The 139,605-nt window shown below is 54.2% G+C and overlaps 4 protein-coding genes and 1 long non-coding RNA gene across 10 annotated transcripts; 2 read left to right on the top strand and 3 right to left on the bottom strand.

Annotated features, from left to right (window-relative positions):
* Nucleotides 1–33,955: 33,955 nt before the first annotated feature.
* On the bottom strand, nucleotides 33,956–69,476 carry SCARA3 (scavenger receptor class A member 3). Of its 5 annotated transcripts, none has more exons than XM_038396122.2 (7): nucleotides 63,478–63,855; nucleotides 63,326–63,393; nucleotides 51,615–51,671; nucleotides 49,809–49,928; nucleotides 43,079–43,177; nucleotides 41,259–42,302; nucleotides 33,956–36,659 (listed from the first exon to the last, which is right to left on the bottom strand). In XM_038396122.2, the coding sequence occupies exons 2-7, from the start codon at nucleotides 63,330–63,332 to the stop codon at nucleotides 36,229–36,231; spliced, it is 1,758 nt and encodes a 585-aa protein (XP_038252050.1). In that variant the 5' UTR covers nucleotides 63,333–63,393; nucleotides 63,478–63,855; the 3' UTR covers nucleotides 33,956–36,228. The 5 variants fall into 5 exon arrangements, with proteins under 5 accessions (XP_038252050.1, XP_043365947.1, XP_043365948.1 ...); XM_043510012.1 differs by having other exon boundaries at nucleotides 51,615–51,668; XM_043510013.1 differs by lacking the exons at nucleotides 63,326–63,393; nucleotides 63,478–63,855 and adding an exon at nucleotides 69,337–69,476.
* LOC122459149 lies at nucleotides 45,343–49,822 on the top strand. Its single transcript, XR_006279649.1, has 3 exons — nucleotides 45,343–45,394; nucleotides 47,528–47,691; nucleotides 49,685–49,822. It is a non-coding gene; the product is annotated as an uncharacterized LOC122459149 (long non-coding RNA).
* An 861-nt stretch (nucleotides 69,477–70,337) lies between the features above and the next one.
* Nucleotides 70,338–84,303, top strand: CLU (clusterin). Of its 2 annotated transcripts, XM_038395047.2 has the most exons (10): nucleotides 70,417–70,500; nucleotides 71,073–71,129; nucleotides 75,771–75,895; nucleotides 76,789–76,937; nucleotides 77,303–77,473; nucleotides 78,007–78,460; nucleotides 80,705–80,818; nucleotides 81,745–81,971; nucleotides 82,921–83,102; nucleotides 84,069–84,303. In XM_038395047.2, exons 3-10 carry the CDS (start codon nucleotides 75,811–75,813, stop codon nucleotides 84,073–84,075), a joined length of 1,389 nt encoding a protein of 462 aa, XP_038250975.1. In that variant the 5' UTR covers nucleotides 70,417–70,500; nucleotides 71,073–71,129; nucleotides 75,771–75,810; the 3' UTR covers nucleotides 84,076–84,303. The 2 variants fall into 2 exon arrangements, with proteins under 2 accessions (XP_038250976.1, XP_038250975.1); XM_038395048.2 differs by lacking the exon at nucleotides 71,073–71,129 and having other exon boundaries at nucleotides 70,338–70,500.
* Nucleotides 84,304–84,313: 10 nt separating this feature from the next.
* On the bottom strand, nucleotides 84,314–92,111 carry LOC119852930. The gene is made up of 5 exons (XM_038395053.2): nucleotides 91,616–92,111; nucleotides 88,952–89,035; nucleotides 87,339–87,576; nucleotides 86,333–86,539; nucleotides 84,314–85,865 (listed from the first exon to the last, which is right to left on the bottom strand). Exons 1-5 carry the CDS (start codon nucleotides 91,880–91,882, stop codon nucleotides 85,648–85,650), a joined length of 1,014 nt encoding a protein of 337 aa, XP_038250981.1. The 5' UTR covers nucleotides 91,883–92,111; the 3' UTR covers nucleotides 84,314–85,647.
* A 1,207-nt stretch (nucleotides 92,112–93,318) lies between these two features.
* SLC35F6 (solute carrier family 35 member F6) lies at nucleotides 93,319–118,260 on the bottom strand. Its single transcript, XM_038395049.2, has 6 exons — nucleotides 118,085–118,260; nucleotides 102,453–102,525; nucleotides 101,739–101,910; nucleotides 99,752–99,964; nucleotides 99,369–99,479; nucleotides 93,319–98,600 (listed from the first exon to the last, which is right to left on the bottom strand). Exons 1-6 carry the CDS (start codon nucleotides 118,159–118,161, stop codon nucleotides 98,119–98,121), a joined length of 1,128 nt encoding a protein of 375 aa, XP_038250977.1. The 5' UTR covers nucleotides 118,162–118,260; the 3' UTR covers nucleotides 93,319–98,118.
* Between the last annotated feature and the right edge of the window lie 21,345 nt (nucleotides 118,261–139,605).

Raw genomic sequence — 139,605 nt, 5'->3', positions numbered from 1 at the left:
GGGCTTTGAACATCTGGTCACCCTAGGATCAAAGGCCACTCGCCCTGGGCCTTCCCCCGACCGCTCCTCGCCTCGGCTGGGTTTTGCTAACGCATTTGAAATGTTACACTCCCTCCCCGGCAGGCGAATGCCCAGGAAGTGCTGCCCACAGCTGCCCTGGCCACGGGAGGCTGCCAAGCCGGGCCCTGCACGTTCTCCCGCAGCAGGGGAAGGCGTCCACACGCCAGCGTTAACACGCTGGCTGCCCGGTGTTATCATCAAGTGGTTTGCAGGCCTCTCCCGCCAGAGGGGCTCTAGACCCGCCCTCTTCCCCCAGCAGAGAGCGTGTTCCCTAGGGTGACCGGATAGCAACTGTGAAAAAACGGGACATCTGGTCACCCTAGTGTTCTCGGGACATCAGTCCCAGTGGGTTTTTGTGATCCAGGCCATGCAAGTTTCCATGGACTCAAGGAGTTCCTGGGAAAGAGGCTGCCGGCTCCTTTAACAGCTCCGGGGGCTTGTTTGGGGTGAGGAAGTGTTTTTGTATCCCTGCCAGCTGGGCCTTTACCCAGCCCTGGTGTAACCTGGAGCCATTTAAAGTGCCGAATGGGGTGAATGAAAGGGGCAGGGAGACCTCCTAGGGCTTTGGGTATAGGATCAGCTGCTCCTCCTTGGATCCAGCCCTGCGGAGGGACTGTCAGGAAAGGGATTTAGCGGCAGGGCTCTTGTCTGTGCAGGAGACAGCAGAGTGGGCTAGTGTAGAAGGGGCTGTGCTGTGAGACCTGGGTTTTAGTCCTAGCTCTACTACGGACGAGTGACAGCCATGCTCTGTGCCTCAGTTTCCCTGTGGGTGCAACGTGATGCTATAAATAGAGTTGGGTGGGGAGAGAAAGCCATTGGTTTTCTTCCACACAAGATCAAAAGCCCAGCCTTGCATGGGATCAGAGGCACGAGACTTTGTCTTTCAACAGCAGAATAGAGGCTTCTGGGTACAGGATGAATCGACTGATGAGGACACTGGATCATGGACAAAAAGTGCTTCTCCCAAACCTCTCCAAGAACCCCTCTGCCCCCCTCCCTGCCCTGACCCCACCCTGGGTGGGAGCATTGTCTTTCATGGGACTCAAAGGGGAAAAGAAAACACACACACGCACACTCTGGAAAGCTGGGGGCTTGTTTGGTTTGTTCGGTTGTTTCTTTTGAAAATCGAACGTACCTTTGGCTTGAGGCACCATTGCTGAGAGCAGCAGAAATGTCCAGCTCCTGCACATGACCCCACCCCACCCGCAAAACACACAGACACACACACCCGCTCGGCTCCCAGTAACCACAGATGGTAACAGATCTACGAAGCAAGCTGACACCCCAGCCATCTCCCCGCTCGCCGGTCATTACGAGGCTGCTGAGCCCTGGAAGGCGACACTAGCAGGGAAAATCCAAACTGGTTGTGGGAGCCTTTTGCTCCACACATCCAGAGGCCTAGCGCCCTGCGGGAGGAGGATCCTCTTAGATCAGGGGTGGGCAAACTTTTTAACCCAAGGGCTACATTGGGGTGTGAAACTGTATGGAGGGCTGGGTAGGGAAGTCTGTGCCTCCGCAAATAGCCTAGACTCCCCCATCCGCCCCCTCCCACTTCCCGTCCCCCTCAGAACCCCCGACCCATCCAACCCCCCCTGCTCCTTGTCCCCTGACAGCCCCCTCCCAGGACCCCCCGCCCCTATCTGCCCCCCTGGATCCCACCCCCTATCCAACCCCCCCTCGCTCCCTGTCCCTGGACTGCTTCCCTGGACCCTCTGCCTCTTATCCAACCCCCCTGCCCCCTTCTGCTGCCCCCTCCTTACCATGCAGCTCAGAGCAGCAGGAGCTCGTAGCCTCGCCGCCTGGACGGAGCCAGCCACGCTGCCCACGCAGCGGTGTGGCTGTGGGGGAAGGGGGTCAGTGGGGGAGGGGCCTCCCCAGCCGGGAGTTCAGGGGCCAGGCAGGATACTCTTGCGGGCCGGATGTGGCCCGCAGGCCATAGTTTGCCCACTTCTGTCTTTGATCCATTGTACACCCATCTCTCTGGGGTTCTGTGCCTGTCCCGGCCCATGGATCTGCTGCACGCTGCCCTCCACTGACGTACCCCGGCCCTGACCTTCAGGGGGTGACAGAGGAGAGTTAGTCTCCATGCTGCCTCTGTCCTTGGCCTCTTTGCTGACTCTGAGTTCCCTCCCACTTTCTCCCCCCTCCAATTCCCTTTTTCTTGCCATAAAACGTATAACAAATCTGTGGTGGTCAGGAGGGCTAGAATTGGATTCTTCTGTGCCAAAGGTTTCTGCCTGTTGAGCTAATGGAGAACCATCATTAGCACTTAGCAGTATAGGGTTTATGACACACACAAGTGAGCCATTTGGATTCCAACCAGCAGAGGGCAGCAGTACAGTATACTACACGTTCAAATGAAAGCAGACCGTAGAAACCGATGGGGCTGTTTACAGCTTCCAGTTAGACTTTGCTTCTGGAATAGTCTGTATTAAAAGGCAGTGTGGCCTAGTGAATAGAGCACTAGGACTAAGGAAACCTGGGTTCTATTCCCGGCTCTGCTCCTGGGTGACCTTGGGCAAGTCATTTCCCTGCCCTATGCCTCAGTTTCCCATATTTGAAATGGGGATCATGACACTGACCTCCCTTGTAAAGTGCTTTAAGATCTGTGGATGAGGAGTGCTATATAAGCGCTGGGTGTTGTTACATGGACTCTCGTTAATGTGTGTGATTTCTCATCAGTCCTGTGGGGAAAAAAGGAAGTTTCACCATCATCATCCTGATAAATAAATAGCAATCTGCTTGACCCCTCTGTGGCATTGGCAGACACGTTGCAAGCATCATGGGACCTTTCCTCTGGCTGTTTACTTCTAATGCCGTCAATCCAAAACACTGGGGAAGCAGGCGCAGCTCATCAGGGAAAGCAAACCAGTCAATCAACGGTGTTCCCAAGTGTGAGCAAGCTACTTGGTCTCCAAGAGAAGGGACTGGATCTGCTGAAGAAGTGGGAGATGGGAGACAAGGAAAAGGTTAGCCCCTTTTATGGGGAAACGGAGGCACAAAGTGATGAAAATCAATGTTTTCCACAGCGATCTCTGATTTTGGGTCAGCCTCCCATTGACTTCAGCTGCAGTTGTGGATGCTCGGCCTCCTCTGAAAACCAGGCTGGCACTTGTCTCAAGTTGGGAAGCTGAGGCATCCAAACTCTGAGCTCACTTTTGAAACCCCTGGCCCCAGTGACTTGCCAAAGGGTTGCCCAGGGAGTCAGGGGCAGAGGCCGGTAGCAAACCCAGGTGTCCTGTCTCCCAGTGTCCTGCTCTAATGCCTAGCTCTAATGCCTACCACTTTCAGCAAACAACAACAAAGGAATAAAATGCAGAATGGGCAGTTTTAATCTGGTGTTCACAATTCAAGAGAGGGGTTCAGAGAAGAGCCACGAGAATGATCAAAGGATTAGAAAACATGTCTCAGAGTGACAGCTGCAAGGAGCTCAGGCAATTTAGCTTAATACGAGAAGTTGAAGGGAAGTTACTTGATTACAGTCTATAAGTACCTACATGGGGAGCAAATATTTAGTCATGGACTCTTCAGTCTAGCAGAGAAAGGGATCTCAGGATCCAATGGCTGGAAGTTGAAGCTAGACAAATTCAGACTGGAAACAAGGATACATTTTTAGCACTGAGAGTAATAAACCATTGGAACAATTTACCAAAGGTCGTGGTGGATTCTCCATCACTGACCATTTTTAGACAAGATTGGATGTTTTCCTAAAAGACCTGCTCTAGGAATTATCAAGGAGCAGTTCTCTGGCCAGTGCTATACAGAAGGTCAGACTAGATGATCACAATGGTTCCTTCTGGCCTTGGGATCTATGAATATTTTTATCATCCAAAGCCGGTTTACCCCAGCAATGGAGAAAGAAATCTATGAAAGCAGAAGCCACCAGCTGGCACTATGGTTCAGGGCACTGGCCTTTCATATCAGCCAGACCCGTCTCCAGCTGCCATCATACAAAGGGTTGGGTTTGTAGCATATTGACATTTTTTGCAAAGAAAAAATTAAAAAGTGGCTTCGGTTTGGGATGGAAGACAATTTGTTTGAAGGACGATGAGCCGCTCAGGTCATAAGGCAGGATGAGGTTGCTGGTCTCTCAAACATGATGTTATGTGCATCCCACAACCACACATAGTTCAGTACTGTCTGTTTAGAAGATATCCAGGAGCGGGATAGCAGGGAGCAGGGGCCTGCAGGCCAGGACCCAGGGACAGCAGCAGAGCTACATGCGGGGAGCCCGGGGCTAGGGTAGCAGAAGGAGCTGCAGCTCCAAAGTTTGGAGCCCCAGACTGGGCTAACAGGGAATGCCGTGGCTCAGAATTTAAGGTGGCTTTTCAACTCTGGGTCGCGATTGCAGGGAGTTCCCCATATAATCATAGAATATCAAGTTTGGAAGGGACCTCAGGAGGTCATCTAGTCCAACCCCCTACTCAAGCAGGACCAATCCCCAACTAAATCATCCCAGCCAAGGCTTTGTCAAGCCTGATCTTAAAAACCTCTAAGGAAGGAGATTCCACCACCTCCCTAGGTAACCCATTCCAGTGCTTCACCATCCTCCTAGTGAAATAGTTTTTCCCAATATCCAACCTAAACCTCCTCCACTGCAACTTGAGACCATTGCTCCTCGTTCTGTCATCTGCCACCACTGAGAACAGTCTAGATCCATCCTCTTTGGAACCCCCCCTTCAGGTAGTTGAAAGCAGCTATCAAATCCCCCCTCATTCTTCTCTTCCGCAGACTAAACAATCCCAGTTCCCTCAGCCTCTCCTCATAAGTCATGTGTTCCAGTCCCCTAATAATTTTTGTTGCCCTCTGCTGGAAGTTTTCCAATTTTTCCACATCCTTCTTGTAGTGTGGGGCCCAAAACTGGACACAGTACTCTAGATGAGGCCTCACCAATGTCGAATAGAGGGGAATGATCACGTCCCTCGATCTGCTGGCAATGCCCCTACCTATACATCCCAAAATGCCATTGGCCTTCTTGGCAACAACGGCACACTGTTGACACATATCCAGCTTCTCGTCCACTGTAACCCCTAGGTCCTTTTCTGCAGAACTGCTGCCGAGCCATTCGGTCCCTAGTCTGTAGCGGTGCATGGGATTCTTCCATCCTAAGTGCAGGACTCTGCACTTGTCCTTATTGAACCTCATCAGATTTCTTTTGGCCCAATCCTCTAATTTGTCTAGGGCCCTCTGTATCCTATCCCTACCCTCCAGCATATCTACCTCTCCCCTCAGTTTAGCGTCATCTGCAAACTTGCTGAGGTTGCAATCCACGCCATCCTCCAGATCATTAATGAAGATATTGAACAAAACCGGCCTGAGGACCGACTGTTGGGGCATTCCGGCTGCCAGCTAGACATGGAGCCATTGATCACTATCTGCTGAGCCCGACAATCTAGCCAGCTTTCTATCCACCTTATCGTCCATTCATCCAGTCCATACTTCTTTAACTTAGTGGCAAGAATACCGTGGGAGACCGTGTCAAAAGCTTTGCTAAAGTCAAGGAACAACACGTCCACTGCTTTCCCCTCATCCACAGAGTCAGTTATCTTGTCATAGAGGCAATTAGATTAGTCAGGCATGACTTGCCCTTGGTGAATCCATGCTGACTCTTCCTGATCACCTTCCTCTCCTCTAAGTGCTTCAGAATTGATTCCTTGAGGACCTGCTCCATGATTTTTCCAGGGACTGAGCAGAGGCTGACTGGCCTGTAGTTCCCCGGATTCTCCTTCTTCCCTTTTTTAAAGATGGGCACTATATTTGCCTTTTTCCAGTCGTCCGGGATCTCCCCCAATGGCCATGAGTTTTCAAAGATAATGGCCAATGGCTCTGCAATCACATCCGCCAACTCCTTTAGTGCTCTCGGATGCAGCGCATCTGGCCCCATGGACTTGTGCTCATCCAGCTTTTCTAAATAGTCCCAAACCACTTCTTTCTCCACAGAGGGCTGGTCACCTCCTCCCCATGCTGTGCTGCCCAGTGCAGTAGTCTGGGAGCTGACCTTGTTTGTGAAGACAGGCAAAAAAAGCATTGAGTACATTAGCTTTTTCCACATCCTCTGTCACTAGGTTGCCTCCCTCGTTCAGTAAGAGGCCCACACTTTCCTTGACTTTCTTCTTGTTGCTCACATACCTGAAGAAACCCTTCTTGTTACTTTTAACCCTATCTTGCTAGCTGCAACTCCAGGTGTGATTTGGCCTTCCTGATTTCACTCCTGCATGCCCGAGCAATATTTTTATACCCCTCCCTGGTCATTTGTCCAATCTTCCACTTCTTGTAAGCTTCTTTTTTGTGTTTTTAAGATCAGCAAGGATTTCACTCTTAAGCCAAGCTGGTCGCCTGCCATATTTGGTATTCTTTCTACACATTGGGATGCTTTGTTCCTTTAACCTCAATAAGGATTCTTTAAAATACAGCCAACTCTCCTGGACTCCTTTCCCCCTCATGTTATTCTCCCAGGGGATCCTGCCCATCAGTTCCCTGAGGGAGTCAAAGTCTGCTTTTCTGAAGTCCAGGGTCTGTATTCTGCTGCTCTCCTTTCTTCCCTGTGTCAGGATCCTGAACTCACCATCTCATGGTCACTGCCTCCCAGGTTCCCATCCCCAGATACAGCCTGAGGCGCTTTGGCGGAGACATGAAGGCAGGACTGGAATAAGAGGGGCAGAGATGCCATAGGTCAGGATTGAGGGGCACTGGCATGGAATAGAATGGCCATTTCACCACTTCTGGCGTGTATCATGGCAGCTGTTCAACAGCCCACAGCAACACTACACAACAGTTTAGGACAGGAAGTTGTAGAAAGGCAGACCCACTGCTGGTGCGCCCCCTCATGGCTGAGTGTAACATAGGAGGCTTTCCTTCTCTAGCGCCCTCTGCTGACAGTGGGTCCAGGCCCATGGCAGTCGACCACTTCTCACAACTTGGTCTTCTGGCCAGGTCTTGTTTTAGCCCCACTCCTTCCAGGGTAACAAATAATCCAACCAACTAGTCCAATAGCTTCACAAAAGATCTTCAGCCCTGGCTCTGGGCCCCAGGATCCTCATGTCATCCATATCTCCTTCTCAGGGCCTCATGTCGCCTTCCCAGTGGCTGGCTGGGAAGGCCCAGGCCCTCCCACTATATGGGGTTCTAGTCTGGAGACCCTATAACCAGCTGCCTCGGTCTGCTCCCTCAGACTCTTTGCTGCAGCTTTCCTGGACTTCTGCCTACCATAGCCTGCCAGCAGCCCTCTCCCACAGCTTCTCTAGGTCCCGCCTTTTCTCAGGGCTGGGATGTGCAGGGCTCTCCCTTGGGATTCCCCAACAAAGCCAAAGCAGAGGTGCCAACTTTCACCAACTTCTGCTCTCCTCGGGCTTGGCCTTTCATGCCACCAACATTCCCCTAATGCAGCCCATGATTGCACAGTGTATCATGTAGCTCTGTCCTTTATCCCATGGACGCCATCTCCACAGGGGCACGCACTCCCCTGGTGTCACCCTGGTAAACCCAGACTCCAGCTGGGACAGGCTGAGAGAGAGTTCAGAACAGGTTCCTAGCAACTGGACAATAATAGCAAGACGTTTGGAATAACAAATACTAATAAAGGCAGGTCCTGAAGTAATGGCGTTGGGAGACTCATTTTGTCAATTACCCAACCTCTTTCGCAGCCCTCCGAGCTATTTCTGTACCAGAGGCCTGGGGCAAAGCCTACTTTAATTATACAGGTTTCAGAGTAGCAGCCGTGTTAGTCTGTATTCGCAAAATGAAAAGGAGTACTTGTGGCACCTTAGAGACTAACAAATTTATTAGAGCATAAGCTTTCGTGAGCTACAGCTCACTTCATCGGATGCATCCGATGAAGTGAGCTGTAGCTCACGAAAGCTTATGCTCTAATAAATTTGTTAGTCTCTAAGGTGCCACAAGTACTCCTTTTCTTTTTAATTATACAGTGAATCAGAGCATTATAATAACACTCCGGCTCATAAACTCCATGGCCACCAGAAGTCCCAGGGCATCATTAACCTCCCTAGCGCCGCTTCTCAGCCATCTTGCTGGCAGACTATGGGCTGCCGAGGTGTATTGCTTCAGCCTGCAGCATAAACACAGACAGCTCGCAGGAGGTGCCTTGCTTGGCGACTCCGCTTGCTCCCAGCCAGTCAGTTTCAGACGACTAGAACGTGCCACCGAGTGATCAGAGCTGCCTGGCCTGGCCCTACCCACGTCTCGAATCCAAGGGAAGAGCTAGCTGGGCAGTGACAGACTAGGACTGTCACATTAGAGAGGGATGGGGGTGGGTGGGCGTTCAGGATTACAGTAGCAGGGTGGGGTTTGGGGACATCAGCAGACCTAAGGGTGTATGGGGAGACTTTGGCAAACCATTAAAGTGCCTGAAACCACTATGGCTTATTGCTAAAAGCAGCCAAGTCAGCGGGCTATAAATTGGCCAAGTCAGCAGGCTTAGCTTAACCAAGGCAGGAGGGAAGGGGGGTCTTTGGGTGCCACAGAGAGGGCAGCTTGACCCCATGTCCTTCCTGATAAGAATTGTGTTGAAGTGGCTGATACATGCATCTTAGAAGAGCAGGACGTGCCCCAGGAATGTCTATTGGGGCCTCAAGGCTGCAAACTCTGGAAAAACCCACACCTGGTTAATCGATAATCAGAAGGAACCTCTCGCTTGACTATTGAAACGGCTTACTTAACAAGTTTTCTCTAAGGGACATGTCATTCTATTACTAATGTATAAATAAGGGGGGAAAGTTTGAGGTAGTTGGATTCTTTTTGGACTCTCCCTCTGGATACAACTTGCAGTCCCCACTGGCAGACGGAAGATATGGCCACTGGAAGCCTGCCCCTGTGCCACTCGAGAGCCACACTCAGCTTTGGTAATTATCAAGGGTTGGGCTGTTTTACTAACCTGTTTGCTTGAGACTAAGTAAAGTTTAGCTTTAAGCAAAAGCCCTCTTGTGTTGTCCCGTTTGTGCCAGCCATCTATCGGTCCCATGTCTCCCCTGATTTATTTCCTGATCCCACCTCGCACAGAGTAAAGGTTACCAAGAGCTTTGGGTTGGAAGAACCTCGGGTAACAGGGGAGGCCCAGGACTGGAATAGCCGGAGCCGGGTCCAGACTGAGGGGCAGCCGCAGGGGAGCGCTTGCACTGGAATAGCAGGTGGGGCTGCAGATGAGGACAGGGAGACTTTGGCACTGTTGGGTAGAGGAGAAAGAGCATTGACTGAAAACCTTGCTGGCTCCTAGCTTCACCCTCTTGGAGGCTCTGCGAAAGGGGAAACTGCCTGCGTTAGCTTCCCACACAAATGTCCAGCCAGGCAGGTTGGTCGGAACATTTCAGTCCAGCGAGCCCCAGTCACATGAAACCGCCACCAGAGCCCTGTTTGCTTTGCCTTCCCCATATGACTCAGCCTATCTGTTCAGCCTGAACTCAGCTGGGTTCTCCGGCTGGGAGAGAACCAGCTTTAAAGGGGAAAATCATTGGCTGGAATATGAAGGGCCGCCCTGATCCCAGGGCACTTCAGCAACGGGTACAGGAAATCAAGCCACAAGGAAGGGTGGAGGGCTCAGGGGAGCGTTAAAAGCACCTTCACCTCTTGATTGCATGTTTGAGTCCAGCAGCAGGCACTGACAGTTATTTGCCCAGCCAGCAGGGCGGTTTGGTGGCCTCTGTGTAATGAATTCACTGGCCCTCTGGTTAGCAATCCTAGCGGAGGGGCCAGGCGTCAAACTTCACTGGGGATGAATCACCTGCTACAGAGCCCTGTTATATAAACCACACATGCAGTGGGGAAACCCAGGTCTAGAACCCTTGACCTCCAGGGCCCCAGACATCTTGATCTTGAGCTAAAGAGCTTAGCTGTAAAAAGAACAGGAGGACTTGTGGCACCTTAGAGACTAGCAAATTTATTTGAGCATAAGCTTTCGTGAGCCACAGCTCACTTCATCGAATGCATGCAGTGGAAAATACAGTGGGGAGATTTGCAGCAGCAGGTCTGTTGCACACCTTTGTCCCCTGGGGCTCAAACCTGTGGTCAGTGCAGGGTTCCGAGCTGAAATGCAAGGGAGGAGCAGCTGGCATCTCTCCCTGTCTAATTTTATTCCCCCAGTTCCTTACTTCTTCCATTGCCAGTGGATCTTTTCTTTGCCATTCCCCCCGTCCTCCTCCTTCTGCAGCGAGGTGGCAGGACATGGGTTATTTGATTGGCTTAACAAACAGCACCACAGCCAGGCTTAGGCAATTAGTAACTCTGGGAAGAAAACAGGAAGCAGCATTGCCAACAGCAACAAGCAGCCTGGGGAGCGCCCTGCGGGGGAGCAGAGGGTGAGGAGCGACTGCCTTTCCCACCGAAAGTCTGCAAACACCCTGACAAAGGAACGGAGCCAAGCGGGGAGCCCCTCCCCCGAGCACCTCTTCTCGAGGTCCAGTCCAGCCCCACGTCTCTGATTCTGGAAGAGACTTGGCAGTGCCGCGCAAATCGCTGTCGCTCCGTCCCTGCTCTTTGCAGCGCTCCGAGCGTCTTCCAACAGCAAAGACGCAGCCTAACCAGTAGGAAAGGGGGCAGGCCAGTGAACGGTGGTCCAGAGCTTCGGGAGGAGTTTTTGAGCAGTAGCGCCTGGCAGGCCTGGTCCTGGGACCAAGGACTACGTCGCACCAGGTGCTGTACAAACACAGAACCAAGAGACAGTCCCTGCCCCAAAGCGCTGCCAGTCAAAGTACTATATAAGAGACAATGGCTGAAGACAGACAGGGGAGTCCAAGGGAACACCGAGACGCTATTGGTCAGCCTGACGATGGTCTCGGTACACCAGCAGCCGAACTGTTGTCAGGCTTTGTCCAGGCATCATGGCAAAGGAGGGGTTTGACGGAAGATAACAGGTAGTTTGGTGGTGGGTTACGGGGAGTGCCTCCCACACGTGAGGGGCAGCAGAGGAGAAGGCACAAGGGTGCTTGTCTGAAAATGTAATATGGAGGTGATGGAGGGCACAGGTTGCCCTCTAGAGGCTGAGACCCCAGACAGGGTAAAGGACATGCTACTGCTGCTAGCTAAGGGAGCTGTCCTGTAGCTCCAGAGCTAGAGGCCTGTGTCTTTGGAGCTGCTGGGCCAAAGCTACCTGGGGAGGAGCACGCTCAGGTGGGAACAGGAGACAAACACATCCAATGCGGGGCAGCACCTGCTGGATACAGGGAGAGGGGCTGGCCCCTCCAAGAGAGCGGGACTCTTAGGGGCAGGGTGACACCTTCAGCTGGGCTAGTTGGAGCCACGTGACGCTCATGCCTGAACCTTTGCAGGCAGACTTTCACCAGCAGGCACGGGGGCTTCAGCAGGGCGCTTAAACAGCCGCAGGCCAAAGAATTGGAGAGGGGCCGATGGAGCCCAGCTGCACACAGCACAGTCGGTTGGTTGGGAACTGAAGAGCTTCGCAGCCGCCTGGCTTCGCCTTTCACATGCATTGGCCTCACTGCTGTAGCGATGTCTCTACTGCCCTCTACTGGAGAGAATCAGAACTGCTCCAGTGTGTGTCCCAAGCCCTCTACTGCCCACAGCTGCTGACGGTGGATCCGATTCCAGATGGCGTGGCAGGGGCCTGTGGAGCGGGAGGGGCGGAGTTCTGCCCTTGCTGTCCCTGTGACGTTCAGAGAGGCTGCACTAAAGTGACAAGTGCAACGGTCCCAGTGGCTCTAAATGGGGGGGCCCAGCTTCCGTGGAAGGATGGCTGGTACAGGGCTGGGCAGCGTGCATGTAACAGAGAGCCTTTGTGCGCTGGGCTCTTGCGAGCTGAGCAGAGCTGAACCTGGCCAATGTGCAGGCAGGAGACCACTGCGAAGGGCAGCTCAGCAGATGCAGACAGTGATACTGGAGGAGCAGGAGCAGGCAGCGTGGCCCATTGCTTGACAGCTGGCAAAGGCGCCTCCGACCCCATTCAGTCCTCCACAGCTTTGGTATTGCTGCTGGGGTACAGGAAGGAGGCGTGGGTGGCAGATAAGGAAGCCGGTCAGATACAGGCATCTGGGGGGTCCCTGTGCTGGGTGAGTGGAGGAGGGGGGTGGGGTAATACATGTGCTATGGCATTTCCCCTGCCCCCTGCTTTAGGAAAGAACAGTGTTCTGCAGGAGGCAGCAATGTGTAGTGTTTAGGGAAGGGCAGTGGGGATCAGGACTCCTGGGTTCTATTCCCAGCTGTGACCTTGTCCTCAGTCTCCCCACTGCATACGGGGCATCCCCCAGCCCAGTGCTGCCCTGCTGTGTGTGCTCGGTTACTAGTCAGAGCACTGGACCCTGCAGTAGGAGATGGTTGCGTTTGCTCCGGAACCTCGATCCTTTGCGCATCGAGGCGTCCCCTGCTCTTCAGACTCTGCTCAGCCGCAGTCATCCAGCAGGCTCCTCGCCGGGGCCCTGGGCTTCTGCCTCCCTCTTCTCCTTCCCCACACAGGGGTTTGGCTGCTTTTCCCTGCTCAGCTCCACCCGGCTTTCCATAAAGCTGCTGCTGCCCTCAGCCCAGGCCCTGGGCCCATCCCCAAACACACCCCAGGCACAGAGCAGATGTCATCTACTCCCAGAGCTGCCAGCCTCAGTTTCTCTGTTAAGACCTGGTGAAACCCCACAACATCAAGGGTCAGGACATCCCTAAGACGGCCCCCAGGTGTGTTCTGTCTGGTCCCATGGAAACACCTGAGCAGGGGCACAACCAGATACTCAGGAGTGAAAACAGACCTGTTCTATCCTGCCCCCCAACATGCACATTTGTACCACATTTGTACCCTCTTCCGTTCTCTCTCAGCCAGGTTTGAACCCAGGTCCTTCGAGGCAAACAGCGTAAGCCTTACCTACCTGAGCTAAAAGGAGTCCCTCTGTGAGCTTGCAGCAGTAATAGACTGTTATCCAGTTACATGAGGAAGGACACTGAGCACACACTCAGGATTGGATGTTCTTCTAAAAGTCGTGCTCTAGTTCAAACAGGAAAGATTTTGGGGAAGTCCTCTGGTCTGTGTCATACAGGAGGTCAGACTAGTTGATCACAGCAGTTCCTTCTGGCCTTACAATCTATGAATAAACCAGACAGTTACATCTACCTGGAGTTATTCCCAGCAGACATGGGCCCAGATACATGGTGATGGGGGTGACACAAGTACCGGGACGGACAGAGGGCTGACAGCCAGCCCCAGTGACTCAGCGATGCCCTGATCCAACCACAAGAAACCAACAGCGATGCCATTTTCCTTTAACCACACACGACTTGGTGTTTTCGTCGCAGTCAGAATTAGGGCTGCCAGGCGTATGGTTTTTTACCAGAATACCTTCTTGAAAAGGGACCTTGGTGGCTCCGGTCAGCACCACTGACCAGACTGCTAAAAGTCTGGTTGGCGGCACAGAGGGGCTAAGGCAGGCTCCCTGCCTGCCCTGGCTCTTCGTGGCTCCCGGAAGAGGCTGGCAGGTGTGACTCCTAGGTGCAGGGGCAGCCACGGGGGCTCCGGGCGCTGCCCCCACCTGGAGCTCCGGCTCCCGAGCTCTCTTTGGCTGGGAGCCACGGCCAATGGGAGCTGTGGGTGCAGCGCTTGCTGGCAGGAAGCAGAGCCCCCTGATGCCTCCCCGTAGGAGCCGGACATGCCGGCCGCTTCCAGGAGCCGCATGGAGTCAGGGCAGGCAGGGAGCCTGCCTTAGCCCTGCTGCTCCATGGACTGGGAGCTGCCTGAGGTAAGTGCTGCCTGGCCAGAGCCAGCACCCCAAATCCCCTCCTGCACCCCAACCTCCTGCCCCAGCCCTGAGCCCCGCACCCAAATTTCCTCTCGGAGCCCACACCCTGTACCTCCTCCTGCACCCCAACCCCCTGCCCCAGGTTGGAACCCCATCCTACAGCCAAATTCCCTCCCGGAGCCCACACCCTGCACCCCAAACCCCTTATCCCCAGCCCCACCCCACAGCCTGCACCCCTAGCCAGAACTCACACCCTCTCTCACTCCCCAACCCCCTGACCCAGCCCGGAGCCCTCTCCTGCACCCTGAACCTCTCATTTGTGGCCCCACCCCAAAGCCCGCACCCCCAGCCAGAGCCCTCACCCCCTCCTCCACCCCAACCCTCTGCCCCAGCCCAGTGAAAATGAAGGAGTGAGTGAGGGTGGGGGAGAGCGAGTGGCGGGGGGGGGATGGAGTGAGCAGAGGGCGGGGCCTCAGGGCGGGGGGTGGGGCTAGGGTGTTCGGTTTGGTGTGATTCGAAAGTTGTCGGCTCTAAACAGAATGTCTGCGCGTCAAGCCCCATGCGGAGCAGCCGTCTCCCCTCCAAGAGCCCGGCAAAGGGAACTGGATCCTCCCAGCCGGACTAGTGCCATCTGAATCCCCTCAGCTGGTGGGGTTTACCTTGGCAGGCCTCCTGACTCTGTGACGCCCTCCCCCGCTCCACCTGCCACCCCCCCACTTATCCCATTTAAGCCTGGCCAAGCTTCCTAAAGCTTGGAAGTGCCTGGAAAAGCGAGATCTGGAGGGTTTGCTTATGTCTCAGCACCTCCAAGGCCTGACATGCTCATCCGGTGGGGCATGGGGGGCAGGCAGGATTTGCTCTTTTCCTGCCGGGCTGTTTGCAAGCGGATCCCTAGATCAGAAGGAGTTTTGGGGGGTTGGGAGCCACCCCCCTGAGGCAGGGGTTGGCCCTGGTTTCTGATGGGAAGAGGCAAGCAGAAGGACATGTGGACGGGGACATCCTGCAAGGGACGGTGAGGCAGAGGGTGCCGGATGGGGACAGGGGGGTTTGCTGCCTAGGAGAAACTCTGGCACGCCACGGCTCCAGGTGGTGGGACTGGGACGGGAGAGAAGGGCCACTGCAGGTGCATTGGCAGAAATGTTCCCAGGACTGGGATAGCGGGGGCGGAGGGGTGTTGGACAATTGCAGGTCGGGATTGAGGGGCATTGACAGAGCTGTGGGGTGGGGGAGCCCAGGCCTGGGATAATGGGGGGCTATAGGGCTGGATTGAGGGGCATTGGCAGAGCTGGGGTGGCGTAGAGCCCAAGGTGGAACAGCAGGGGGCTGTGGGCCAGGATTAAGGGGCATCGGCAGTGTCGTGTGAGGAGCCCGGGGCTGGCATAGTGGGGAAGGGGGGCTCTGGGTCATGATTGAGGGGCATCAGCAGTGTCATGTGGGGAGCCCAGGACTGGCATAGTGGGGAAGGGGGGCTCTGGGTCAGGATTGAGGGGCATTGATAGAGCTGTGTTGGGAGCCCAGGGCTGGCACAGTGGGGAAGGGGGGCTCTGGGTCAGGATTAAGGGGCATTGATAGAGCTGTGTTGGGAGCCCAGGGCTGGCACAGTGGGGAAGGGGGGCTCTGGGTCTGGATTAAGGGGCATCGATAGAGCTGTGTTGGGAGCCCAGGGCTGGCACAGTGGGGAAGGGGGGCTCTGGGTCTGGATTAAGGGGCATCGATAGAGCTGTGTTGGGAGCCCAGGGCTGGCACAGTGGGGAAGGGGGGCTCTGGGTCAGGATTGAGGGGCATCGGCAGAGCTGTGTGGGAGAGCCCAGGACTGGGGTAGCGGGGATCAGCACAGAGAAGGTTCTGTAACACGAATGGTCAGCCATCACAACCCATCAGGCTGGGGACCCTTCGGGAGGTGCCTTTGTGCTGTGATCTCCTCCTGCATTAGTCCTCAATAGCTTGCCACTTCTTGCGCTTCCCAAGCTCGCCCTGCTCAGCAAATATGGCAGCTGGGCCAAGCCAAACCACCAGGACCGTCTGGCCGCACATCCACCTCCACCAGGTTTATCCTCCCAGGGCAGGGTGAGGCCGAATGGTATAAAGCAGGGAGTCCTGCGTATACTCGGGAGGAGCAAGAGGATGGGGCTCTGTAGCTTTTCTGATGCACCCTGCTGCTCTTTCCCACAGCGGGTCTCTGCCCACCTCTGTTCACAGGTGCACCCAGAGTGCAGCTGTTGCTGTTTCTCTCCAAGGCCTCCTGGAGTCACTAGCTCAGCGCAAGGTGCTACTCTGTATCTGTTCATTTGTCTCTTCCCAAGATCTCTGCAAGGTGAGTAGCTGTGAGGTTCCGGCAATGGGACTCAGAGCAGGGAGGACACCCCGCAAAGGGGACATGGGGTGAACCCCGTCAGCAGAACCAGAGGAAGTCAGCCGAAGTTCATAGAAATGACTACAGGCCCCAAATGAGAGCAGGACCTCATTGTGCTAGGCGCTGCACAGACATGGCGGGAGAGATGGCCCCTGCCCCAATGACCGTGCAATCTAAACAGAGACGGGGAAGCCCTACACATAGTCTGTGGGAGAACTGGGGATTGAATTCAGATCTCAGCTTATTACCCTCAGCACTGGAGCTGCCTTTCTCACACTCTGTGTTATTACACACACATAACTATGTTCAAAGACATTTATTAATGCTGCAAAGCCAAGTGCTCTAAAGATAGAGCATTCCAGAATTAAGGTTGCCTGTGTAACCTTAATTCAGCCCCCTTGTGTGTATGCAGTATGATACAGTCTTTAATTACATGCTCACATGCTATGGTTTCCAAATCTGGGAACTTTTCCAGAATCATTCAGCCTGAGGCTGACACCCAACATGGAAACTTTTAGCCTAAATGGTTGAAGTTTGACAAAGTTATAAGCAGCTGAAAACAGGGTTTTAGACGGGGAAGTGTTTCCAGCCTAACCCACACTGTTGTAAAATGGCATGAGCATCAATGGACATAGGGGCGTGATAATAACTATACATAGCAGAACCGTAATGCAGGCTCATACAAATGCGTTGCACTTATGTGGCCTCTTTAAGCACTTTGCAAACATAAGCCCCACCCCTTCTCTCAGAGGTAAGCATCATTTATCCCCATTTTACAGATGGGGAAACTGAGGCATAAAGAGGGGCTGGGACTCTTGGTTAAGGTTATACAGGAAATCAGTGGCAGAGACCAGACTGGAACCCAGGCAGTGTCCTGACTCTTGCTTTGATACCCTCCCAACGCCAGTTCCCAGCGATCTGACTCACAGCCTGGTGTTCTACCCACCAGACAACTGTCCCTCCTAGAGCTAAGAATAGGCAGGTATCCTGGCTGCCAGCACCCGGCTTTGGCTACTAGACAGCCCTGTGCTACTTACAATCCTCTTTCTTCTCCTTCTCAAGAAATAGAAATCAGGGCTGGCTGCCGCCAGGCCCCCAGAGCCTCCAAGAAGCTGGTGAAACAAGCCCATAAATTTTGCTAAGTGGGGTCGGGTGTGGGGAGTGGTGCTGCCAGCCACTTGAAATAAACCAACTCCTCTGCCATGCTGCAGATAGGGAGAGCCATCAAACCCAGCTTTTTCCTTGAGCTATGTATTTCTCTTGGCACCGGCAGCTGTAGCCCAGATCCCCATGCCAGGGAAACCTGGTACACAGAGTGAAGTTGGCTTGGAGGCAGAGAGGGGAGAGATGGCTGCCAGCAGACACCATCTGTTCCACTTACAGAGAGAGGAAAACAACTCGCGCCCACCTGCCCTCCTGTCTACCCAGGCATTTCTATGCTGGGGCCTGAGCTGAGACAGCCAGTTGGGATTTTAAGCACCGCTCTGAGCAGGGTTCGAGATCGATCAGTTTCATTATCCCCAGGTTACCAATGGGCAAACTGAGGCACACAGCAGTGATGTGACTTGCCAGAGGTCGCCCAGCCGGCCAATGGCAGAGCCGGAACTAGAAACCCATGTGTCTGGGACTCTATCCTCTAGACCACACTGCCTCCTTCTAGGTGACAAAGTTGTCACGGCGCCAGCACCTCATCTACACCAGGCCCCTCCCCATTGCCAGCAGCCAGAGCAATGATGGGAAAGCTAGACAAGGTGTGTGACCCGGCTGAACAGCTCCTTGGGCTCTTGTGGGGAATACAGCAGGGGATGGGCTGATTGCAAATGACTGGACTGCTGCATGCCTCTGTGTCAGCATGTCTAGACTTAAGGTCTGGTTCAGTTCCTGTTGAAATCAAAGGGAATCCTTTCCTTGACTTCCCATACACTGCCAGCCAAAGAGCTCAGCACAGCTGCCCTTGTGGTCGGAGCGCCGTGCTCAGTATGAGGAGACTTGGCTTCAAGGCCTGGCTCTGTTACAGGTTCCCTCTGTGACCATCCATGGGCAAGTCACTTTGAGGTGAGGAGGGACCGAGTGGTGTACCTGTGCCAGCTAAAGCCTCTAGCGCAGATGCAGTGATAGGGCTATAGAAGTGCTCATACCAGGAGAGCTGATGTCGGTTCCCCTGATTGGCACAAGCTATCCTGGGATAATTGTACCCACGCGAGGGTTCAGTGAAAAATCACACCCCTAAGCAATAGAGCTCCGCTAAGAACTTCACGTCTGAGTCTCTCTGGGATTCACTTCCCCAGCTATAAATTATATCACATCATATCAATGTGGGGCTGGAAGGGACCTCGAGAGGCCGCCTAGTCCAGCCCCCTGCGCTGAGGCAGGACCAAGTAAACCTGGCCCACCCCCAACGGGGGTGTGTCCAACTTGGTCTTACAAACCTCCAGTCATGGGGACTCCACAACCTCTCTGGAAAGCCAGAGCTGAGCCACCCTGAGAGCTGGGAAGTTTTTCCTAATATCGAACCTAACTCTCCCTTGCTGCAGATAAGGCCCTTTATGTCTTGTCCTCCCTTCAGTGGGCATGGAGAACAACTGATCCCTGTCCTCTCTGTAACGGCCCTTCACGGATTTGAAGCCTGTTACCAGGTTGCCCTCAGATTTCTTTTCTCAAGACTAAACATGCCCGGTTTCTTCACACTTCCCTCCTGGGTCAGATTTTCTAAATCTTTTATAGCCAGTTATTTGAGTTTATTGTTCATTTATTGTGTTACAATTAACTAACATGATATGTCATATATAATCACTGTATGCTAAATAGATATGGTCAATGCTCCATTTTTTACTAAGTTTTGACATTTGGTTTGGTTTTTCCATAATCCATATGGGATTTCATCATTTATTGGTGAAGATTTACCTTCACTTGTAATATAATTTATATCTTCCCCGCCCCAGGATTCCTTAATTAAGGGAAAAGGAGTACTTGTGGCACCTTAGAGACTAACAAATTTATTAGAGCATAAGCTTTCGTGAGCTACAGCTCACTTCATCGGATGCATTACTAACAAATTTATTAGAGCATAAGCTTTATGCTCTAATAAATTTGTTAGTCTCTAAGGTGCCACAAGTACTCCTTTTCTTTTTGCGAATACAGACTAACACGGCTGCTACTCTGAACCCTTAATTAAGGGAGAGATTCTATTCAATCCACAAAAGGCATTTGTTCATTTTCTTTTATGTCATATTTAAGAACATGTTTTTTTATCTATTACTTTTAATCTTTCAATACAATTTGGAAAATAATTCCTCCAAATTTCTGGACTCCAGTGGAAAATCCTTCAACAATGCAAACTTTCACTTAGTCTTTATTGCAAACCATATTCCAATCTATACAGACTTGACATATGATTCTGTACCTTATGTATTGTCAAAGTTGTATTATTGGTCCATGTGGAAAACAATGTTTTATCCCAAGTCTTATTTATAAATTGTCTGTTTCCTAGTGGACATGACCCCCATTTTTCCTCCTCACCGAGACTCAAATCACATCTGGAACTACGGCTCCTTTGGTGGAAGCGGTGGGGATAGTAGACTGAATGGGCCATAGACACCTAGTCCCTCTCTCGCCCCAGTGATGGCCATTCTGGGTCACAGGTCATGAGCTTCACCCCACCCTGGTCTGACCTATATGGAGCACCACGGCAGCATGACTCACACACACCTTCCGAGACCCAGGCCTGGCCAGGAGACATTCCCTAGGTGGGGGGAGGGTTGCAGTCTGTTGGCAACCTGGAAGGAGCGTGGGTGCATGATGGGTGGGGGGCTATGATGGGACTGCATGGAGGAGGGTACGGAGGAGTGTGATGTGGGGCGTGGATGGATGTGCGGCTGGGGGTGAGCAGATGGGGACATGGCAAGAGTTTAAAAAGTCCTGTAAAGGGGCAGCACAAGTTTCACTGGTGTCAGAGGACCCAGGAACGCCATGTCCCTGAGGGCCACCTCCTGGTGCCAGCTCTAGTCACTGCCTATTTTCTCGTAAGAACATAAGAACGGCCAGACTGGGTCAGACCAATGGTCCATCTAGCCCAGCGTCCTGTCTTCTCACAGTGGCCAGTGCTAGGTGCCCCAGAGGGAAGGAACAGAACAGGGAATCCTCAAGTGATCCATCCCCTGTCGCCCATTCCCAGCTTCTGGCAAACAGAGGGTAGGGACACCATCTCTGCCCAGCCTGGCAAGGAGTTCCACAGGTTGACTGTGCGTTGTGTGAAGAAATACTGCCTTTTATTTGTTTTAAACCTGCTGCCTTTTATTTTCATTTGGTGGCCCCTAGTTCTTGTGTTATGAGAAGGAGTAAACAACACTTCCCTATTCACTTTCTCCACACCAGTCATGATTTTACAGACCTCTATCAAATCCCCCCTTAGTCGTCTCTTTCCCAAGATGAAAAGTCCCAATCTTATATTTATAGAGAGGCAACATGATATCTTCTGTCCTATTATCTATCCCATTCTTAATGATTCCCAGCATTCTGTTCGTTTTTTGACAGCCGCTGCACATTGAGTGATTGTTTCCAGTTACCGAACTATGAGAGCACCTTCCCTCTTAGCCCATGACAGTTTACACCAGCGTCTCACTTACAGCGCGCTCCCGGCACAGCCAACTCCTAGGCCATGCAGAGCCGAGGCAAGCAGCCGCCACGGAGAGATGGCCGTGGGTGGAGTGGCTCTGAAGTTGCCAGCGGACCTGCAGCTGTAAAATGGACTGCACCAGAGCCCTGGATGCAAAACTCCCACATTTTGGGGTAGTTTGGATCTGGGGCTGAAATTCTCGGTTTGGGCCCATCACCTGCCATGAACTACAACCTCTAGGTAAATGCATCCGATGAAGTGAGCTGTAGCTCACGAAAGCTTATGCTCTAATAAATTTGTTAGTCTCTAAGGTGCCACAAGTCCTCCTTTTCTTTTTGCGAATACAGACTAACATGGCTGCTACTCTGAAACCTCTAGGTAGAAGAATGTGCCAAACCTCTTGTTGATTCAGTGTCAGGGGCTGCTCGCCCCTTCCCTCGAAGAGTTTTCTACAGAATCTTTCCAGGTGTTTCCTCTGCCTTGCGCCAGAATCACCCCTAATTAGAACCAGCCTCTGGCTCGGCTGCTGGGGTGTTTGTTTCCCTTTGATAGTGGACGATGAACATTTGCTGTTTGAAATCCGAGCTGCAGGCGTGTCGGTTCCCGCAAGGCATGAAGCTTGCGCTTGAGCTCTGGGAAATGCCTTTGTTCCGCCGAGTCATCCTTGCTTTCAAAGCCACAGCAGGAGATGGGACAACAGTCTCCTGGTGGCATGGATTGTGTGACCTGCCTCCCAGAGTTCAGCCCAGCCTAGACACTAGGGACCTGTGCTTTGTCCCTCTGTGCATCACAAAGGGCCTTAGCCTGGGTGGGTGGAACCAGCCCTTTGACAATAGCTCCAGCACAGTGTTCCAGCACAGAACCCAGTCTGGCCGTTCTTATGTTCTTACGAGAAAATAGGCAGTGACTAGAGCTGGCACCAGGAGGTGGCCCTCAGGGACATGGCGTTCCTGGGTCCTCTGACACCAGTGAAACTTGTGCTGCCCCTTTACAGGACTTTTTAAACTCTTGCCATGTCCCCATCTGCTCACCCCCAGCCGCACATCCATCCACGCCCCATGTCTGTCTCACACACTCCTCCGTACCCTCCTCCATGCAGACCTGGTTCTGGGGAAGCTCAGATCTGCCTCGTGTGTGGATGGTGCAGACCCAGACATCTCGGCACAGGGCCAGACTGTGCACACCAACCCGAACGCCCCGAGCTTTGGGGCCAATAGACTCAGCTCCGGTTCTGGAACTGACCAGCAGGGCTTGGGCTGAGCTTGGCTACGAACCCAGAACTCTCAGCTTGGCTGGCAAAGTGGTGAGCTGCGGGGTGATCACGGCTTGTTCGAGTCTTTGCATTAAAAGCTAACAAAGGGGCCAAAGGGCTGCTGGAAAGCCGCCTAGTGGTGAGAGCAGGCACCTGGGAGCCAGGACTCCTGGGTTCTCTCTCCTGTTCGGCCAAGCTGCTCTGTGACCCGAGGCCCTTGATTTTGGCTGTTCCCATTTCTGGGAGCCCAGCTAGAGACATGCAGGAGCTGCTTTCCAGCAGCGCTGGCCCCTCGCAGGCCTTGTTGCTGCCAACTAGAATTGTGGGTGAAAATCAGACCCTGGATCCCAGCATGCACCTGGGCAATTGGGACCCAGCAAGGAGATTTTCCAGTGGAAAATCTGAGCTAAATACGCGTGTCCAGAATAAAAACTCTGGGGCCACCTCGACAGCTGTCACTAGGCTGCAGTCACTTGGCCCTTCTGGAATTCAGATCCTCTAGTTCCAAAAGCCCATGTCTCTGCGACTGGGGCTAAAGGAGAATCTCCACTAGCTGTTGGCAGTTATAAGGCCTATGACACATAGTAGATCCATTAGGACCCCTCCCAGTATAGAGCAGGGACACATGCACACACGCTCACTTGCACACATGCTCACACACATGCACACCCTCCCACTGGCCAGTTGGTTACGTGCGTTTGGAGATGTACAGCTTACTCCTGGCCTTTCAGATCATCCATGGGGGCAACAGAGCTGAGTCTTTGCTTCCTTGTTCCTCTTCCAGGCTCCTCTCCCCCCCCCCCCCCCCGTCCCCAGCTGATTTACAACATCAGTCCCTCCCACAGCGCTGAGCCGCCCGGATCTCAGGGGTTTATGTCAAACCCGCAATTTTAGTTGGCTGCAGCCATTTGCAGCTCATGGCCCGCTGGTTCCCATGGCATCTGCCGTTCCCATTGTGAAGGGCCGGGGGTGCTTGGCTTCCAGGCCACGTAGAAATTAGAGGTCAGCGCTAGCGGCGTCTTCCTGCCACGCAGGGGTTGAGGGGAGAGTGCTGGGGGTAGGGGGTGAGCGAGGGGCTGGGCGCTTCAGCCTAGAGCTTGCGTTTCCTCCTGGCACAGAAGGGAGGCCTCTGGAGCTGGCCAAGGCCGGCTGGGTCCTGTCTCCTCCACCTTGCTGCCAGCCAGTAGATGAGATACTCTCGAGAGACTCTTCCTCAGCGTGACTCATTGGCACTGGGTGCCCGGGGTCAGGGGGCTGCCCAAACCCCTCTCCCTGCCACCAAACCCTCCCTGCCTGGCATGTGCTGCCTCTGTGCACAGAGCTCTCTGTCCACCCCACCCCGCCCCCCGCTCAGCACCCAGCGCCAGGCGGAGAGCCACTTAAAGATGGCCTGGAGTCAGCAGCTTGGACCCCGGCATCAATTTCACGGCCTCGACCCCTTGCTGCTGCCAGCTGTCGGGTGCTGGCACAGGTCTCTGGAGGGAGGCTGCTGGGCCTCTCTGTAATTCCCTCCTGGCATCGCCCATTTCCCGTGGCACTCGGGGAACGAGTGGGTGACTTCACGCCTGGGAAATGAGTCTGGGTTGGGCGCAGGCCGGCCACTCAATCCTGGCAAGCTTTCTGCCGCGGGACGAGGGGCTTTCGCCAGCTGGACTTTGTTACAGGCTTTCTCTGTACAGTGGGGGGCCACCTGCCCATCCAGCCGTGCACCGAGCCAGAGGGGGGTTTGGTCTGGACCCCGGCGGGCTGTGGCACTACCTGGAGCCATGATGGGCAGACTCCCAGGTAAGCTCCTCACTGTGGAGAGAGCTGCTCCCACCACCACCCTGTGTGGCCCCGTGGGGGTGTTTTCACCCCACTGTTCACCGGTTCCAATCTGCCCCAGGGACTGAAAGTCACGGCCCCCTGCTTAGCAGCCTTGCTGAAGTGAGACCATGCAGCGGTGGTTTCCTGACCCTCTGTGGCTCCTTGGGCGGGGCGTTGTCGCAGACTCAGACCCATTGAATTTCACCTGCCGTTTCGTTGCCAGTCCCCCAGTTTTGTGAGTTCTCTTCCAACTGGAAATAAGCAGGGCCCTAGGGGCTGTCCCCGGACTAGGCCAAGGGTCCACATGACGTACAGCAGGGTCCTGCCTCCGCTGGAGAGCCACACCTCTGGCTGGTTGTACAACACACAGGGACTTTTTTTCCTGGTCCTAGCAGCTCTTGGGCTTGTGTCTGTAGCCGGTGGGGAGCAATCCCCCGGTAATTTTATCCCAGCGAGGTGTCGTTGCGTTCACTCTCCCCATCTGTCTCCAGCTCTGGCTCCCCCTAATCCATGCGGCTAGTGGTTACGCCGCTCGCGTTCCCTTTCATGCACCCACAGTCGTGGGCCTCTGCGTAAACAGAACCAAATGTCACAGTAGCTACAAAGGCTGTTCCCCGGGGGACTCATCCGGCTCCTCTTCCTTTCCTGTGCCAGGCCAAGCTAGCAGCCCCGGCAGAGATTCCCAGGACACGGAGAGCCCCCGGAGCCAGTTATCGACCAGGGCCAGCAGACTGGTGGCTCCAGCGATGAAAATCGATGCCTCCCGACCTCTGACTGTAACTTGCTTAGCAGCTGGCATCAGGACAGCTGGCGCAGGGGTGGGGTCAGAGGGATACAATGTGGAAAGGCCCCCGCAGGGTCTGTTTGCTTGACTGAGTTCCCCGGCTGGTTTGATCAGGGCGCTGAGCCAGTCATGCCGCAATGCGGCCCACGCAGCACGTTGCTATAGAGAGCTCGGCACCGGGTTCTGGGTCTCCTCTCACTTATGCTGGTGCAAACCGGGCCCGAGGTCGCTGAGTTAGCCCAGTGTCGGCAAGAGCAGGACCAGCCCCGGAGCCCTAACTGCCCCTGTCCCCCACAACTTGCAGCCCCTGGTACAGAACGTGCTGGGGGATGGGAAGGGTGAACTTGGCCCTCCAGCTCTCTGGGGCAGCGGAGTGGCCCATAGACAGCCATTCAAAGCTGGGGTTTCGTGTGCGGGGGCTGCGTGCTGTCGGTGGCCTGTGATCTACAGGAGGTCAGACAGATGATCTGGTGGGCCCTTTTGGACGCTAAAGCAGTTAGAGCAGCCTGGGGGTTGCTCTAATTTATATCGGGGGCCAGGCTCAGCATCCTGGGGTACAGATCTGGCCTAATGCCTACCAGTGTGCTTGCACTAAGTGCTCTGAAGGGCGCAGCACAGAATGGTGGCAGGGCCTTTAATTCAGATGGGCTCTTTGAGTGCGATTGTGAGGGAGAAGGTGGGTGTGTCATGGGAGGCACCGTTTGCTGTGGTGCTGGGGGCTCTGGGATACGTTCTGCTAAGTAGCTGGGCGGGCGACAGCCAGTCGGGATTGTAATGTTGTCTAAACGGACGATTTCCTGGGTGTTTACTAGTTATGTGGGTAGCAAATGAGCAATGAGAACCATGAGTTAAAGACTTTTGTCGGGGGGGAGGGGCACATGCAGGCACCCACACCCCCACACATGTGTGCACATGCACACCCACACACACACACATGCACACCCCCCACACATGCACACCACACACATATACTCACCCCCCACACACACAAACCGCACACATACACCCCCCCCACCACACACATACACCCACCCCCACACACGCACACCACACACATACACCCACTCCCCCACACACTCACACCGCACACATATACTCACCCCCACTGCACACATACACCCACCCCCACACCACACACATACACCCACACACACACACTCACCCACACACACACACACACGCACACCACACACATACACTCACCCCCCCACACACCACACCCCCCCCACATGCATACTGCACACATACACCCACCCACCCCCACACACCACACACATACCCCCACCCCCACCCACATGCATACTGCACACATACACCCATCCCGCCCCCACGCAGACCGCACACATACACCCACTCCTACCCGCACACCCACACCCATGGACACAAGCACATACCTACATGCACATGCACACCCACATACGTGCATACACATACACATGTGCACATGCACACCCACACACATACATCCACACTCATGCGCACATTCTCTACTCCCACCAGCACAAGGCACGTGAAATCAGTGGGGTTGCACTCATGAAGACTGTACTGAACATGGAAGGAAGTGAGGAATCAGAATGGGTGTTTCCATCCAAGAAAGAATACCAAAAGCCCATCAGTGCCATCATCCAGACAGCCCGTATACCCTTAACTCTGCCCCCTTGTGTGTGCGTTATGAGGCACACTCTAATTTCACAGCCACGAGTTTTTTTTCCTCCAGGACCCTGCCTTGTTCAGGGCACCGGGTGGGTGATGCCCAGAGAATGAGGCAGGGATATATTAGGAATGAGGCCGGGGCCTACCCCAAGGCTGAGCCCCTCCGCTGACGCTCCTCAGCCCTGAGCACCATTGCTATTCCAGCCCGTAATCTCCACTGCGGCTCCTGCCCCTTCTTCACCACAGGGTGCCCACAGACTGCGGTTTGCTCTCTAACATGCTCCCTCCCTGCACGCCTCGCCACGTCCCCGTGAGGCACATGGAGGTTGAATCAATTGCCAAGGCCACCCAGAAAGTCAGGGGTAAAACCCCAGAGTTCCTGGCACTCAGGCCTGTGTGGAGGCCACTAGGCCATGCAGAGAAGACAATGGAAAGGAGAACAGCTGCCCCTTGGAATCATGGGGGAACTGATGAGATGGGAGATGTTCCCCTGATCTGTCAGTCCCCCACCTGGTGTTAGACTAACAGGGGCGCTCCCCTAGTGATCCCCAATCGGTGCTTCCATGGGGAAGGCAAGATCCACTGAGGCCCCACTGTGACCCCTTGATGCTCACTAGGGGCAGCCTCGGAGTTTACAGGGATCCCCTGGCACTGATCTCGACATAATCATCAAAGGGTGTCAAGTAAGATCTCTCCTGAAAGCCTGATCATTGCGAATTGTCTGTACAGGTAATAGGGAAGGAGTGATGTGTCCCCACTAAACTACGGGCTTAAGGGCTGTGAGTTGGGGCTGGTCACCAGAAGGTGATAAACAAGTTTCTTTCATCCTTATCTTCCCCGTCTGGCTAGCTGTAAACTGAGTACTGGGTATGTCACAATGGAGGCCAGTCTGCAGTCCAAGCCAAATCAAGCCATTGTAAAAGCAACAGGAAAGGAACCTGCAGGAAAAAAACAAAACCAGCGGGGTGACAGGCGGGGAGGGCGTAACCTGTCTATGAGTGAAGACAATGGATTGTTGGGGGTATAACTTGGGGTGCAAAGAGACACCCTTCCCCTAGGGGACAAGCTGGCTGCAGGCTTGGCTTACAGTTTCACTGGGTATCCCCTTTTTCCAGTTAACACTGCGCATGATACAAGGAACTCCCAATTTATCTGCTTCATAATCATCCATTATTTCATAGGCTTCAATCAGACGCTCTCCTGCTTGGTTTCAGAGTAGCAGCCGTGTTAGTCTGTATTTGCAAAAAGAAAAGGAGGACTTGTGGCACCTTAGAGACTAACAAATTTATTTGAGCATAAGCTTTCGTGGGCTACAGCTCACTTCATCGGATGCACTCCTGATTGGCTCGTCTTGAAACAATGTTGATATTCCAGTCTCTCCTGTGGCAGAGTCTCTCCTGGCTTTGAATAACCATTGTTGCCTCTTCCTGGACCCCTTCTACCTTGTTGTTATTCAGCAGTATAATGTCACTATCTTATCAGTGCAGTCCCCGCACCTGGAGTGAGCACGGTCGGCTGGTTTCAGTGACTGATCCCAGCGTTCCCTGCAAAGGGGGCAGTCTGAGCTATGTGCTGTCAGTGAAGTGGCACGGTGATCCAGAGGGGTGACTGGTAAACTGGGCAGGGGGGGACTGTTCCTTTGGAAATAGCGGTGTGACGCTGGCAGACCAGATGCCAGCTCATGCCCAGCCTTCACTGGACACTTAAAAATGCATCGCTGGAAAGCAGGCTTGCTCCCCTGTGCGTTAGCATCACCACAATGGGCATCCGATGTTCAGTTGATGAGTGGGGTTTAGTGTTTTTTAAAAATGCTTGTAAGCCACTGCATGTATTGTCCTCAATCACCTATACTCCAGGTTATAAAGTGATAGCCAGCATCTGCCCTGTAATCCTCTGTGACTATGTAACTCATCAAACAGAGCAAAAGATAAGAGCGGCCAGACTGGGTCAGACCAAAGGTTCATCTAGCCCAGTATCCTGTCCTCTGACTGTGCCCAATGCCAGGTGCCCCAGAGGGAATGGATAGAACAGGAAATCACCAACTGATCCATTCCCTGTCACCCATTCCCAGCTCCTGGTAGACAGAGGCTAGGGATACCATCCCTGCCCAACCTGGCTAACAGCCATTGATGGACCTATCCTCCATTAACGTATCTAGTACTTTTTGGAACCCTGTTATAGTCTTGGCCTTCACAACATCCTCTGGCAAGGAGTTCCACAGGTTGACTGTGCGTTGTGTGAAGAAATACTTACTTTTGTTTGTTTTAAACCTGCTGCCTATTAATTTCATTTGGTGGCCCCGAGTTCTTGTGTTATGAGAAGGAGTAAATAACACTTCTTTATTTACTTTCTCCACACCAGTCATGATTTTATAGACCTCTATCATATCTCCCTATAGTTGTCTCTTTCCCAAGATGAAAAATCCCAGTCTTATTAATCTCTCCTCAGATGGAAGCTGTTCCATACCCCTCATCATTTTTGTTGCCCTTTTCTGAACCTTTTCCAATTCCAATATATCTTTTTTGAGATGGGGGCGACCACATCTGCACACAGTATTCAAGTTGTGGGCATACCATGGTTTTATATAGAGGCAACATGATATTTTCTGTCCTATTATCTATCCCATTCTTAATGATTCCCAGCATTCTGTTCAGATTTTTGACTGCTGTTGCACATTGAGTGGTTGTTTTCAGAAAACTATCCACAATGACTCCAAGATCTCTTTGTTGAGTAGTAACAGCTAATTTAGACTCCATCATTTTAGCTGTATAGTTGGGATTATGTTTTCCAATGTGCATTCCTTTGCATTTATCAACCTCGAATTTCATCTGCCATTTGGTTGCCCAGTCACCCAGTTTTGTGAGATCCCTTCATAACTCTTCGCAGTCTGCTTTGGACTGAACTCGCGTGAGTAGTTTTGTAGCATCTGCAAATTTTGCCACCACACTGTTTACCCCTTTTTCCAGATCATTTATGAACAGGGAGAAAACCTTGTAGAATGCAGACGACGGTCTCTAACTAGAAGATGCTAAATCCTGTTCATTAAACACAAATGAGCCATTGTGCTAGAACAGCGGCTCTCAATCTTTCCAAACTACTGTGCCCCTTTCAGGAGTCGGATTTGTCTTGCATACCCCTAAGTTACACTTCACTTAAAAACAACTTGCTCACAAAATCAGGCATAAAAATACAAGTGTCCCAGCCCACTGTTACTGACAAATTGCTGACTTTCTCATTTCCCCATATAATTATAAAATAAATGGATTGGAATATAAATATTGTACTTACATATCAGTGTATAGCATATAGAGCACTATAAACAAGTCATTGTCTGTATGAAATTTTAATTTGTACTGACTTGGCTAGTGCTTTTTGTGTAGCCTGTTGTAAAACTAGGCAAATATCTACATAGAATCATAGAATCATAGAATATCAGGGTTGGAAGGGACCCCAGAAGGTCATCTAGTCCAACCCCCTGCTCAAAGCAGGACCAAGTCCCAGTTAAATCATCCCAGCCAGGGCTTTGTCAAGCCTGACCTTAAAAACCTCTAAGGAAGGAGATTCTACCACCTCCCTAGGTAACGCATTCCAGTGTTTTACCACCCTCTTAGTGAAAAAGTTTTTCCTAATATCCAATCTAAACCTCCCCCATTGCAACTTGAGACCATTACTCCTCGTTCTGTCATCTGCTACCATTGAGAACAGTCTAGAGCCATCCTCTTTGAAACCCCCTTTCAGGTAGTTGAAAGCAGCTATCAAATCCCCCCTCATTCTTCTCTTCTGCAGACTAAACAATCCCAGCTCCCTCAGCCTCTCCTCATAAGTCATGTGCTCTAGACCCCTAATCATTTTTGTTGCCCTTCGTTGTACTCTTTCCAATTTATCCACATCCTTCCTGTAGTGTGGGGCCCAAAACTGGACACAGTACTCCAGATGAGGCCTCACCAGTGTCGAATAGAGGGGAACGAATAGAGGGGGTACATCAACATGAGTTGATGTACCCCCTGGAAGAGCTCTGCACACCCCCAGAGGTACGTGTATCCCTGGTTGAGAATCACTGTGCTAGATCAAGGATCAAAGACTTTTTTAAGTGCATCCCCCCCGCACCCCCATGAAGCAGGGACCTGTGTGGGAATTGTTGCTATCAGCTTGATTTCTGAGGGAAGAAGATATAAAAATGCCTCACAAGGAAAAATCATCATCTCTTTGAACTCTCATGGGGCCAGAGACAGTAGCGAAAGCAGAGACCCCCAGGGTCAACCTGGGTCCACCCTGAAAAACATTTTGAAGAGACAGATTATTATAGCTTTGTCACCTTTAGGAACCATAGACGGTAACTCAGGTGCGTATATATGTTTCCTTGCTTTAACATGAAAATAACTCTCATTTCTTCTTCTTAGTTAATAAATGGTTAGTTTTATTCCAGGATTGTCTTCAGGCGTTGTCTTTGGTGTAAGATCTAGAGTACCAGTTGATCTGCGGTAAGTGACTGGTCTCTTGGCACTGGGAGCAACCTAAATGTGGTGTGATTTTTGGTGTAAGTGACCAGCGATCTCTAAATCCAGCTTGCCTGCTGGCAACATAGATCCAGAGAGCCCAAGGGGACTGTCTTTGACTCCATGGTAAGACTGTTGCAGAGATCCAGGAGTTCACATCACCAGCTTGGGGTGTCTGCCCTGCTTTTGACAGTCTGCCCGGGGGTGGGACTCACAGTTGTGAGCGCCTCCAGACAGTGTGACAAGCCGGTCCATGAATTCGGGGAGCATCCAGTGGTCCAGGGGCTGGGCACACCAGGGTGATGCTTAGAGGGATCGGGGGTCGGGGTGTAGCTATTGCTAATCTGCAGCGAGAGGGCAGAGTCTGCGTAGGCTGAGGGAGGGCGGTGCTTGAGTTGTCAGGGGCCAGTGGAGTTGGGGAGCTGACCCCCGGCAGGCACAGACAAGGCTCCCTCATGCTAAGGGCAGGTGGCAATGCTGGGTACCCCCAGGAAGTGTCACATTTACCAACATGCCCTGTGGGACCATCCTCCCTCACCCCAATCTGGCAGTCCAGGTACCTTCCATCTCCAATTGATACCCCAGGGCATGGCTGGTGCCTGCCATTCCCAGGGAATGGATCTGGCTGGGGCCTGGTGGGGTGGGGTGGGGGGGTGGACAGAGGTTTCCGAAGGCCAATTCCCCTTGGAGGGGAAAATCCCTGTAACATCTTGAGTCATTTGAGCCACACCAGCTGATCACTGCCCACCTCTTTCTGGAGGGAGCCAGATGTGCCGGAGCAGCTGCAGGAGCTGGGAGCTGTGGAGCGCCTCCCATGTCCTGTCAGGAAGCAGCTCTGTTGTACTGGCAAACTACCCATCTTGGGAGCTTTGCCTCTGAGGTCCCAGTGAATACCCCATCTGCGATCACACCCCGGGACTGCAGGATCGCTCAGTGGTTCTTGTAAAACTTGATGGTTGGTCGTGCTCCTGGAAATAGCTTTAGTGCAAAAACCATCAGATGTATGAAATATTTCTTACCCACAAAAGGTAAGATAGGCGGTAACGTAATAAGCACTAAACAAGTGCACCGTGCATACCCTAGCAACAGCTCCAGGTTCGGTGTAGCTTGCTGTTCTGGACATTGCAACTGCTGCAGCCAGGGTTTGCAAGCAAGGCCCCCACGTCAGAGAGGCTGGGTCAAAACGTGTGTGAGCGGCATGTGCCCTGATGCATGGGGGCGCAGTGCCACTCGCTCAGCTTTGGCTTGGCTGATCTCCTGCCATCATGCCGAAGCTGAGTGGTGCTGTGAACCCCATGCACCAGGTTGCAGCTCCCGCAGTGGGGAGCAGCCCAGCCCGCCCCATTGGACTGGAGCTGCTGAGCTGCCACTGTGGAGTCAGTGCAGGGCAGGCTCTGCAACCCTCCCCCAGGGACAGGACCTGACCCCCCCACCTCTCTGGCCCTCCCACATGGTTGTGACCCGCAGGTTGAGTAACCTTGGTATCGACACACCCAGTGAGTCCTGGCTTCATTTGGGAGCGGCAGGAGGTGTCTCCTCTTGAGTCCCCAATTCTTGCTCCCTTCCTCATGTGGGGAGGGGCCACCTTCCACCCCTGCTGCTCCCTAAACAGCTAGTCAGACCAATCTGGGGCCTGCCAGCATGATTGATGCTGAAATCTCCCCGTCAGGAGGGGAGCCCCTCACCCCCCGAGGTGCCAGCCGGGAGTGGGGTGTCTCCAGGAGCCAGCCGTGCATCGGGCACTCGTCTCTTTGCCTAAACATCAAAGCAATGGGAAATTCAGCACACACAAAGCCAGGGCACGGGCTCTCCCCATACAGTCATATCTTTATTGATCCAGGAATACATTTGCCACTATATGGTAGGTAGGTACTGGGGTGAGAAGGGCAGGAGATGACGCAAACCAGCTGCACCATGTAGCACACACGCGACATCACACCAGCCTGCGACATGTCTCATTGCATAAGGCACCCTCGGTGCTAAGCAGGAATGGGGCAGGACCCCCTCCCACCCTACGGCTGCCTGGTCCCAGAGCCAAGCACTTGTTCCTTTCTCAAGGGATGGGCAGGGGACTTTGTCTAGGGGATGGGTTCCTCGGGCCTGGCACAGGATTGACAGCCAGACCGGGCACTCCCCAGCGTGCTGATGTTTTAGGTGGGTTTGGGGGGTTGAGGCAGGCTGGGGGATGGAGTTGGACGGTCCTGCAGGATAGATGCCGCGCCAGCCCGGGCTCAGAGCAAGAGAGGCAGGGTCTGACCCGTAATACAGTGGCTGTTCCGGGGCAGGCCCGGCTCAGATAGCGAGGCTGAGTGTTGTGTTCCCACGGGCCTCTGGGAGGCCGTTTTGCCCATAGTTTTGTGCCTGCCATGAACTGTGGGCCCCATGTTTGAACAGAGGCAGGGCATGGGCCCGTCATCCTGGTGCAGCGCTGGGGCCGCTTGCCGGTCAGGGGCTCAGATGCAGGGTCTCCCCAGCCTCTTCACCGCTCCTCTTCCCAATTCCTCCCAGCTCCCTAGACAGCCCGAGACCTCCCCCAGCCTGCTTCACCTCTAGGCCCCCCGTCCAGACTGCTCCCCAGAGCCGTCTCCCGCCAAACACTTCCTCTTCCATTTGGCTCATGACCCTGGTCCCACACAGCTCAGCCTCCCGCACCACCCTGGTTGCTCCTCAAAAGCCACGTAGTGCCTCTCCCTGGCCTGTTGCCACTTCTCTAGGCTTCCCCTTTTTTTCCCCACCACTAGCTTCCTGTTCCCCCCCCCCGTACTTCCCAGCTGCTGCAGTTGTGTAAAGTCCCACCCCCTATGTCTGGTGCCCCCATGCTCCATCAGTCATTGACCCCATGGTGATGGATTGCTGAATGGGAACAGATGGGGACTGAGATGGGCTAGTGGCAGATCTCCCTTCGTCTCTATCTAAACCACCCCTGCAAACAGGCCCGAACGGCTGTAACAAGCAGGGCTCTCCAGCCACACCTCTCGAAGCTGGGCGGGGGGAAGAGACTTGTTGTTCCCATTTCACAGATGGGGAAACGGAGGCGCAGAGTGGTGGAAGGGACTTGATCATGCTCACTCCTTGGCTCAGTGATAGAGCTTCAAATGACACCTTAGCAAGGAGCCGACTAAGAAGGGACCTGATCGAAGCCTACAAAATAATGACTCATCTGGAGGAGGGAGATCGGGAGCTTCTGGTCTCCCTGATTCATGAGACATAGACAAGGGGATGTGCAAAGAAAATTAGAAGGGGGCAGATTCAAAAGCTGATAAAAGGAAATATTTTTTTCACACAAGGCACTGTTAGTCTGTGGAACTCACTGCCACTGAAAGTCATTGAGGCCAAAAACTTAGCATGAGTCAAAGGGGACTTGGGCATGTCTATGGGTAACAGGAATATCCAGATTTATAACTAACTGCTAGAGATCAGGATTAGCCCTTTGTCAGGGGCAGATTCTTCCTCATCAGCAACCGATCGGGGGTCTCAGACTGTCCTCTGAAACATCTGATGCTACTGCTGCCGGAAACAGGATGCTGGGCTAGCTGGGCCGCGGAGCTGAGCCAGTCTGCCAATTCCTGCGAAACCCTGGTCTTCTGGCTCCCGCCACCGGGCACAAGTCCTGCAGCTCTCTGCCAGGGACTGCTGCGTCCCGCAGCCGGAATCTGGAGACCAGGGTTCGGTTCCCAGCTGTCCAGCTGACTCGCTGTGTGACCCCTTGCTAGCCTCTCATTGACTCCCACCCAGCTTCTGCCAGACCATGAGCACGGGGCGATCTAAACACGATTCCGAGCTGTTCAGACCAGCCACGGAGGTAGCGGTGCTCCTCTTGATCAGCCACCGGCCTGGGAGTCAGGGGCTTTGGGTCTAACGCCAGCCCTATCCCTGGCTCAGCAAGTGACTTTCGGCAGGTCACTCAGGGCCTCTGTAGCTGTCAAATGAGCTTTTCATGGATCCCAAGGCCAGAAGGGCCCACTGTGATCGTTTAGTCTGACCCCCGGCATGACGCAGGCCAGAGACCTGCCCCAGAATAATTCCTAGAGCAGAAGCTTTGAGACAAAAGTCCAATCGTGATTTAAAAATGGCACTGATGACAAATCAAGCACGGCCCGTGGTAAGTTGCTCTAATGGTTAAGTACCCCCACTTTGTAAATTGCACACCTTATTTCCAGTCTGAATTTGCCTAGCTTCAACTCCAAGTCGTTGGGTAATGTTGGACCTTTCTCAGCTAGACTCAAGAGCCCACGATTAGATACTTGTAGACTGTGATCAAGTCACCCCCTACCCGGCTCTTTGCGAAGCTAAATAGATTGAGCTCCTTGAGCCTGTCACCATAGCATACGTTCTCTGACCCTTTCATCAGTCATGGCTCCTCTCTGACCCCTCTGCAATTTGTCAGCATCCTTCTTAGGGGCTCTCGATGCAAAGGGGCTGGAGGTTTTACACGGGAATTCGGAGCCTGCTGGCTTGGCTGCCTAGGGCACAGAGTCTGCTCCCCTAATCTCTCGATCCTGACTTAGAGGGAACTCTTTTCAGGGGGAGCAGGGATTCCAGGGCCCGTTCGATCCTTGGCCCCTCTATCGCAAGCGGCCAGGGAGGGTGCCATCTGAGATGGTGGGTGATGGTGCCGTGGGCCTCTGCCCACCAGGAGCTGAACGGGTACCGACATTGAGGCCACCTGGACCAAGCCCAACTGGCTGCCGTGAGGGTCAGGAGGGAGAATCGAAGTGTCCGAATACAGAACTGTGAGCTGCTCAGGGATGGCCCCGACCAGCTGTGGAATGAGAGCGCGGTGCTCAGACCCACTTGCAGTGAGCGAGGGCTGGAGCAGAGGCTGCAGGGAAAGAAGTGGATGATGGAAACCAAGGCAATGACGCGACTGGAGGCACGTCGATCTGTGCCAGGTAGCAAAACACCCAGGCTCTGCCAGCGAAAGGGAGCCATGGGAAACCTGCTTGGGTCCAGCTCCCCAGATCCCAGTGGCAGGGCAAAGCCCAGTGCATTCTTGGCAAGGCCTAGCAGAGTCCTGAAGCCAGAGTCTCTCTCTCACACACACACACACATGCACACACACTCCCACTGACACATGGAGATTTAGCTCTTTGCCTTTCAAACATCCCTGCGTGTCTGGGTCAAACAGGTACAAGCAGGATCATGGAAAGGAAAGGGCAGGACGTGGACAGCGCTGGTTTCCCATCGGGGGGGGGGCCATGCTGCCCTCGGCTGTCTCTGAGGGCGTGTGAACGAACAAGGGGTGCTGCCTGCCGGGGATGCTGTGCAGGTCAGCATGGATCCAGGTCCTAACAGTGAGTGGGGATCCCAGCCGCTCTGCTCAGGCAGGACATCCCGGGAGGGATGCGGGGGGTCGGGCTCCCTGCTGGGATCGCCGACTGAATCTCCTGCAGGGCCAGGGGGATGCTGGTGAAAGACCTTGGGATGCGCCTCCGGCCAGTTGGCACATTTACTCAGCTCTGCAGAGACTTCCCCTCCCCGTCGCAGCTGGGCCAGCATCCTGTAGGGCAGGGCTGCGGGTGGGGCTGGCTTAGACACCTGGCGGCCCCGGTAAGCCTGGGGGCCCACGCACGCCGGGGTCTCCCTTCGGACCTGGTGGCCCAAGCTGGCCTGGTGACCCTGGCTTCCCTGGGATCCCTGGCTTCCCTTGTGGCCCTGCTGGACCCACTGGCCCTGGAGCTCCCTCCGGCCCCTGAGGGCCTATGTCACCTTTCAGGCCCATCTGTCCTTTGAGGCCAGCTTGCCCAAAGCTGCCCTTAGCACCTTTAAAGCCCAGCATGCCTTTCACGCCAATAGGTCCCCTCTCGCCTTGAGGGCCTGGGATGCCTGGAGGTCCTCTGGAGCCCTGCGGGCCAGGAGAGCCCAGGCCCCCGGCATCGCCCTTCTCCCCCTTTCTTCCTGCGGGCCCCTTCACTCCCATGTCGCCTTTGAATCCTCTAGGTCCAGGGAGGCCAGGCACACCTGCGGGGAAAGGATCAAGAGCATCGTTAACCAGTGTTACCTGGGTTACAGTATCCAGGCAACGTGAAAGGAATCGGTGGAGAGGCAGAACATCTTTAACCAGTGTTACCTGGGTTACAGTATCCAGGCAACATGAAAGGAAAAGGTGGAGAGTGCAGAGCATCCTTAACCTGTGTTACCTTGGTTACAGTAGCCAGGCAACAGGAGAGGAACAGGTGGGGAGCGCAGAACATTGTTAACCAGTGTTACCTTGGTTACAGTGTCCTGGCAATGGGAGCCTGAGTGGTCCTCCTGCCCCACAAGGGGCATGCCACTGGATAGCACTGAGCTCTGCAGCTGGAGACCCCCTGCCCCCACCACCCCAGGCAGGTGACACATTAAGGCAATGAAGGACCGAAGTCCACGGGCACCAATCACATGGGAGATGCCTACCCCATCCTAACCCTGCTCGATGTCACAGAGGAGGGGGAGCCCAGCCAATGCACCCAGGGAGGGAAGCATCTTTCCTGCCCCTGTTCACCGCCCCAGGGTTTGGAGAGCGGCTTGACCCCCCTGCCAGAATCGTTGCGGTTAATCGTCCAGCTCCCAGGAAACGGCTGGTGTCTGAGTAATTGTCTGATCTGCAGCCGGGGGAGGTTGTTGTGGAATTGACTGGCATCCCTTGGGGACCACATGGAAAAGTCCAAGGGAAGGTGCCAGGTGCCCATCCCCTGCCAGCTCCTCCTGTTTACCCTCCCTGTCCATTAGAGATGCCGTCATGTGTTGATTCAAGCGGCCCTGCCAGCAGAGGGACACACAGCGGGGCACTGTCTGAGGCTAGGGGCTTTGTGGGAGGAACTGCACCTACTGCCTGGCCCTGCCAGGTCCACAGCTTGTTTTATATTGCTCCCTTTTTTCATAACAGGATAACAACAACAAGAATGGCAGCCAGGAGAGCTGGGTGTGTTTGTGCCAGGGAGGCTTCCCGCTCTCTGGGAAGCTGGGATTAACCCCTGCTCCCCCTTCACCTCTAAGCACTAGACTCCTGCTCTGTCTCTGGACTGCAACATGCTGCTAGAGGGGGTTTAGCTAACATGGGATGCCAATAGGAGGTTCCCCGGTGCTGGAGCACCCTGGGCATCTTGGCCAAATTCCAGCATGGGCAATGTTCTCCCTTTCTATACTCCCTCCTGCAGCTTTCTCTTGCCTTGGCTGCAGTGTGTTGCCAACCAGCTGCTGTGCTCCATCCCAGAGGTGGCTGCATTTCAGTGGTCGCTAAAGTAATTCCATGTGACAGCTGGAAGGCGGGGTTTGGAAGTCTGCCTGTGCAGCTGGGGAACAGTGACTAGGCTGGGGAAGGGTTTGAGGTGGGAGACTGGGCCTAGACTCTTGTCCGGGGGGGGGGGGCAGGAGATGGGGAGGGAGGGCTCTGTAGCTGCTGGGGGGGGTTGGATATTGATGATAGTGTTATTTATGACAGGTTTCAGAGTAGCAGCCGTGTTAATCTGTATTCGCAAAAAGAAAAGGAGTACTTGTGGCACCTTAGAGACTAACAAATTTATTAGAGCATAAGCTTTCGTGAGCTACAGCTCACTTCATCGGATGCATTTGGTGGAAAAAACAGAGGAGAGTTGACAGATTTCCACTCTATACGGCTAAATTCAGTGCCTTGCATAATGACAGGTTTCAGAATTTAGCCGTATAGAATTTAGCCGTATAGAGTGGAAATCTGTCAACTCTCCTCTGTTTTTTCCACCAAATGCATCCGATGAGGTGAGCTGTAGCTCACGAAAGCTTATGCTCTAATAAATTTGTTAGTCTCTAAGGTGCCACAAGTACTCCTTTTCTTTTAGTGTTATTTATAGCACCCCTGTGTGGGTCAGACCCCTCTCATTACAGAGCAAGACACTGCAGACCTGAAATGGGCCCTGGCTTCAGAATTCAGAGCTGCCGCTGCCTGAGGTGATGGGGTAGCTCCCCTGGGAGGCAGCAGTAATAGGCTATTATCCTGCAAGCAGGACAGCTGCGGGAGGGACGAAGCCAACGCACGCTCTACAAGCCCGTCACTCCAGTGGCCCGTGATGCTGCTAAGCTCACCCCCGCGTGATCAATCCCGCAGTTGTTAGAAAACCCAGGAGAACCCATCGCTCAGTAAGACCCCAGGGGAAAGACGGGACAGAGGCATGGCTGAGATGCTCCAGTGCTGATTTAATACGGGGAGTGAGGGGCTGCAACACATGCTTTGGGGCACTAGGGGGCACTCACGGGGAGGGTAATAACAGGGAAGCCAGCTGCTGGCCAGGGCGAATTATCTTAATTAATCTGATCGGGGGGGGGGGAGGGAGGAGACTGAGCAGGGTCATTGACAAACGAGCGCCCTACAACACAAATGACCAGCTAGACATAGGTGGTCTGCTAATAGATGAGCTGCCGGTGGATGGGAAAGTTCCCGGGCCTGGCCCCGTTGCCCATTCGAGTGACCGCATGGGGCATGCTAAAACTGTGGAAGGGAAGAGAGAGGAAGCCGGGTGAACAGCAGGAGCCCGTTAATGACAGCAGAGAAGCGGGTGACCCACTAAGGATGCAGCTGAGGTCGGTCCATGAATGCCTCCAAGTCTGGCAGGGCTGGGTGGGCCACGGCCGAGAGAGAGCCCTGCGGCTGTGTCTCGTGGTGTCCTTGCGGAGCTGGGCATGCAGCCAGCCCAGCCCGCGCTCTGCACATCCCATAATCAAGGATAATCCTTCTCCCCTCCAGAGGCAGCCCAGAGGGCAGGCAAGACAGCATCAGCGGCCCAGAGCCAATGGCCAAGAGCAGGGCTGAAGGAAGGCCGAAGAGACCCACTGAGTGGGAGGGTGAGGGGAGGGAGTTTGGGGAGGTCCACCAGCCTCCTGCATGACCCGGGGACCCCAGGCCCCAGGACTTTCTGGGGGCACGTCAGCACATTTGGCAGTGCTGTCCTCAGGGCATTTCCAGCAGCTGCATTGGGAGCGAGGGCCCCTGGCTAGCCACAGAACAGGGGCTCAGATTCCACGCAAGCCACCCCCACGCTGCCCCCTGCTGGCGCACCCCAGCTGCAACCAGCAGCGACCCCCTGTCGTGCGGAGGGAGAAACAAGTGGCCCATTGAATACATAGCCTGCGTATGAGGGTAGGGGAGGAAGAGGGTGTTGGGTGGGTTGTGATGTTTGTGTTGTGATGTATGGGTGGATGTATGTGGGTATAGGGGGGTGTTGTGGGTGTGTGATGATGTATGAGTATGGATGGGTGCATGTGGGTGTGGAGAGAAGGGTGTTCAGTGTGTGTGTAGGGGTGTGTTGTGATGTGTGTGTGTTACAGTGTGTGGATAAGTGTATGTGTGTGTGGAACGGAGAAGGGGTCGGGTGTGGGGGGATGCATTGTGATGTGTGTGGGTACGTTATGTGTGGGTGGTTGTGGGAGGAGAGGCGAATTGTATGTGGGGGATGCGTTGTGATTTGTGTGTGTGTTACAGTGTGTGGATGAGTGTTTGTGGGTGTGGAGAGGAGAGGGGGTTAGGTGTGGAGGACGCGTGGTGATGTGTGTGTGTGTGTTACGGTGTGTGGGTGAGTGTATGTGGGTGTGGAGGGGAGACGGGGTTGGAGGTGTGGAGGGGATGCGTTGTGATGGGGGGGTGTTATGGTGTATGGGTGAGTATATATGGGTGTAGAGGGGAGAGGATGTTGTGTGTAGGGGGATGTGTTGTGATGTGTGTGTTACAGTGTGTGGGTGAGTGTATATTGGTGAGGAGTGGAGGGGTATTGGAGGTGCATTGTGATGTATGTGTTACGGTGTGTGGGTGAAAAGAAAAGGAGTACTTGTGGCACCTTAGAGACTAACAAATTTATTAGAGCATAAGCTTTCGTGAGCTACAGCTCACTTCATCGGATGCATTTATACTGGTGAGGAGTGGAGGGGTGTTGGAGGTGCATTGTGATGTGTGTGTTACGGTGTGTGGGTGAGTGTCTATTGGTGAGGAATGGAGGGGTGCTGGAGGTGCATTGTGATGTGTGTGTGTTTGTGACGTGTGGACTCCAGCCCTGTTTTCACCAGGGCACTGGCAGGCCATGGTTTCCCTCTGTGCTGTGGGTGCCACACTTCTCTAGGTGTGGCACCCACAGCAGCAGCAGTGGTTACCCCAGCTGCCCAGGACCGAGCACATCACAGCGGCTAGGGCTGTGGGGAGCCCGGCTGGAGACACCATAAAGGGGCCTGCAAGCGCTGAGCCCCCTCCCCACCATTGAAAACCAGGCCCCTTCAAGTGTCTCATGTCAAGCACCAAAGAACACTCCTCACTTCTGAAATCACGGCCCTGAGATTTTTGTGGTAGAATCAGGGGCCCAAGATACCTCCAAAAGCCCCTGCCTGCTGCCAAAATCCTCCAGTTCAGACACATAACAAGAGCTAACTCCCCCATTTGGACCACCTGTCTGCTGCCTCAGTTTCCCCTCTGGGCTCCCTGGTGAACGCACACACACTCGTGTGGGTCACCACCACAGAAGAGCTTTGTGAGCTTGCTACTTCTTCCACCCCAAGGGCCTGGTTCTTTACCGCTGGCAGTCCCGGGTTTGAGCCCCGGACAAGATGTACCCACGTGCAACTCACCCCGTAAGATGGTGACGTTGCGCAGGATCTCCCCGTGCCTGACGTCCACCACTTTCATTTCCTCCATGACCATGGACAGGTTGCGGATGTCGAAGTCCAGCCGGGCGCTGAGCAGGCTGAACCGCTCCCGCAGCAGGTCCGTGGTGCCCAGCATCAGGCTGACGGACTTGTTCAGGTAATACAGCTCCTCGGCGTGGGAGTGGAAGCCCAAGGTGCAGGAGAGCCGCACGTCGTCCAGGTACTTGAGCATGCTGTGCACGTGGCTGTCTGTGGCGTTGATGTTGGTGAAGATGGTGCTGATCTCGATCTCGTGGGAGGTCATGCGCCCCTCCAGGGTCTCGAACTGCTCCGCCGTCCGGTTCTGCGTGTACCTGGTGTGGTACTGCAGGTCGTGCATGTTCTCCTCATGGTCGTCCAGGAAGGAGGAGATATTATCCAGCTGCAGCTGGAGCCCCATCACCTGTAACACCAGGTCATGCATGCCTTCTGAGTTCTGGCTGATCCTCTGCGAGGCCAAGCTCATGCTGGCCTGGATGCTCTTGACCAGCTCGCTGGTCTTGGAGGAGGTGGCCCTCAAGCTCCCGAAGAGCCGGGTGTAGTTCTGCCACTCGGTCACGACTTTCTGCAGTGTCAGCGTCTCCTCGTCCGTCTTCCGCTGGATGGTGTGGATCCACTCCGAGGTCTGCCCCACCGTGAAGTTCATCTGCTCCACCACCGCCTTGATGTCATACCGCTCCTGCAGCACCCCCTTCAGGGAGTCCTCCAGCGCCGAGGTGGCCGCCTGCCAGCCTCTCACCTGGGCTAGGAAATGCCCCAAGGTCTGGTTGACCTGCTGGATGGAGAACGAGCAGCCGTCCATCTCATTGGTGATCTTGCTGCTGGTGGATGAGAGCTGCTGGTAACTCTGCGAGGTCCGGTCCAGCAGGATCTCCTGGACCAAGAGCATCTTCTGAATCTCCTCCAGCTCTTCCTGCAACTTGCTTATCTCCTGCCCCAGCTGCCCTGTGTCGTGGCAGAAGGAGCAGTTCCCCGAGGATTTCTGATCTGAACGAGAGATACATAGCTCTGTCATGCTGTGCGCCAAGCAACAACACACAAATCAGTTGTGGAGAATGGACACATCCCCCTCGGACTAGACCCCGGTGTCTGCGAGGCTCTCTCCACAGCACGTTCTTCTCCCCGTGTGCTCTGGGATTCCTACTAGTTGGACACAGGTACTGCTAAGCCACATGTGGGCTAACTACAGATCTCTATAGTGGGGGAGGCCCAAGAATTGGTTCTAATCCCAACTCTGACACTGACTCCCTGCACAGCTTTGGGCAAGTCACCTATCACTATATGCCTCAGTTTCCCCCACATGTAAAACAAGGATAGTGATTCTTAACCTGCTTTTGGAACACACTTTGCCATTGACCCATAGAGTGTGCTCAGGATTATTATGATCCAGCTTTCCCATGTTTCCTACAGGAACTTGTACAAGAAAATTATGGGAGAGATGTAGGCCTTCCCTCCTCCCTCTCGGACTTCCTCCTAGTTCTTTCTCCAGTCAGGATAGAGGCTCACACTGAAGGCTCTGTAAGACCTTCCCTGCACCAGCCCCCTTCCAACTGCTAAAGCAAACAGCAGCTTCCACCCAGCTGACTGGCAGCAGAATTGCCTTTCCAATGTGGTGCTTGCACCACTGACCACTAACCCCCCTAATCCCATCTGACTAGTGACCCCGCAAAGTCCCTGAACTCCAAGGCTGCTGCCCGAGGGTTCACAGCCCATGGTAAGGAGATATAATGGGGCCAGTGCTCCGTGGGGATCAGAACACTCACCGAGCTCCTGGAGGTTCTCCTGGACAGACACAATCTTTTTCTCATAGTAAGTCTGAGCCGAACTGATGTCATCGGCTATGGAATTGACCTTCTTAAAGACTGTGGGGAAGAGAGAGATGGGAATATGGGGGGGGGGTGGTCTGTGCTTTCAGCTCTTCTAGGTAAAGTGAGTGAATAATGATATTTTTCTAGAAACCAATTTGTCCGAAATGGATTCTCTTCCAATAGAAAGAGCTGTTAGTCGGTTTTAGCATTAGCAGACATTTTGGGCCAAATCCCCAGCTGGTAGAAACTGATGAAGCTCCTCTGAACTAAATGGGGCCAGATCCCTATCTGGTGTAAATAAGCATAGCTGCATTTAAATCAATGGGGTCAGATGTCTAGCTGGCATACATTTACACCAGCTAAAGTCCCGACCTCTAATCTTTTGAATATATAAGAAATGGAAGAAAGTAGAAGTTGACAGTAATGAAAATAAATAATAAGCTAGGTATTGTAGAACAATGATAAGGGATGCAAAGGGACACATGGAGAAATCCATGGCCAGCAGAGTTAAGGACAATAAGGAGTTTTCTAAGTATATTAGGAACAAAAAGAATCCTGACAATGGTATTGGTCCATTACTAGATGGAAATGGTAGAACTGTCAATAGTAATGTAAAAAAGGCAGAAGAGTTCAATAAATATTTATATTCTGTATTTGGGGAAAAAGCAGATAATGCAATCTCAACATATGATGATGATAACACTCTTTCCATTCCACTAGTATCTCAGGAGAATGTTAAATAGCAGTTGTGAAAGTTTCACATTTCTAAATCAGCAGGTCCAAGAGTTGTAAAAGAGCTGGCTGAGGAGCTCGTTGGACCACTAATGTAGATTTTCAATAAGTCTTGTAACACCGAGGAAGTTCCAGAAGACTGGAAGAAATCTAATGTTGGGCCAATAGCTAAAAAGGGTAAATGGGATGACCCGGGTATTTATAGGCCAGTCAGCCTGACATCGATTCCAGGGAAGACAATGGAGCAGCTGATATGGGACTCAATTAATACAAAAATAAAAGAGGGTAATGTCATTAATGCCAATCAGCATGGGTTTTTACAGAACATAGATCCTGTCAAGCTAACTTGATATCTTTTTGTGATGAGATTAAGAACAGAGAACATAAGAACTACCATATTAGGTCAGACCTATGGTCCATCTAGCCCAGTATTCTGTCTTCTGATAGTGGCCAGTGCCAGATGCTTCAGGGGAAATGAACAGAACAGAACAGGGCAATTACTGAGTGATCCATCGTCCAGCCCCAGCTACTGGCAGTTGGAAGTCTAGGGACAACCAGAGTGTGGGATTGCCCCCTGACCATTTTGACTAATAGCCATTGATGGTCCTATCCTCCATAAATCTACCTAATTCTTTTTTTAACCCAGTTATACTTCTGGCTGTCACAACATCCTCTGGCAATGAGTTCCACAGGTTGACTGTGCGTTATGTGATGACGTACTTCCTTTAGTTTGTTTTTAGCCTAGTGTCTGTTAATTTAATTGGGGGAGCCTTGGTTTTTGTGTTACATGAAGGGGTAAATAACACTTCATTACTCACTTTCTCCACACCAGTCAACATTTTAGAGACCTCTATCATATCCCCCCTTAGTCGTCTCTTTTCCAAGCTGAAAAGTCCCAGTCTTTAAAGTCTGTCTGCGTATGGAAGGTGTTACATACCCTCAATCATTTTTGTTGTCCTTCTCTGTACTTTTCCCAATTCTAATATATCTTTTTGAGATGGGGCAACCAGAACTGGATACAGTATTTAAGATGAAGAATTATTTATTATTAAATTCAAAGCCAAATGCACTGCAGGCCCCACAAGAGAAAGGCTGGTCCAGTGGTTAGGCCACCAGTCTAGGACTGGGGAGACCTGGGTACAAGTCCGTGCTTGGTTGTAGACTCCCTGCGTGACCTCAGGGGAGTCACTCAGTCTCTCTGTGCCTCAGTTTCCCCATCTGTACAACAGTGATAACAGCCCTGCCCTGCCTCACAGAGGGGTAGTGAGGATAAAGATTGTGAGGTGCTGTGATACCAGGGCGATGAGTGCCTGGGATGGGGTGTGCACCCCACACCAGTCCTGACAGAGTTAGCAAGGGCCTGAGAAACCAGTTAGGTTACCTGGTGGCACCTGAGAGAGGGAGGGCCAAGGTTAATTGAGAGCAAAACCCAGCTGGGGAAGGTCTGGGCCAGCACCATAAAGCCAAGAGGCTGAAAGCAGAAGGGACCTGCAGTTGCTCCAAGAGGCATCAAGGAAGAGGAGGAAAAACAGCTGGAGGGTAAGTCCGGGCATCCTGCCCCGGAGTAAGGCATCTGGCCAGTGCCAGGAGGGGGGAAGTAGTAGCTATGAGGAGTGGGGAAGGCTCCAGTGGTGAACCCAGAAGTAGGAGAGAGAAGATAGGGAAGGAGCCCAAGGAAACAGGGATGGGGCTAAAGACCTTGGCTGGAACCCATGTAGTGTGCAGGCCTGGGTACCCCTGCCAGCCACTGGTGCAGTGGCACAGAGCCCGAGGGGTTGAACACCGGCTGGCACCAGCATTTGGACAGGGATCTGGTTGGACTTTGTAACCCCGGACAGGGTGGTCTAAGTGATGGGCTGGCCGGAGGGCGAAGTGACCTGCAGAAAGGCTATCGCGAAGCAAGCGCCAGGGGGCACCCGACATAGCCGGAGCGACACTCCCAACCTAGATGTGCTGGTGGTGAGTGGTGACCCCATTCCAGTGCCACATAAGGACTGCAAGCAGATAGAACCCTGCCCGCTGCTCAAGGAGCTTTCCGAATCGCCTTGCTTTTCCGCAGGAGCTGAGCAACCCCCAGGGAATGAAGGATGCTTCTGTAGCCCCCCCAAGAGCACTGGGCACTAAACAGAGAGACAAGTCCTCATGACACCAGTGCACAGTGTCAGGATGGTGGCACTGGGCACCCGCTTGGTGCTGGCATGAAGCTCAATGTCTGTGCCCAGAGGATCTTATAGTCTAAGGCCGCTTCTGGCCTGGAAATCTCTCATCCCACCCATCCTAGAGCCTAAGGCCAGAAGGGATCACCGGATCAGCTACCTGACCTCTTGTGTATCCCAGGCAACTAGTCCCACCCAGCACCTGCCCACAAAACCTCTCTCCAGCCGTGGCCAAACCTGGGGCTTCAGAGGAAGGAGACAAAAAAACCCAAACCAGAATACACTGAGGGGGAAAATATCCCTTCCTGATCCCTGCAGGTGACCAGCAGAAGCTCTGAAGCATGAGAATCTGCCTAACCCTAAACCTGGAGCAGATTCTTCCTCTCCCCTCTGCCTTTCTTATCAAGGCAGGTCTGACCCTGCAATCGGATCAGCCACTGGGGATGGGCACCGGGGTCTGCGCAGCTCAACACAGACATGATCCAGACCACGTTCGTGGTAAGAGAGAGCGGGAGTGTGTGTGTGAATATTGGCCCCCGGGGGCAAGAGCCATTTCCGTGCTGGGTGCTGCTCAAACTTTGCAGTGGGGGCGGTGGTGGCTCCCCATCCATATCTCTCTACTGATTTCCTCCCAGATGTAATTTACAAGCGATGAACGTGACCAGAAAATGTCTATTTGTAATGGGCGCTGAACACGCGGGAAACCTTCCAAGGCGCTGGAGTGGCCAGTCATCGCTGGAGCGTAACAAGGGAGGGAGAAAGCAGAGCCAGCATTGAAAAAGATTTGCTCGAATCCTTTGGGTGGGTGGGATTTGATGGGGCTGCACCCTCAGCCGGTGGAAATCGGGGGGAGCTGCGTGGAAGTCAATGGCGCTCGGCCACTTTGCACCAGCTGGGGGTCTGGCCCACTTATGCTATTTATACAAAGGACCATCTGGCATTTCCAACCCTTGCCAAGCGAGCCAACGTCTGCGTCAGCTTTGCAGAAACGCTGTCGCCTATATCACCTCCTTTTGCCAAGAGCTTCTCCCGTATCATTGCTCTGTGGTGGGCCTCTTCCCGTCCAGACCTGATTATGGAGGCAATTTTCATGGGATGATAAATGGGAGCGGCAGCCAAAGGCTAAAACGACACTAGCCTCCTGCCGCTCTGGAGTGTGGGATGGGCAAGGAGCCCAGAGCAGGCGGGAATCAGACCCAGCAAGGGAAGCCAACCCTTCTTCAGGAGTTTGGAAAGGGAAAGGTTATGGATCAGGGAAAGGTCACCTACGCTGGGGAATTTGTTGAGCTGCTGCACCAGGGCTTGGCAGGCCAGGGGAGAAGGGACAGGCGCTGGCGGACAGACAGGGTCAGGATTGGTTCTGGGTTTGGATCGGAGGTCCCAGCCCGAAGTGCTGTCTCAAGCGCGTTAAGTCTGACTGTTGACTCAGACCCGACACTGGGCGTGTTCAGGTTCAGATCTGGGAATAGGCGCTCCCCAGGCTGCGGGTGCTAGGTTCTGGTTTGGCCCATTGCAGAGACACGGGATTAACAACCTAGCTGGGTTGAAGACGGAGCTTGTCAACTGTACAAATGGGATTCCAGGATGGGGAGGCCCAGGAGAAGACTCAATGACCCAGATGGGCCGGGCAAGGCCTGTGTTCCCAGCTCCTACCCTGATGCCCCCGGGAGCAGCTTCCCTGTAAGTAGATGCAGTTCTACTGTGAAGGTGGTGAGTCTGGATCCAGCTCTTGGTTTGGCTCCATCATCTGTGATGAAACAACTTGTTTGTTCTATGTAATCTCTAACAGGTACTTGCAGGGTCCCCATCACCACAGTATCTGGGCTCTTCACAATCGTTAATGGATTTAGCCCCTCTTTGCCCCCTCCCCCTCGCTAGCTTCTCGGACCCCAAGGAATGTGCCAGGCCCCTGCTTGGGGATGCCCAGGGAAGGGAAAGCCCCTTTACCCCAGTGCCAGATGAGGCCCTATCTAATGGCACTGTACCGCATCAGCGCAGACTGCAGCTGGGTCAGGTCCAGCCAGTTGGTCTCTGCTGGAAGCCTGGCTGTGGGGCAGCCATCGCACAGCATGGCAAGGTTGCCTCACCATGTCAGCGTTGCAGCCGGCTGGTGCGGCAGGGCTAGCCCAGCAGGTCTCCACTCCCCTGGTGCAGTGGGCCAGCCATATGGCAGGGGTCCATGGAAAAGACCTGTGGTCTGGTGGCCCATCCTAGCTGTGGAGGAGGAGAAGCCCAGGGTGTGTAGGAACTTCCATAGAGCAGGGAGGAGGAGAGGGCTGTTCCAGGCCACCCATGCTTAGCTCCTCGCAGCTGGTGAGAGAGTGGAGCTCAAGCAGAGGCTCCTCTGATACCCAGGGCTGTGGGATCTGGCAGCTCTCTCTGCACAAAATAAAACACTGCAAAACAAGCCGAAAGGAAACCACCCTGCCAATTACTGTGCTTAACTGGCAAGAAGGCCCTGTCCCAAACAAGAGATTCCCAGGGCAAAACTGCTGGCCCACGGCTCTGAGAGACTGTAGGTGGTCTTCGCTCGTTGTGGGAGGCGGAAACCCACTCTGCAACTTGGGGATTTCTCCAGGGCGTGCTCTCCGGGATCTCTGCTCCCCAGTGGGCTGCAGGTCAGGGGAGTCGTGCTGCTTTCCCACAGAAGCAGCCACTAGAAGACCAAGATGCCGGGCTCACTGGTGAGCGGTGCCCTGCCGGGATGCTCACCGTGTCTCGGACCACGAGCTCTGAGCTGAGAATCAGGGGATGGAGAGGGGGTTGGATGCTGGCTTGGTTTGGACGGGTGCCTGTCTAGTGCCCGAGGCACTGGAGACCTGGGTTCTCTTCCTGGCCCTGCAAGGGCTTGAGAGACAGCGAGGGAACGCACACAGCTAGATGGTGAGGGTAGGAGGCAAAGGGGAGCCCTTGTGATATAAGAGGGCTGAGGGATAGGACTGAATTATAAATGTTCAGGCAGTGGTTTGGAGCTGGTCGTTGTTATGAACTAGGGGTCACCAAATGAAATTAATAGGCAGCAATTTTAAAACAAACAGAAGGAAGTATTTTTTCACACAACGCACAGTCAACCTGTGGAACTCCTTGCCAGAGGATGTTGTGAATACCAAGACTATATGAGATAAGCTTATGGAGGATAAGTCCATCAATGGCTATTAGCCAGGATGGGCAGGGATGGTGTCCCTAGCCTCTGTTTGCCAGAAGCTGGGAATGGGCGACGGGATGGATCACTTGATGATTCCCTGTTCTGTTCCCTGTTCTGTTCATTCCCTCTGGGACACCTGGCATTGGCCACTGTTGGAAGACTGGACACTGGGCTAGATGGACCTTTGGTCTGATCCAGTATGGCCGTTCTTATGTCTCTATGGCATAAGCGCTCTGCAGCATATAACAAATCCCTGCAGCAGCAAGCTCCATTATCCACGAGTGGCTCCTGGAGCAGTTGGGGGAACACAGACACAATAACAAATCTTGGGCTTTACGACTGGCTGCATACGGCCACACTCAGAACTTCACGGCAGCAGCGGGGACAGCACCCCGAGCCTTCTGCTCTCAAAACCCAGTTTCCTCATGGGTAAAACAGGGGTGATTGTCCTTCTCCCCCCTCCACCCCCCACCTTTGTGATGTGAGGATTTCAAGAGCTAAATATCACTATTATTACAATCCTCCAAGCTCTATGGTGACCAGACGGGTTTCCCAGATAGGCAAATCCCATGTTACGCTGGTCCGCTCGTGTTTCCTGGGGAGGGGCAGGCAGGAAGGAAAAGGGAGTCAGGTCCCCCGAGGCTGCGCTCACCCAGGGACGCCAGCACCATCACGGCGATGATCAGCAAGACGCAGAAGACGTACAGCCCTTTGACAGAGGTCTGGAGCGACAGGTTCTTCTGGCACCGGCTGCAGTTGGTCCGTGTCCTGCCTGAACAGGGACAAAGGCGAGAAGGGAAGGTTGGACTTTTCTGGCACAAGGCCTGGAGTCCACCCTCTGGGGATGGGCAGGAAGGATGCACCCCTCAAGCCCCTCTGTTCTCCCCCACCCTGCCACACACGGCCCTCCCGGTTGAGCTCTGGGGCAGCTAACACTATTTACATCCCATCAGCTGGCCGCGCAGCGCTACCTGGGGATCTCTTTAAGCAGAGGGTAGAATCAAGGACGTCTCCCACAAATCAACCCATTTTGTCCACCAGATCTCAGAGCATCTCCCTGGGTCCCCTCTGGTACTGACAGCAGAAAGGCCAGGCTGGGAGCCTGAGGTAACGGCAGAGCTGGATTCAGAGTAGCAGCCGTGTTAGTCTGTATTCGCAAAAAGAAAAGGAGTAATTGTGGCACCTTAGAGACTAACAAATTTATTAGAGCATAAGCTTTTGTGAGCTCTGTAGCTCACGAAAGCTTATGCTCTAATAAATTTGTTAGTCTCTAAGGTGCCACAATTACTCCTTTTCTTTTGGCAGAGCTGGAGTGAGGGTAAAGAAAGGAAAAACGCAGCGTTTCTGCCTCCTCCTGGCTCTGTGTCCGTCGTTTAGAGATTCCCTCCCCCCCATCCCTCTTCCAAAGGCTATGAACAAGGATCCCGCCCTGCAACCGGCAGTCGCCCACTCTGGGATAACAGTCCCATGGGTTGGCACAGCCCAGGCTTTGGGGTAGGAGCCGTTCGCCCGCTCCAGCCGGGGCACGGCCAACGCTGGGGTTAGCTAGCTGGGGGTGGACAGGACATGGGGCTGGAGGCCAAGGTCCTTTGAACGTGATGGAAAGGCTCCCACTGACTCTGGTGGGCTAGGCCAGATGCATTCGCTCTGCCCCTGCCTGGCCATGACGAGGGCTGGGTCTGTACAGGTGTTTGGGCAGCTCAAGACGCAGCCGGGTGCTGAGGGGGATTTTTAAAAGCACCCTGAGGTGCCTAAAGACTTTTAAAAACCCAGGCCTAGGGTCCCAGCCAGCCAGGGCCCAAGCCCACTTGTCAGAGCCCGCCCTGAGCTTCTCCTCAGTCACCTCCTCTAGCCAAAGTGAGGAGAGATCGGGGTTCTCCATGGCTGGCTGGGGCTCTGAACCCAGCTGGCTGGGCTCCCTTCTCCAGAGAGCGAGCATCAAGCCCGGAGCACAGGGCCTGGGACAGTCCCTGCCCTTCCATTAGGTGATGGTACTGACAGATGCCTCAGGCTGCTGGGACTTCACAGGAACCCCCCTGACATATAGGCAGCAGCCCCCTTCCGTCACTGCCTAGCCCGAGCCAGGGCTCAGCAACTGTGCAGACTGAGAGTCAATCTGGGAGCTGGAGAACCCCAGAGTCCTTTTGCGTCCCGACTCTGGACACTACAACCTACTCCTGGCTCTGCTCTCCTACACCTGCCCACCAGCAGAGGGAAAAGGCCACCATTCGGGGAACAAAACCTGCTCGCCTTCCTCACGCCCTTCCCCAAGATAAAGCCCTGGTTCCCTCCCTCCCTCCCCCTCAGTTATGGGCACCTGGGCTAATTAAAGTTCTCCCCCATACAGCACGTCACAGCCTCGGGGCCTTGGCCATGTGGAGCAAGCATCTAGGGAGCATCCCTGCACCTGATGGGCCTTCGCATGCACAGAACTTCCCAGGTCGGTCGGTGCCCTCACCGTCTGGTCTGTATCTGAAGGATGGCATGTCGTCGTCTTCTCCAATGAGGTCTTCTTCTGAAAGACAGGCAGATGCTTCAGAGCTTTCCCTGACTTTGCTCCACGGAATCACTAGCCGTGATGGCAGAGGGCCAGATTGTGCCACCCGCCTCCACCCTGCGTAGCCAATAGCTCCAGTGGATAAGATGCCACTTGGCGTGAGTAGGGGCAGCAGAATCTGGCTGGCGGTGGAAGGTGCAAAGCTAGGTCCATGGTTATGATCTATTTTGGGTCTTTCTCCAATATACTCCTTTGGGCTCAGATCCCTCGAGCTTCCTCCTGGGCCAGCCAGGCTGTTTGGAAGGTGGGAAGACGCCCAGGGAGGCTGCGTTGGAAAACGCACCGTCCGAGCTCCGTTTTGTTTTTAAACAAGTGACACACGTTCCCAGCAGCTGCAGTTAGCTGGAGTGAGCTGCAATCCCACAGGTTTCCCTGCCAGCCACTGCTTGGGCTCGGCTCTGCAATAGGGAAGGAGCCTGTCCTGTTCCCAGCATTGCTCCTCTGCCTGTAGACATCTGCTGGGTCCTAAAGCCCTTCGTCGTGTTGGCAACCATCAAGGGCTAGATTGTGCCTCTGGGCACAGGGATAGCGCGGAACCCGCGCCAGCCCAGGAGGAGCCCGAGAGCCGCGGTGTCTCGGAGATTCCTCTGGAATCCCAGTCCTCTCCCTACTCCCAGCTGCCTCCCGCAGCACTCATAGGCTCTACGGCCAGAAGGGACCCTCGTGATCATCTGGTCTGACCTCCTGCACATCGCAGGCCAGAGAACCTCGCCCACCCACTCCTGTGATAGACCCCTGACCTCTGGCTGGGTTCCTGAAGTCCTCAAATTTCAACAAACCCCTGGGGAGAGGATGTGCCGCCTGCACCCTTCCAGGCCTGGGGAAATCACTGTGGTTGAACAATTGCTAAACCCCTGCCCAGCCTGGAGGTTATTAATTAATCCCGGGATACTGACTCCAATGCACTGGAGCCTATCCCGGACTGCAGGGGAAGCATTCGGGCTCATGTGCATCTTTGACCCCAGGTTACTGAGAGCAAGATACTTTCCCAGGCATATGCACGAGAAGTAGGGGTGCAGGGGGTGCTGCAGCACCCCCATGTTTTATGCGGGGCCACTGGCCCCACGCCCCACTCCCCAGCTGCTGGCTCCATGCATAAAACCTGGAGGTGCTTCCTGCCCCTATGCCCTGCTCCCGGCCCCCCGCCCACACTCTGCTCCCCAACTCCTCACCTCATGTGGGGCTTGGGTCTCGGTTGCTGGCTGCTGGCTCCTGCTCACTGGCCCCATGCCGGCCCCACCCCCACTCCCAGGTCTCCGCTCCCAGGGCCTACCCCACTACCGGCCCTGTGCCCGGGGCTCTGCTCCTGGGGCCACGGCCGCTGGCCCAGCTCCCCTACCGCTGGCCCCATGCCTGGGGCCCCGCACCCAGCCCCATGGCCGAGGCTCAGCTCTTGGCCCTGCATGTGGGGTCCCAGCTGCTGGCCCCTGCCCAGGGCTCCACTCCTTGCCCCACACCCACCCCCAGCTGTGGCTTCAGCCCCGGCCCCTTCCCCTGTCTGGGTCCCCCCTCCTGGAGACACAGCCTTGCTCCCAGCCTCAGGACTGGCTTTGCCATGATGCACACTAACCTGTGGAACTCCTTGCCACAAGATAGCACTGAGGCCAAGGGCTTAGCAGGCTCGTGCATTTAGGTGGCTAATGAGAATAACCCCAGTACTTTAGACAGGACAGAAAAAGGGATAAGGGATATAAACTCTCTTGCTGCAGGGGAATCCCTGACTGATGGACATTGGGAAGAAACTTCCCCTTTGGGCAAGTTATTCCATAATTGCTCACCAGGGCATTTCTTGCATCTTCCTCTGAAGCAGCTGGGACCAGTCACTGGTGGGGACAGGACGCTGCCCTAGCTGAACGTTTTGTGAAGCTCAACATAGATAAGTGCTAAGTATCTGCTTGAATAGGAGGCATTTATATTTCTAGCTAAGGCAGTGCTCTCTAGATAAACCACGAGAAGCACCCCTGCTGGGCCGAGTCCGCTCATCAGAGAGGGGGAGAACACCAGACCTGACATAGTCCTACTCTGAGACACCAGCCCCAGAATGGACACTGACCCACAGCCCCTGCTATCCCAGCTGGGGCTCCCCACCCTCAGCTCTGCCAGTGCCCCTCAATCCTGACCCGCAGCCCCCTCTTCCCATTATTCTTTGGCAGAGGCTGCCAATCACATACTGAGTTTGTGCAACAGACAAAAAGGTTGCTAGGGCTTCGACATGACCCAGACACACGTTCCCATGGCAAATGAATCGGGATTTGACCGGAGGCCTCCAGCAGCCACAGGGTTGACGTGCCCGCCACCAGGCCCCTTCTGATCTGCTCTCCTCGTCATGTGACCTTCTGCCACAAACTCCCACGCCAGGCCAGTGGGGTGTTGGAAGGGGTCAGCTGATGGGCTGGGCTGAAGCCAGCCCTTAACTCCAGTCATGACACCAGGACTGGATTTGGCCCAGGTGTTGTTTTGTGGATCAGGGGCGCTAGGGGCTGTACACATGCACAGTAAAGAACATGCCCTGCCCTGCCCATCTCACAGCCTAAGGAGAAAAGACAGAATGATTAACCCCGTTTTATAGCTGGGGCCCAGAGACACACAGAGATCCAGCATCTCACCCAAGGGGCCGCAGCAAAGCCAGGAAGAGACACCGTATCTCCTGAGTTCCAGCCCAGTGCACTAGCCAACACTTCCTTCCCACTGAGCCCTGAACAGTGCAGGCATTTGTGAAGGGACCAGCCCACTGGGGTTTCTTGTTAAACAGCAGGCGGGGAGAACCTGGTGTATCTCCCATGCTAAAAGATGGAGGGCCCCATCCTGACTCCTCAAGGGGCTCAAGTTATCACCCCCAAGTTCTTGACCAGCGCAGAGAGCAAGGCTTCAACCCGTCCTGGGTGGAGCGGGCCCGGGGGGTCAAGGGGAACCTGCACAGCTGAGGGTCTGGCCCCATTGACCTGGGTTCTCCTCTAAGCGTCATTAGAAAGCAGAAGGCCCCTTTCAAAATCCCCCCCTAAATCCAGTCTCTCTCATTCAGAATCTCCAGGGCTCTCCTCCCATGCAGACTGAGACCCCGGGCAGCCCTGCTGGGTCAGAACCAGAACCAAAGGGCAGGGCAGAACACGTGGTGGCATTGTTCACAAATGAGAAAATGCAGTCAAGTCCCTCTGGCTATGCCCTGCAAATAGCTTCTTAGCCCAGCTTGTCCCAAGGATCTGCTCCCTAGGTCTGGGTTGGACGGAACCGAAATCCTGCAAAATTTCATCACAAGGGACTCCCTGAACCTCACCTGTATCTGAACCAAATCCATCTCTCTTGGTAACGTACAACATGCTGTTATGGACAAACACATGCACCCTGAGGAAAGAATGACACATCCTCCTTTCTCCCCTTGATCCAGAGAGGCTGGTAAATTAATCATAGAGACAAGGAAAGACTGAAATACACGAGGAGCGATCCAGGCCGCTCACTCCCTCTGTAGCATGTTTTGTTTCACACGAGAACGGTCACAGGACAGAAAAGGGGAAAAAAGAGATCTCGTCTGAGTCTAATTTCCCCTGACACTACAGATAATATGCACAATTCAGCTTTTCATCATCGAGTCGCTGCATTGAATAAAGGGACTAATGAGGCCTAATCTGCTTCCAAATATTTCCTGAGCTGTAACGTTCGGAAGTGGGTTCTGAGGGTGGTTGGATTGGGGTTTCGTCTTGGCATGTCAGAAACACGGGAGAGCCAACTGTGAAATACCGATTGTGTTTTCAAACCACTTCCCACTAAACTCCAGGGCTCCCGGGGAGAGAATGTTGAACGTAGACAGGATTTTGGCTTAGCCTCATCCCGACTAAGTATCTTACTTTAGACAACTCCATGTCCAGAGGCTTCTTCATTACAAGATGTTTTGCTTTAAAGAGTCAAAGGATGGGATGCATTTCTGCAGCAGCCCTTGCTGACAGATGACCTATGCCCCTTTAGGGTTGGAATGTCACCCTGGAGGTAATAAAAAGTGGGGTTTATTAACATCCATCTGGAGCACAGTTTGTACATTGTTCTGGATCTGAACCCCAATTCTTAGCATTCTCCCCGAGTACAATCATAGGTAGGTTACAGGCTACATTGACGCCGACAACATGCTTTGGAGTTTCTTTGAAATTACAGGGTTTAGGGGGAAAAAAACCTCAGAGGTTAAATGAGATTTATGTAATTAGGATTTGCACTGTCTTTCTATGGACTGGGGAATTTCCCACTTGGCTACCAAGGTCTAGACAGATGTCTAATCAATTAGAGAATTACATGAACACTGATTTTCCTGATCAGTCCTAGTGCCCAAGGAAATCAGATGACGGCTAGGAACCATTTGTCAATCTTGGATGTAACCAAATTTACTTAACAGATATGTCCAAAAAAATTCCACTGAGATTTCTAGCACATGGAAGAGCCACATCTCAGGGCTTTGATGTAATTACCATGAAACAGGACGGTTTAGCCAATAGGATCACACTATGCAAATAGCTGAGAGTCAGTTTCATGCTGAAAGAAAAGGAGTACTTGTGGCACCTTAGAGACTAACAAATTTATTAGAGCATAAGCTTTCGTGAGCTACAGCTCACTTCATCGGATGCATTTGGTGGAAAAAACCACCAAATGCATCCGATGAAGTGAGCTGTAGCTCACGAAAGCTTATGCTCTAATAAATTTGTTAGTCTCTAAGGTGCCACAAGTACTCCTTTTCTTTTTGCGAATACAGACTAACATGGCTGCTACTCTGAAACCAGTTTCATGCTGAGTGGCTGAATCCCCTGCCAAAGCCAGAATTCTACCAATCAGGAAGAAAGAACAATCTGTAATTTACTGCTTGGAAGTGAAATTGTAAAGGGCTAAAAAAAGATTCTCTCCTTTAACCAGGGCCCGGGGAAGTTCTGCAATATGGGGGTTATGAAAACTTGCTGCAGTTTTGATCTGCAGCTGGCTCCGTCCCAAAGCTCTAATCTCAAAGTACAAAAAGTCTGTCAAAATCCCCAGGTTTCATATCAAAACTAGAAAGGCACAAAAAAACCTGAGGAAAAAATGTGACATTTGCAATAGGTTTCCATGGACAAAGGCTAATCGTTTATCTGTGAGTAGATTCGCAAACCTAAGTTATTGTTTTCACTCTGTGACCAACGCTACTTTTTATTCATTCTACAGAAAGGGTCAAACCTGCAGGTTTTGAGGTTTACAAATTCTGCGGAGATTCTCTCACATGGCCCTCGACTCATGAACCATGCAGAACTGAAAATGACACATGGCTTGATTCTGTTCTCGGTTATACCTGTGTAATTCAGGAGTAACTAACCCCGCTGACATCAGAAGAGCTACACTGGTATAAACCGGAGGCGAGCTGAGAACAAGACATATAATTGATGTGAATCCATAAATCATTCGCAGGTTTGCTCCGATCTAGGTTCACAAGATGGAAAAGCCCTCCTGCACCGTGGTCTGAGAGCTTAGTTTGAACCAACAACCTTCAGCACCAAAGCACAGACTTGAGCTAGAGGAGTAACTCCATTATCTGGTACCAGTAGTAAGAGCTTATCCTCTGTGGATGCATAACACCCACATTACGAGGGTACCCAGCCCAAGTGTGGCTTTAAATGGGTGAGTTCTGCACGGTTATAGGCTCCTTCACAAACATTTCGTCTGTCTCTCTTTGCAACACCTGATCTCCAGTAAGACCAAATGTTACCAAACACACACCCATGAGGGGAGGGGAAACTATTTGTATACAAGATTTTAATTTTTGTGGTTTTAAACCTGTGTGTGATTATATTAATGTGTGGTCAGTCAGGTATTTTTAACAAAACAACCCACCAAGTGGTCTCCTGGTTGTGACTGAATCAAAAAGCCAATTGATTTGTGCCCTGTTGATCCCTGTGATCTCACCAGAGACCTTCCTAGGGTGCACATATTGCTCACAGTCACCTGCACAACCATCCTGCTCCTCCACCTTCTGTTCCCCCTCTGTGTACGACATCAAGGCAGCCTGCAGCCCCGAATGGGCACACACCCCACCTCTCAGTGGTGTCAGGGCACGGTGTCAAGCTGGGAGGCCAGGCCAAAGCGGGTTGTAATCACCCGAGAGCCATGAGGTCAGTTTGCCTGGCATTAACCCTGGTGCTTTGCCTTGGTCATTGGAGCCAGATGCCCTGCCCCAGCAAGACCCAACCCGTAACAGATTCCGGGGTACAACATACCTGCTCCCTCCAACAGAGCTCCGACCGTGCTCTCCCCGCAGATAGCCAGAGAGAGAAGAGGGGTTTCTGTGGACAATTCCCGCCAGCAGTAATGGGATGTGTAAAGTATTGGGTGAGGTTCTCAGGAGGTCAGGCTAGATGATCATAAAGGGTCCCTCTTAGCGTTAGCATCTAAAAAATCCCAGAAGCAAACTGCCACCACAAAGAATAACACTTTGTATTTCCACAGCACTGTCACCGGAAGATGGCAAAGGGCTGTTATGAGAAACATGGAGCCTCCCATCCCACCACTGGGAGGCCAGTGTCATTGTCCCCATTTCATAGATGGGGAAACTGAGGCACAGGGGAGCATGACTTGCCCAAGGCCACAAAGTAAGGCCAATGGCAGGGCTGTGAATAGAATCCAGAAGCTGAGATGTCCTGTATGTGGCCTAACCACGAGGCATGCTTCCCCTCTCAGGTCTTTCTCCTCTCTCTGCATCCATCCAGGAACACAAATGAGGAGGCCAAGCCAAACACTGTACAAATGGGACATGCAAAGCATCAAGCGACAACTTACTTGCCAATGCCCAGCCATAACTCGGACCTAGTTCTTCTGTTATTTACTTGGACAGCATATTATGAACCCGTATGAAATGGTGCATGAGTCCATGTCAACTATACGTGCAAATTCGATGGGAGACACCCATGTTCCTGATAAGGTGAGACACACTGAGCCATCCTGCAACTCTATACTGCTTCTCTGGCTCACTTATTGGATGTGGAGAAGCTGGGAGTGTGGTTTGAAGATAATACCGGTCCTTAAGCTATTAACTAATGCAGCAGTGGGAGGTCAGGATTATTAAGTGTGATTTTCAGTCCTCTGATGTGTGCACTGAACATAAGAATGGCCCTACTGGGTCAGACCAAAGGTCCATCTAGCCCAGTATCCTGTCCTCTGACTGTGCCCAATGCCTGGTGCCCCAGAGGGAATGAACAGAACAGGGAATCATCAAGTATCCATCCCCTGTCACCCATTCCCAGCTTCTGGCAAACAGACTAGGGACGCCATCCCTGCCCATCCTGGCTAATAGCCATTGATGGACCTATCCTCCATGAACTTATCTAGTTCTTTTTTGACCCCTGTTATAGTCTTGGCCTTCACAACATCCTCTGGCAAGGAGTTCCACAAGTTGACTGTGCGTTGTGTGAAGAAATACTTCCTTTTGTTTGTTTTAAACCTGCTGCCTACTAATTTCATTTGGTGACCCCTAGTTCTTGTGTTATGAGGAGTAGTAAACAACTTCCTTATCTACTTTCTCCACACCAGTCATGATTTTATAGACCTCTATCATATCTCCCCTTAGCCGTCTCTTTTCCAAGCTGAAAAGTCCCAGTCTTATTAATCTCTCCTCATACGGAAGCTGTTCCAGACCCCTAATAATTTTTGTGGCCCGTTTCTGAACCTTTTCCAGTTCCAATATAACTTTTTTGAGATGGGGCGACCACATCTGCATGCAGTATTCAAGGTGTGGGAGTCCCATGGATTTATACAGAGGCAACATGGTATTTTCTGTCCTAATTTCTATCCCTTTCTTAATTATTCCCAGCATTCTGTTCGCTTTTTTGACTGAAGCTGCCTATTGGTTGAATTGAAAGGGAGCGTGCGGGAGTGAGTGGTCTGGCTGTGTCCCGATGCTAGTGGGCCTGACAACTGGGATTGGGTTGGGTGTGGATGTTGCCTAGACTCAGAGAATTGCAGATTTTCAAGCCAGCAGGGACCGTTGTGATCATCTAGTCTGACCTGCATCACACAGGCCCTACTTTCTGTCTGAACTAGATCAGCTGTTTAAAAAAACATCCACTCGCAATTGAAAAATTGCCAGTGATGGAGATCTGATCTCTCTTGACTTCAGTAAGACTTTTGATACTGTCTCATGTGATTGTCTCATGAGCAAACTAGCAAACATACAACCTAAATGGAGCTACTATAAGGTGGGTACACAACTGGTTGGAAAATCATACTCAGAGAGTAGTTACCAATAATCCAGGCCAGGCTGGAAGGGCATAATGAGAGGGGTCCCACAGGGATCTATTCTGGGTCTGGTTCTGTTCAATATCTCCAGAAATGATTTGGATAATGGCAGAGAGAGTACACTGATGAAGTTTGTGGATAATACCAAGAAACATGATTAAAGATCTAGAAAACATGACCTACAAGGGAAGATTGAAAAAGTTGGGTTTGTTTAGTCTGGAGAAGAGAATACTGAGGCGGGACATGATAATGGTCTTTAAGTATGTACAAAAAGGAGGGTGATAAATTGTTCTCCTTATCCACTGAGGACAGGACAAGAAGCAATAGGCTTCAATTTCAGCACGGGAGACTTAGGTTGGACATTAGGAAAAACTTCCTGTCAGGGTAGCTAAGCACTGAAATAAATTGCTGAGGGAGACTGTGGAATCTCTGTCAAGGGCGGTTTTTAAGAACAAGTTAGACATAGGTGCCAACTTCTGCTCCCGCCGGTGGGTGCTTGAACCCCCTTTGCCCCTGGCCGCCCCGACTCCACCCCTGCTCTGCCCCCTCCTACCCCTGCCCTGTCCTCCTTCCAACCCCTTCCCCAAAGTCCCCACCCCAACTCCATCCCCTCTCTGCCCCTATTCCGACTCCTTCCCCAAATCCCGGCCTCGCATCTTCCCTGCCTCCTTCCCTGAGCACGCCGCATTCCTGTCCCTCCCAGCATGCCGTCAAACAGCTGTTTGGTGGCGGCCAGGCGGGAAGCACTGGGAGGTAGGTGGAGGAGCGGTAACACGCATGCTCAGGGGAGGAGGAGGAGGTGGGGCGCGGGAGGGTGGGGAGCTTGGCTGCCGGTGGATGCAGAGCACCCACTAATTTTTCCCTGTGGGTGCTCCAGCCCCGGAGCACCCACGGAGTCAGCGCCTATGTGTGGCAGGGATGATCTAGATCAGCAGTTCTCAAACGACCCCATGTTAATGAGGTCACCAGATCTGGCTTAGACTTGCTGGGGTCTGGGGCTGACGCTGAAGCCTGAGCACCACTGAGGGCTTGAGCCCTGGGCGTCAGGACTCAGATTACAGACCCCTGCCTGGGACTGATGCCCTTGGGCTTTGGATTTGTCCATCCATCTGTCCCCCCTCAACCTGGGGCTCAGGCTGGCTCTGGCTTCAGTTCCCCTCTCCCGGGGCGATGTTGTAATTTTTATTGTCAAAAGGGGGTCAAGATGCAATGAAGTTTGAGAACCGCTGGTCTAGATAATACTTAGTCCTGCTTCAGTGCAGGACACTGGACTAGATGACCTCCCGAGGTCCTTTCCAGTCCCAAATTTCTATGATTCTATGAATGCACTACCAACCCTTGGTAAATCATTTCAAAGGTTAATTATCCTTGAATTGGCTTTAACTTCGACCCCTAGTCATTAGACTTTGTTCTGCCTTTGCCAGTAGCTTGAAGGGCCCCCTAATATCAAAGATCTTCCCCCTGAGTAGGAACATACAGACCCTGATTCAGTCTCCTCTGTGCCTTCCCTTCCATGAACTAAACAGACCAAGCTCCTGAATTCTTTCATTGTAAGGCAGGTTTTCCAGACCTGTGCTCCTGATTCCTATTTAATGCTTGCAGTGTTCTGAGCAAATGCTCTCGAGCACTAAATTAACCCAGTTTTCCATGTGTGACTACACAGAGTTTACAAACAGATATTCAACGAGGCCTGAATTTTAGCCTCTGACAGGGGCTTAGCTTAGCACCAGCTTATAAAACTCCCTCTCCTTTACAAAGGGGCTGTCGGAGCCCGGCCATGCGAGTCATTTGCCAAGGCAGGAAAGCTGCCCTCTGACTCTCCATCACACACACCATCGTGCTGAGCGGCTCAAATATTTACCATCTGATGGAGTGCACCGGGCAGCGAGTTTAGAGTTTAGCTGGAACTCTCAGCCCTCGGATGGTTATTTCTGGGCGGCCAGTTTGGAACATACCCATGCTGCCACCCAGCGCCTGGGGCACGGCATTTCTCCGTGGCACAGCATGAGCCAGTGCCAGTGGCTTTCAGATCCCCTGCAATTGCCTGCATTATAGTTGAGGGGTGGTGAGGGAATGGCTGGACCTGCTCCGATGAGAATCAGCCACCGCCATCATCCTAAACTCTGCCTTTGACCCTAAGGAGCTTTATACATTGTATGCAGGCAGTGCAGCCCGCTCTGGGGTGGAGGGATCGTGCTGCATGGAACGCGGTTTATCTGCCTTGAAAAGACAAAAGGCTGAGCCAACCCTCCCATGTGGCTGTTGGGTCCTTACCCGGACCCCATTATCACGGCATCCAAGCATGTTACAATCGCAAACCCTTTCTTCTGTATTAACCTTCCTGGACAGAGAAACTGCGGCTTTAGGACATTGCAAGCCCGCCACCTAGCCCCCTAAACACCCCCCACCCCCCGGGGTCACAATGCTCTCCAGTGTCTCTAAGCAGGGGTGAAGATACTGCAGTGCCATCAGCAGATACGGGGCGGCAGGGGGCTGCCAGGCAGGCACTCAGAAATCCCCGTGAACTAAGACGCAATTGAAGAAGCTTCCATCCTCCCAGGCCCGGAACAGACTCACTCCCAATCCCCGTCCCGGAGCTGGCAGCCTGCCACGTGCTCTCCTGCGCACCAGGAAGGATGAATCCCTCTCGGCAGCGTGGATGGTGTGCAGCATCAGGGCACAGCATCCTTGCTCACCACTGCTCGGTGGCACACAGGCAGGGCTGATGGGGGTGGGGGGGGGGCAGTGGCTGGCCCTGGGGGATGGGGAGGCAGCTCCTCGCATGGCTGATCTTGCACCAGTCCCCGTGGACACACACTGCACTGAGGGGATGACGTCCTTGGCACAAGGATGAGGGACGCCCTGGATCCGCACTGGGGGCTCGCTCTTCAGGATCCAGCCACAGGCAGATGGAGCAGGAGGGTTGGGACAGACAGTGAGGGGCTGGTCGGAGGGGATTTCTCAGCTCCTGACCCCAGTGTCTCAGCCCCTTCCCCACCTTGTACCACAAAACTATCCCTTGTCCCCTCCCCTCTCTGCTCCCAAACCCTCTCCCCGACCCCTGTCTGCCCCCCTTGCTGTCCCCAATTCTGTATCTGAATTCAAAGCAATGTCTATACTGAGGGAGGTTCTCTGGCCGGTGATAGACAGGGAGGCTCAGAGCAGGGGGTCCCTTCTGGCTTTGGGATCTGTGAATCTGCCTGTCTTTCCTCAACCACCCCACTTTCAGCACCCCCAATTCACTGGGTCCATTCCCAGCCAGCTGCCTCCCCTGTCTGCTTAACCCCGGGCTGGATACTCCCACCTCGCCCGGGGCAGCCAGGAGACAAAAGGGCCCCTTGTGCCTTGCAGGGGCTGCTGTACCCGGGTGCAGAACTCACCTTTCATGGTCCTCTCGCCAGGGGCACGGAGGGGCCGGGAGCTGCTGCTTCGTCCAAGCAAGCGGGTTCTGGGGAGAGGAACGCACAGGAAGGGAGGCTGGTCAGCCCCTGGATGGGAAAAGCCCCACAGCTGCTTCCCTGCCGACACGTACCCCTCTTAGTGCTCTGAGCCGGGGTCGCCTCTCCTCGCGGGCATCCCCGTCTGGCCTGCTTGGCTTCAATGAGCCGAGTGCATGATCCTGGCTCCTCCCGGCTCCCACTTTCCTCCCTCTCTCTCTTGCTCCTTGGTCGGCAGCCCAGATCAACTTCCTCGCTATTTCAAAACCACCCCGAGCAGTGGGTCCGTGCCCCGCTTTCTCCCCCGGCAGCCTCCACTCCTCCCATGGCTGCGGCCTTGGGGGGCTGGCTGGGGCGAGCCGGCGTCGGAGTTCTCTCCGCCCGAGCTCGCCCACTGGAATACGACACACAAAGTATGTGCTGGAGAAGACAGGCTGCTCCCCGCTCCCTCCCGCCAGTCCTAATTGCTAACAAATGTCCAGGCTCCAGCAAAGAGCAGGGAATCTGCTGTGTGGGAGGAACGGGGCGGAGGCAGCTGGGGTGGGGATTGGGGTGGGGAACGGGCCTCCCCAGAGCTGGAGTTTAGCTAGCTGCAAAGTTCGGTTGGCTCTGAGCATCTACAAAACTGCATGAGCGTTTGGAGCCGGGGGGCTGGGTCTGCCCATCTACAGAAATCAGGGACAGTTGGGATCCAGTTCAGACCCAAATTCAGCGGGGAGGGAGCTGGGTCAGTGATGCTGGTCCAGCCAACCATAGGGGCCAGATCCTGAATGGAGCTGGCACCTGGCTCGGGGAGGGCACGTTTCCCGATCTGGATTCCTGGGTCAGTCCATTTATAGAAATAGGGGCCAACGGGGCATTTGGGGGAACGATGTTCAGATCTGGGGTGCTGGGTCTGTCGGTCACAGAGACGGGGAAAGTGGAGCCGCGTTAACCCTTTCGCTGCTGCTGCCATGTTTGGTTAGCATGTGAGCGGAGGGGTTGGCACGTAGAGAATGGGCAGCTTCAGTTCCTCACCTGCTGAGCGGCTCCCACAGGTGCTGTTCTCGACGGTGTAGCATGGTCACCAGCGTTTAGCAATGGCTTTTCGGGAATGGGCAGCTTGCACCCAAACCAGTTTGGAAGTGATTCCCAGTGTCTTGTAGACAACAAATCCTGCATCTCAGCAGGGGGGTTGACTACATGACCCTTGCAGTCCCTTCTAACCCTGTGATTTCAGATTTCTAGAATTCCCTGCTCTGAGCAGTCCCCCGTCTGGAGTGTCTCACCAAGGCCCTACCAATACTTGCTGGGGGTGGCGACGGAATCCAAGGGTGAGTCTAAAAATGGGCCCTTCTGGTTGAGAAGGGACCCCCCCAGGAATTAGAGTCGCTGGGTCTGAGCAAAAAAGAAAAGGAGGACTTGTGGCACCTTAGAGACTAACAAATTTATTAGAGCATAAGCTTTCGTGAGCTACAGCTCACTTCATCGGATGCATCCGATGAAGTGAGCTGTAGCTCATGAAAGCTTATGCTCTAATAAATTTGTTAATCTCTAAGGTGCCAAAGTACTCCTTTTCTTTTTGCGAATACAGACTAACACGGCTGCTACTCTGAAATGGGTCTGAGCAAGTCATGACAAGTGCACAAAGCACAGGAAGAAGAATGCAGGGCAATGGCATTATTTCCTGGGGGTCTAAGTTAAGTCCCAGTGCATTTCAAGAGGCAGAGCCGGTCTGACCCCTCCGTCGATGACAGCTTGGGCCAGCGAATGCACTGTGGCCACGGGAAACGGTCGGATTTGGAGGCACTCAGGCGGTGACTTTGACCCCAGATGGCCCAACCATCAACGCTCCTAGTGTATTGCAGCAACACCAAGGGGTTCTGGGCAGGGGCCCACAGAATTCTGAACAATGGGGTCCTAGGCAGCTTGGGGGACATGGTGGGACCAGGCTGAGAACTCCAGGTGGTGTCTCAGATAGCAGCCCCCATGGCGGTGAAGAGCTAGGGCTGGGCTGTAATGACTCTACCAGGGGTGCGGGGCACAGAGAGACTTGGTGACTCTCTCTGACTCATGATACGTGCTGCCTGGTGTCACCACGCAGGGTCTCCCTGAGCTCTGGCCTGGACTCCACAGTCAGGGAATCCTAAACTTCCTTTTTGGGGTGCTGGTGTCTCTGGGCCTGCACCTTGGGCACAGCAAGCCCTCCTTGTTCTGGGCAGGGTCTTAGTGGATGCCTGACCCCATCTGTAAGTGAGGAACGCCACAGTAGGGGGGGTGATGGGAGCCAGGCAGAGGCAGATGTGGTCTCTGCACGCTTCTCTCTAGCCTTGGAGCCAGACCCGAGAAGGGCTGCACGCTGCCCTCTGCTGCGGGAAAGGGAAGCGAGAGCACAGAACGCAGCCTTTCAAGTCCAGCGCTCGCTTGATGGCCCTGCACACTGAAGGCCCCTGATACAACATGGGTAGCACGGGCTTCCCCACTGGAGGGACCCTGCTCTAGGGCTGAGCATGCTCCATGCCTGCAATGGTGCAAGGGGCTGGGCAGTTCAGTTCTGATCCTCAATGGTATTTAGGCACTTAACTTCCATTGATTTAAATAATGACATAGAGTGTACACTTATAAAGTTTGCAGACAATGCCAAGCTGGGCAGGGTTGCAAGTGCTTTAGAGGATAGGATTAAAATTCAAAGTGATCTGGACAAACTGGAGAAATGATGTTAAGTAAATAGGATGAAATTCAATAAGGACAAATGCAAAGTACTTCACAAAGGAAGAAACAATCAGTTGCACACATACAAAATGTCTAGGAAGGAGTACTGCGGAAAGGGATCTGGGGGTCACAGTGGACCATGAGCTAAATATGAGTCAACAGTGTAACGCTGTTGAAAAAAAAGCAAACATCATTCTGGGATGTATTAGCAGGAGTGCTGTAAGCAAGACACGAGAAGTAATTCTTCCGCTCTACTCCGCGCTGATTAGGCCTCAACAAGAGTTTCGTGTCCAGTTCTGGGCGCCACATTTCAGGAAAGATGTGGACAAATTGGAGAAAGTCCAGAGAAGAGCAACAAAAATGTGAAAGGTCTAGAAAACATGACCTGTGAAGGAAGATTGGAAAAAACTGGGTTTGTTTAGTCTGAAGAAGAGACAACTGAGAGGGGACATGAGAGCAGTTTTCAAGTACATAAAAGGTTGTTACAAGGAGGAGAGAGAAAAATTGGTGGTCTTAGCCTCTGAGGAGAGGACAAGAAGCAATGGTCTTAAACTGCAGCAAGGGGGGATTAGGTTGGATTTTAGGAAAAATGTCCTAACTGTCAGAGTGGTTAAGCACTGGAATATATTACTTAGGCGGGCTGTGGAATCTCCATCATTGGAAATTTTTAAGAGCTGGTTAGACAAACACCTGTTAGTCCTGCCATGAGTGCAGGGGACTGGACTAGATGACCTCTCGAGGTCTCTTCTAATCCTATGATTCAGGCACCTAAATACTGCTGAAGTTAAAGGCCTCAGACACCTCTCTCCTTGGGCCCGAACAAGACTCCACTAATTTTGCCTGATCAATAGCTGCTGCACGATGCCAAAGCTGGGTTAGATTTGAACCCATGACTTAGGGGCATGCTGCCCCTAACAGCCCAGGGAGCCGTCTCCCCAGAGATGCACGCTTAGCCAACCCCATGACCGAGATCCAGATGCAATCCCAAGCTCCCTCAGGAGCCGGGGGAGGAGACCTACACTGGGGGAATCCATCTAGTTCTAGGTCATTATAGACCAAAGCATGAGCTGGGGAGTTTACCGGCAGAGTCTCATCCAAGTGTTCCCAGATTCCTGCAGTGTTTGGCCGGAACGTGCTGACTTGATCCCGTACCGTAAAGCACCACTATACACAACAGGCCTATACACAGGTGCCATCAGGCCCCACTCGCCCTATATAGTCTCTTGGCCCAGTCACTTCACTGCCAGGTTATAACCCAGTTCAGCTAGCCCAAGGGCCAGGGCAATTTATAGGCCCCCAATGCCACCCTCTAGTTAAAATAAGCCTATATGTGGGTTACATTATGAAATTTACCAACAGCCTCAAACACATCTAGCCCTCCTGGTCTGGGAAAGTGCCTGAAGCAGGCTGGGCAAAGGGTGGGGTGGGAGAAAGGGCAGCAAGACTGGAAAAATAAGTGGTGCAGCAGAGAGATGGGAAGGCCAAAAAGCCACGTGTAGCCTCCGAGCACCTGCCAAGCGTCCCCTGTCCGCAGTCCTGCCCAGAGTGACAGAAGGGGTAGTTTCCCGCAATCTGCTTGAAAAATGATGTTTAAGTCTCTTTGGAGTCCATTGTGCTAAATACAAAGGGTGTGTTTTATTGTGGGAGAGGATCGTATGTAACCTTTCTGCAGGGGATCAATGGGACATGAACTCTGGGAAGCGTTCTGAACTTCAAAGGATTCGACAGTGACAAGAGGGACTTTGGGGAAAAAGAGTATGAAGTGCCTGGGGAAAGTCTAGCGGGAGGCAAATGCAAATGCAAATTCCCACCTCCAGTTATGCAAAAACTCAGGTTTTGAAGCTACCCCCTAATGAGGGCGATTGTCTGCGGATTACCTGTTCCTAAAGATCAAAGGTCCAGGTGATATAAAGAAACAGGCCAAGCGGCCCAACTAATCTGAGTTGAGGCTGTTGCAAACTTGCAGCAAAACCCTGTGGTGGGGCTGGAAAGACTGACTCTTCCCAGAGCCCTTGTTGGAATCGGGGTGATCTTTGGTAAGCCCGTTAGCATGTGTGTAGGTTCTTTGAGTCTTTTTACTATGTTCTCTTGGTAATGCTTTCACCTTAAGAATAAAGGCACTTGCTTAGAAAGGGCAGGGTGGTCACTTCTAACTGGGGGCAATTACGCTCTTTATGGCCTCTGAAGAGAGAGCAAAGTCTAGACACTGGGCTGTTTAGGCAGTCTGGCTTGCTGAGGATATCGCAGTGTCAGCAGGGAACTGTGCAGCTTGGAAAAACCCCGGTCAGGAGGGAGAGAGATACAGGTCTCCACCAATGTTCCCTCTAATTTTTGACAGGCCGTGTGAGCAAAAAATTTCTTCTGTGCCAATTTTTGACAGGCCATGTGTGCAAAAAATTTCTTCTGTGCAAATTGTTGTGCTTCTGTGCAAATTTTTGTGTGCACGGTGTTTCGCCGTGTGCGCAGGCTTTAGGATCTGTGTGTGCACAAAGCTTAGAGGGAACAGTGGTCTCCGCCCAAGAGAGGTGATGGCTAGGAATCAGAAGCCCAACAGTGGGTGCCTATAAGCGTGAAGTACAGGTGCAGTTACCCTGAACTGTGACTCAGATTCAAATGTTAAGACCAGAAGGGACCATCATGATCATCTGGTCTGACCTCTTGCACATCGCAGGCCAGAGAACCTCACCCACCGACTCCTATAATAGACCCACAACCTCTGGCTGAGTCACTGAAGTCCTCAAATCATGATGTCAAGACTTCAAGTTACAGAGAATCCACCATTTACACTAATTTAAACCTGCAAGTGAGCCCACATGCAAAGGAAAGAAAAAACAAATAAACAATCTCTGCCAATCCGACTCCAAATACAGGGATCAGTTAGACCCTGGGCATGTCTGCAAGCCCCACCAGCCAGACACCTAGGAAAGAATTCTCTGTAGGAACTAAGAGCCCTCCACATACAGTGGCCTATCTCTGGCCACCAGGGATATTTGCTACTAGCTGTCGCTGATGGGCCACATGCCGTTGTAGGCCGTCTCACCATCCCATTCCCTCCATCAGCTTATCAAGCTGAGTCTTGAAGCCAGTTAGGTTTTTGACCCCATTGCTCACCTTGGAAGGCTGTTCCAGGATTTCATTCACCTGGGAATGAGCCACCCACCTCCTAAGGGCTGCTGTGCCATTCCGCCCCCCAACCTCCCCGCCCCCCATTGTGCCTCTCATTACAGAAGGGCAGGCAGCCGGGAGGGAGGAGCACAACTTACCTGCTAGCCCCAAACGGAGCCAGGATCTGGCTGGACACGCTGTGGGGAGAGAGACAGGCCTAGGGAGGTGATGCACACAGCAAAGAGACTGGTGGGGGGACCCATTGGGGACATTGTGTGGAGACGGCTGGTGGCCATGGGAGGATGGAGGAGAAGGGAGGAGGCTGTGGGTAGAGAAAGAAGGGAGGGGGAGGGAGAAGAGAAGATGTAGATGGTAGAGAGAGGCCTGAATGGGTTTGTGGTTAATGGGGGGAGGGGGAGCGCAGGACTCCTGGGTTCTATTTCCAGCCCTACCACTAACTCTGGGCCTTAGTTTCCCCCTTCCCAAAGGGGGATGCTCTTCCTGAGCCGTCTGTCGGGGGGCAAAGGGGGCAGGAAGAAGGAGCACAGCGCAGCATCATCCCTGGTAACTTGTCCCTAGATGGCCAGACAGGCCGACTCACTGCATGAGGCCCCAGAGCTAGCCGGAGACAGGGAAGGGGCAGGCAAACCTGAGCTTTGCAGCTCGCACCAGCTCCACCCGCCTGCAGGGGGGCAGGATCGGACCCTTTAATCTCTCCTAAGGCACCTGTGGCAGAAAGGGGCAATCTGGGCTCCTAGCAAGGGGCAAGGGGGAGAGGAAGGGGGCAGTGAAGTGCCTGGTGTTTCCCAAACCAGGGTATGGGGCGGGGCTGCAAACAGACCCCGCACCGGTTACCGTCGGGGCCTTGAGCCCCCATAGTCGCTGCTGGGCTGAGTGACCCCCCAGGGGGCTGGGCAGGGCTGGCATGGATGGGGCAGGGGCACCCAGTAGCTGGAGCAGCCCAAGGCACCAGCCTGAACCGGTGGGACCCAGGCAGGAGCGCATTTATGGCGCTGCCAGGGAGGGGGGCGGGCGGGCGCCCTTCACCGCAGCCTCGCTCCAGCGGATCCCTTCCGCCGGGGAGCCCCCGGGCCTGCGGCTGGGCGCGGAGCAGGCAGCCCGGCCGGGCGCGGTGCAAGGGCGCCCACTGGCGGCCGCCGCGCCGCGCCGCGCTGCGCCGAGAGGCAGGGGCCGGCCCGGCCCCTTTCCAGGCCGTTCTGCGGGCATGACTCAGAGCGCGGCGGCGGGGGAGCCGGGGCTATAAATACGGTGCCCAGCGCCGCAGTCCCCGCTTGCGCAGCGCAGGACGCGGAGCCGCAGAGGTGAGCCCCGCAGGGCTGCGTGGAGGAGAGCTCGCGGGGTGCGGGGCTGCCTGGGGGTTGTTTGAGCTCCCCCCCCCCCGCCCTTAGTTGCGCAAACTCCGCGGCTCGCCGGCCCCTGCCCGTGCGCCCTGCCGGGGTGAGGCTCTGCGGCGGGGTGTGTGCGCGCCACAGGCTCCGCAAGGGCGGCCCTCGCCGCTGGTCAAAGCTCCGCTGGGCGCAAGGGCCGGAGCTGGAGGCTCCGGGGAAGGGGCGCTCTCCGCGCTCTCCGCTGTGCGCGCCTTGGGGAAGGGAGAGAGATGGGTGGGGGGGGGGATCCTGATCCATCCTGGGTGGGAGGGGGATGGATCCATGCAGCGATCCTTAGGGAAAGAGGGAGCCGGGTTAGGTTGGCCAGTGGCCCTAGCTCACCCTGCCCACCTGGGAAAAGGACCTGCACACCCCACTTGCACCTCAGAGAAGGGATGGGCTTGCAAGGGCTTTCTCTGGCAGATTGGTGGGTGTAACTAAGGGCTCTGCACTGCTTGGTTCAGTGGGGTGGAGGCATTTAACTGTCTGTCCCGTCCCCTCTCCAGTGGCCTCCTTGCAAGCAGCTCTTGGCAGCATCCCCTGTGTTTCCACCTTCCCTGCAGGTATGTAACCCAGGAGAATTCTTTAATGGTTCTGAATCCTCATGCTTCAAGGCTCCCCGCCTGGCGTCAGGAGGGAATTCCTACATCTTGGCCAGTTCTGGGGCCTCGAGTGGAAATGGGCTGCTCTTGGACCTGTCATACTGGGCTACAGGCCCTAGTGATTTGCCATGTCATGGCCATTTCTAGCTTTTCATATCTTGCTTACCATGACATGAAAGTGGGGTGCTAATAAACAACGTATAGGAGAGAAGGCCTGAGTGTGAAAGAGTGATGCAGTTAGTGGATCTTGGCATTTGGTTGGTTCTTGTGATCAGACCATTGGCCTGGCAAACCTGGGAACTTGGCCTCCAGGAGTTCCCAGTCCCAGAGGCTTCAAAGGAAGGAGAAATTTGCCTGGTGCAATGCAGTGAGTGACAGTGTTGCTGCTAGGGACTGTTTTATTGCAGGTCTTGTGATAGTTACTGTTTTCTTTCAAAACCTCAGGAAGTCACATCCTGGCTTTCTTGTTAAAAAGTAACCACCTAGCTCTCCTAGGGGCAGAGAGGCTTGAAAATGGGACCTCTGCTAGAGGCCTGGAAGGCCTATTAAAAAAAAAAAAATCCAGCTTTTGTTTTTGATATCCAGATTTTTTGTTTTAAACCAATCTCTTGGGGCTCTGACTCATGGTATTTAAACATTGGGAAAATAACCACAATGCACCTCACCAATTGAGCAATGCGGGGGGGGGGGGATAACCACAATGCACCTGGCTAGTTGCCTAGTGTGGGGGTGGGGAATGGATGTTTGGAGGGGGAAATCAGTCAAAACCAGGAATAGTTTCATAGCAGTGCCTGGTGCAGGGAGCCTGTGCTGATGGGGAATGGGAGATCAAGATAAAGGCACAATGCTCTCTAACCACAACACCTTACAGCTACGCCACTGTCCTTGAAGCAATTGCTCTGTAGGGGGGGTGTCCCACAGGCCATATTGTTCCCTCTCCTAAGCCACATTGAAGATATTTACGTGGGACCCATGGAATGCCAGAGTAATGCCCAGTGCTACAGTCAGGTTGTGCTCCGGGCTTCGATCACAAGCGAGATGAGTTTCCAATCTTAACCTAACTCTGACTAGATGCTGGACAACTTCAGATGAAAACTACCCCCCAATTCAGTAGGGTTGTCGGCCTCTGTTTCACTCAGGACTGCCGCATCAGAGCTGTGTGTGCGAAGGCTGGGCCTGGAGGAGTAGGGAGGCTGTGGGCCAGGATTGGGATGGGGGGCATCTACGGAGCTGTCTCAGGGAGCTGGGGAATAGCAGGGGGCTGTGGGTCAGGATGGAGGACATCTGCAGCACTGGGGAGCGCAGGCTGGATTAATGGGGTAGCTTCATTCCTTCACTTTCTACAGCTCTAAATAACCCTGGAGCCCATGGCATCGGACCAGTTATGATCTCCCTGGCTTGCCTTTTGTTTCTTTCCTTGCCCTCCTGTCCAGTCCCCTTCCCTGTGAGAGGTGCTACTTTCCAGCTTATCCCCTGCCCCCCCCCCGGACTCCTACAATTCCCTCTATCTCCCCCTCCGTTGCCGTGCAGCTCCTGCTGCTCAGCCCCCTCTGGGCCAGCTCCAATCGATCCTGAGGGATCTGGTGTCTCTGGCAAGGTCGTTCAGCGTCTTATCACTTTAGCATCCATTCGCTTGGGCCGGGTCCAGCCCCACCGCATAACTGGAGCTAAACCTAGTCTGGGTGCCTCCCCACTTCCCCGGTGCTGCTGGCGAATGGAGCCACCTGTGCAGAATTTCACTTGATGCGGGACTCTGCATTGATTCCTGCTGTCTCCAGATGTGAAAATCCTCCGTGACAACCCTGTCCCCTGTAAAAGCCCTCTATGCCAAAGGCTTAATTCAAAGCATCCCCCGCTGCCTAGGACTGAAAGGAAAGCCCAGGTAGGCAATGAGCATGCAGTGAAGTGTGTGCTACCTGCTGATCTGCAAGGCAGTGCTGTTCAGTGGCTACAGCACGGAGCTAGGAGACCTGTGCTCTAACAGCTCTCCACCTGCTGTGTGGCCTGTCCCTTGCTGTACTTCAGTTTCCCCAGCTGTTGCGTGGGGATCGTGCTACCAGCCCATCTTTGAGAGCTGCTGATCAGAGGTCCTGATCATTAACTTTATTTCTGCTGATCTCCACTCTCTCGGTGTCTGACGCACTTGCCCCCATTGTATCCGGCTGTAGGCGCTACGCTCAAAGGCAAACCTGTCTGGCATCTGGTTCCGACAAACAGGCGAGCTGGGCTCTCGCCAGTGGAGGAAACCCTTTCATGTTCTTTCCTGGCTGAAAAGCGCAGGAAGCTTTGCTCAGCCTCGGGGGCTCCAGGTGTTCTGATACCAGCCCTCCAGCTGGGTTTGGGGTGTGTGAAAACGAGGTCTGAGCGCTGCTCTGTGCCTGCGTCCTGCACGGCTGTAGCGAATGGTTAGTTTTTTCTCCTCCTTTAGTCTCTAGCTTCCGTCAGGATTCGACTGAGCTGCTCACTAATGCCTCAGATTTCTTCCCTGCAGCAACCTGGCCCCAGACTCCCCCAAGCCCATGCCAATTGCACTATGATTCACCAACCTGTCGGGAAAGAGCCTCCCTCAGCCCCCAAGCAGGGCTGGAACTGGTTGTCCTCCAGCTGCTCCCAACATGAGTTGGGGGCTCTTATGTAAGGTCTTCTGTTTGCTGCACAATAGAGACATTCCCAGACATCAGGTTTTGGCATCTGCTCTGGGACTGAGTTCAGTCCCCCTGGCCAAAAATTCGTGGGCATTTGGGTCACAGCAGGGACACCAGGGCCTTGTGCGTGTATAAATAAGCAGATATGCCTGGGTGTGGGGAGTTGAGTCATTAGAATGAGTCATAGCTCATTTTTCTCCTGTGTTTTTTTGTTTTGGTTCTCAGGGCAAAGCTTGGCTAAGCCATCCTAATTCTGAGCAACAGCCTGGCTTGCTCATGGTTGGAGCAGTCACTCTTCAGTCCTCGTTTATTTAATCCTCTTGCTTTGAAATCTGTGGGTTCACATGAATCCGGGACTCCTGGGGTGCAGACCCTCCCTCTGCCTGTGGCCAAAGAGCCATCTCCCCTGAGCCTAGAACAGCCCTGCTCCCCCCATGAGCATTACTCCGTGTCCCCAGTCCAGACATCCACCCCAGCAAGTCTCTGATGTGGCTGGGATAGAGTTAGAGATGGAGCTGGATCCAAACACCCCAGACCGCTGAGCACTTGGAATCCAAATCATATTTTTCCAGCTTGCTGATATCAAAATCCCTCCCTAAAGGGTCATTAGCAGGATAGAACCTGGGACCTTCAGCAAAAAAACATGGACCGTGAGCTAAATGAGTAACTCCGTAAGCTGGTAGCAGTAGTAGGCTCTTATCCTCTGTGTGGACCAGCCCTTGAGGTATTGGAGACGCTGAACTGGTGGGTTAAACAGTCACTTCAATACAAGCACTTATCCAGGGTCTGTGCTGGGCATAGCTATGGTGCTAGAGGGATAAACAGGCTGCTGTAATATGTAGCACTTAGGAAATACCTGATGCTTTCATGGTGCTTCCCAAACACCTGTGTGAGGTAACCTCTCTGCCTTCCACTGTAGTGTGGGGATAAGTGGCATGGCCATGGCCATGACGGGAGTCTGGGTCAGAGAAGAAGTTAGAGCTTAGTTCTTCCTGGCTCCCAGGCCTCTGGTCAGGCTGGTGGAGTTTGGTTCTCTCGTTAAATCCCAGACTATTTTTAGCCCCATAACTTGAATGCGTTTCTCTCTCCAGCATCTGGGCTGGAGCAGCCAGTTGTATTCACTTAGATGCAGAGCAGGGGCTAAAGTTGTCAACATCACTAGTCACCGTCCAGTGTTAAACAAGGCTGGGGGTTAGCACCATGGCAAACCTACCTTTTAAAATTTTTTGTAAAACCTATGAAAGATCTAGAAAAGCCATTAGAGTATTTGAAATGTAAAGTATCGATTCAGGCTTTTGTTTGAACAACATCCCTTGTTCCTTTTACCTGGAGACCATTTTTAGAAGGAAAAGCCCCCAGTTTGGCAGTCTCTTAGATGGTGTCAAAGATGATCACTCCCATGGCAGGTGGTGGCTGGGACACATATGGAGGTGGCTATCTCAGCTGGGTTGCTCTCTCTGACCTGTTCTGGCCAGGACATCTCTCGGGGAGAGTGAAGAAGGTCCAGGGGAAGGTGGGGTGCCAGCTGGGATGGGGAAGCTTGCTGGAGTAGCCAGTCTGTTTTTATTTTTCTTGTTTGTTTGTACTTTTTCCCCATTCCACTATTTTTTTCTTTTAAGGACCCCAAAAGCGAGTTATGGGCAGAATAGCCCATCCACCTCCTAATTTTGTCCATGAATTAGGCCTAATCTCTGACATGCTTACTTCTGGCTCCAGGTCCTGTGTTTTGCAATGAGCATAATTGCAACACTGTCCTTGAATCAGATCAACTGGCCTTTTTGTTTAGATTCATTCAGTCGCTCTGTCTCCTTGTACCTTGTCCTGGCACCATTTGTCCTTCTAGGTTATTGTAACATCCTATGAGCATCTACAGACTTGTGACAGCTTGAGCTCCTGTTTGGGTAAATGTAGGCCCTCTGCCTGGGGGAGCCTGCCTGATTTCTCCTTTGTCTTTCAGGCCTGCACAGGACCTTGGAGTTTGTTAGGGGGTGAGAAAGATGAGGTTGCTGCTGCTCTCGCTGCTGGGGCTCCTGCTGTCCTGGGAGGAAGGCAAGGCCCTGGTTCCGCCCAATGAATTGCAACGTAAGTGGCGTTGGTGAGGCTCCGCGTGCCGGGGTGGAAACTCCCTGGGTGGCTGGGGCTGGTGGGATGGGCACGTGGAGTAATACAGGATACACAGCACCACGGACTGCATGAAGCTCGGGCAGGGCCAGGCAGGCTGTTACAGGGATCAGTTTCTCTGATTTGTGCCCCATGCTCCAGCTGACAGGTGCCCTGCTAGCCATTGACCATGGCTGTTACTTGGGCTTTGCTGCTAGGGGTTGCCTCTAGGACCCCCAAAAAGCAGATCTATTTATCTATGGCGCCCATCACCATTGTACTGATGGCCTGTAAGAGTCAGGGGAGTGGCATGTGCATGGGGGGCTAAATTGGGGTGTGGGGCCCCAGTGTTTATATGGGACGAGCAGGGGAGGGGACTAGGCTGATGTGGGTTTAGATCTGAAATGTGGCAAACCTCCAGGAGTTTGGCTGAGTTTCTCTTTGGATTAGGCTGGAAAGAACCTAGAAACTGGGTGCAAGAGCCCCCAGGAACCAAAACAAAAGATCCAGGACGGACCTGGTCAATTTACTGCTACTACAGTGATGGTGTGTGGTGTGGTGTTTTGTTCCCCCCCCCCCCCCAAGTCAAGACTGGATGCTTTTCCTAAAGCTCTCCTCTAGAAATTGAGGGGTAGTCTCTGGCCTGTGATCTCCTGTACAGCACAATGGTCCCTTCTGGCCTGGGAATCTAGGAATCTGTGGTCCAAACCCCTGAGGCCAGGGCCCCAAGCCCTGGGGAAATCTGGATCTGGATGTTTGTTGAATCTGGGCAGCCATCTTGGAAGAGGTGTCTTCAGCAGAAGGCCATCTTAGCATAGCTCTCCTGAGGCAATTAACTTCTTCTTCCCTTCCTTCCCCCCCCCCGCCCCTTTCAGAAATGTCTGTAGCCGGGAGCAAATACATAGACACCCAGATCGAGAATGCCATCAATGGGGTGAAGCAGATGAAAAGCCTCATGGACAAAACCAGCAAAGACCACCAGGAGATCCTGACCACGCTGGAGGAGACCAAGCAGAAGAAAGAGGTGAGCGAGTGCAGGAAGGCAGGCAGGGGAACCAATGGGCAAATGTCCCTGCAAAGCTTGTTGCTGAATCTCGCCATGATTTGGGCCACAGGGGTCCAATGCTTGCATGGAACATGGCTGTGTCACTTATCCTTTCTGCATTGGGAGCTTGGGGGACAATCTCTAATGAATCCACAGCCCCTGTGAGGTTCCCGTGGTGGTGGTGGGCTTCCCATATTAGTCAGCAGCAGCTTCCTGGCAAGAGTGGGGCTAGAACTCTGATTCTCCTGCACTAAAGACCCAGGCTCCTGCCTCTTGAGCTAAGGGAGAATCCCTGTTAGCTGCCCAGCCCCTCACAGTCAGGGCTTTAAACCATTCACTTCCAGCAAGCAATGCAACTAGCCAAGGAAACGGAGAAGAAGCTGACCGAGAAGCCGGATGTGTGCAATGAGACCATGCTGGCCCTGTGGGAGGAATGTAAGCCTTGCCTGAAGCAGACCTGTATGAGGTTCTATTCCAGGATGTGCAGGAGCGGCTCGGGCCTGGTTGGCCGGCAGGTGAGCGAGCTGTTCGGTCTAGGTCCTTCTTTGGCGTTTGGCATCATGCTATAGGAGAGCCTGGACCTCTTTCCGCCAGGGTGTGGGGTGCGATGGAAGATCAGCAGGGCTTGTATGGGAGAGTAGGCTAGCATGTGAATTGGGTGATGTGGCTGAGGATGGAGCCTGTAGGGCTCTGGCACCAGGAGACCCATGTGCCCGTGCTTTCTTGGTAAATGACATCAATCGCTCTGACTCTGAGATGGACAGAATGCGCTGGGGGGCTCTAGCCTTGATTATCTGCCAGCCGTTGGTGAGCCAACAGGAGTTAAATGACAGCCATTGTCCACCCCACCTTCCATATGGATGTGGGTCCGCAGCTCCTGTTCCCTGTGGTCCATAGCAGTCACTGACTCAGCCCAGTTGAGGCTGGTAGGGAGCAGGTCTCCCTGTGATGCAGCAGTGTGGGCCCCAGCTCTGTGTAGTGTGGGTGGCAGGTGGGTCTGCAGAGGCCTGCCTGCTCACTGCATCCTGTCCCTGCCTTGCTCTGGTAGCTGGAGGAGTTCCTGAACCGCTCCTCCCCCATCTCCATCTGGGTGAATGGCGAGCGCATCGACTCTCTGCTAGAGGAGGACCAGCAGCAGGGCCGCTGGCTGGAGGACCTGGAGGAGCGCTACAGCATGGTGGAGGACAGCGTGGATGACCTGTTCCAGGAGAGCACGCGGGCCTACGGCCGCATGGCCCCATTCTTCCGCTCGCCCTTTGTGGGGGGCTCCCGCGGGGCCATGCATGCCCCCTTCCGCTTCCGCTTCCCCTTCGCAAGCGCCAGGGTGGTCCGTGACACACACCCCTTCTTCTCCCCACCCCGGCACCACGGCTTCCACCGCCTCTTCGAGCCACTCTTTGAGATGACCCAGCGCATGTTTGAGGGAGCCCAGAAAGCCATGGAGCGGGACGGCCAGTGGTTCGAAGGCAGCCAGGACCCCCTGCTGGGAGGGTCCACCACAGGTGGGGGATATTCAAGGGCCTAGGGGCGGATCCAGCAGAGCTGGGGGGTGGTAATGACCAGGGCCAGAGCACCTGCCCCCAGGCATACACTAATCACCAGGGGCGAGTCCGGAAGGAATTGAGATCACTTATCTAGCACTAGCCTTGTGCCAAAGGCACTTTTTTAAACAGTGAGTGTGGTTAAGCCTTGGAACAACCTATCTAGGAATGGGGGGCAGGGGAGGTTCTCCATCACTGGCCATCTTAAAATCAAGATTGGATGTTCTAGTTTGGACAGGAACTAACTCAGGGCAGTCCTATGGCCTGTGTATACAGGAGGCCAGGGTAGGTGATCACAGTGGTTTCTTCTGGACTTAATCTGTGGGGTCCCCACCCCGAGAAGGCCTCCACTCTGGGGATGAATGGTCTGGTTCGCATAGCTGGCCCCCCAGCTGGGCACCTTGGCAGAGCCTGAGGTAGAGCTAGTGGGAAACTTTTCCAGCCAAATGTTTGGGTTCAGCAAAAGGGGTGGGTGGACTTTCTGCATTGATTTCGGCAAAGTTTTCTGTTTAAAAATTATTGGGTGGGGGGGGAGATTTAGGGAAGGGTTTTGCTATGGTCAGTCGAAACGTTCCATCCTGACGCTTTCAGGTTGAGAAGTTTTGACTTGTCTTGAAACTTGTTTATATTCTATATTATACCCCACTCCCCTCAAAAAAGTCTAAATTGACCCCCCAAACTAGTTTATTTTGGAAAAATTCCATTTTTGAGGGGAAACTTCAAACAAAGTTGGGGGTTTTTTGTTTTTGGTTTTGGTGGGTTTTTTGCCTTGTTTGGAAGAAAATCAAATGTTGAAATCCTGGAATTTCCTGCAACATGGAATGTCCGGTTTCCACCCAGCTCTAGGCCTGCCCTGAGCGAGCCCCACACTGAGTCCCCCCCCATCTCCCCCAGGATCCTGTCCCACCCCCTCCCCCCATGAACCTGTTATACTTTCAGCAATGGTCAGAGCAGACTGCAACAGCAGTCCAAGTCCCATCTGCTGTTCACAAAGGAGGGGGAGCAGTCTCCCGCCCCCACCTGTGCTCCGATCCGTGGGTTTATTTTGCAAGGCAGCAGCGCTCTCATGGAATGAGCAGGCTGCGGGAGAAGGACACTGCTCAGCTCCCTGCTGAGCAGTGGGGTGGCCTTTCTGGTTCAAAGCACCATTGGGGAAACCGCACGAGGTGCCCCCGGATTCCATGACGGAGGTTTGCTCTCGTGAGCTGAGCACAAGGCAGTGAGCAGGGGAGAATGCTGGCTTCTGCTCCAGCATGGGGCGAGTCGCTTTGTCTCTGTCTCATGTTCCCTAGCCATCAAGTGAGTCTGACTCTGACAAATCTATGGGTACCTAGGGCTCTGAGATTGTCTCTATGCTGCACTCGGGCCACTGGGAAGTTTGCAGCAAAGCTAGACCCTGGAACCTCACACTCCAGATAAAAGTACAAGCCCTAGCCATTTGAGCTAAAGGGGATGCTCTGTGGGCTCATAGCAGCACAAGGCCTATGACACACAGATGGGCAGCTCTGATTCTGTCCGGCAGAGGGCAGTGCTGGTTGCCTCTCCTCCCTTACACGGGTGGGAAAGACTTGATTAGTTAATGTATTAATAGTCTGAAGATGAAAGGTGCTAACAATACCACTGGAATTACTCCAGTAGCCAGGAGGTGATGTATTGCTTCATCTCCGCTTGGCTTGAAAGCAATCGCAGGAGCATTTTCAAGCCTTCTTGTAGAATAAATAAATGTCAGAGCCAGGGAATTATGGCAAAAGCAATCTGAAGCTTATTTACACTCCTAAGTAGGTAATTCACAAGTTCATAAATCATTTGCCAGACTTAATAGGAATAACAGGACAGACTATACAACCTTAAATTCTTGTGCCGGTGTCTTAGGGACAGTGGTTAATTAGGACTCCAGGGTCTGGTTAATTGTTATATTTCCCTGGTTCTGAATGGCTGCAGTATTTGGTTTCCCATCCTGAGCTGCTATGCAGAGTTGCTGTGCTCTGTTAAACAGCTGCCACGCTCTACCCCAGAAGCAGCTGCATTTTAGTGGGGCAGGACAGCCTTACTGTCTACATGACTAGTACTTTGTAAAGAGCATTGGAGTGCAAGGTGCTTTACGAATGCACAAGAGCTGGTGCATCTGGCAGTGTCAGGCAGATTTGCCCATGCTGAGAAGTAAAGCTATACCTCTGGTGTCTCCTCCCTCCCGCACCCCTTCAGAGACTCTCAACTCCAGCGACAACCGCATGGTGTGCCGGGAAATCCGCCGCAATTCTGCTGGCTGCCTGAAGATGAAGGACAAGTGTGAAAAATGCCAGGAAATTCTGTCTGTAGGTGAGCGAAGGAGACCCAGTATAACCAGGGGCTGGTAACTGCCTGTAGCTTCATAGATGCACACCACAGGGAGAGTAGAACCTGCTTCCTCTAGTTCCATCCCTGCCTGGTCAGCACCTTTCACTGGCACTGGGGCTTCTCACCCCTCTTAGGTGAGATAAATGGGCTCTTCTCCAGATGTGATTCCCCCCCGCCCAGAAGGCAGCAGTGGTGCATCCCTCCCCCCTATGTATTTTGTGTTTCTAGATTGGGCAGGTTGGGTGCAGAATATTGCAGATTTCAGTCTGGTCCAATATCTTAGATGCCAATGTGTAACCAGCATTTAGGCCCCCACAGATCCAGGACCAGGTTCTCGATGGTGTAAACTGGCACAGCTCCAGTGGAGTCACGCCAATCGACACCTCCTCAGAGCTGCCGTAGACCTCTGTCACCAGTCCACATGTAACATGGAGGGGAATGGAAGGGGAGACCTTCTGCACCAGACCCCCAGGCCTCAATTGAGCAGCTGGTGGTTCTGAGCGCCAAGTGGCAGCTGGCTGGCTCCAGGTTTGGTGATGGGGTGCAAGTGGACTCAGGTGGGGACCGCATGCTGTTAACCTCCCCACCCTGCGTTAGCCAGCAGGGGAGCCGGGCTGGAGGGCCTGGTGCTGTTAGAGGAGATGCGATCATGTCCTAACACCAGTAGTGGCACTGGTTGGTTGGCTTTGCTGGTGGAGAAACCAAGGGCCGACAAAGCCATGGAGCCAGAGTCCTGCTCTGATCCCTGGGGTGGGGTGGTCTCCACAGGCTTTAGACCCACTGTCAGGGCAGTAGGCAGGGAGCCAGGTGTCCTGCTGCCCTCCTGCTTTCGGGGATCCTGGCAAGTCAGTCTTTGACCCCTTCTTGTGTTTGTAATGCCCTCTTCTCCCCTCCCCCTCGGGTTGAAGACTGCTCCCAGACAGACCCAGCCCAGGGCCAGCTGCGGGAGCAGTTTGAGGAGGCCCTGCGCCTGGCAGAGCGCTTCACCCGCAAGTATGACGAGCTGCTGAGGACCTTCCAGGAGGAGATGCTCAACACCTCCAGCCTCCTGGACCAGCTCAACAAGCAGTTTGGCTGGGTGTCCCGCCTGGCCAACCTCACCCAGAACGGCGACGGCATGCTGCAGGTCACCACGGTGGGTCCCCACTGCCCTTCCTGCACTAGGTGGGGGGTCCCTGGGAAGGGGTGGGGAGTGCCATGGGTTGCTAAGATCAGTGGACAGCATGGGAACCATAGATTTCCCTCCCCTATCCTGTCCCCCCACTGGCCCATGGGGCACTCCCTGTGGTCTCCAGAGAGCTGGTGGGCATGTGACCCTCCCTCTTCATCACAAAGAGCCTGGACTGGAGCAGCTGACTGCAAGGAGGGACTAGCTGAGGGGCAGAGCAGGGAACTAGGGGGCATGGAGGAGCAGGGCGGCCCATTGGAGCCTGGCATTGGGTGCTACCTGATTGGCACCAGCTGGTGCCACCCAAATGAATGAGGCATCAAAGCCTGTTGGGAAACCAACCTCTCCGAGGGGCTCTATGCTGCCAGGACTGGCCCGTTCCCCAGAGCCCCCTCCCCAGCTATATTCTCCCCCCCTCCCCCAATGGATCCTGCATCGCACTGTGCATACGCCCAGCTGGGTGTGGCACTCCTGAGTTCGGCTCAGCTGCAAGTGCTGGCTCCCATGGCCCCCCTGTCCACTCCCCTGAAGAGCAGATTGGTGGGAAGAGGCAAAGTGGGTCAGGAGCAGGATGTGTATAATCAGGCAACTGTCTCCAGAGCAAAAATGCTGCTTTTCCCAGACAGCCCGACACAAGCCTTTGAGCTGTACAGTGCCAGCTGCAGCCAGGGGCACTCAGGGCTGCTGCCACTGGCCCTGAGACCAGAGTCTGCCTATGCTTCAGGGGCCCCAGGCTGGACTAGAAGCAGGAGACTGCGGGTCAGCAGTGAGGGGTCCTGGTGGATCTGAGGGCTGGACTGGCAGGGACGTGATTGAAGGGCACTGGCAGAGCTCTCGACTTTCCCCCGTCCCCTGGTGCTGGATGCCTAAAGCCCTAGGTCTGTGCTAACAGGTTCCTTCCCACTTCCTCTCCTAGGTGCTTTCCAAGACCCCCAACCGCAAGGATTCCCCCAGGCCTTCTGACACCCATGTGACCGTGCAGCTCTTCGACTCGGATCCGCTGTCTCTGACGGTGCCAGGCGAGATCCCCTGGGATGACCCCAAGTTCATGGAGGTAGTAGCAGACGAGGCTCTGAAGCACTACAAGCAGAATGCCATGTGAGTTCGCAGCCCCGGCATGTAGGCTCCCAGCCCGGAGCAGCTGCTGAGCTCAGCCGAGAGCAGAAAAGCCTTGCTTAGGCCAGAGCTCTTGGGGGTGTTAGCTCGTCAGGACTCATAAGCTAAGTAGGGTCAGGCCAGGTCAGACTTCCCCTCCCCCTAAAATCCTTCCCCCAGTCCCAACAGCAATAAGCAGCTGCTTCTTCCATTCCCATCCTATGTTGTATAGTACCACTGTGTTCCACTCCAGAAATGGCTGCATTTCAGTGGTGGGTGGGCAGAGGTTCGCAATCGTTAGCTTCATAAATGACCTTGGGATGGAGAGGGCCAGAGAAATGACCAGTCACCATCAAAAGGAACCCTGCTCATACCCTGCTCCAACCTCTCCAAACCCCCATCACTCATTTGTACCAGGCTGCTTTATATTATTTGTATTCTAGTAACACACTGATAGGCGCTGCACAAACCCACGAAGACCATCCCTGCCCTAAAGAGCTCATGCTCTAAACAGACAAGACAGACAAAAGATGAGGGAGAAGGAAGGAAATAGTCTCTGCTTTGCAGCTGGGTATACTGAGGCAGACTCAATGACTTGCCCATAGAATTGAGGCACCTTGAAAGGTCTGGTCCAGTCCCCTCCACTCATGGCAGGACTAAGCTTTATCAGACCATCCCTGACAGGTGTCTGTCCAACCTGCTCTCAAAACCCCCCAGTGACAGATTCTATAATTTATTCCTGGGCAATTTTATTCCAGTGGTTGGCTACAAAGCCTGCAGCAGAACTGGGAGCTGAGCCCCAGACTAGGCCTTTAGCATCAGGCCAACTCCTCTCTGAGGAGGATCTCCTCAGGGCAGTGATCTGATTTCCTTAACCCTCTCCTGGCCCCATGCCACCCTACACCCCCCTCTGCAACCCCATAACCTGTGCTGTGCTAAACTCAATGCACCATTTCTTCTTTCCAACAGCGAGTGACAGTCGTCTGCCCTGATCCTCAGTCTCGTCTTCAGAAGAGATAAGCCATAGCCTTCAGCGCTGCCCTTCTCCATGCTGCATAGACCCCCTAGTGCTGTGGAGGAGCCTTCGGCTTGGCACACAGCCCTGATTCGCTGTCTGCACTAGTAGGTTAAACACTGTACTGCCTGCACTTTGCTGCTGGGTTGTAGGGACCCAAACCAAGAAATAAAATTTAGATCTGACACGAGAAGCCTGCCTGGCTTGGTTTAGTTTATTGGCTTGGCCTCTGCGACCGAAAAGGCACAAGGAGCAGGTGGGTGAGGGAAATGCAGTGATTCTTTAGTGGCTGAAGGAGGGCGTAGGTGAGGTGGGCTTTACAGGGCATTCCAACCCACTGGTCCAGATCAGTGTAGTCGTTATTCCAACATATGGCCGACATCTCAGCCCAGACCTTCCGCATCTTCCACATGCAGCACTCCCCAGAGGTGGGTCGCAGGCAGGAACCCAGCATGGGGCTTGTGCATTTGAAAAGCACAAGCCTGCAGCTAACGGCGCAGCTCCACCAACCACAGGCAGCAGCCTCTACGGCCAAGCTAGGAGCCCTCAGGTAGCATATTCATGGGTGCCATAGCAGCCCAGCTGCTGGGGTGGGGGGGAGGGATGTGCGGAGTGCTGGTTAGGACAGCTCTCTAAAATGCCCCACCCTTAGCCACATGAACAGCCCCTGGGGCTGGCTCCAGCCAGGGGCTGTCGACCCACAAGTGGAAAATCAAAGAACTATCGAAATCTACCCCAAGCTGCAGCCAATCTGGCCATACAACACGCTTGCCCCCAGCCTGTTGGAGTCCCGGCAGCTAGCTCAGGTTGGAGTTTGAAATACCAGGAGGGGCCCATCGGCAAGAACAGGCCAAGACAGCACTTTTGCCAGAGCACAGCACTCAGGTGGGCCACAGAGCCCCCCCCCTTGGTCTCCTCCTGCAGCCTGTGGAAGCTCTGGCCCTGACTGCACTAGGAGTGACGTGTGCCCAGCACCGGCAAGGCAGCTGGCCCCAGGGTCCAGTCCAAAGCGCTTCCACGCTCACCAGGCCCCAGCCACAGAACAGAACCCACGGAGCCAGAGCTTGTCTCATCACGCTGCTCGCATGAGATCCCTGTGGGGACTGATCCGTGTTCACAGGTGGGCTGGGGGCAGCTTGAGGGGGTAAGCAAACTTGGAGGGCATGCCCAGGAACAACACCCATGGCACAGGGAGGGGGCTAGCTGTGTAATGTGGCAGGAGCTGATACATCTGCACAGCTCTGATGCCAAGCACCACCCTAAGCATGATGCAGGAAGGGATGGACCAACCCAAGGGTAGTTGGGGGGGGGGGGGAAGGAGGAGCCCACAAAGGTTTGTAGGAACAGCACCAGCCCAGAGAGGGGCATTCCCACAGGTAACAGTCCACTGTGCTACAGTGCTGGCCTGGCCCAGGCAGGAGTAGGGTCCCCCCCCTGCCATCCCAGCTAGGATTTATCAGAGCAATGCAGTCACCAGGGCTTAGCCCAGCCCCACTGGCCCTCCACAACCCAGCTCGCAGATCCTGGTGCCCCCTAGTGACTGCCCACGGCCAGTTGCTGGAGGGTGGCAGCCACAGCGGCAACAGCAGCGGTGTTGGCCTGGCAGTGGTAGAAGCCAGAATGGGTGGAGAAGCAGCCGTCCACGGTGTGCAGGAGGCCTGGGTGCTGGGCCTCCCGCTTGCTGCTGGCATAGAGCTCAGCCTGCTCCTTGGGCTGGTGATGCAGCACCACCAGGATCGTCTTCCTCGCCGCTGGGCCGGAGAGGAGAGAACAGGCAGCGGAAGCAGATTAAGGTTTCCTGGGGCCCTAGAACACAGCAAGTAGGGGGCAGGAGTCCTCCCCACCCCCTTCTGCCTGTGACCCCACCCTCATTCTACCCCTTCTGCCTGCAGCCCCACCCTTTCTGCCCCTTCCCCAGGCCTGCCCCCATTCCATGCAGGGTCCCCCCACCCACTGCAGCCACAAGACCAGAGAATCTCCATCCCTGCACTACAGCCCCAGGCCACAGTGCAGGGGCAGAGCACAAAGAGTCAAGGAGTGATGGCTGGGGTGGGGATTGAGGTGCACCAGCCAAACCAATCCCTGGCCATTCAATGCCTGCACCAGGGTCCACCTGTTTAATGGGCTCTGCTCTTAGTCACCTAGTTTAAGGGAAGTGTGGGGGGGGGGCGCGATTGCTGGAGAACGGCTCAGCCCATGCAGGGGAAAGGCTACTCACCGGGGATCCCCTCCAGGGCATTGCTGATGTCTGTGCCCAAGCGGGATGAGATGGGGCAGAAGAGCAGCAAAGGGTGGCTGGAGTGCAGCTCGTACTCCCCTGCCTGCAGGAAGATGCCCTGGGCCGCGAGGAGCTGAGCCACCTGGTCCAAGAACTGCCTCTCGCAGCCAGCTGTCTTACCGCTCACGTGGACCTGCAGGGGCAAGGCTGGCAGGGACCAGGGTGGGTTACAGACGAGTCTCCCCTTGCTCCTTGGCTCAGCCAGCTCCAATGATAGCTAGCGGGATGGAGCGGCGGGGCCGTGTGCAGTGGCTGCAAACCCAAAGGGGTATAAGCCCTAACCCTACTATGGATAAGGGCAAATCCCCGATGCCACAGAAGACTGGTACCCAAGGGGCCTGGAGGGGCCTGTGTTTTAACCCTGCCAAATTGATCCAGCTGTTCTCAAGCAGCAATTTGGTTCGGGGGGAAAGCTGGGGCTATGGTATGAGTTTGCTAGCACTCATTCCCCCGCCTATCCAGCGGCACCAGCCACCCCCACAATCAGCACCAATCCCCCCCATACGCACCTAGCGGCACCAACCCCCACCCACCCCACCAGTGCCAGTCTGCCCCCGATACACACCCAGCAGCGCTAGCTTCCCCCCTCCCAACCCACCCCCCACACCCAGCAGCGCCAGTTCTCCCCTTCAGCTCCTGCAGTGGCTGGAAAGTCATCCTGCAGCCTCAATCCCACAGGATTGTGGGTAAAGATGGTCATGGGAGGAGGATGGGCTGCAGGAGCGTCTTTCAGCCATTTTGGGGTCCACAATGCAATCGAGGTGGAGCACTGCTGCCCGAATCAATGGAGGCGACCCCAGTCCCACTGCTCCCTCGGATTGCCTGGCTTTAGGTCTCCCCGGTGAGGAGCAGGGACCAGAAAGGAACCCCCATTCCAGCCCTACCCAGGCTCCCCCATGTTAACCCGATCAGGCAAAGTGCCTGCCCATGGCATGCTGGTGCCTACCTGTGCTCCGGGTGGCCAGGGAAGGCAATGTCTGGGAGGTCCAGGGGCATGATGTCCAGGGAGCTGGAGGCTGGCTGGCTGGTTTCAGGAGTGGTGGGGCTGCAAACCTGCCCTTCAACTCCTCCAACTCCTGCCGTAGCCTCTGGTTCTCAGCGAGCACGCGGCTGGCGATTCTGACGGGCGCTTCTAATGCCTGCAGGAATTCCAGTGTCTCGGGGTCCGAGGAGCCTTTCAGAGCCTGTGGGAAGTGGAAAGGGCTCAGGACTATGCAACGTCCCAGCACAGGGGACAGGCACCAGCCAGGGAGACGGTGCAAGATCCCGGTCGGACCAGGATTCCTGGGTTCTCTCCCTGATTCGCTGCGTGACCTTGGGCAAGTCACTCAGGCAGGCCCAGATCCTCCAAGGAGTTTAGGCGCCTAACTCCCAGTGCTGCGGTGTCTCTGTGCCTCAGTTTCCCCAGCTGTACAAGGTGGATAATAGCACTTCCCAACCGTTCGGTGTTGGGAGGATAAATACATCAAAACCTGTGAGGAGCTCAGGCAGATGGAGCCTGGGAGGCAGCAGGTACTGTCTAAATCCAGAGAGGGCCATGGGTCAACCAATGTGACAAAGGAGCGGCTGAGGCCTGCCCTACAGACGAGTTTTGTACCAGTAGAACTACGTGGGACAGAAAGCTGATTCTTTACTGAGTCATGTTGATCAAAGGCCCTGTGTGGAACCAGTTAAACCAGGATAGAGGTGCCAGATATCAGTAGAGTTTAGTCCCTGGGATTTTTAAGTCAAGGTCAGGTAAACACCCGTCAGGGCTGGTCCAGACAACACTTAGTCCTGCCTCAGTGCAGGGGACTGGACTGACGATCTGTCGAGGGCCTTTCCAGGCTACATTTCTAGGAGCCTATATGTTTCTCAAAGCAATGCTCCAGTCCAAACAGGAATTCATCCGAGGAAGTCCTGCAGCCTGTGTTAGGACAGGCTAGATGACCACAGTGGTCCCTTCTGGCCTTGGAATCTATGAACCCCCTTCTTGAACAGAGCTAGCTATACCCATATAAGCACCTTTATTCAGTCCTGGCATAACTGTGTCCACACTAGGGGGCGTTGTACTACTCGAACCAGTCCGGAGTAGTTAGTGCGGTACAACTCCTATATGCTGCAGACAAGGCAGGAGATGCAGAAACACTTCCTGAGCCGAGCGTCCCAAGTGCAGGGAAGCGGGAGAAAGAGATCCCACAAATCGTTGGGAATCGTCAGAGAGCGATGAGGAAAGAAATGGGATCTCACGCTACCCAGCAACCTGGTCCTTTGATCGCCCGCTCTTTGGGGCAGGGACCGCCATTTTGTACAGCGCCTAGACCATCCTGGACCAGGACTGGGGTGCCAGGCTCTACCATATTAGAAATAAACGATAGATGTATTTACTAGTTATTACTCATCCTCATCACTGGATCGGTGACAAATGGATGCAGGATCGAGCCCCAGAGACTGCGTGTAGCTTTACCCTGGGTGTCTCTTACTCCGAGAGGTACACAGGGGTTTGTCTCTAATATGTGCCGTCTTTTTGATCATGTTGACAAAGTCTCAGTGAATCTGAATGGTCAGAAAGTCCCTCACCTCCAGATGAGCCTGCAGCCTCTCCGCTGTCTTCCGGAGCTCTTCTGCTGTTCCAGCTGCTCCCCAGGCACTATTAGCACAGAGCTTAAAGACAAAGAGACAATCAAACAATAGCAATAATGCCCAGTGTTTTGGCCTGGTTTCCATCTCTTTATCCTTTGCCATCACTTGAGTTTCAGGGGCCATCGGAGGATTGCTTCAAATCAAGGGCTCAATCAACCCACAGATGCTGGAACTAGGGGTGCTGGGGGCCTGCCGCAACTCCTGGCTTGAAGCGGTTTCTATCACATCCAGGGTTTACAGTTTGGTTCAATGGCTCTCAGCACCCCCAAGATACAAACTGTTCCAGCACCAATGAATCAAGCTGTGGAACAGTCTCCCACTGGGAACATATCTGAACTACACACAGCCCTGGAACACGGCTGCAGTGACGGGGGGAGTGGGGGGGGGGAGGGCCTGTATGCAAGAGGGACCTAAATTGCCTTTTCTGTCTTTAACTTTTGTGAGTAAGAAGGGAGCCTATCAAGCAGTTAAGGAACAGGGCTGGGAGACATGCCTCCTGGGTCCTATTCCTGGTTCTGCCACTGGTGGACAGCCCTTCTTTCTGCCTCAGTTTCCCCATCTATAACAGGGGATTATGGTACTTCCCGTGCCTCCTGGTAATCCTCAATGAATTCACATGCCTAAATACTCAGCTAAGCCAAAAACTGGGGGAGTGGTAAATAACGAAGAGGACAGACGCAAGCAAACAACATGCATTTTAATAGGGCTCAGTGTAAAGGTATACATTTGGAAACAAAGAATGCAGGCCACAGTTATAGGCTGGGGGATTCTATCCTAGGAAGCAGTGACTCTGACAAAAATTTGGGGCTCATGGTGGATACTTGGCTCAACATGAACTCCCAGTGTGATATTGTGACCAAAAGAGGTAATGTGACCCTGGGATGTATAAATGGGGAATCTCTAGCAGGAGCAGAGAGGTTATTTGACCTCTGTATCTGCTCTGGTGCAACCGCTGCTGGAATTCTATGTCCAGTGCTGGTGCCCACACTTCAAGAAGGATGTTAATAAATTGGAGAGCGGTCGGAGAAGAGCCATGAAAATGATTAAAGGATTAGAAACCTGCCTTCTAGTGACAGACACAAAGAGCTGAATCTATTTAGCTTAGCAAAGAAAACATAAGAACAGCCACACTGGGTCAGACCAAGGGTCCATCGAGCCCTGTATCCGGTCTTCCAACAGTGGCCAATGCCAGATGTTTCAGAGGTAATGAACAGAACAGGGAATCATCAAGTGATCCATGCCCTGCAACCCATTCCCAACTTCTGGCAAACAGAGGCTAGGGACACCATCCCTGCCCAGCCTGGCTAATAGCCATCGATGGACCTATCCTCCATGAACTTATCTAGTTCTTTTTTGACCCCTGTTATAGTCTTGGCCTTCACAACATCCTCTGGCAAGGAGTTCCACAGGCTGACTGTGCGTTGTGTGAAGAAATACTGCCTTTTGTTTGTTTTAAACCTGCTTCCTATAAATTTCATGTCATGATCCCTAGTTCTTGTGTTCTGAGAAGGAGTAAATAACACTTCCTTATTCACTTTCTCCACACCAATCAAGATTTTACAGACCTCCATCATATCCTCTGTACTTGTCTTTTCCAAGCTGAAAAGTTCCACTCTTATTAATCTCTCCTCATATGGAAGCTGTTCCAAACCCTTAATCCTTTTTGCTGCCCTTTTCTGTACCCTTTCCAATTCCAATATATCTTTTGTGAGATAGGGTGACTTGATTTCAGTCTATAAGTATCTACGCTGGGAACAAATGTTTACTAATGGGCTCTTCAATCTAACAGAGAAAGGTCTAACATGATCCAATGCCTGGAAATTGAAACTAGACAAATTCGCACTGGAAATAAGACATCAGTTTTTAATGGTAAGAGTAATTAGCAACCATTTCCCAACGGTTGTGGCCAACTCTCCATCACTGCCAATGTTTAAATTGAGATTGGATGTTTTCCTAAAAGCTCTGCTCTGGCAATTAATTATTCTGGGGGCAGTTCTGTGGCCTGTGCCATAGAGGGGGTCAGAGTAGATGATCACAGCGGTCCCTTCTGGGCTTTGAGATTCCTGGATGTCAAGGGAATTAGGCCCAAATCCTCAAAGGTATTTAGGCTCCTCCCTTCCATCAAAAATCAACAGAAGGGAGGAGCCTAAATATCTTCCAGGATCTGGGCCTCAGTATCGAAACTTGGCTATTTTTTTAAAGTCCTAGTTAACTAGGGAGAAAGGTGGGGGGGGGGAGCCCATTCTAGAGTTATTCCTGTCTCCCAGCTCAGACCCGGCACCTCTCAAATAACAGGCCCCCCATCCAGTTGCTATCGCTAGGGCTGCCGCCCCAGGGCTGCACTCAAAGCATCTTCCAGCGCCGCTGGGCTAGCGTGGCCCCCTAACGGTGCCTTTCCAGCCCGCCCCGCAATGCGCCCAGCTCTGGGGTGGGGCGCAGCCGCCGGTTACCCACAGACCGCGCTCAACCCAGAGGCAACGGGAACAGCGCACCGCAAACACCGTCCAGAAGGGGGGCAGGGTCAGCGGGGGGCGGAACGAACACTCCCCACCCCAGCCCCACCACCGGGGCCGGGGGCAGCGCCGCGCTGGGAGCCCTCACCTGGGACATCGGGGTGTCCGGCTCCCCGTCCGCCCGGTCCCTGCGGCCGGAAGCCTCGGGGCCCTTGGCAAGTAAGGAGAGGAGCCAGGCCACCAGGGCGGGTCCCCTCCACTCGGCGGGGCCCGGGCCAGCGGCCGGGCCGCTCCCGGGCTCGGCTCCTGGGCGCGGGCCAGGCTCGGGGCTCGCCCCGCCGCCGCCGGGAGACTCCCCCGCGCCCGCCGGCCCCTCCGTGGGGCGGCAGCGCGCCCCTTGGCCGCTCTCGGCCATTCCCTGCCAGCCGAAAGCGAAAGCGGCCCGGCCCGGCCCGGGAGCCGGCGCGCCCAGCCCCGCTCTCCGCAGCCCGCCGCTCCTCCCCCGGCCGGGGATTTCCGCCCCCCCATGCGCCCCGCAAGCTCCCCCGTGCGAAGCCTCAGCGGGACACAAGCCGGCGGCGTGGTTGACTCTGAGCTTCCGACCTGTGACATTAACCCTCGGAGCCTTTAGCAGGCGACGATGCTTTAGCTTCTTATCTCACCATCGAGCTACACACACACACACACACAGAGTTAACCTGTGGAACTCATTGCCAGGGGATGTTGCCAAAGCCAAAAGTATAACGGGCTTCAAACAAGAACTAGAGAAGTTCCTGGAGGACAGGTCCAGCAATGGCTGTTAGCCAAGACGGTCCAGGATGCAACCCCATGCTCTGGGTGTCCCTAGCCTCTGATTGCGAGAAGCAGGGACTGGACGACAGAGGATGGGTCGTTTGAAATTGCCCTGTTCTGTTCATTCCCTCTGAAACATCTTCTGGCACGGGCCACTGTCAGAAGACAGGAGACTGGGCTAGATGGATATTGGACTGACCCTATGTGGCCATTATGTTCAGAACTGGGGATGGTACCCAGATCTTAACAATCTAACCCTCAATTGTCCATTTAATTTTGTGTTCTCCTACAGCAGGGGTTCTCATCCTTTTTGTGTCCGAGCCCCTCCAAACATGCTATAAAAACTCCAGGACCCAGTGAGGGCTCCTGGCTTCAGCTACGGAGCGGGCGGGGGGTTGGGGCTTTAGCCCTGCCGCACTGGAGGCTCAGGGCTTCAGCTGCTGGGAGTGCGGGGGGGACCTCCAGGCTTCCCCCTGGCAGGGCACCAGGGCTCTAGGCTCCCCGGCTTTAGCCCCTTGAGGTAGGGAGGGTCAGGGCTTCTGCCCCTCGAGGGCACAGGAGCTTGTGACTCTGGGTTTCAGCCCCATGGCTCCAGGCTTGAGACCCCTGGGGGGCACCAGGGCTCAGGGCTTCTGCCCCATGGGGGACTCCGGGGCTCCTGGTTTCAGCTCAGCAGCTCCACACTTCAGCCCTGCGAGGGGCCCCAAGACTCTGGGTTTCACGCCACAGCTCCTGGCTTCAGCCCCGTTGGGGTGCTGGGGCTCGGGCTTCAGCTGCGGGTCCCTATGGAACCTCATAAAACCCCCCCCCACCCCACCCCCAGGGCCTCCTGGTTGAGAACCGCTGTCCTACAGCATGTGTGAACCAATAATCTGACCCAATTTGTATTTAGCTCCCACACGCCGGTTACCTTCCCCAGACCTGTACAAGAGCTTTGTGAAGCTTAAAAGCTTCTACTTCCCAACAGATGATCCAACAAAAGATTTTCTCTCACCTACCTTCTCTCTTTCATATCCTGGGACCAACACAGCTACATCGACGCCACAAACATTCTTTGGCTTGGCAGAACTTAATTTTTTTTTTACAGTGTCCGTGGCTAATCTCTGTGTTTTATTCTGAAGTATTTTTTGATGTTTATCAATTTAAATGTTCACAATTGTGGGAGATCACGGTGAGGAGGGGCCGGCACTTATTTAATGGCAGTCGACATTAATAATAATTCAAGAAGTGAAAGCTTTATAAACTGTTCAAAGACAAATTGTAAATGTCACATGTCAAAAGACACATCCAAACTATCCTTGAATCAACAAAGCAAATCTGGTTTTATTGTTCATTGCTGCGGCCATTTGTAACCAGCCTAATTCCAAACTCTAAAGCCCTGGATTTTCACTCTAACTGCAAGTTTTCAAGCAGCTTTTTTCTTATTTTGACAATATGTACATTTTGATTGTTATTGATGAAAACATCGTTTGCTCAGTTTGTGAGTCTGGTGAAATTGACGTTTGCCGACATAAATCTAACCCTTCCAAACCCACCTATTTTATAAGGCTCCCACCACCATGGCATTTGAGTACCTCATGATCTTTAAACCGAAACACATGTGCCCAATCTTTGCTGTCCTGAAATGTGAAGTAGGGCAGAGTGCTATCATTCCTATTTTAGGGAGGGGAAACTGAGGCACAGAAAGGCTAAGTGTGTAGCTCAAGTGCCTGCAGGGAATCTATGTTGGAGTAAAGACTTGAACTCCTGTCTTCCAAACCCAAAGCTATCCTTCCTCTCATCATTAGCTTATGGTTTCCTTGCTCATCCTGATCGTTGTATTCGCCTGCTGCCTCCTACCTTATACTTCAGGCCAGGGGCTCTCTCTCCCTAAGGATCTGTACAGCACCTAGCGTAACAGGGCCACAATCCTGATAGGAGATGCTCCAAGCACCACCCCAGTAAGTTGCACATGTGCAGCAAGCCTGCATGTGAACTGTTGAGAGCTACAGACACCGCAGAGGGAGTTCCTAAGAGAAGGAGGCTATGCGGCATGGCAGTCCAGAGAACCCCCCTGCCCTTCACCTAGCGACAGGGGTTCCTCAATGGGAATTCAGCCCTGGGTTGAGGGCCAGTGCAAGGCCAAGGCAGCCCCCAAGTCCCACAAGCAGGACTTAATTTGTGCATCTGCCTTCCTTTGGCCCACTCCCCAGGGCCAAATCCCCCCCCCCCCCGGTGAGCCATTGACCCGGGGTGCATTTGCCCCCAGCTCTGCAAGGAAGCCCAAGGCCCCAGTCATGGTCTCCTTATGCTTCTTACTGAGGGGAAAGAGGTGTCAGATTGGTAGCACCACCTGCAGGAGATGGGGGTGGGGGTCCCTGATCCAGGGAAAGGGCCCCAGACACTGCTGTGCAGAGCATTACATTGCAAGGGACGCTCCAGGACCCTCTGCTGCAGCCTCCTCTATCCTAGGGCCTTCAAGAGCCGCCCATCAGCCTGACATCGGAGCACCTGCTGCAGGCTGTGCACAGTGCCCCCAGGTGGCAGAGTGGGGCCACAGCAGCAGTGCCCTGTCCAGCCAAGACACACAGGGCAGAGCCTGCAGAGGTGACATGCCAAGGGGGAGCATCTCTGCCAACCCAGCCAGAAGGTGCTTTGCCCCAGCATCGGCTCCAAGGCTGCTAGCTTCCCCAGGCTGCACTTCCACATCATAGGAGCCCAGCAGGCCCTGCGTGCAGCTTCTCTACCCCTCTTGGCCCAAGTAACTCGCCCCCTCCTCTCCCCGGGGATGTGCTGGAAGTGCGCATTTCCACAAAGCTGGAAGGTTTGGGGGATGCAACATCCATCATAGCAGCCCCAAACCTGGGCAAGGCCCTCTCTGTACCAGTGCCTGCCACGCTGCTGACATGCGGGTGGTGAAGGGTGTACGTAAGGGATTGCACACAGCTGGCTACCAGGAAGGAAATCAGCTTCCAGAGCTGACTGGGGCCTGGGGATGGAGGATCCCACCCGGCATGCACTACACCAGGGCAGATCAGCTCCCGGCCTGCTGGCAGAAGCCAGGTGGTGCACACTTGGCCTGAGCCCCACAAACCAAACAGGAAAGCAGGTGGGCGGAGGGGGCACATGCCAATGGACAGAGGGGCTGCTTTTCCTCCATTGTGTAAGGGAGAAAGATTTTGAATTTTATTGGAGGTTGGGAGGGTGTCTGGGAAGGAGGGAATTAGCGAGCTGGGGAGGAGAAATGCAGAGGAGAGAGAAGAGAGAAAACCCAGGCTCCCGACCCGTTCAGCTCCCTACAGCCAGGATCCTGCCGAACAGGGTCAGGCCAAGCCTTGGGGAATTCAGAGTCACATTACTGAGAGGAGTTAAACGTTAGTGAAGGAGGGTTAATACCACGGGGTTCATTGTGTTAAACATGCAATTGTGCATCTGGAGGGGGGGATGCCATCCTAGTTCCTCCGGTTATCAGCCCTTTGAAGCCAGCCCCTGGGGAGAAATGCAATACAAACTCCATTCTCCAGGGGCCAAAGAAAGGATTTCTGGATAAATAACCTGATTTTAAAGACATGCAGGGCCTTCCTCCTGAGCCAGCATAGACAGGACCTCTGGTCCACAGCGGGTCCCAATCCTCAGGGCAGGGGTGGGAAGGACCAGGCCCCCTAAGACTGGGTGCTTGATGCGAGCTAAGCCATGACGAGCTAGAACCCAGACGGAAACCCCCGGAGTGTGGCGGTGAAGGACTCAGAGCACATGGGAGGTGGGGGCGGGGGGAGCTGTGCACGCAGGTTCCTGTAATGGTTTCTCTGCAGTGCCTTTACCTTAACCCTAAAATAGGCCAGCAGAGGAAGTGCCGTACAATTGGCAGTCACTGGGAACCAGCTCAGGGGCGAAAGCAAGCAGGCCTGCCGGGGCAGCCTGTCCGTGCTGGGCACAACTGAGGGAACCCTGGTCAGAAGTGAGAGAGAGGGGGCTCCACCCCAGAGCAGTAGCAGTCTCGGGAGCCAGGGGGCTGAGAGCAGGTGTCCTCGCTGAAGGGGGAATACAGGCGCGGTGGCTCTGAAATGTGACCACCTCCCTCCTGTGCTGGAAGGGGCAGGGAAAGCAATGAGGACGGGCCTGGGGAGGTACCTCGGGGCAAGGCCCTGGGCCACTTCAAGCACATTGAGGGACAGCGGAGCCCCTGTAAAGGCTCAGCTCTGCATGGGAGGAGGCAGGAGGGGGAAGCTGGCCGCTGGGAACAGAGAACCGCCCTGGGTGCAGCAGGCAGAGAAAGCCCCACAGGAGGGTGATTGATTCCGGTAAAAGGGAGACAAGACCCAAGCTTCTCCCCCAACCCCAGGCAGCTGCTGCAGACGGGGCTCCCAGGTCTGGGCTTTACTGGTTATAAGAGACGCTGCTCAGTGCTCCACGGCAAGACGGGCATCATGTCCCTCTCTGGCCAGGCCACGCCCGTATCACCCCCGCTGCAGGGCGGGTCAGGCTGCGAGCGCCCTGGCTGGGGTGAGTCCAGCAGCTTCGAGCGCTCCCTGCCTGGCGTGACGACCTTCCCATCAACAGAGGGAGCAGGGCGGGAACCTGGGTGCCTATGTACACACTGCATGCCCCAGCCCTACAACCGATTCCACCCAGCCCCTGCAGGGAGGACACCATTTAGTAGAACAAAATGGCCCCCCTCCACTCAGCATGACTTTGCACAGGCTGTTTGCACAAGGTCACACCTTGCACACACGTGTGGAATGGCACATCTTCCTGCACATGGCACGGCGCGCCCCTGCCAGCCACCTGTGCTCCACTGGCCCCCTGCAGCCCAGCTCCTAGGGGCCAGCAGGCAGCATTAAAGTCCCCCAACGCCACGCTGGGTGCAGCAAACAGGGCCCCACCCTGCAGACGGCTTCAGCTCTGTGCCCGGAGATGGCCAAGGCAAAGAGCTTCCAGGGGAGGGGAATAGAGACCTCCATGCGTGGGAGAGTAGGCACTTGCTGGGAGACGAAAGCACCACTCCCTCCTTCCCAGCTATACAAGGGAGAAGGGTGAGCCCCCGCAGATCAGGGCCCCGCCTTCAACCTGGGCTTGGGGCACCATGGAACCAACAAGCCCCCGGCCCGCGTTCCACTCTTACGCCTCCAGGGAGGGCTGGCGTGTGCGGCTAACACAGAGCAGGTGTTGCAGAGAAGCGGTTGCCCTCCACAGATGCTCTCATGGGGCCTCCCAGGCTAGTCCATGAGTCCAGTGCTCCTCCAGGCTCCATCTGCAAGCGGACAGAATAGGGGCCATGGGCCTATCCCACTAGCCTAGCAGAACGGTTTCCTCCAGTTACACCGTCAGATGCTGCAGGTGGAGCAGGCACTAGGTGGGTAGAGCAATTCCTCCTCCTTGGGGGGCAGGGGAGAAGGTGAAGGTGCCCCCGATGAAGGTCACCAGCAAGTGCATGAATGGCCCTGAGCCCAGGTGTCTCCTTCAGAGGCAGCAGCTCCCCGCATTGGTCTGATGTGCGCTCGCCCATGCTGGTCCATCAACCCATCCTGGCACAGCCCTGGGTCGTGCAGCCAGGCAGGCGGCAGAGTCAGGGAGAAGGGGGGGGACCCCACAGAACAGGATGTCACTGCGACCCCCTGGGAGGAAGGGGCGGATAACCCGTGTGCGCCGGGGGCAGGGCAGGGCCTCCGCTGGGGATGGAGAGAGGCATTTTAATCGGGAGGGGGAGCACTTCTAGTGATCTTCACTCTCCGAATCCCGGAGGAGCCGGATCGAGCCCCAGAAGAGCCATGCCCAGTAGAGCCAACAGAGCACAGAGAGGGGGGCTCAGTGTCCCAGTCTGTGCCAGGGGGCTGGGGAGGGGCGAGGATCTGGCGTCCACGCCCCATGGGGTCCGGCTCCTCAGCTGTCGTCATTGATGGGTGCCCTCTCCCCTCCCAGCAGGTTCTCCCTCTCGGCCTCAGAGCCCACGGCACCCACCGGGGGCCAGCGCCAGGGCAGCCTGGCGAGCAGGGGCTGGTGCAGGCCATTGTAGAGAGCGGTGCCGGCCAGGAGGATGAGAAAACCCAGGATCTCCAGGCCGTGGAAGGTCTCCCAGCCCACGGCCAGGCTGACGGCCCAGATGACCACGGTGCGCAGGCTGTCCAGCACCATGCGGGTGGTGGCGCTGATCTCCTTGGTGACGCTGATGCCAGCGAAGTTGAAGAAGGCGATGCTGCTGATGTTGCCCGCCAGGGCCAGGGCGATGAGGGGCTGGCGGCCGATCTGGCAGAAGGCATCCAGCGTGTCCTCCAGCACCCGCCGTGGGCTGCCACTGAAGCTGCCCGCTGGGATGTAGTACATGGGGATCAACAGCAGGGACAGGATGACGAAGCCAAAGAAACCTGGGAGGGAGCAAGGCAGGGGGTGGTGATGGGGGGGCAGAAAAGCCAGGCGCTGCTGGTTGGGGGGCTCATTCCCCAAGAGTCCCTCCGCCCCCCCTTAACATGTGGCCTTTCCTTCCCTGGGAACCCATCCGGGGCTCCTGAACATTGGATCTGGGTTTTGCTGTGGGATGGATTTCAGGAGAAAGATGCAGTTTTTCAGAGGCTGTCCTGGGTCACGCAGGATCCAGTCACCCCCCTGCCAGGCACAAGTGAGCTGCAGGGGCTGGAAATGAACCAGAGTTTTAAGGAGACCTCCCCTAGACCCATCCCCTTGCTGCAGCATCCACCCCCAACGCTGTTTCAGTCACACGGAAAGCAGCCTAGCTAAAGACAGCTCTTCCAAGCACCCCCAGCCCCATTTACTGTGACTGGAGTGGTGGCTGCCCAGCAAAGAGATCCTTGCTCCCCTCCCGCCAGCTGCCAGTCTGCCCTTACTGCCTAGGCGCAGACCCCAGACCCCACATTTTCAGTGGACAGGGACACTTCAGGTGCCCCCCATAAACGCTTCAGTCCCCACAGCCTAGCACCAGCCTCGGAGACTGGGATGCAGGATGCCGCCCGCTGCATCTCCCAGTGCGAGCAGCAAGAGGGCTCAGCCGCAGGCTCTCTGCTTGGAGTCAGTAGCCCAGAGCGGCCCACAGGGCACCAGAGCCGATTCCCCCTCCTCCACCTGGCACCCGGTATGGGGCTCCCCCCACCCAGCCCCCTCCCCCCGCTGCCACCTACCCTCTGTGCCGACGGCCCGCAGCGGGTGCACGTCGTGTTTGTAGATGAACTTCTCCTCCAGCACCATCTGAATGGCGACGATCACCTGGGCCATGATGATGAGCAGGTCACCTGGAGGGGGGCGGGGAAGAGAGAACGTGGGGGGGGGGTGTCTCCAGACACAGCGACGCCCCACTCACCGGGCGGAGTAACGGAAGCAGGGATCTATTGCATTCAGGACCCGCATTCCCGCAGCCAGTCCCACCCAGAGCTGCAGTCCCACGTGGAGAAAAAAAAAAAAAAAAAAAAAACTATCCCCAGCAACGACCCCCTTTCAGATTTCTTCGTGGCCCTCCCAGGCCATCTTCCGCCCCCAGCCTTGCCCCGGGGACCCCCCCACGTACCTGTGATGACCTCGCTCAGCTTGTGCGTCTCGTCGCGGCTGCCGAGCATGTCCGCCAGCCCCACCACCACCAGCCCGGCCATGGTGACCAAGATCCCCAGCCACTGGCTCGGCACCAGCTTGCGGCCCAGGAAGGCCACCGAGAGCAGCCCGGTGAAGATGATCACTGCCCCGCGCAGCATCTGGAAGCTGGAGGCGCTGGTCATGTTCAGGGCTACAGCGAAGGAACGTGCTTGTGAGTGGAGCTGCCGGACCAAACGCGCCTCAATCCTGACACCCCCAGGCCATTCCTCCCCTCTCCCCTAGATGCACCCCAGCCCCATTGCTATTCCTGTCCTGTCTCCAGCTGTCTCCATACCAGGCCATTACAGGAGCCCATTAAGCTAGGGACTCATTGTACCCTGCAGAGTAGCATGCGGGTGGGTGACTACGTAACCTTCTGGTGGCTGGAAGCCCAGAGGATAAATGCCTTTACACCTGTACAGCTTGCAGAGCATCTCCTCCAACTCAAACGCTAGAGCTCTGGTTTATCACAGCCGAGGGTCCCGGTTCTAGCCCCCCAAAAGGCAGCACGATGAGGCCTTTTAAATCTGGGAGGCGGGGAGGGAGCGATTGTGCCCAGCAGAATGTTTCAGCCACCGCATCCTTCCCAGCCTGCAGTCAAAGCTTCCCTTGCTTCCCGTCCCTCCAACGGCTCCAGCCTGCGGGAGAATGCGGCTCGAGAACACAACGACCGGACGTTAAATAGGATTTAATCAGCATCAGTCTGAACGATGTCTCCTTTGACGTGCTCACAATTAATTGTGCTTCATCCATCGCGCGTGGGAGGGTCACTGGCTCAATGCCGCTCCCAGCGAGGGAGTTTTTGGGGTGACTTTCGTTGGAGCGGTGAGCTCTGTGCTGAGATCTTGTGGAAAGGGCCCCGCCCCCTCTGATCGTGAGTAGGACAGCTTGCGTTTTGTGGTGGATGGTTTTAATTCCTGATTTTAACGTGACCAAGCCAGCTGAGTGAGAACCCCTTTCCGAGCCTTCTCTCGCGGCTCTGTGTCAGTGCCCCGTGCCAGAACTCCTCACACCACTAAGTCCATGAGCAGCCAGAATGAGATTTGTGCCCTTGGTTTTAAAGCCCGTTTCCACCCCTACCTTGCCCCTTGTGTTATTTATAGCTGGGCAAAGTGAGCGCAACTCACGGCATTTCCTACCCACTCTGAACAGGGGTGAATGAGGATGACCCAAGGGGAAGGCAGTGGGAAATCGGGCTCCGAGTTTCTAAGGGGGGGGTTATTAAAACTGATTATTTTCATAAAGGACATCGGAACATAAGAGCTTCTTAGCCATTTGCGGACACAGGGCTTTTGTCCTTACCTTGATTGGCTGGAAGAAGGAAGTGGTCAAAGCAGATGATTTGGGGGATGGCTAGCTTAGAGGAAGGATTGTGCCAAAGTTAGGAGGCTACCCTGGGAATCAGGAGGCTAGGGTTCAAATCCTAGCTCTGCCAGATTCCCTGTGCGACTGTGGACAAGTCGCTGCCCATCTGTGCCTCAGTTTCCCCTTTGTGCACTAGAGCTAATAGCTCTGCCTCACAGAGGGGCCGCACGGAAAGCTGCACTCCAGAGTGTGAGGTGCTCAGACGCTACAGTAACAGGGCCAGATAAGCACTTAAGATAACTTCAGTTTCTGCCCACCTAGGAGAGGGCACCCCTACAGGAAGCAGGCCTCACTCCGAGAGAAGGCGCAATCTCTGGAGAGCTGACTGGGGAACATACGTTGCTCGGTGGCCTGGTGGTTTGTTCTCTTTGCAAAACAGATGAGCAATGCAGTGCTCTGGGAGGGATTAACTGTGGGGGGTTAACCCCCCAGGAAGGACCACCTGCAAAAAGGCATGACGTTTCACAGGGTTTTAAAGACAACTCCACTTGCCCCTTGTGTATCAGGTGCCCCCTTCCGTTCCCCAGGCCCGGAGCCGCGCCGGAGCACCCAGCACTTACCAACATACATGATGCTGGTCCCGGTCATGTCGCACAGCGCCGGGGGCAGGAAGAGCAGCGGGTTGAAGGGCTGCGCGGGGGCCAGGCTGGGCTCTGCTCTCCGCTGGTCCCTGCAGACCAGGAGGTAGAAGGCGGCCAGGCAGGAGAATTCGCCCAGGAACATTCCCACGGCCTGAAACACGGACACGGCAGCTCTGTAGGGAGGCGGCTCGGCAGAGACGGGGCGCTGGTATCTCAGGGGCAGCCGCAGCTCCACACCCAGTGACTGCTCCCTGGAGCTAGGCAGACCCAGGAAGCTCTGCCGCTCCACAGCTCCACCAGTGCCCCTCAGTCACAAACTGTAGCCTCCCCTCCAGCTGTGCCAGTGGATCCAGGAGCCCCTGGAGGGCGGGACAGGCCAGAGCTTAAAATATTATACCATCTGCTGCGCACACCTGCTGATCCGGGAAGGGGTGGAGAGACAGGGAGGTGGGGGGAGGACATGACCCCCCCCCCAGAATAGCCCCCTCTGCTCCCCGAAAGGCGCTGCCATCAGGGCGGACCAGGGAGGAAGCATGGTCCACAGCTGGCCTGGGGCTCAGCAAAGCTGGGTTCATCTCCCCTTCCTCCCCCAGGGGGGCTGGGAGGAGAGATCTGCCACGAGCGGGGTGTGCATGCGCCCCCTGAGTCCATACGCCTGGTGAAACCCACGGCCCCGCGGGACGTCGGCCGTACCTGGAGGAAGGGATGCTGGAAGCTGTGCTCTGCAGTCTCACCGCAGCCCCCCGCACTGAAGTTGTCAGCCCATCTGAAACCGAGACGGGGGGGGGGGGGAGGGTTGCCATAAGAATAGGAAACCTGCAGAGAGTAAAACCCGGCCCTTCCCCTTTCAAACAACCAGGGATGTGCTACAGTGATCCCAGCTACCACTAAGCCAGGGTCCCCAAACGTTTTATCTCACGTCCCCCCCTTAACCCTGTCCGTGTACCCCCCAAACCGGGGCCAGAAGCAGGGCCACGGCTCTGGGACGGGGGGGGACACAAACGGGGTAAGGGGGCTGGGGTCACAGCTAGAGGCCGAGGCCGGCAGCCGGTGCCAGCAGCCGGGATCTCGGACATGGGGCCAGCAGCGGGGACTGGGTCCAGGAGCGGAGCTGGGTGCTCCCTCCTTGCCCCCTGTGGGGGCTGGCCCAGGCCCCAGCTGCACCCTCCTGAATGTTCCTCCATAGGGGTGCATGCCTCCCCAGATTGGGGACCTCTGCGCTAAGTCCTGCTTGCAAACAGCATTCTGAGGGTTAACAGCTGGGGCTGGAGACTCTTGCATGCAGCTACAATCGGGAGACAGCCCCTTCTGACCGACCAGATCTGCTCCGGGTCTAGCGAGACTCACTCCCACCAGCCCAGCGCAGCGCTGGCAGAGCGAGCTGGATTCTACTCCGGCTCACGCATCCCCAAGAGCGGCGCTATCCATCGGTCACTTTTCAGAGCAGACGGTCAGGCCCCGTTCCGTCAGCCTGCGGGGGAAACCAGTGCGCAGCTGTAACGGGGCAAGGTTCTTCCACAGCCGGCGAGGAAAAGTAGTCTCCAAGTATCGCCGTAGGTAGTGGAGGGATCTCTGGTATTTACTGAGGAACATAGCGCAGCCGAGGACACTTCCCCACCGGGCAGGTGGAGAGCAAACTGCGCCAAGGGAGTGCTGCGTTTTAAAAATGAACAGCTCTCTGCACAGCTGCATCGCCTCGGCCCGCTTCTTACTGGGAGCATGGTCCAGCTATTAGAGCGGGGGCCCAAGGCCCCAGGACTCCTGGGTTCCAGCTTGCTCCGTCCGCCTAAGCCGTTATTCACTGTTTCATGGCTGGTTGGGGAATATTTGCCTCCCAGGATGCTGCGAAGGGAGGTTCTCGATCTGGAGATCTTTGGATGACGGAGCTAAGGAGAGCACAGGCAGATCTCCGCTGCAATAATGTCTTAGCCCTGTACCGGCCCACGGCCTACTGAGGATTACTTAGGGCTGGTTGAAAGACAGGAGGAATTCTTTGCCCCCCCGCCTCCCCTCGTTTTCTCATCCAATGAGATTTGTAAAGGTCTGGACAAGCTCTTGGGTTACCCCCAACCCACCGCCCTTTAGGAAAGCGCTTGAGGTCACGGAGCGTCTCACAGCATTTCATAAATGAATGAGCTTTATTCAATACCCCACACAGATCACGATATATCCAGGATGGGGAAAGCGCCGTCTTCCTGTCACACAACCTGGCCTCTGCCCTGGGCAGCCTGCACCACAGAACTGAGAGGTGGAAAGTGTTTTAGGTCAAGTCCAGCTCCCTGCAAATGCAAAATCATGGCCTACCATCAAGGCCCCGGGCCCAGCCCCTGGCAGTCTGGTGTCAGCAAGTTCTCTAGAAGCATTTTTGGACTGAATTTAAAGGGATTAATCCAATCTGTGCTGTGTCCTTTGCACTGTGTGTTTTGACATTACGTGTTTTAAGCTGCACCCAAGTTCTCCATGTGTTACGTGTTCTGACAAAATAAAACTCACATTGCTGAAGATTAGATTGCAAGGGGGAAGGCGAGAGGTTTTTGGAGGGAACAGCTGAGGCTTTTAATGGTTTGAGAGTGTAGGATAAACCCACCAGCTGGATGGCTTTTAAGCAATCAGCAGTGAAACAGTTAGGCAATTTAAGCAGCACTGCCATCATTGGGTTTCAGAGTTAACACAACAACCTGAACGGGGCACGCCACCCCTCCCTTAGCTGGCATTTCAGCCTGGCTGCCACCCCAGAAAGACTACACTGCATCTGTTTACATTTGGAAGGCTTACCTGACAGCCATAAATACCTTGCAATTCTGGAGCAAAGGATAGATTTTGCAACTAAAAAGTATGCTGCAGAATACACAGGGCCTGGCCTATTGGACACATACTGCTGCTTTATCTAGCCTAGGATGTCACCAGGACTAGACGGACAATGAATCAGAACAGAAGGGGACTGCATTTGTCTCACTGCAGTCACCTTAGCTGCTCAGATTTCTGTTCCTAGAGAATAAGTTCAACTTGTTCAGGCGGGATCACTAGGCTGGAGCTGTTCTAGTTAGTCTGGGCCAGTGACGCTCCGAGCTCTCTTTGATGGGAGCCGTTGGGCGTGCTTCACGGGCTTGCAGATTTGGGGAAGTGGTTAAGAGCAGCAGCGTGCACAGTCCAGCCGGGGAACAAAGGGAAGAGCCTTGCTTTGAGAAGCCGTCAGAGCTCTAGCTGCGTAGGCAAGCCACAGAATACTGTTTGAGCAGAGTCAGGGGTTCAAGTCCCCCATGGCCATGACACGCACCCAGAACGACAGTGCGATATCAGGGACACCTCCCAGCAGTGGGCCACACCGTGCCCCAAGTACCTACACTGCTGTTGGTGATTTGAGACTGACTGCAGCTGGGCCGCCCACTCCAGCTCTCGCGTGGGGCAGGTTGGCAGAGGGGCCATTGCCTTAGGGGGCCGATGTCTCTGCAATTCACACTCAACGGGGGAATGCTTGCCCCGTCCCGGGAATATTTTCAAGAGTTTTAAATTTTTTACTATCCCAAATTGGAACCACAACAAAAATCTTGACATCTGTGGCTGAACGAGCTGTCAGAAGATTTTTGTTTGGGTCAAGCCAAGTGTTTCATTTTGATTGTCTCTCTTTTTTCTTTTCAGCCAAGCGAGCTTATATTCTGAAATGAAGTCACTCTGAACTGGGAAACTTGCCACGTTTTTCCCCAAGTTGGGAGATTCATCCAAACCAGCCACATCTTGTGAACCCTTTCTGCTTTGACAAATTAGCATTTTTGGAGGACAAAAAGGGATTTGTCAAAGAGTTCCCAGCCAGTGTTACAGTTTACAAAACTCCTGACATGCAGCCAAGGTAAAGCGCTCTTTGGAGACCACCCAGCAGCAGATACTTCCCAGGAAGGAAAAGGTTGCTTTGAAAGGGGCCTGCAGACACAAGGGCTGTCACTTGGCCAGTCGCTGTACAGACTTGCCTGCAAGCCCAGTGGTTAGCACAAAGCTTTAAAGTTTCCTGGCACCGATTCCAGCCCCTCCCTGGCCAGGAGTGACAGTGAGGCGAACTGGACACCTCTATGTAACAGACGGAGCAAGAGAGCCACGGCCCCTGGGAATCAGATGTCAGCGCCGCATTAATCTTCACTAGATCAGCCACGGTTGCGGGGAAAAAGATGTCTCGTGAGAGCCGGGGGATCCCTCCAATCAGGGAGCAGCACCCCCTTTGCAGACAGGTGATCCTGTGCATGCGGGGATAGGAATGGCGGGGCAGCCCTTGGTGAGGTGAAGGGCGTAGCCAGCTGTGCTGCCGCCTCCCATCCCCTTCCCCCGCAACATTAACCTATCTGGAGGCAGGTTTCTGCATCCAGCAGCGACAGGCTAGCAAGAGAGAGGGGCCACTCCTCTGCCCCAGTATGTCCAAGCCATGGGGCCAGCCCCAGCCCAGCACGGCTTGCCCAAGGGCAGCTTATACTGCCTCCCTTTCCAGCAGGAGCTGCCGACCCAGCATCCAGTTACACCAAACTAGAAAGGGAACGGTGACGGGGTCTAGGCACCAGCTCTGGATGCCAGCCACTCCCCACGTGACAGATCAGAATCCTGGCTGCAGCGACTTCTCTGCCTTTGAAAGACGCAGGACTGAGCCAGTCTTATGTTTGAGGCTCTACCTGCTCCGTGCTTCAAGCCGATGGTCTCCCTTTCCCCCTCCAACACTAGCACAACCACCTCCACCCCAGAGGTGGCTGCAATTCAGACCCAAGGTCTCAGCAACTAACTTCCTATCCTCTGATCGGATGTGCTTTAGGGTCTGCCCCTGCGGGACTCCTAGTTTGTTCCTAGACTATGAAGGCCAGGAGAGGTGGGTCTAGGGATGGATTTGTCTTGCCAGCAGTTTAACTAGTTCCCATGTGCGCCTAACATCCCACCCCCCACGACACCCACACATCAGAGAGGCAATATAAACCCGGCTAGCTTAGCTGAGGATTTCACAAGGTCAGCCCCCAGGTAATTACACAGAGACGAGGGCTCCAGGGGAGGTTCAGGGATGGATTGCCTGTTTTCAGACATGCAGAGCAGAGCGGGGATGCAAAGTGCTACCTGGGGAAGGGAAGTTTGATATGTGGGGAAAGGGGGTGTTTCCAGGGCTTTGTTCTCAGACCCCTGAGCTGCTGAGAAGAGCTGAGTTAGAAGCCTGAGAAGCCAAGGACCCTGTTTCCACAAAACAAGGGGAGTAACTAGTGGCAGGGCAAACACTCTGCACCAGCCTTCCAGCCTCCCCATCTTCTCCGCGCCCCCTTCCCCGATCTTTAAGCGCCCATGATTTGCCACACACGTGGCTACCCTTCATAGGGGCAGAGCTGCTCACAAAGTGCCCGTGGAACAGGCATGCAGTCTCCTGCAGTGGATGCCGGTTACTAGCTGTCGCGCTGTCTGGAGCGGCTCGCGACCGTGAGTGCCCACCTCCGGGCAGACTGTCAGAAAAGAGGGCAGACACCCCAAACGGGTGGGGTGGTCTATAAGCAGATTTCCCCAAGAGAATGTGAACTCCTGGGTCACTAGACCAATCTTACCATGGAATCACAGATACTCCCCTTGGCCTCTCCAGTCTCTCTCGCCACCCAAACAAACTGGTCTTCGTGATCAATGGTTGCTTACATCAAAAACTACACCACATCAGGTTGCTCCCAGTCCCAAAAGACCAGTCATTTACCCCCATCAGTTGGTACCACACATCTTACATCAAAGACTACTCGAGAACTGGCTACCTGTGTTAATTAACTAATGGTTTATTAGCAAAGAAAAAGTGAGTTATTGAGGGGCTAAAGAAGGTAAAATATATGCACAGGTGAGTCAGAGTCTATCATTCCAAATGGCAGCAGAGATGGAGTAATCTGTCAGTTTCCCCAAAGTCTCTCAGAGTTACCCAGAATAACTCTGGGAATCTCCCTCGTCCAGCCAGCCCAGAGACAAGGATCTTTCCCTGAATCCACACTTCTTTTCTTGACCCTGGCAGCTTGTTTTCTGGGAGAAGAAGACAGGAGTACTTGTGGCACCTTAGAGACTAACAAATTTATTAGAGCATAAGCTTTCGTGAGCTACAGCTCACTTCATCGGATGCATTTGGTGGAAAAAAAAAAAAACACCAAATGCATCCGAGGAAGTGAGCTGTAGCTCACGAAAGCTTATGCTCTAATAAATTTGTTAGTCTCTAAGGTGCCACAAGTACTCCTTTTCTTTTTGCGAATACAGACTAACACGGCTGCTGCTATGAAAACTGTAAGGAGAGAGTGATCACTTAAGATGAGCTATTACCAGCAGGAAGGGGGGGGGGGGAGAAGGAGGAAAACCTTTTGTAGTGATAATCAAGGTGGGCCATTTCCAGCAGTTGACAAGAACATCTGAGGAACAGTGGGGGGTGGGGTGGGGGAGGAGAAATAACATGGGGAAATCGTTTTACTTTGTGTAATGACTCATCCATTCCCAGTCTCTATTCAAGCCAAAGTTAATTGTATCCAGTTTGCAAATTAATTCCAATTCAGCAGTCTCTCGTTGGAGTCTGTTTTTGAAGCTTTTTTGTTGAAGGATAGCCACCCTCAGGTCTGTGACCGGAGAGATTGAAGTGTTCTCCAACTGGTTTTTGAATGTTATAATTCTTGACGTCTGATTTGTGTCCATTCATTCTTTTATGTAGAGACTGTCCAGTTTGACCAATGTACATGGCAGAGGGGCATTGCTGGCACATGATGGCATATATCACATTGGTAGATGCGCAGGTGAACGAGCCTCTGATAGTGTGGCTGATGTGATTAGGCCCTATGATGGTGTCCCCTGAATAGATATGTGGACAGAGTTGGCAACAGGCTTTGTTGCAAGGATAGGTTCTTGGGTTAGTGATTCTGTTGTGTGGTGTGTGGTTGCTGGTGAGTATTTGCTTCAGGTTGGGGGTCTGTCTGTAAGCAAGGACTGGCCTGTCTCCCAAGATCTGTGAGAGTGATGGCTCGTCCTTCAGGATAGGTTGTAGATCCTTGATGATGCGCTGGAGAGGTTTTAGTTGGGGGCTGAAGGTGATGGCTAGTGGCGTTCTGTTATTTTCTTTGTTGGGCCTGTCCTGTAGTAGGTGACTTCTGGGTACTCTTCTGGCTCTGTCAATCTGTTTCTTCACTTCAGCAGGTGGGTATTCTAGTTGTAGGAATGCATGATAGAGATCTTGTAGGTGTTTGTCTCTGTCTGAGGGGTTGGAGCAAATGCGGTTATATCGTAGAGCTTGGCTGTAGACAATGGATCGTGTGGTGTGATCTGGATGAAAGCTAGAGGCATGTAGGTAGGAATAGCGGTCAGTAGGTTTCCGGTATAGGGTGGTGTTTATGTGACCATTGCTTATTAGCACCGTAGTGTCCAGGAAGTGGATCTCTTGTGTGGACTGGTCCAGGCTGAGGTTGATGGTGGGATGGAAATTGTTGAAATCATGGTGAAATTCCTCAAGGGCTTCTTTTCCATGGGTCCAGATGATGAAGATGTCATCAATGTAGCGCAAGTAGAGTAGGGGCATTAGGGGACGAGAGCTGAGGAAGCGTTGTTCTAAGTCAGCCATAAAAATGTTGGCATACTGTGGGGCCATGCGGGTACCAATCGCAGTGCCGCTGATTTGAAGGTATACATTGTCGCCAAATGTGAAATAGTTATGGGTGAGGACAAAGTCACAAAGTTCAGCCACCAGGTTAGCCGTGACAGTATCGGGGATACTGTTCCTGACGGCTTGTAGCCCATCTTTGTGTGGAATGTTGGTGTAGAGGCTTCTACATCCATAGTGGCCAGGATGGTGTTTTTAGGAAGATCACCAATGGACTGTAGTTTCCTCAGGAAGTCAGTGGTGTCTCGAAGATAGCTGGGAGTGCTGGTAACGTAGGGCCTGAGGAGGGAGTCCACATAGCCAGACAAACCTGCCGTCAGGGTGCCAATGCTTGAGATGATGGGGCGTCCAGGATTTCCAGGTTTATGGATCTTGGGTAGCAGATAGAATACCCCAGGTCGGGGTTCTAGGGGTGTGTCTGTGCGGATTTGTTCTTGTGCTTTTTCAGGGAGTTTCTTGAGCAAATGCTGTAGTTTCTTTTGGTAATCCTCAGTGGGATCAGAGGGTAATGGCTTGTAGAAAGTGGTGTTGGAGAGCTGCCTAGTAGCCTCTTGTTCATACTCCGACCTATTCATGATGACGACAGCATCTCCTTTGTCAGCCTTTTTGATTATGATGTCAGAGTTGTTTCTGAGGCTGTGGATGGCATTGTGTTCTGCACGGCTGAGGTTATGGGGCAAGCGATGCTGCTTTTCCACAATTACAGCCCGTGCACGTCGGCGGAAGCACTCTATGTAGAAGTCCAGGCTGCTGTTTCGACCTTCAGGAGGAGTCCACCCAGAATCCTTCTTTTTGTAGTGTTGGTAGGAAGGTCTCTGTGGGTTAATATGTTGGTCAGAGGTGTGTTGGAAATATTCCTTGAGTCGGAGACGTCGAAAATAGGATTCTAGGTCACCACAGAATTGTATCATGTTCGTGGGGGTGGAGGGGCAAAAGGAGAGGCCCTGAGATAGGACAGAGTCTTCTGCTGGGCTAAGAGTATAGTTGGATAGATTAACAATATTGCTGGGTGGGTTACGGGAACCACTGTTGTGGCCCCTTGTGGCATGTAGTAGTTTAGATAGCTTAGTGTCCTTTTTCTTTTGTAGAGAAGCAAAGTGTGTGTTGTAAATGGCTTGTCTAGTTTTTGTAAAGTCCAGCCACGAGGAAGTTTGTGTGGAAGGTTGGTTCTTTATGAGAGTATCCAGGTTTGAGAGCTCATTCTTAATCTTTCCCTGTTTGCTGTAGAGGATGTTGATCAGGTGGTTCCGCAGTTTCTTTGAGAGTGTGTGGCACAAGCTGTCAGCATAGTCTGTGTGGTATGTAGATTGTAATGGATTTTTTACCTTCAGTCCTTTTGGTATGATGTCTTCATTTGCATTCTCGAGGCTTCTCTCCGTCGAGGGGTTATTAAGGCTATGTCTACACTACACAGCGTTTAGTGACGTGACTGTGTCCGAGCCGCTAAAAGCCACGCAGTATAGCCACTGTTTGTCAGCTCTCCTGCCAACAAAAATCTTCCACCCGCAATGAGCAGCGTTTGCACTCTCCTGCTGACCACGTGCTGTTCACACTGGCACTTGTGGCGGCAAAACTTTTGTCTTTTTGTGGGGGAGGGGAGGTGTTGGTTTAACTCCTCTGAAAGACCACAGTTTTGTCATTCAATTGCCAGTGTAGACACAGCCTTAGTGACAGGGGTACATGCAATGGAAATATTTGCTGCTCCGTTATAATGGGAGACAGACAAGTGAAAACAATGCAGGCATAGGCACCGACTCCATGGATACTCCAGGGCTGGAGCACCTGTAACCCACACACCTCCTGGGTGCGGTGCTCTGTCCCATCTAGCGGCACTGAGATCACTTAGAGATTAATGAGTCTGTTTTACAGCTTTAGCGAAGAGCCACATGGCTTTCAGCTCATGCAGGAGAGACTCATACATTTAGTTCCAGAGGTCCCAGGTTCAATCCCTCCTGCCTGCCAATGACCGGGGTCTGTCGGTGTTACACACACATGGAAAGGCAGCCACGTTTCCCCGCCAGCGCCTGCTGCAATCAGCTGTTCCATGGTGTGTGTGAGGGAGGGAAGGAGCAGGGACGGGTCATGCTCAGGGGAGGTGGTGGGAAGAGGCAGGGTGGGGCCTGGGGCAGGGGTGGGAAGAGGTGGGGCTGGGCAGGGTAGAGAGGAAGTCAGCACCTATGAACGCAGGTAACATCCCGCTAGTTTTCAGGAAGTTTAAACACCAAACACAAGCACTTTGAGCTCATAGACAAGTGACTCGACCTGGCTTCCACCTATGCATTTGTCAGCACCCAGTGAGGCCCAGGGCTTTGGCATGAGTGGGCACCTAGTTTGCCAGCACTGCACTGGCAATGCTGATGAAGACAGCTTTCGAGTATTAGCAACGGTCCCCTGAGCACCGATCCCGTCCCACAGTCTTTAACAGGAGTCAGATATTAGCAGGGTGAATAAAAAAAAAAATCAATGATTTTTTTTTAAATCTGTTTTTTTTATTTAAATCGGATTTTTTGATAGGTTTTCTCCTCAAAAAACATTTTATCTAAAGATAGTTTTAATTAAGATACATTATAGCTCAAAGATATCTCATCATGGAATAGGGATTATAAATTTTAATTCTATAGTATGAGACAATATATTCATGTCATGTTTAAGAAAAGTTTTGTAAATGAGTTCCAAAAGTTCGTGGATTAGGGACCCAATCTTATGGGGTTCCAGGGGCTTCTGCAGAGATTATTTAGGTTAATTTTTCTATCTACCCAATGAGACTCAGTCTAGAAGATCCCACCAGAGATGCTTAGTTTTGCAGTTCTCAAACTGTGAATTTGTGCCTCCAGAGGTAAGATGCTTGTTAACAGCAAAAATGTTTTTAAATAAATAAATAAATCATATATAGAGGTGAGAAATAGTTAAATAAAACAATTGAAATGTCTGTCTGGTGATGTTCTCCTCCTAATACAGCCTGGCAAGAAAGTCCTCCAAATATTAATGATTAACCTGTTGAATTGGAGATATTTAGGAAGTCACTGGGATGTGAACTATATGCTTCAATTATCTTTAGTAACTGAAATAACCAAACAATCATTCATTTTCTGATACAGCTGTAAAACTCATCTGAAAAGTTTTCAAAATGAAACACTTTAAAAATGTATGGTGTGTACCTTCTAAAAATGAAACCTACATCTATCTCTGAGTTGTGAAGAATATGTATTGAGGTTATAACAACCAACAAGAATGCACTTTTATGTAGAAATCCATGATTAAATAAAGTCTTTCTGACTAGTGATTTAAATCAAATCCACCCTGGATATTAGCAACGTTTTTGAGCAGGGAGAGGTACTGTGCAGCCCCATGGGCCCCCGTTCCCCATTGAAAGCCCCAGCTGCAGGCAGATTTGTAGGGCTGCAGCCAGGGAAGGAAGCCCTGGGACATGTCAAGCCCAGGCCCCTGAGCTGCAGACAGGGTTTTCCATGGGGAGCAGGGTGCTGGGAGTTCATGGGGCTGCATGGAACCCCTCCCTGGACTCTCTGGACTGCGCCCTGGATCCTGCTTCCCGTGGCCCTGGCTGCAGGCAAGTTTGTAGGGCTGCAGCCAGGGAAGAAAGCCCTGGGACATGCCACGCCCAAGTGGCCAGGTGCCAGGGCAGGACACAACCCAGAGAAAACAAGAAGAGGTTCCATGCAGTCCCACGTTCCCCAGCACCCCTCTCCCCAGTGGAAAGCCCCAATATCCAGGCTACAGGGCCCCCTCCCCGCGGCCCGACCCACTCCGCAGGGACGGGACTCCTGTGTTACCTTCTGTGCAGGTAGCAGGCCCCTTGCCACCCCAATCTGCTGTCCCAGGCACGGGCCTTTCACTCCTCGGCAACTTCCGGCTAACATGCTTCCCGGAGAACAGATTAACCGGCACCCACCGTACGTCACAGAAACAAGGGGATTTCGACGAAGTTTCCCAAACAGGAAAAAGTCAAAACCGTTGTATATGAAAGTGAAAGGGCTCAAAAGCGGGTTTCACTGCTCCCAAGAGGAAATATTTTGGAATTTCTGTTGTGTGGGAACATTTTTTTTTGTTCTGACTCCAAAGGCTTTTTTTTGTTCCAAGTATCACAACATCCCCAGGTGTGGCCAGTCTGGTTCCCAACCTGCGTAACATAAGGGGGGCTACTGCCACGTACGGAGGCCACCTTAAGTCTCCCAGCCTCAATAAGTCCAACGCGCTCCAGGTGCAAGTACAACCCCTATCAGATCAGCAACTGCGAGGAAGCGGGACTGTTCTTAATGTTTCCTCTGAATATTGTGGGGGTGCCTCAGTTTCCCCTATGCAGTTCTTAAGTATCTAGGTGGTGGGATGAGGGTGTATGATCGTTGCAGAGCCCTAGAGGGCAGGTGTGTGCAGGGGTCTGGACACAGAGAAGGGCCGACACCCTGTTTCCTGGCAACTGATGGCCTGGGCCCTTCCCCCCTGCAAGGTGAGAGCTAAAGGGTTGGAGAACAAAGGAATCAGGTGCCCTCCTGGTCTGGGAAAGGGACAAAGCCCAGAGGAGGGGGGTGGGAGAGAGTTTCAGTTTGGGCTGGCTGGGGACATGGAGTGAAGTGCAGACGGGGTTGTCTGGCTCACTGCCCCCCCAAAATGGACCCAGCTGAGGGGTCCTGTTCTCTGCACCTACAAGGTCTGTGTTAGACCATGTTCCTGTCATCTAATAAACCTTCTGTTTTACTGGCTGGCTGAGAGTCACGTCTGACTGCGGAGTTGGGGGGCAGGACCCTCTGGCTTCCCCAGGACCCTGCCTGGGCGGACTCGCTGTGGGAAGCGCAGGGGGGGCAGAGGATGCTGAATGCTCTGAGGTCAGGCCCAGGAAGGTGGAAGCCGGGTGAGCTGTGTGTCCTGCAGACAGGCTGTTCCCAGAGAGGAGACTCCCCAGAGTCCTGCCTGGCTTCGTAGGGAGAAGTTCCAGAGCATCGCCCGGGGACTCAGTGACAGCAACGGCCTTGAGCCACATGTGCCACCGGCCTGAATTTAAAAATCGACCACGCAAATTAAATTGCCCTTGGATTTGAGGTCACTTCTAACTGGGGTGGGGAAATCAGGAGAGGCAAAGCTGAGTTTTGTTGGAGAAGCAGAGAGCATGGGTTGCATCTTGCACCATGAGCATAGGTAGCATCTGCACCATGCTTTGAGCACCAGGAAGGATGTGTTAAAATTCAGCCTCAAAGCTCAGCAGGAAAAACTAGAGGGACCAGAGGTCACAACCCAGACAGTCCCGAAGTAGGGCAGGAAGCATGTGACAGAAGGCTCCCCGGTACGTCACAGAGTGGAAGCCACTTTCTTGACTTTGCTGCGTCTTTCACGCTAAGTCAGCAGAATTTCTGCACAAGTCAGGGCAGAGCCTAACCTCACCTGCCACATGACCAGACACGCCAACAACCCAGCCAGCTGACCACCACACTGACTCAGCTCTGCATTTCGTAAGAGGTATACAAAAAGGCTAATCAGCGGTTTCTGTTGAGACGCTTGCCCAAGGCAGGGGCTCAGGAGATGTGGGGTCGCTTCCTGGGCAAGTTGCTTTAATTTCCCCGTGACTCAGTTTCCGCATCTGCTATTTCATTCATTGCGGCAAAGCGCTCGAATACAACAAAGACAGGCAGACAATGCTCAGAGCTAGCGCTCCGCCCCCCTATTCGCCTGAGGGCACAAGAAGCCGGGAGATCAGAGCTGGCTTCCTATCCCTCTCCCCATGCAGGCTTTGCAGGAAGGGAAGTGGGTGAATCCCCACTCTCAGCTCTTTCACTGGCTGCAGAGGGAAAGGAAGCCCTATTTCTAACCAGCTGCGTGTCCTTGGCTTTACAGCACTGCAACCTTTGCAAGGCCTAGAAACCAAAATCAACTTAACAGCGAGTTTACACACACCCCAAGGCGGGAATTAGTTCCAGTTTGGTGAAGAGTCAAGTCCCACAGCCGGGACCAGCCCATGGACAGATGCATAAGTTGTAGCTGTAGGGCCAAACAGGTGCAGCTGTGTGGGCCGGGCTAGGAGATCTCAGCGCATACTTGATTGGCAGTGGCGTGGCATTTTGGGGGCAGGCAGAGAAAAGGGTAGAAGAAATCTCTCCTCCCCAAATGGTGCAGCGCTGCCCAGTGAGGGATATTACCGCTTCCCTTGCAGAGCGGGGTGTTAGGATATAGATATTCAGGCCTGTCTGTAAAGGCCTAGATGCTAAGAATTTTAGGTGTATTCCTATCACTTGGCTAGTTGTAGAGGTATAAAAGAGAATCAAAATCACTGTCTGCCGGTGTAAGGTCCTTCTCTTCCTGTGACGCTCTGAGGCCCTGTGCTTAGGCTAAGATCTTTGGATAAGTAGCAGGGGCATGCTATTGGGCTATTAGGATACAATCCTGTCCTGGGAATGCCTGTCGCCTCCAGAGAAAGGGAAGTGCCTAGAAGATGTAAAAGGAAACTTAGTCTGAGAGCATCCTGTCTGGCAAGAACTCACTTATCCATAGCTGGGATGTGAAATCCTCACTTCTGTATTGTTTTGTCATTATAGTTCCCACTTTGCCATTGTTTGTCTGTATAATTTCTGTCTGGTTCTGTGATTGTTCCTGTCTGCTGTATAATTAATTTTGCTGGGTGTAAACTAATTAAGGTGGTGGGATATAATTGGTTACATAATCATGTTACAATATGTTAGGATTGGTTAGTTAATTTTCAGTAAAATGATCAGTTAAGGTATAGCTAAGCAGAACTCAAGTTTTGCTATATAGTCTGCAGTCAATCAGGAAGTGGGTGGGTGTGTGTGGGGGGAAATGGGAACAGGGAATGGGGGTGGGGAAATTGGAATCATGTTTAGCTAAGGGCAGGAATGGGAACAGGGACACAGGTGTAAGGCTCTGTAGCATCAGAGCTGGGAAGGGGGACACTAAGGAAGGAAACTGGAATCATGTTTGCTGGAAGTTCATCCCAATAAACATCGAATTATTTGCACCTTTGGACTTCGGGTATTGTTGCTCTCTGTTCATGCAAGAAGGACCAGGGAAGTAAGTGAGTGAAGGAATAAGCCCCCTAACGTGGGGCATTGCCACCCTCAGAGGAGGGACTGTTCTGTTTCCAGGTGCTATTCCTCACGCTGAGCCACATTATGAAAGGAGAACCCCAACCCAGTCAGGATTCGAACTCAGCAACAGGTTAACTCACTTTGCTGTGCCTGGCAGGGGGCTGTTCCGGGCCGCCCTTTGGAGCATTAGCTCCGCATCAAAGGCCCGTGGCTACGTGCCCCTTCTGAGCAGGCACGTTTCTCCAGGGCCAGAGCCGGGGCCCCCCCCAGAGCCTTCTGGCGGTGGAGCCGAAAGCACCGTACACATGCATGCCAGTGGGATAAGCACCAGCCACGCACGGCGCAGCAGGTGGAGAACTGAGGCACGGAACGGGCCGTGTCCACACACACCGCAGCGGGACTTTAACTGCACTGGGGTAGTTACAGGGTCACAACCCTCCCTCAACATGGAGCAAAGAGCCTATCCCACCACTGCTCCCCCCTATGGGAAGGGAGGGCCATTCCCCCAGCTCCCCCAACCCTGGTGCCAGGAGAAATAGGGTCCCTTCAACACCCAGCCTCTCCCCCATTTACTGAGGGCTGGAGGAAGACCGAGGGCCCCACCAGGGGAGCCCAGATCAGAGCCTGTCTCCTACCCCCCCACCAGACAGACCGGGCTCCTCGGTCTTCCTCCCACAGAAGAAGCCCTGAGGAGCCCACAGAAAACACCCCCTCTCTCTTTGCATTTCGCGTTGCTCCCCAGGACCCGGGTGCAGCCCCCGTCCCCTGCCAGCAGCACCCACGCGTTGCTCCCTGGGACCCGGGTGCAGGGCCCCCCCTCTCCAGCAGCGCCCCCCGCGTTGCTCCCCGGGACCCGGGTGCAGGGCCTCCCCTCTCCAGCAGCGCCCCCCGCGTTGCTCCCCGGGACCCGGGTGCAGGGCCTCCCCTCTCCAGCAGCGCCCCCCGCGTTGCTCCCCGGGACCCGGGTGCAGGGCCCCCCCTCTCCAGCAGCGCCCCCCGCGTTGCTCCCCGGGACCCGGGTGCAGGGCCCCCCCTCTCCAGCAGCGCCCCCCGCGTTGCTCCCCGGGACCCGGGTGCAGGGCCCCCCCTCTCCAGCAGCGCCCCCCGCGTTGCTCCCCGGGACCCGGGTGCAGGGCCCCCCCTCTCCAGCAGCGCCCCCCGCGTTGCTCCCCGGGACCCGGGTGCAGGGCCCCCCCTCTCCAGCAGCGCCCCCCGCGTTGCTCCCCGGGACCCGGGTGCAGGGCCCCCCCTCTCCAGCAGCACCCACGCGTTGCTCCCCGGGACCCGGGTGCAGGGCCCCCCCTCTCCAGCAGCGCCCCCCGCGTTGCTCCCCGGGACCCGGGTGCAGGGCCCCCCCTCTCCAGCAGCGCCCCCCGCGTTGCTCCCCGGGACCCGGGTGCAGGGCCCCCCCTCTCCAGCAGCGCCCCCCGCGTTGCTCCCCGGGACCCGGGTGCAGGGCCCCCCCTCTCCAGCAGCACCCACGCGTTGCTCCCCGGGACCCGGGTGCAGGGCCCCCCCTCTCCAGCAGCGCCCCCCGCGTTGCTCCCCGGGACCCGGGTGCAGGGCCCCCCCTCTCCAGCAGCGCCCCCCGCGTTGCTCCCCGGGACCCGGGTGCAGGGCCCCCCAGCTAAGCTCCAGCTCCGCACCCCGAAGCGACTCACTTGGCCGAGAGGGTGTTGATGGAGCCGGTGGCCAGCATCAGCCCGGCCAGGAAGAGCTGGTACTTGGTCCAGGCCATGCTGCGGGCCGGGCTCGATCCGGCCGCGCACCCGCTGCACCCCCAGCCGCCCGGGCCCGCCGCGGCAGCTCGAGGGGAGGAGCGAGCCCCAGGCTGGAGGAAGAGGAGTAGGAGGAAGGGAGGTCACATGACCGCAGTCAGCTGAGCGGACCAGACCAGCCCTTCTTTGCAACCTGCCCCCCCCCCCGGGGGGCCCCGATCCTCGCCCGGCCCCACAGAGCAGCGGGGCTGGGGCCAGGGGCTGCCCGGCCACAAGCCCTGGGATGTACTGGAGCAGGCTCGGGCCCCCTGGCTGCTCCCCGTGGGGCAGGACAGCAGGCAGAGCTTGGAGGGCTCTGAGCCAAGGAGCCATGTCCCATGGCGGGGGGGGGGGGGTGCAAACCTGCCAGGGCTCAGGTGGAAGGGGTGGGGATTGGCAGGAAAGGCTGTAACAAGGAGAATCAGAGGCAAGGCAAGATCCAGGAAACATGCCTCGCCTTGCCGGGACCCGCGCTGGCTGCGTTTTTTGGTGGTTTCCTGGCAAGGGGTGACAGTAACTTCTCTGCAGATGGTTGTTGACCCAAGAGAGCAAATTTCACCCAGTCATGGCTATACCAAGCCCAGTAACATGGATAGATTCCAAGGCCAGACCACTGTGATCATGTAGCCTGACCCCTTGGGTAACCCAGGCCAGAGACCTGCCCCACAATAATCCCTAAAGCAGCTGATCTTTTAGAAAAACAGCTGGTTTTGATTCTAAAAATTGTCAGTGATGGAGACTCCACCACGCCCTGGGGTAAATTGTTCCAATGGTTAATTACTCTCACTCTGACAAATGTACACCCTGCTACAGTATTTCTCTCTGAATTTGTCCATCTGCAGCCATTGGATGTGTTAGATCTTTCTCTGCTAGATTGAAGAGCCCTTTCTTAACGCAAATATTTGTTCCCCATGTAGGTAAATACAGACTGTGAGCAAGTCATGCTGTAACCTCTTTGTTAAGCTGAATAGATTGAACTCCTTGATGCTATCATTACAAGGCAGGTTTCAGAGTAGCAGCCGTGTTAGTCTGTATTCGCAAAAAGAAAAGGAGTACTTGTGGCACCTTAGAGACTAACAAATTTATTAGAGCATAAGCTTTCGTGAGCTACAGCTCACTTCATCGGATGCATCCGATGAAGTGAGCTGTAGCTCACGAAAGCTTATGCTCTAATAAATTTGTTAGTCTCTAAGGTGCCACAAGTACTCCTTTTCTTATTACAAGGCAGGTTTTCCAGTCCTTTAATCATTCTCAGGGCTGTTCTTTGAACTGTCTCCAATTAATAAACCTCCTTGAACTGTGAAAAAGAAAAGGAGTACTTGTGGCACCTTAGAGACGAACAAATTTATTTGAGCATAAGCTTTCGTGAGCTACAGCTCACTTCATCGGATGCAACCGATGAAGTGCATCCGATGAAGTGAGCTGTAGCTCACAAAAGCTTATGCTCAAATAAATTTGTTCGTCTCTAAGGTGCCACAAGTACTCCTTTTCTTTTTTGCGAATACAGACTAACACGGCTGCTACTCTGAAACCTGTTTCTTGAACTGTGGACACCCAGAACTGGACACAGGATTCCAGCAGCGGTCGCCCCAGTCCCAAACCCAGAGACAAAATGACCTCTCTGTTCGAGATCTCCCTGTTTATGCTTCCCAGGATCGCATTAGCTCTTTTGCACTGGAAACTCATGTTTAGCTGATTATCCACCATGATCCCCTAAAACTTTTTCAGTCCCTGCTTCCCAGGATTGAGTCCCCCATCCTGTAAGTGCGGCCTGCAGTCTTTGTTCCCAGACGTACATGTTTACATTTAGCAGCTTACTAAGTGATCCAGATCTCTCTGTATCAGTGACCTGTCCTCTTAAGAATTTACCACTCCCACAATCTTTGTGTCATCGGCAGACTTTACTAGTGATGATTTCATGTTTTCTTTCAGTTCATTGATAAAAATGCTAAATATAGGGCCGAGAACTGATCCCTGTGGGACCCCTCTAGAAACACACCCACTCAGTGATGATTGCCTATTTACAATTATATTTTGACATCTATCACTTAGCCAGTTTTAATCCATGTAATGTGTGCCATGTTAATTTGGTATCATTCTAGTTTTGTAATCAAAATGTGATGTGGTACCAAGTCAAATGCCTTACAGAAGTCCAAATATATTACATCAGCCTTATTACCCTTATCAATTCAATTTGTAATCTCATAAAAAAGATCTCACATTAGTTTAACAGAATCTATTTTCCATAAACCCATATTGATTGTCATTAATTACATCCTCCTCCTTTAATTCTTTAGCAACTGAGTTCCATATCCGCTGGTCCATTGTCTTGCCTGGGATCAATATCAGGCTGACACGCCTATAACTACCTCAGTCATCCTATTTACCCTTGTAAAATACTGGCACAATGCTAGCTTTCTTGCAGTCTTCTGGAACTTTCCCAGTGTTCCAGGACTTATTGAAAATCAGCATTCACGGCCTAGCGAGCTCATTAGCCAGCTCTTTGAAAACTCTTGAAAGCAATTTGTCTGGACCATATCTCCCAGAAAGGCATTCAGTCTTGATATGAAGATATCAGACTTCCTTTGTTTGTTCCAATGACCATCACAGTCCTGTAACCTGGCTGCCCTACTCAGGTCCATTCAGAATACTGCTGCCAAAATCATTTCCCCAGCCCATTGCTTTGCAACCCTCCATTGGCTCCCCTTTCTCTAGCATACCTTCACGGCCAATCCTCACCTACCTCTCATCTCATTCACTATTGAGATATTCACAGGTTTCAGAGTAGCAGCCGTGTTAGTCTGTATTCGCAAAAAGAAAAGGAGTACCGGTGGTACCTTAGAGACTAACAAATTTATTAGAGCATAAGCTTTCGTGAGCTACAGCTCACTTCATCGGATGCATTTGGTGGAAAAAACAGAGGAGAGATTTATATACACACACACAGAGAACATGAAACAATGGGTTTATCATACACACTGTAAGGAGAGTGATCACTTAAGATAAGCCATCACCAGCAGCAGGGGGTGGAAAGGAGGAAAACCTTTCATGGTGACAAGCAAGGTAGGCTAATTCCAGCAGTTAACAAGAATATCAGAGGAACAGTGGGGGGTGGGGTGGGAGGGAGAAATACCATGGGGAAATAGTTTTACTTTGTGTAATGACTCATCCATTCCCAGTCTCTATTCAAGCCTAAATTAATTGTATCCAGTTTGCAAATTAATTCCAATTCAGCAGTCTCTCGTTGGAGTCTGTTTTTGAAGCTTTTTTGTTGAAGTATAGCCACTCTAAGATCTGTGATCGAGTGACCAGAGAGATTGAAGTGTTCTCCAACTGGTTTTTGAATGTTATAATTCTTGACGTCTGATTTGTGTCCATTCATTCTTTTACGTAGAGACTGTCCAGTTTGGCCAATGTACATGGCAGAGGGGCATTGCTGGCACATGATGGCATATATCACATTGGTAGATGCGCAGGTGAACGAGCCTCTGATAGTGTGGCTGATGTGATTAGGCCCTATGATGGTATCCCCTGAATAGATATGTGGACAGAGTTGGCAACGGGCTTTGTTGCAAGGATAGGTTCCTGGGTTAGTGGTTCTGTTGTGTGGTGTGTGGTTGCTGGTGAGTATTTGCTTCAGATTGGGGGGCTGTCTGGATCCATCCACTTATTCAGTTTTCATATAAGCACCTTTGTGTGCTCTCCCCTGCCGCTCCTCACCTTTGGGACAAGCTCATCACAAACACCCACAAAACAACCTCATTATCCTCCTCCACTGCAAAATTGTCCTGGGCCGTGATGCCTGCAGAAAACTTCATGACAGTTAGGCTGCTGTTGGGCCCAGACCACTGCCTGTCATGGGATCGATAATGTCTCATCGCTTCCTTGTACTCCCCCATCAGTCTGTCTCCATCTGATGCCTCTTCTCTTATACTTCCACTGCCAGCTCTCTGGGGCCAGGGACTGTCTTTTTGTCCTGTGGTTGTGCAGTGCCGAGCACCCTGGGGTCCTAATCTGCCACTAGAGCTCCAAGGCACTGTACGGATGAGACCTTTGCCTATGGCCATGTTTTAAGGCCTAAGGCCTTTGTCTTCAGCCATATGAGGAAAGCAGCAGCCATTAGGCAAGAAGCAGAAAGTCACATCCTCATATTCCATCTAAATTACATTAAAACAATGTAATATCGGGCTGTGACGGAGACGCTCTTGTCCTATTAGCACCCACCACCACCAGATAAAGAAACAGATCTTAAGATGGTTAAAGAAAACATAGTTTGATAGCATCCTGTCAGGCAAGGAATCACTTATCAACAGTTGTGCTTGTGAAATCCTCATTTCTTTATTGTTCTGTCTTTGTGGTCCCCACTTCTCTATTGTTTATCTGTATGGTCTCTGTCTGGTTCTTTGATTGTTTCTGTCTGTTACATAATTAATTTTGCTAAGTGTACATTAATTAAGGTGGTGGGGTAGGATTGGTTAAAGAATAGGATTGGTTAGAGAATTGTTTACTAATATTTTAGCAAAAAGATTGGTTAAGGTACAGCTAAGCAGGAGTCAAGTTTCACTATATAAATTGGGGTTCAAAAGGAAGTTCTTGGGAACCAACTCCAGGACACAGCCCCAAGATCAGAGCTGCCAGACCTCAACACCCTGCTAACCACACTGTGCAGCTTCTACCTCTCCCCCCAGCTTAATGTCATCCGCGAACTTGCTGAGGGTGCAGTCCATCCCATCATCCAGATCGTTAATGAAGATGTTGAACAAAACTGGCCCCAGGACTGACCCCTGGGGCACTCCGCTTGATACCGGCTGCCAACTAGACATCGAGCCCTTGGTCACTACCCGTCGCACCTAACAATCTAGCCAGCTTTCTATCCACCTTATAGTCGATTCATTGAATCTGTACTTCTTTAACTTGCTGGCAAGAATACTGTTGGAGACCGTATGAAACGCTTTGCTAAATTCAAGGTACATCACGTCCATCATTTTCCCCATATCAACAGAGCCAGTTATCTCACCCTCAATTTGCCCTCCAAGTCAGCAGGCTAGTTCTGTGCCGTTCGCTGGTTGTCGATGCCTGGCTGGTGGATCTCACTCACCTGCTCCAGGGCTAAAACTTCTGGGCACATGTGCAACTAGGAAGGGAATTTCCCTCAGGCCAGACTGGCAGGGATCCTGGCGGGGGTTCATCTTCCTCTACAGCACGGAGTGTGGATCGCCTCATCCCAGCACATCTCACCTGTCCTTGCAGGGGCCCGGGGCCTTGGTACCCCCTTGGTCATCCCTCTTGTCTGCCTGTGATACACAACTTGGCCTCCCTTTGGGCTTAATTCAGGGACATCTGGATGGAGTGTGCCCTTGTTGCCAAGAAGGCCAACGACATATTGGGCTGTATCGGTAGGAGCGTTGCCAGCAGACCGAGGGAAGTGATTATTCCCCTCTATTCGGCACTGGTGAGGCCACTTCTGGAGTATTGCGTCCAGTTTTGCCCCCCCCCAGAAAGGGTGTGGACAAATTGGAGAGAGTCCAGCAGAGGCAAGAAAAATGCTTAGGGGGCTGGGGCCCGTGACTTACGAGGAGAGGCTGAGGGAACTGGGCTTGTTTAGTCTGCGGAAGAGAAGAGTGATGGGGGGATTTAATAGCAGCCTTCAACTACCTGAAGGGGGTTACAAAAAGGATGGAGCTCAGCTGGTCTCAGGGGTGGCAGATGACAGAACGAGGAGTAATGGTCTCAAGTTGCAGTGGGGGAGGTCTAGGTTGGATATTAGGAAACACTATTTCACTAGGAGGGTGCTGAAGCACTGGAATGGGTTACCAAGAGAGGTGGTGGAATCTCCTTCCTTAGAGGTTTTTAAGGTCAGGCTTGACAAAGCCCTGGCTGGGATGATTTAGTTGGGGTTGGTCCTGCTTTGAGCAGGGGGTTGGACTAGTTGACCTCCTGAGGTCCCTTCCAACCCTGATCTTCTTTGATTCTACGATAGAGAGGCCGCAGCTGGTACTGGCCATGACGACTGGGTCCCTGTGTCCCCCTCGAGGGCCCAGGCTCCAGCTCCTCTGGGTGATGGGAACTTGGTCTCACAGGGGCAGGCTCCCCGTGGCTGGCAGCAAATCCGCCGGTGTCGTCCCTCGTGGAAACATGAACTCCTCTAGAACCTGAATCTACAACGGACCCCTTCCCGAATCCCATAACAGTTTGCAGAGGGGTGGGGTGGGAACTGAGCCCCTGGGCGCACACACAGGGACAGGCTAATGGGAGCTGGGACGCAAGCTCCATGCCCTTTTGCAGCTGCTCAGGATTTGGTGGGGGCCGACGAGAAATCCCCATGATGCTCTGGGTTCACTAGCTCCCCTAAGGCTCCAGGGACGCAGATACCTGGCCCTGAAGACTGGTAAGGTGGAGGGGGAGCGGGCAAGGGGCCCCCCGGGGGAGGGGACTCCCAGCCCAAGGCTGAAAAGCTGCAGGTTTTGGTCCATCCCGAAGGCACTGAATAGCTAGGAGGGGATGCTGGAGCCTCGGGAAGGGGGTGGTTGGTGGTGGTAGTGGGGGGAGGACATCGACCCAGCTCTGCGACCTGGCCTGCTGGGCTTTGGGTGGATCCCACAGTCTGGGCGGGCCTGGGTTTATACCCATACTGTTGGCACAGACCTAGCGGCGCGGCATGGGGAGGGTGATCACAGTCAAGCCCAGAGTCTGTAGCGCCGGTCCCTGAATCCCCAGTGCCTGCCTCCAGCCACATGCAATTGCAGCCGCGGTCTGATGGCCAGCCTCCTGCGTTCTCGCCGAGGGGCGTTCTCGCTCGAGGCAGCCAGACATGCCAGTCGCCTCTGAAATCGCCAGAGCCACATCCTGCCAGCCGAGATCCGAGCCTCCGACACGCCCCAGGGTGAAACGGGAGGTGGGGAGGGCAGCGGGTGCAGGGCTCTCATCGATGCCTCCCCCTCCTCTGCTTCCTTTGGTCCCACAGCACCTGGCTGTGGAGGAGCAGGGCAGGTGAAAAGGGCCCAAGGCAAAAATGTCTCCCCCTGCCTGTGCCCTCTGCATGCTGGGGCTCTCTTCCCCGGCAGATGGCACTGCTGCAGCGGCTTTGGGAACAGCCAGCCCTGCGTTCCAGAGCTGATCTCTTCCTCCTGCTGCTGTGTGAAGTCATTATTTCCTCGCTTGCTGGCTGGAGAGCAGACAGCAAAGCCGCATTTGCTTTACACAGCGGGGCTGCTCAGGGGCTGGGCTGCCAGGGAAAGGAGTGTAATCAGGATTGCATTCGCAAACCACAAATCAGCCCCTCCCCTCCCCCTGCCTCTGCCAAAATATCATGAGATTGGCTTAAAAATCATGAGAGGTTTTTTTTAAATAATAACCATCGGTGCTGTTTCTTTGCTTTCTGGTTTCTGCCTTTGGCAGGGAGGTGGAGGTGGGGGGTGTTTGGGGACTTTCCTCTGCAACAAGCAGGGTTAGGAATTTGTGTTTGCTTTAAAATGAAAGCTGAGATTCTACCATAATCCCAAGCCTCCAGAAGCTGGGAGTTTAAGAAACGCACTGGCTAGCAGGAGGCTTGCGATAAAACAGAACGGCTGCATCATGCCCTGCTGGGCTCCACAGATGCCAAAGAGCATGCTGTTTCGGTGGGCGGGGAAGTTCTCCAGAGGGAGAGCTCCGAGGTTGGCCCCTTGGGACACATCTCTGCAACCTGGCACCACCCCGGGTGTCAATTCCACGCTGATTCAGAGTGGCCAGGAATGCCCCTTCCCATGGCATCACCAGCATCTCTCCCCTTGGTCTCCCATCCGAACACTGACCCACCCTGCCTGGTCTGGCACCCGCAAGCTGGGATCACACCCCCAGCGAGCCCACCTGTACGCCCCAAGCTACCCAAGTGGCTGCATGAGAATTTCTGGCCACAGAGGACAGCCCGGTCTCCTGCCATCCGTGCCAGCATGGGGAATGGCCCCCTCCAGCCTATTCCACTGGGATGGGGCAGGGTCACCCCCTCCAGCCTATTCCCCTGGGGGGACAGGATCACCCCTCCTCCAGCTTATTCCCATGTGGGGGGGTAGGATCACCCTTTACAGCCAAGTTCCTCCCAGGGGGCCAGGATCAGCCCCTCGGCTCATCCTCCCCCCGTGTGGTTCTATAGGACCCATGCACTGGGGCTCTGACCCCTTGCCCCGGGACAGCATCCTGGCTCCTAGCAGATTTCCCTGCCAGGAAACATTTGCTCCGAGTCTGTGTAGATTTCTCCTCTGCTCAGTCTCATCCCCTGGCTCCCAGCTAGCCTCCCTCCTCCCCCCCCTCGGAGCACCCGCTGGGATCCAGGGTATTTCACGAGCCAGGGGCCTGGGAAGGCTGCATTTGCACCTGGTGTGGATTTTTCCAGCCAAGCAGCTAACCCCCTGGAACTGCGCTGCTGTCTTACACTCCCCCCGCAGCACCAGCCCAGAGACAAATTGTTTTTCCATCCGACGTCAGCCTCCCGGGGCCGTGACCTGCAGGAGGCCAGGGGGGAAAATCATGGAAAAACACTGAAAAGGTCTTTGCCAAGGTTATTTTCATTCCCTGGCTTCCATCAGCAGCGAAAGGAGCGATTGGCGGGGCAGTGCGGCAGGTTCCGAGCGAGGCTCCCCGCTGCAGCAAGCGTGTTCGGGCTCACAAGTGAGACACAGCGTTCTCCCTCTGCCTGTCATGCTTCGGCCACCGGGATCCGGCACCGCAGCTGTCTCAGAGCGACCGTGCAGGGCAGGAAGTGAAGAGGGGATTTTAGGGAGGCAGAATGTAATCACCCAAAGGGTCTGCTCACTTACACTGAGCGCTTTGTCTGCCACTGAAATGCGGCCACTTCTAGGGTGGAGCACGGCAGCTGTTTACCTGCATGCAGTAATGCTGGCTAAGAGGCTAAGACAGGGAGTGAAAAAGGATACTGTTTACAGGTGAACCTGAAAGCAAAGGTTTGGTAGGCAGCGTGCAATGGCCACACAAGACTTGAGCCAGGACGCAGGGCTAACGCTCTGATAAAAGCCCCAGGTTTCACTGTACCACACCTAGCACAACGGGGCCCCGCCTGGCTGTGGCCCTGTAGCTGCCACTGCAATCCAAATGTTAAATAATACGATTATTCTTTAACAACTGCAGATAGTCACGGCTTTGGTTTCATGTCTCATCTTCACCACCACAGCGCCCCCTACCATCAGGATGGGGCATTGGTTCAGAGTGAAGAGCGGCCCCTACTGGCTCTCTAATGCAGCACCTGGGTTTTCATTGGAGCTCTCTCTCTCCACTTCCAGGGTTTGCAGTGACACCAGCCCTTAGTGGCACAGTACTGCTGCCGTCTGGACCTGGCTTAACCCCATGATCCTGTGTGCACTATGCGGAACCAACACATTCCCACATGGCCATCCAGTCACCACTTATTGCAGGGTGCTCAGCGCTGTACAAAACTCACAGGAAACGACGCCTCCTGGAACTCACAGGCTAAATGGCCCTACTGCACAGCCCTACTTAAATGTCCTGCCTGCCCCTTCCAATATGCCAGGAGCGCCTGTTCTCACACCAAGCAGAGGGGCCTTCCAAAACAGGAGCCCCAGCAGGTGTCATGGTACAAAACCAGGGAGCTGCATGAGCAGCAAAGAGCCGCAGTGCTTGTATTTCTTATGGGCCAGCGCCAGTGCTGCGGGGGAAGCCGTGGAGCTCTGCTGGGCCGGCGCCATGAAATCACATGGGAGTGGCCTGGCTTTGGTTTGAGTGATGCCCTTTTTTCCCAGTTTGCTCTGCAGCCAGGTGCTAGGTAGGGCCCAGCTTCGTGCTCAGGTCTTGAGGTTTGGTTTTATTAACCTAGACAGTAACAATCACATAAAGTTCAGCTGAAACTGTCTCCCCGGGCTGCCCTGCTCCTCACTCGAGCTGGCTCAGCCCACATTCTAGATCCTCTCTCCCTCAGAGACCCCCTCCCCCTTCCCTTAGCGCCAGGCCACTTGCCTCCGGGAGTCAACAGAACCCATTTAACCCTTTCCCACTGGGCCAAACCCTTTGCTAATAAGGTGGGGGTGTTCTAGGCAAATCCCACGAACCTGTTCCCCTTTCTCCTGCTGAACTGGACTCTTTTGTTCTCCGCTCCTTTCTCAGCTCCCTATCCCATCTACAAGGCCCCCGGGGTGCTCCGAGGCCCAGCTGCTCACCCTGCACTTCCTTCGAGGCATGGGGCTATGACAGTTGCCCCCAGAGCCAGCCGCATCCCGGTGCGTGGAAAGTGAAAATGAAATAAAAACCAATCTAAATGCATGGTGTTCTCCCCCCACTCCAGCTTGCGGCTGCTCCCTGGCCCTGTAGCCTCATTGATTTCTCCTTCTTTGGTGACACCGAGTGCACGCTCATTTTTCATAATCCCTCACTCGAGACAGAAAGACAAACACACAGACGAGCGGGTTTAGAGATTTATAACCAGTGGAAAATAACAAGATGATAAGATCAGCCCTGGTCCCTCTGTTATCCATTTGGGGGGGGGAGGGGGGAGGAAGCCAGGCACGGACGAAGTGCTCAGGAAGAGGGGAGGTCTGGTAGGCAAAGCGTGGGTGTTTGCTCTGTGCCAGGTGAAGCCAGCGACGTGTTTGCACAGGGATTTTGTTAGCTCAGACTTGATTAAAACCTGCTTCTCAGACAGTCGGAGGGGTGGGATTTCGTGCAGGTGGGGCAGAGCTGATGACGGACCCAATCCAAGTCCAAAGGGGCACGAGCCGCCTGGCTCAGGACCCCTGGTTCATCTTCGCTGGGAAAGGCAGGGGAAATCCCAGTGCTGTGGCCAGCTGGGGTTTCGCTGCTGTCGCGTTGCTGCATGTGGAACTTCGCGGCGAGAGATCAGGCCCCCCTGTTCCAGAAGCACAGACCCTGCTGGCACTTGGGCATCCATCTCTCTGTCACCACAGCATCTGAGTTCCTCACAAACATTAACAAACTGAGCCGCAGAGCACCCCGCTGAGGGAGGTCGGTGCTCGCAGAGGGAAAACCCAGGCCTGGCCTTACCCTACATCCCCCCCACACAGACAGTGGCAAAGCCAAGAGCTGAATCCCAGTCTCCAAGCCTGGTGCCTTCTTCAGGGTCTGACTTGGGATCAGCAGTACAGGGCATATGAAACACAGCTGGGCAGATTTAATTTATTCTAGTAGTAACACACACTTGCCTCAGTTTATTCCAGGTCCTTCACACATTATGGCTAGAGACTACATAGCGGAGGGCATTCACTGTAACAGGAGATGGATTTTCTTAGGTTGGGATGAACTTTCACCACATATGAAAACATTCGTGCGTTAATTAATTACAACCTGCTCCGGGAGGGGAGGCGGATCATGCTGGCGTTTGCAGGGCGCTTTGAATGTGGAAAGCGTAGCGTAAGCGCTGGTTTTTATAGCCCAGAAGTGACAGCGTGGCTCTGTTTAGAAAACGTATAAACAAAGGATGATATAGGAACCCAGGAGCTGCCATGCTAGTGCTGAGTGGGTTGCTGTGTCCCCTGGTGCGCTCAACTTTGCTTCTTCTAAAGCTTGGCGGGGGGATGGTGGCTGGGTGGGGAACCAGGACTCAATACTTAGATACTATGTGCTAGGAGATGTAAATCTTTGGCCCTAGCCACTAGGGGTTGACGTGATCACAGGCACTGAGGCACTCATTGGCAGTGCCAGGTAGGAGACCTTAGGTATCCGTCCATCCTGGGTTTTAGTATCCTAGCCACATACTGTGGCACCTGTCCAGATTCCTGCCTCAGTCAGCACCAGCTGAGCTGGAGAAAACAGAGCTCAGAGCTCCCGTGGGGATGGTGGCTTGCAAGAAGCCAGTTGGCCGGACCGGAATCAGAGAGGCAGAGAGGCCGGTGGTCTGGCTAGCTACAGAAATGTGTGTGCAGTTGGGCCACATGGTTAGCAGCTTTCCAGAAACCCCGGCTGCTGGTGTTTATTTATAGCTTCCACTGTTTGTCTTGTGCAAGCTATAAAAATACAGAGCAGCCATCTGTGAGGAAAAGCAGCTGCTAAAAATACCCTGATAGACTGGCACCTGTGTGGATGTTACCACTTCCTTCTTCTACAGAGAATCTGCACTGCTCAGCTGTGTGTCATATGCCCTATACTGCTAACAGAGATTTTCCTTGAGCTAAACTATGTGCTTTGGGGGCAGGAGGATGCAAAATCTTGTCCCTGCTGCTGCCTGAAAGTTCAAAGGGGCAACAATAGGGGACAAAAAAGTGACAACTGAGTCTTAGGCCTTGTTAACACTGTCACTTACCTTAACATCTCTGACTTTTGGTAGCTGTGATGCTGGCAGACCAAGTGCCAGCTCATGCCCCAAGCTCAGTGGAGCACTGACAGATACCTAGCTGGAGTCAGTCTGGCTCACTTGTGTTAAAACAGGTGGTAGAATTATAAGAATGTTTTTAGTGTTTAGCCTTTATTGAGAGCTTGTCAGTGGCTGCCTGCTTTCCCCTCACTTACAACATCTGTACCCCATATTGTACTCCTGGGAGAATTCTGTGCCACTGCGCATGCGCAGAATTTATGTCCCCCATAGATTTCTTTGCTTCCCCACAGAAAAATGACTTTCTGATGAGGAAGCGAAGAGAAGTCACAAGAGCGGTCATGCAGCCCTCCCCAGCAGTATGTTTCGGGTGCCCAGGGCAGCCAGCAGAGAGATAAATTACTGTGGGCAGGAGGCAAGACAGGGGAAGACCCAGCTGGTGGCTCCTCCCTGCACTGGGCTTAGCTGCTAGTCCCAGCTGGACTGGGGAGGATGGGACTTCCTCTTTCCCTGCATGGCATCCAGGGCTGGGTCAGACCCATCCCCAGATTTCTCCCCGGGCTGCAGGAAGCTCTGCAAACTCCCCACCCCCACCCTGCTTCCTGCACCAATTGCTCCTCAGCTGCAGGGGGAGGGATCTCTGTACAGGGAGCTGTTCCCCCATCTGCCCAACCCCCATGCATCCAGACCCCCTTATACCCAGACCCTCCTGCCAAGCCTCACCTCTCCCCCCGCACTCAGAACGCCCCCTGATGAGCCCCACTCCCCCTGCACCTGGCCCACCCCGACAAGTCACTTGCACCCAGATTCCCACCCCACCAAGCCCCAACCCCACTGTGTCCCACTTCCCCAGTATCTGGACCCCACACTGAGCCCCCCCACCCCCCTCCCTGCAGAGCTCTATCCCCCCGATAACCCCAACCACCTTCACCTGGACCCCCCTTCAGAGTCCTGTTACCGTTGCACCCAGAACCCCCCAACAAGCCCCTGGGCATCCAGATCCCTCCTGTACCCAGATCCCCCAATGAGCTGCTTGCACCCAGATTGTCCTACACAGAATCCTCTTAACCCACACCTGGATCCCCCCACACTAAGCCCTTCCACACTTGGATCCTGCCTGCCCATGTTTGGTGCACCTGGCATGGAGGGACAAGGCTCTGGGGTGTTTCTGGGCAGACCCCGGTCCTTGCACTGTGTCACAGTTGGGTGCAGCCTCACTGCTGAGTCTGTGTTCTGGGATGCGGGGGGTGGGGGAGCTGCACAGTGATCTCCCACCTCTGTGCAGCCTGTGGTCTGTGCTCCCCAGAGCCATGCTGGAGCCCCCACATTTATTTGACAAATAAAATTTTCAGATTTTTGCAGAATTTTAGAATATTGTGAGCAGAATTTTTAATTTGGGGGGGCAGATTTTTTAATTTTTTTGGCACAGAATGCCCATAGGAGTAATATTGCAAGATAATATCTGAGAGGTTGTGTTATAAGCCTCTGTGACTGTGTAAATCACCAAACAGGAGAGAGAGACATAAAGTAGTGTGAAGTGCTGATCTCTAACAGAAGGCATAATGTCCTGCCCCACGGGAAAGATCCATTGACACCGGACGGACTAGAGTGGGGTGTTAAAGAGGACAAAAGGCATTGGTTGTTCTGCCCTCTACCCCCATTAAGAGGAGTCGTGCCAGTGGATTCCTCCTGTCAGCTGAATTTGCAGCTCAGAGCACAAGGGAGGAGGGGGACAAAAACTCCTAACAAGAGGGACCTGGATCGCTAAGTTGCTTGGACTCTGGAGGGCCAGGTTTACTAGGTATCAGCAAGAAATCCCCAGCTGCTTAGCCTGGGTTAGCTCTAAAGGTCGTATAGAGCTTGCTGATTATAGAAGATTCTATTACTTTTTAAAACTTAAGATTATAACTCATTGGTGTATCTGTTTACTTGCTTAAGCCTTGTAAATAATTCCCTGGTTTCCCTTTCCTACTTAATAAATCTGTATATAGTTTATTTCAAAATTGGTTACAAGTGTTGTCTTTGGTATGAGATCTAAGGTGCAATTGACCTGGGGTCAGTGACTGGTCCTTTGGGACTGGGAGTAACCTGAATATAGCTGTGATCCTTGGCATAAGGGACCCTCTATCACAAAGGCAGGCTCATCAGGGTGTCCAGTCAGATCCAAGTGTCCAAGGGGACTGTCTGGGACTTTATGGTAGGGCTGTTATAGTGCCTGGGGTGTTTACACTCGGTGGGTGAAATCGGAGTCCAGAACTCACAGCCAGTTTGGGGTTTGCGCCCTGCTCTCGAGTCCCTGCACGTAGCATTGCCACAATAACTGCGGGCATCAGAAGGTCTGTCCACAGTGCCTGGGCTGGCGTCACCGTACTAGCTTTAATCTCTCTAACGCAGCTCAAACCAGCAGGGAAGATGCCAGCACGCCCCAGGGTCCCTGCCACCGCACCTTCGCTGCTCTCTCTGGCCATGCTAGTTAGATTAAGGGCAGCGCAGTATTCCAGCCCCTGTCGCGTGTAGACACACCCGTGTCAGACCCGCCCCCGGGCAACCCCCTGTTTGTCTCTGCTCACACCCGGGCGAACTGAGGTGGGGATCAGAGCTACCAGTTGGCACTTCGAGCTCCCTGATTTACTGCTGTGGTGGCAGCTGGTGGCAGATTTGAAGGCGATCCAGGTGCAGACACAGACATGGGTAGCCGTGGATTTTTTCTCATATAAAATTTATCCAAAGGGAGCACCCCAACGCCTGGCGAGCAACGTGCAGGAATGAGAGCAAACCCTGGTGGTTGGAACTGCCTGGGGCCATGCCCGGAGCTGGACAGACCGACGGGAACTCTCCTCGGGACCTTGGGCTGTTGCAACCCCTGCGATGTGTGAGCCGGTGCCCGGCCCACGACAGAGAGACCAGCAGTTCTCCTGGCCAAAGCCCACCTTGGCCCTGGCATAGCAAGGCAGCTGGGGCGGCCTGGCCCCAGCTACAGTGGGGCGGGATTTTCTTCCTTCCACCCACAACAGTTTTGATTTTTCGGCAAAAATTTGAATCCTGCAAAATTTCAGCCGAAAACCGAAATATTTCAATTTGGAAAGAGAACCGCAGTGGCTCATGGGAGTTGTAGTGCAGGTGCCTTGTGCTCCCATTCTCCTTTATAGGTGGGGCTCCCTAGTTGCACCACATTTCCCATGATGCACCATGGTCTCCCCTCTTGGAGAGCGGAGGCCGTGTGTCATGGAAGTCTCTGGCTGTGCTGCATCCTGGGAGATGAAGTCTGACTTTCAGGCCTTACAGCACAGATCTCTGAGCTAAAGGAGGCGACTCCTGTAGCTGGCAGCAGCAGTAGGCTATTATCCCCCATGTGGCGCACTTAGGCAGGAATGAGCCCTGTACTAACCACGCTCCCAGAGTAGCTCCTGAGAGGTCCCAGTCTGTGGTGTGGCACTGGGAGGTGGGTGGGCCCCGTCTACACACCAAGACAAGACTGAAGTGTAACTAGCTTCCCCAGCACAATTGCTGTACAGCCCAGATGGTGCCTTAGTCCCTGATGGGCACAGAGGTGATTTCATCAATGAATGGCCCTGGAGCCAGACGCACTCTCTCCACAGGGCCAATGGGCAGCGGCAAGCTGCCCCACAGCCCCTGCTAGCATTGCCACCCTCTGGGGGCCCATTCTACGCTGAGGGGGGCCTACAACCCCCATCGCTGCCCGTTCTGCTGGCATTTCCTGGGCCATGGGCACCAGTCCAGCCAGAATGGGCCTGAGACAAGCCAGCTCTCGGGGGGGCCTTTACTTTGCCCCACCTCTCTGTGGGGTGAGAGGCGTGTCCCTGAGGGCACTCCCATGTCCTTTCATTCCCTCACACTCACCCTGCTTGTGTCCAAGCAAGACCAGACAGGGGTCCATGGGTGGGGCTATAGGGCTGGTGTGTAGGGTGAATGGGGCTGTGTGTGGGGCTATAGGGCTGGTGTGTGGGGCGAGAGGGCTGGTGTGTGGGGCAAGAGGGGCCATGTGTGGTGTTATAGGGTTGGCATGTGGGGCAAGAGGGGTCATGTGTGGGGCTAAAGGGCTGGTTTATAGAGTGGATGGGGCCATGTGGGGGGTTATCGGGCTGGCGTGGGGGGCGAGAGGGGCCATGTGTGGGATTATAGAGCTGCAGTGTGGGGGGAAAGAGTCCTGTCCCAGGAGCGCCAGGCCAGAACGGGGAGGGGAGCAGGCGCTAGCTACGGGGCAGGGAAGAGGGGAACCTGGCCCAGGGGCTGTGGCCGGAGGCTGCAGACATTGGCAGGCCTGGGTGGGGAGACACGTCTTGCCCCGTGCTCCAGAGCCTGGCCCGGGCAGATTGCTGGGGACCCTGGAGGTGACGGGAGCTGGTGGGAATTTGTTCCTCCTGACCTGCCCCGGGACTTGGGACCAGAGAAGAGCCCATGACCCTAGTTCCACTCGGCCCCGTGCCGGCAGCGGGGCTGGGACCCTTCTCAGTGCCAGCCTGGACAAAGGAGGGTTTCCCGGCTGGCAGCCGGCCCCTGGCTTGTCCCCTGGAGATGAAGCCGTGGCCGGTGCTTCATTTGGAGCCCTGCTGTGACCTGCCCCGGGCGGCCTGCCCGGCTCAGGGGGTGCCCAGCCACAGTCTGCACCGGCCGGCCCTGCTCAGACGACAAACTGCCCTGACCGGGGCCAGGGGCGGTGAGGTGTACGGGCCCATGGTGCCCGGGCTCCAGGAAGATTCAGGGCTGGGGGCCCTGCTCCACCAATGTTCGGAGCTGGGTCTCTCCCCCGCCCCGCCTGCTGCCCCCGTGCGCCTCCCCCCAGGCCCCGGAGCACCCTGCCTCCAGCGGGCGGGCTGCCCGGCTGCTCCACGTGGCGCTCCCTCGCCGGTGCCACCGCGGGCGCACACATGATTGGCAGCCCTCCCCTCCCCCGGCACCCACCGGGAGGCAACGCCGAGGGGGTTTCCGGGAACGGAGTCTGGACCTCACCTGAGCAGCTGCTGGGACTTGGGTGAGTGTCCGACTGTGGATCTGAGCCCCCCACCCCTGGTGCCCGCAGCCACTACTCCTGCCCCATGCTGGGCAAGGGGCAGCCCCATCGCCGTGAGGCTACGGTGAGGGGGCAGCAGGCTGCAGCGGGGAGGAGGAGCAATTGTGATGGCAGCCCCCTCCTCGCCGGCACCCACCACAGGGGAGACGAGGGGGCTTCCTGGACCTGAGAGGGGCCCGGCTACCAGGAGCACGGGCAGTGTCAGTGCTGGATGGGGCTGCTGGGGGGGGGGGAGAGTGCTCGGGGGACTGTGGAGTCCTCCTCTCTGGCACCAGCCCCAGGGCAGCCTGCCAGCACCCCAACCTCCTCATCCCCCGCCCCTCCCCACCCCAGAGCCCTCATCCCCCCACACCCCAACCCTCTGCCCTAGCCCTGAGCCCCCTCCCCACACCCAAACTCCATATCCCCTGCCCCTCCCCAAACCAGAGCCCATACCCCCAGCCAGAGCCCTCACCCCCTGAACCCCAACCCTCTGTCCTAGCCCTAAGCCCCCTCTCCATACCCCAAACCCCTATCCCCAGCCCTGCCCCAACCCAGAGCCCTCTTCCTTCCACTTCCCAACCCTCCACCCTAGCTCTGAGCCTCCTCCCTACACCCCAAACCCCTCATCCCCAGCACTTCCCCAACCCAGAGCCCGTACCCCCAGCCAGAGCCCTCAACCCCTGAACCCCAACCCGCTGTCCTAATCCTAAAACCCTTCCTGCACTGTGAACCCCTCATCCCCAGCCCTGCCCCAACCCAGAGCCCTCATCCCCCCACATCTCAATCCTCTGTCCTAGCCCTGAGCCCCCTCCCCACACCCCAAACTCCTCATCCCCAGCCCTGCCTCAACCCAGAGCCCTCATCCCCCCACTTTCCAACCCACTGTCCTAGCCCTGAGCCCCCTCCCACACCCCAAACTCCTCATCCCCAGCCCTGCCCAACCCAGAGCCCTCGTCCCCCACACCCCAACCCTCTGTCCTAGCCCTAAGCCCCCTCCCCACACCCCAAACTCCTCATCCCCAGCCCCGCCCCAACCCAGAGCCCTCATCCCCCCACATCCCAACCCTCTGTCCTAGCCCTGAGCACCCTCCCCACACCCCAAACCCCTCATCCCCAGCCTTGCCCCAACCCAGACCCTGTACCCCCAGCCAGAGCCCTCACCCCCATGAACCCCAACCCTCTGCCCCACCTTGAGCCCCCTCCTGCACTGTGAACCTCTCATCCCCAGCCCCACCCTGCAACCCTCACACCTGCACCCCAACCATCTGTCCTATCCCTGAGCCCCTTCCCCACACCCCAAACCCCTCATCCCGAGCCATGCCCCAACCCAGAGGCCGTACCCCCAGCCAGAGCCCTCACCCCCCTGAACCCCAACCCTCTGCACCACACTGAGCCCCTTCCTGCATCGTGAACCCCTCATCCCCAGCCCTACCCTGCAGCCCTCACCCCCACACCCCAACCCTCTGCCCTAGCCCTGAGCCCCCTCGCCACACCCCAAACCCCTCATCTCCAGCCCTGCCCCAACCCAGAGCCCACACCCACAGCCAGAGCCCTCACCCCCCCGAACCTCAACCCTCTGTCCTAGCCCTGAGCCCCTTCCTGCACCATGAACCCCTTATCCCCGCCCCACCCCGTAGACCTCTACCCCACACCCCAACCCTCTGTTCTAGCCCTGAACCCCCTCCCCACACCGCAAACCCCTCATCCCCAGCCATGTCCCAACCCGGAGCTTGTACCCCCCCATCCCAACCGTCTGCCTAGCCCTGAGCCCCCTCCCACACCCCAAACCCCTCATCCCCAGCCCTGCCCCAACCCAGAGCCTGCAACCCCAGCCAGAGCCCTCACCCCCATGAACCCCAACCCTCTGTCTCACCCTAAGCCCCTCTTGCACCGTGAACCCCTCATCCCCAGCCCCACCCTGCAGCCCTCACCCCCACACCCAACCCTCTGCCCTAGCCCTGAGCCCCTCCCCACACCCCAAACCCCTCATCCCCAGCCCCGCCCCAACCCAGAGCCTGTACTCCCCATATCCCAACCCTCTGCCCTAGCCCTGAACCCCCTCCCCACATCCCAAACTCCGCATCCCCAGCCCTGCCCCAACCCAGAGCCCGTACTGCCACCCTGCAGCTCTCACCCCTGCACCCAACCCTCTGCCCTAGCCCTGAGCCCCCTCCCCACACCCCACAACCCTCATCCCCAACCCCGCCCCAACCCAGAGCCTATAGCCCCCCATATCCCAACCCTCTGCTCTAGCCCTAAGCCCCGTCCCCACATCCCAAACCCCTCATCCCCAGTCCTGCCCCAAACCCAGAGCCCGTACCCCCAGCTAGAGCCCTCACCCCATGAACCCCAACCCTCTGCTCCACCTTGAGCCCCCTCCTGCACTGTGAACCTCTCATCCCCAGCCCCACCCTGCAACCCTCACACCTGCACCCCAACCCTCTCCTAGTTCTGAGCCCCCCTCCCCACACCCCAAACTCCTCATCCCCAGCCCCGCCCCAACCCAGAGCACACAACCCCTGACATCCCAACCCTCTGTTCTAGCCCTGAGCCCCCTCCCCACACCCCAAACACCTCATCCCCAGTCCTGCCCCAACCCAGAGGCCGTACCCCCACCCTGATCCCTCACCCCCTGAACCTCAACCCTCTGTCCCACCCTGAGCCCCCTCCTGCACCGTGAACCCCTCATCCCCAGCCCCACCCTGCAGCCCTCACCCCAAGCCTCTGTCCTATCCCTGAGCTCCCTCCCCACACCCCAAACCCCTCATCCCCAGCTCTGCCCCACGGGCGGGCGGAACTTGGACCCATTCTAGAGACCACCAAAAATTATACAAACCTGCCACCTCTGAGCGGGGCATGGACGTCACCTGCAGACGGCTCGGGCAGGCACCTGGGGCCAGGAGAAGGAGCGGGATGGGGTGCTGGGGGCGGTTTGAGAGGATGGGGCAGAGGGAGGGGACGGATGATGAAGGCCACAAGTGAGTTCTCAGTGCGTCAGCCATCAACCCCGCTGCTGTGAGCCAGCGGTGGATTATCCAGGGATTTAGGTATTTGTTGATTAAAAAAAAAATGCCATCCCGGACGGCGCATGTGTCCCAGCCGCTGCCCCGGATGGTGCCAGGGGCAGGGTTATGGGGGCCACGGGCTGGAGCTTCAGCCAGGGACATAGTTATCACTGGGTCGGCACAGGCCAGCTGTCTCTCTGGGGGCCCGGCCTCCAGCTGGGGCCAGTGCAGGATGTTGCAAAGGAAGCTGCCCCATTGCCTACTCCCGGTTATCTCAGCGCTGCTGGTGGCCCCGGTCATTGGGAGCATGTGGGAAGGATAAACAAAAATCCATCTGCGACTAGGGTTTTTGATTTCAAAAGGGCTGACTTTCAAAAATTAAGGAAATTAGTCGGGGAAGTGGATTGGACTGAAGAATTATGGATCTAAAGGTAGAGGAGGCCTGGGATTACTTTAAGTCAAAGCTGCAGAAGCTATTGGAAGCCTGTATCCCAAGAAAGGGGCAAAAATTCAAAGGCAGGAGTTTGTAGACCAAGCCGGCTATGAGCAAGCATCTCCGAGAGGTGATTAAGAAAAAGCAGAAAACCTGCAAGGAGTGGAAGATGGGAGGGATCAGCAAGGAAAGCTACCTAATTGAGGTCAGAACATGTAGGAATAAAGTGAGACGGGCTAAAAGTCAAGTAGAGTTGGACCTTGCAAAGGGAATTAAAACCAATAGTAAAAGGTTCTATAGCCATATAAATAAGAAGAAAACAAAGAAAGAAGAAGTGGGGTCGCTAAACACTGAGGATGGAGTGGAGATTAAAGATAATCTAGGCATGGCCCAATATCTAAACAAATACTTTGTCTCAGTCTTTAATAAGGCGAATGAGGATCTTAGGGATAATGGTAGCATGACAAATGGGAATGAGGATATGAGGATATGGGACTAAATCGGGGGGCCAAGATAATCTTCCAAGAATATTAAAGGAATTGGCAAGCCCATTAACACGAATTTTTAATGAATCTGTAAACTCAGGGGTTGTACCGTATGATTGGAAAATTGCTAACATAGTTCCTATTTTTAAGAAAGGAAAAAAAGTGATCCCAGTAACTACAGGCCTGTTAGTTTGACATCTGTAGTATGCAAGGTCTT

Source organism: Dermochelys coriacea, chromosome 3, assembly GCF_009764565.3.
Source record: "Dermochelys coriacea isolate rDerCor1 chromosome 3, rDerCor1.pri.v4, whole genome shotgun sequence".
In the NCBI taxonomy this organism is placed as follows: Eukaryota; Metazoa; Chordata; order Testudines; family Dermochelyidae; genus Dermochelys; species Dermochelys coriacea.
This window is presented reverse-complemented; position numbering and strand designations above follow the sequence as displayed.

Excerpts from the sequence above, each read along its gene's own strand:
- CLU (XM_038395048.2), top strand. The coding sequence starts at position 75,811 with ATGAGGTTGCTGCTGCTCTCGCTGCTGGGGCTCCTGCTGTCCTGGGAG. Across the intron at positions 75,896-76,788 it reads TCCGCCCAATGAATTGCAAC|AAATGTCTGTAGCCGGGAGC; the intron begins GTAAGTGGCGTT and ends CGCCCCTTTCAG. Across the intron at positions 76,938-77,302 it reads AGACCAAGCAGAAGAAAGAG|CAAGCAATGCAACTAGCCAA; the intron begins GTGAGCGAGTGC and ends ATTCACTTCCAG.
- SLC35F6 (XM_038395049.2), bottom strand. The coding sequence starts at position 118,161 with ATGGCCTGGACCAAGTACCAGCTCTTCCTGGCCGGGCTGATGCTGGCC. Across the intron at positions 99,965-101,738 it reads GACCAGCATCATGTATGTTG|CCCTGAACATGACCAGCGCC; the intron begins GTAAGTGCTGGG and ends CCTTCGCTGTAG. Across the intron at positions 98,601-99,368 it reads GCGGGCCGTCGGCACAGAGG|GTTTCTTTGGCTTCGTCATC; the intron begins GTAGGTGGCAGC and ends GCTCCCTCCCAG.
- LOC119852930 (XM_038395053.2), bottom strand. The coding sequence starts at position 91,882 with ATGGCCGAGAGCGGCCAAGGGGCGCGCTGCCGCCCCACGGAGGGGCCG. Across the intron at positions 86,540-87,338 it reads CCTGGCCACCCGGAGCACAG|CCTTGCCCCTGCAGGTCCAC; the intron begins GTAGGCACCAGC and ends GGTCCCTGCCAG. Across the intron at positions 85,866-86,332 it reads TGCCCTGGAGGGGATCCCCG|CGGCGAGGAAGACGATCCTG; the intron begins GTGAGTAGCCTT and ends TCTCCGGCCCAG.
- SCARA3 (XM_038396122.2), bottom strand. Across the intron at positions 43,178-49,808 it reads GATGGTGCTGGCGTCCCTGG|TCTTTAAGAAGGTCAATTCC; the intron begins GTGAGCGCAGCC and ends TCTTCCCCACAG. Across the intron at positions 42,303-43,078 it reads GGAGAACCTCCAGGAGCTCG|ATCAGAAATCCTCGGGGAAC; the intron begins GTGAGTGTTCTG and ends TCTCTCGTTCAG.